At 35.1% G+C, this 127,502-nt stretch overlaps 37 protein-coding genes, 4 long non-coding RNA genes and 2 other non-coding genes across 61 annotated transcripts; 27 read left to right on the forward strand and 16 right to left on the reverse strand.

The window, feature by feature from the left end:
• Window positions 1-209: 209 nt before the first annotated feature.
• Window positions 210-3,077, reverse strand: AT1G51310 (tRNA (5-methylaminomethyl-2-thiouridylate)-methyltransferase). Its single transcript, NM_104009.3, has 10 exons — window positions 2,651-3,077; window positions 2,497-2,571; window positions 2,333-2,386; window positions 2,178-2,256; window positions 1,926-2,053; window positions 1,675-1,758; window positions 1,455-1,538; window positions 1,219-1,370; window positions 858-1,008; window positions 210-786 (listed from the first exon to the last, which is right to left on the reverse strand). The coding sequence occupies exons 1-10, from the start codon at window positions 3,002-3,004 to the stop codon at window positions 454-456; spliced, it is 1,494 nt and encodes a 497-aa protein (NP_175542.2). The 5' UTR covers window positions 3,005-3,077; the 3' UTR covers window positions 210-453.
• A 3,833-nt stretch (window positions 3,078-6,910) lies between these two features.
• On the forward strand, window positions 6,911-8,038 carry AT1G51320 (F-box and associated interaction domains-containing protein; the record flags this gene model as incomplete). Its single annotated transcript, NM_104010.1, has 1 exon — window positions 6,911-8,038. The coding sequence occupies one exon, from the start codon at window positions 6,911-6,913 to the stop codon at window positions 8,036-8,038; it is 1,128 nt and encodes a 375-aa protein (NP_564587.1).
• A 145-nt stretch (window positions 8,039-8,183) lies between these two features.
• MIR5653 lies at window positions 8,184-8,269 on the reverse strand. The gene has a single exon (NR_139298.1). It is a non-coding gene; the product is annotated as a microRNA ath-MIR5653 precursor (primary transcript).
• A 1,840-nt stretch (window positions 8,270-10,109) lies between these two features.
• AT1G51330 (Serine protease inhibitor (SERPIN) family protein) lies at window positions 10,110-11,113 on the reverse strand (the record flags this gene model as incomplete). Its single annotated transcript, NM_104011.1, has 3 exons — window positions 10,110-10,272; window positions 10,437-10,762; window positions 11,021-11,113. The coding sequence occupies 3 exons, from the start codon at window positions 11,111-11,113 to the stop codon at window positions 10,110-10,112; spliced, it is 582 nt and encodes a 193-aa protein (NP_175544.1).
• A 1,153-nt stretch (window positions 11,114-12,266) lies between these two features.
• AT1G51340 (MATE efflux family protein) lies at window positions 12,267-16,390 on the forward strand. 5 transcript variants are annotated; one of them, NM_001333481.1, is made up of 14 exons: window positions 12,267-12,642; window positions 12,946-13,086; window positions 13,167-13,360; window positions 13,448-13,569; window positions 13,671-13,892; window positions 13,979-14,163; window positions 14,241-14,376; window positions 14,483-14,579; window positions 14,666-14,766; window positions 14,871-15,034; window positions 15,121-15,192; window positions 15,390-15,506; window positions 15,598-15,815; window positions 15,908-16,376. In NM_001333481.1, the coding sequence occupies exons 3-14, from the start codon at window positions 13,290-13,292 to the stop codon at window positions 15,948-15,950; spliced, it is 1,548 nt and encodes a 515-aa protein (NP_001319195.1). In that variant the 5' UTR covers window positions 12,267-12,642; window positions 12,946-13,086; window positions 13,167-13,289; the 3' UTR covers window positions 15,951-16,376. The 5 variants fall into 5 exon arrangements, with proteins under 5 accessions (NP_001319195.1, NP_001322504.1, NP_001322505.1 ...); NM_001333482.1 differs by lacking the exon at window positions 12,267-12,642 and having other exon boundaries at window positions 12,943-13,086; window positions 15,908-16,390; NM_001333483.1 differs by lacking the exons at window positions 12,267-12,642; window positions 15,390-15,506 and having other exon boundaries at window positions 13,023-13,086; window positions 15,608-15,815; window positions 15,908-16,248.
• Window positions 16,391-16,912: 522 nt separating this feature from the next.
• On the forward strand, window positions 16,913-20,667 carry AT1G51350 (ARM repeat superfamily protein). The gene is made up of 9 exons (NM_104013.3): window positions 16,913-17,488; window positions 17,800-18,522; window positions 18,636-18,731; window positions 18,819-18,902; window positions 19,022-19,256; window positions 19,348-19,508; window positions 19,585-19,863; window positions 19,954-20,183; window positions 20,443-20,667. The coding sequence occupies exons 1-8, from the start codon at window positions 17,120-17,122 to the stop codon at window positions 20,005-20,007; spliced, it is 2,001 nt and encodes a 666-aa protein (NP_175546.1). The 5' UTR covers window positions 16,913-17,119; the 3' UTR covers window positions 20,008-20,183; window positions 20,443-20,667.
• A 1,998-nt stretch (window positions 20,668-22,665) lies between these two features.
• Window positions 22,666-23,683, forward strand: AT1G51355 (cyclin-dependent kinase inhibitor SMR3-like protein). The gene has a single exon (NM_148576.3). It carries the CDS (start codon window positions 22,744-22,746, stop codon window positions 23,092-23,094), a length of 351 nt encoding a protein of 116 aa, NP_683417.1. The 5' UTR covers window positions 22,666-22,743; the 3' UTR covers window positions 23,095-23,683.
• Window positions 23,684-25,431: 1,748 nt separating this feature from the next.
• Window positions 25,432-26,222, forward strand: DABB1 (dimeric A/B barrel domainS-protein 1). Its single transcript, NM_104014.4, has one exon. The coding sequence runs from the start codon at window positions 25,477-25,479 to the stop codon at window positions 26,107-26,109; it is 633 nt and encodes a 210-aa protein (NP_175547.1). The 5' UTR covers window positions 25,432-25,476; the 3' UTR covers window positions 26,110-26,222.
• Window positions 26,223-26,327: 105 nt separating this feature from the next.
• AT1G51370 (F-box/RNI-like/FBD-like domains-containing protein) lies at window positions 26,328-28,787 on the forward strand (the record flags this gene model as incomplete). 3 transcript variants are annotated; one of them, NM_001198267.1, is made up of 5 exons in its annotated part: window positions 26,328-26,537; window positions 26,854-27,756; window positions 27,850-27,990; window positions 28,117-28,244; window positions 28,311-28,787. In NM_001198267.1, 4 exons carry the CDS (start codon window positions 26,884-26,886, stop codon window positions 28,408-28,410), a joined length of 1,242 nt encoding a protein of 413 aa, NP_001185196.1. In that variant the 3' UTR covers window positions 28,411-28,787. The 3 variants fall into 3 exon arrangements, with proteins under 3 accessions (NP_001185196.1, NP_175548.4, NP_974001.1); NM_104015.4 differs by having other exon boundaries at window positions 26,481-26,537; window positions 28,117-28,722; NM_202272.1 differs by lacking the exons at window positions 26,328-26,537; window positions 28,117-28,244; window positions 28,311-28,787 and having other exon boundaries at window positions 26,884-27,756; window positions 27,850-28,094.
• Window positions 28,788-28,940: 153 nt separating this feature from the next.
• On the forward strand, window positions 28,941-31,483 carry AT1G51380 (DEA(D/H)-box RNA helicase family protein). 4 transcript variants are annotated; one of them, NM_104016.3, is made up of 6 exons: window positions 28,941-29,497; window positions 29,983-30,304; window positions 30,392-30,499; window positions 30,577-30,696; window positions 30,785-30,952; window positions 31,045-31,483. In NM_104016.3, exons 1-6 carry the CDS (start codon window positions 29,229-29,231, stop codon window positions 31,234-31,236), a joined length of 1,179 nt encoding a protein of 392 aa, NP_175549.1. In that variant the 5' UTR covers window positions 28,941-29,228; the 3' UTR covers window positions 31,237-31,483. The 4 variants fall into 4 exon arrangements, with proteins under 4 accessions (NP_175549.1, NP_001322293.1, NP_001322292.1 ...); NM_001333484.1 differs by having other exon boundaries at window positions 30,577-30,952; NM_001333485.1 differs by having other exon boundaries at window positions 29,105-29,497; window positions 30,392-30,696; window positions 31,045-31,457.
• An 83-nt stretch (window positions 31,484-31,566) lies between these two features.
• NFU5 (NFU domain protein 5) lies at window positions 31,567-33,363 on the forward strand. The gene is made up of 6 exons (NM_104017.4): window positions 31,567-31,903; window positions 32,029-32,190; window positions 32,278-32,453; window positions 32,526-32,629; window positions 32,709-32,820; window positions 32,957-33,363. Exons 1-6 carry the CDS (start codon window positions 31,696-31,698, stop codon window positions 33,020-33,022), a joined length of 828 nt encoding a protein of 275 aa, NP_175550.2. The 5' UTR covers window positions 31,567-31,695; the 3' UTR covers window positions 33,023-33,363.
• Window positions 32,943-33,191, reverse strand: AT1G07733. The gene has a single exon (NR_139301.1). It is a non-coding gene; the product is annotated as an other RNA (long non-coding RNA).
• AT1G51400 (Photosystem II 5 kD protein) lies at window positions 33,292-33,851 on the reverse strand. Its single transcript, NM_104018.2, has one exon. The coding sequence runs from the start codon at window positions 33,759-33,761 to the stop codon at window positions 33,441-33,443; it is 321 nt and encodes a 106-aa protein (NP_564589.1). The 5' UTR covers window positions 33,762-33,851; the 3' UTR covers window positions 33,292-33,440.
• Window positions 33,408-33,627, forward strand: AT1G07737. The gene has a single exon (NR_139302.1). It is a non-coding gene; the product is annotated as an other RNA (long non-coding RNA).
• AT1G51402 (uncharacterized protein) lies at window positions 33,462-34,804 on the forward strand. The gene is made up of 2 exons (NM_001123994.2): window positions 33,462-33,769; window positions 34,612-34,804. Exons 1-2 carry the CDS (start codon window positions 33,607-33,609, stop codon window positions 34,629-34,631), a joined length of 183 nt encoding a protein of 60 aa, NP_001117466.1. The 5' UTR covers window positions 33,462-33,606; the 3' UTR covers window positions 34,632-34,804.
• AT1G07743 lies at window positions 33,988-35,000 on the reverse strand. Its single transcript, NR_139303.1, has 3 exons — window positions 34,828-35,000; window positions 34,243-34,750; window positions 33,988-34,116 (listed from the first exon to the last, which is right to left on the reverse strand). It is a non-coding gene; the product is annotated as an other RNA (long non-coding RNA).
• A 3,740-nt stretch (window positions 35,001-38,740) lies between these two features.
• On the forward strand, window positions 38,741-41,035 carry AT1G51405 (myosin-like protein). 2 transcript variants are annotated; one of them, NM_179460.2, is made up of 5 exons: window positions 38,741-39,552; window positions 39,642-39,929; window positions 40,004-40,129; window positions 40,210-40,431; window positions 40,528-41,035. In NM_179460.2, the coding sequence occupies exons 1-5, from the start codon at window positions 39,049-39,051 to the stop codon at window positions 40,849-40,851; spliced, it is 1,464 nt and encodes a 487-aa protein (NP_849791.1). In that variant the 5' UTR covers window positions 38,741-39,048; the 3' UTR covers window positions 40,852-41,035. The 2 variants fall into 2 exon arrangements, with proteins under 2 accessions (NP_849791.1, NP_001321986.1); NM_001333487.1 differs by lacking the exon at window positions 40,528-41,035 and having other exon boundaries at window positions 38,854-39,552; window positions 40,210-40,481.
• Window positions 40,989-42,983, forward strand: AT1G51410 (NAD(P)-binding Rossmann-fold superfamily protein). The gene is made up of 6 exons (NM_104019.3): window positions 40,989-41,274; window positions 41,495-41,664; window positions 41,751-41,942; window positions 42,027-42,189; window positions 42,264-42,450; window positions 42,549-42,983. Exons 1-6 carry the CDS (start codon window positions 41,154-41,156, stop codon window positions 42,691-42,693), a joined length of 978 nt encoding a protein of 325 aa, NP_175552.2. The 5' UTR covers window positions 40,989-41,153; the 3' UTR covers window positions 42,694-42,983.
• A 2,883-nt stretch (window positions 42,984-45,866) lies between these two features.
• SPP1 (sucrose-phosphatase 1) lies at window positions 45,867-48,258 on the reverse strand (the record flags this gene model as incomplete). Of its 4 annotated transcripts, none has more annotated exons than NM_001333490.1 (9): window positions 45,867-46,207; window positions 46,293-46,339; window positions 46,426-46,612; window positions 46,703-46,993; window positions 47,069-47,263; window positions 47,338-47,439; window positions 47,529-47,831; window positions 47,914-47,982; window positions 48,169-48,252. In NM_001333490.1, 8 exons carry the CDS (start codon window positions 47,974-47,976, stop codon window positions 46,121-46,123), a joined length of 1,275 nt encoding a protein of 424 aa, NP_001322120.1. In that variant the 3' UTR covers window positions 45,867-46,120. The 4 variants fall into 4 exon arrangements, with proteins under 4 accessions (NP_001322120.1, NP_001322122.1, NP_001322121.1 ...); NM_001333489.1 differs by having other exon boundaries at window positions 48,080-48,252; NM_001333488.1 differs by having other exon boundaries at window positions 47,914-48,258.
• A 1,251-nt stretch (window positions 48,259-49,509) lies between these two features.
• AT1G51430 (cTAGE family protein) lies at window positions 49,510-51,045 on the forward strand (the record flags this gene model as incomplete). The annotated part of the gene is made up of 7 exons (NM_104021.2): window positions 49,510-49,569; window positions 49,693-49,758; window positions 49,795-49,881; window positions 49,980-50,042; window positions 50,261-50,305; window positions 50,381-50,438; window positions 50,532-51,045. 7 exons carry the CDS (start codon window positions 49,510-49,512, stop codon window positions 50,633-50,635), a joined length of 483 nt encoding a protein of 160 aa, NP_175554.2. The 3' UTR covers window positions 50,636-51,045.
• Window positions 51,046-52,066: 1,021 nt separating this feature from the next.
• Window positions 52,067-54,022, forward strand: AT1G51440 (alpha/beta-Hydrolases superfamily protein). Its single transcript, NM_104022.5, has one exon. The coding sequence runs from the start codon at window positions 52,240-52,242 to the stop codon at window positions 53,821-53,823; it is 1,584 nt and encodes a 527-aa protein (NP_564590.1). The 5' UTR covers window positions 52,067-52,239; the 3' UTR covers window positions 53,824-54,022.
• Window positions 54,023-55,596: 1,574 nt separating this feature from the next.
• On the forward strand, window positions 55,597-57,814 carry TRO (TRAUCO). Its single transcript, NM_104023.3, has 2 exons — window positions 55,597-56,931; window positions 57,224-57,814. Exons 1-2 carry the CDS (start codon window positions 55,668-55,670, stop codon window positions 57,487-57,489), a joined length of 1,530 nt encoding a protein of 509 aa, NP_175556.1. The 5' UTR covers window positions 55,597-55,667; the 3' UTR covers window positions 57,490-57,814.
• A 292-nt stretch (window positions 57,815-58,106) lies between these two features.
• ABCG13 (ABC-2 type transporter family protein) lies at window positions 58,107-62,720 on the reverse strand. Its single transcript, NM_104024.3, has 9 exons — window positions 62,418-62,720; window positions 60,756-60,835; window positions 60,210-60,671; window positions 60,013-60,135; window positions 59,769-59,930; window positions 59,397-59,681; window positions 59,042-59,314; window positions 58,839-58,946; window positions 58,107-58,757 (listed from the first exon to the last, which is right to left on the reverse strand). The coding sequence occupies exons 1-9, from the start codon at window positions 62,602-62,604 to the stop codon at window positions 58,401-58,403; spliced, it is 2,037 nt and encodes a 678-aa protein (NP_175557.1). The 5' UTR covers window positions 62,605-62,720; the 3' UTR covers window positions 58,107-58,400.
• Window positions 62,721-68,652: 5,932 nt separating this feature from the next.
• Window positions 68,653-71,792, forward strand: BGLU35 (beta glucosidase 35). The gene is made up of 13 exons (NM_104025.4): window positions 68,653-68,884; window positions 68,975-69,035; window positions 69,159-69,217; window positions 69,321-69,396; window positions 69,524-69,601; window positions 69,702-69,789; window positions 69,909-70,152; window positions 70,253-70,371; window positions 70,513-70,724; window positions 70,819-70,850; window positions 70,943-71,039; window positions 71,141-71,249; window positions 71,349-71,792. Exons 1-13 carry the CDS (start codon window positions 68,693-68,695, stop codon window positions 71,515-71,517), a joined length of 1,536 nt encoding a protein of 511 aa, NP_175558.3. The 5' UTR covers window positions 68,653-68,692; the 3' UTR covers window positions 71,518-71,792.
• A 192-nt stretch (window positions 71,793-71,984) lies between these two features.
• AT1G51480 (disease resistance protein (CC-NBS-LRR class) family protein) lies at window positions 71,985-74,747 on the reverse strand. The gene has a single exon (NM_104026.2). The coding sequence runs from the start codon at window positions 74,678-74,680 to the stop codon at window positions 72,116-72,118; it is 2,565 nt and encodes an 854-aa protein (NP_175559.2). The 5' UTR covers window positions 74,681-74,747; the 3' UTR covers window positions 71,985-72,115.
• A 1,409-nt stretch (window positions 74,748-76,156) lies between these two features.
• BGLU36 (beta glucosidase 36) lies at window positions 76,157-78,772 on the forward strand (the record flags this gene model as incomplete). The annotated part of the gene is made up of 13 exons (NM_001333491.1): window positions 76,157-76,273; window positions 76,378-76,438; window positions 76,547-76,605; window positions 76,704-76,779; window positions 76,879-76,956; window positions 77,048-77,136; window positions 77,232-77,471; window positions 77,560-77,670; window positions 77,779-77,992; window positions 78,073-78,120; window positions 78,144-78,279; window positions 78,362-78,453; window positions 78,553-78,772. 12 exons carry the CDS (start codon window positions 76,157-76,159, stop codon window positions 78,369-78,371), a joined length of 1,239 nt encoding a protein of 412 aa, NP_001319196.1. The 3' UTR covers window positions 78,372-78,453; window positions 78,553-78,772.
• A 208-nt stretch (window positions 78,773-78,980) lies between these two features.
• On the reverse strand, window positions 78,981-82,534 carry ABCG12 (ABC-2 type transporter family protein). Its single transcript, NM_104028.5, has 8 exons — window positions 82,013-82,534; window positions 81,698-81,777; window positions 81,150-81,614; window positions 80,942-81,064; window positions 80,725-80,856; window positions 80,074-80,634; window positions 79,856-79,963; window positions 78,981-79,601 (listed from the first exon to the last, which is right to left on the reverse strand). Exons 1-8 carry the CDS (start codon window positions 82,239-82,241, stop codon window positions 79,236-79,238), a joined length of 2,064 nt encoding a protein of 687 aa, NP_175561.1. The 5' UTR covers window positions 82,242-82,534; the 3' UTR covers window positions 78,981-79,235.
• Window positions 82,535-84,059: 1,525 nt separating this feature from the next.
• Window positions 84,060-86,202, reverse strand: Y14 (RNA-binding (RRM/RBD/RNP motifs) family protein). Its single transcript, NM_104029.4, has 4 exons — window positions 85,752-86,202; window positions 85,302-85,438; window positions 84,638-84,792; window positions 84,060-84,386 (listed from the first exon to the last, which is right to left on the reverse strand). Exons 1-4 carry the CDS (start codon window positions 86,020-86,022, stop codon window positions 84,341-84,343), a joined length of 609 nt encoding a protein of 202 aa, NP_564591.1. The 5' UTR covers window positions 86,023-86,202; the 3' UTR covers window positions 84,060-84,340.
• A 1,753-nt stretch (window positions 86,203-87,955) lies between these two features.
• AT1G51520 (RNA-binding (RRM/RBD/RNP motifs) family protein) lies at window positions 87,956-90,917 on the forward strand. Of its 2 annotated transcripts, NM_179461.1 has the most exons (10): window positions 87,956-88,773; window positions 88,973-89,119; window positions 89,242-89,421; window positions 89,508-89,611; window positions 89,705-89,784; window positions 89,863-89,959; window positions 90,047-90,131; window positions 90,230-90,368; window positions 90,449-90,478; window positions 90,566-90,856. In NM_179461.1, the coding sequence occupies exons 1-8, from the start codon at window positions 88,058-88,060 to the stop codon at window positions 90,360-90,362; spliced, it is 1,542 nt and encodes a 513-aa protein (NP_849792.1). In that variant the 5' UTR covers window positions 87,956-88,057; the 3' UTR covers window positions 90,363-90,368; window positions 90,449-90,478; window positions 90,566-90,856. The 2 variants fall into 2 exon arrangements, with proteins under 2 accessions (NP_849792.1, NP_175563.1); NM_104030.3 differs by having other exon boundaries at window positions 89,705-89,959; window positions 90,566-90,917.
• A 205-nt stretch (window positions 90,918-91,122) lies between these two features.
• Window positions 91,123-93,426, forward strand: AT1G51530 (RNA-binding (RRM/RBD/RNP motifs) family protein; the record flags this gene model as incomplete). Of its 2 annotated transcripts, NM_001198268.1 has the most annotated exons (9): window positions 91,123-91,275; window positions 91,350-91,636; window positions 91,850-91,960; window positions 92,262-92,297; window positions 92,382-92,523; window positions 92,659-92,740; window positions 92,840-93,046; window positions 93,130-93,193; window positions 93,292-93,426. In NM_001198268.1, 9 exons carry the CDS (start codon window positions 91,123-91,125, stop codon window positions 93,419-93,421), a joined length of 1,212 nt encoding a protein of 403 aa, NP_001185197.1. The 2 variants fall into 2 exon arrangements, with proteins under 2 accessions (NP_001185197.1, NP_175564.1); NM_104031.1 differs by lacking the exon at window positions 92,262-92,297 and having other exon boundaries at window positions 93,292-93,421.
• Window positions 93,427-94,353: 927 nt separating this feature from the next.
• Window positions 94,354-96,662, forward strand: AT1G51538 (Aminotransferase-like, plant mobile domain family protein). Its single transcript, NM_001084227.2, has one exon. It carries the CDS (start codon window positions 94,452-94,454, stop codon window positions 96,540-96,542), a length of 2,091 nt encoding a protein of 696 aa, NP_001077696.1. The 5' UTR covers window positions 94,354-94,451; the 3' UTR covers window positions 96,543-96,662.
• Window positions 96,663-96,825: 163 nt separating this feature from the next.
• Window positions 96,826-98,803, forward strand: AT1G51540 (Galactose oxidase/kelch repeat superfamily protein). Its single transcript, NM_104032.5, has 6 exons — window positions 96,826-97,144; window positions 97,278-97,696; window positions 97,766-97,936; window positions 98,022-98,127; window positions 98,201-98,407; window positions 98,480-98,803. The coding sequence occupies exons 1-6, from the start codon at window positions 96,971-96,973 to the stop codon at window positions 98,648-98,650; spliced, it is 1,248 nt and encodes a 415-aa protein (NP_175565.2). The 5' UTR covers window positions 96,826-96,970; the 3' UTR covers window positions 98,651-98,803.
• Window positions 98,301-100,651, reverse strand: AT1G51550 (Kelch repeat-containing F-box family protein). The gene is made up of 3 exons (NM_104033.6): window positions 100,128-100,651; window positions 98,478-99,918; window positions 98,301-98,404 (listed from the first exon to the last, which is right to left on the reverse strand). Exons 1-2 carry the CDS (start codon window positions 100,558-100,560, stop codon window positions 98,915-98,917), a joined length of 1,437 nt encoding a protein of 478 aa, NP_564592.1. The 5' UTR covers window positions 100,561-100,651; the 3' UTR covers window positions 98,301-98,404; window positions 98,478-98,914.
• On the forward strand, window positions 98,950-99,839 carry AT1G07753. The gene is made up of 2 exons (NR_139304.1): window positions 98,950-99,086; window positions 99,193-99,839. It is a non-coding gene; the product is annotated as an other RNA (long non-coding RNA).
• Window positions 100,652-100,874: 223 nt separating the features above from the next.
• Window positions 100,875-103,307, reverse strand: AT1G51560 (Pyridoxamine 5'-phosphate oxidase family protein). The gene is made up of 9 exons (NM_104034.5): window positions 102,856-103,307; window positions 102,519-102,716; window positions 102,312-102,414; window positions 102,151-102,230; window positions 101,987-102,064; window positions 101,793-101,884; window positions 101,602-101,713; window positions 101,384-101,509; window positions 100,875-101,285 (listed from the first exon to the last, which is right to left on the reverse strand). The coding sequence occupies exons 1-9, from the start codon at window positions 103,126-103,128 to the stop codon at window positions 101,169-101,171; spliced, it is 1,179 nt and encodes a 392-aa protein (NP_175567.1). The 5' UTR covers window positions 103,129-103,307; the 3' UTR covers window positions 100,875-101,168.
• A 122-nt stretch (window positions 103,308-103,429) lies between these two features.
• On the reverse strand, window positions 103,430-106,644 carry AT1G51570 (Calcium-dependent lipid-binding (CaLB domain) plant phosphoribosyltransferase family protein). Its single transcript, NM_104035.4, has one exon. The coding sequence runs from the start codon at window positions 105,955-105,957 to the stop codon at window positions 103,627-103,629; it is 2,331 nt and encodes a 776-aa protein (NP_175568.1). The 5' UTR covers window positions 105,958-106,644; the 3' UTR covers window positions 103,430-103,626.
• A 207-nt stretch (window positions 106,645-106,851) lies between these two features.
• On the forward strand, window positions 106,852-109,430 carry AT1G51580 (RNA-binding KH domain-containing protein). The gene is made up of 8 exons (NM_104036.3): window positions 106,852-107,483; window positions 107,565-107,948; window positions 108,025-108,276; window positions 108,365-108,578; window positions 108,670-108,755; window positions 108,840-108,922; window positions 109,048-109,153; window positions 109,234-109,430. The coding sequence occupies exons 1-8, from the start codon at window positions 106,881-106,883 to the stop codon at window positions 109,369-109,371; spliced, it is 1,866 nt and encodes a 621-aa protein (NP_175569.1). The 5' UTR covers window positions 106,852-106,880; the 3' UTR covers window positions 109,372-109,430.
• On the reverse strand, window positions 109,413-113,587 carry MNS1 (alpha-mannosidase 1). 2 transcript variants are annotated; one of them, NM_001036094.1, is made up of 14 exons: window positions 113,243-113,587; window positions 112,861-112,908; window positions 112,619-112,776; window positions 112,247-112,359; window positions 112,061-112,126; window positions 111,746-111,920; window positions 111,116-111,205; window positions 110,849-110,973; window positions 110,690-110,755; window positions 110,487-110,595; window positions 110,317-110,415; window positions 110,158-110,238; window positions 109,907-110,077; window positions 109,413-109,802 (listed from the first exon to the last, which is right to left on the reverse strand). In NM_001036094.1, the coding sequence occupies exons 3-14, from the start codon at window positions 112,673-112,675 to the stop codon at window positions 109,584-109,586; spliced, it is 1,371 nt and encodes a 456-aa protein (NP_001031171.1). In that variant the 5' UTR covers window positions 112,676-112,776; window positions 112,861-112,908; window positions 113,243-113,587; the 3' UTR covers window positions 109,413-109,583. The 2 variants fall into 2 exon arrangements, with proteins under 2 accessions (NP_001031171.1, NP_175570.1); NM_104037.4 differs by having other exon boundaries at window positions 112,619-112,780.
• On the forward strand, window positions 111,184-111,373 carry AT1G07757. Its single transcript, NR_139305.1, has one exon.
• On the forward strand, window positions 113,490-116,899 carry ZML2 (ZIM-LIKE 2). Of its 2 annotated transcripts, none has more exons than NM_104038.4 (8): window positions 113,490-113,935; window positions 114,424-114,750; window positions 114,924-115,016; window positions 115,106-115,239; window positions 115,348-115,479; window positions 116,069-116,174; window positions 116,288-116,356; window positions 116,453-116,899. In NM_104038.4, exons 2-8 carry the CDS (start codon window positions 114,445-114,447, stop codon window positions 116,519-116,521), a joined length of 909 nt encoding a protein of 302 aa, NP_564593.1. In that variant the 5' UTR covers window positions 113,490-113,935; window positions 114,424-114,444; the 3' UTR covers window positions 116,522-116,899. The 2 variants fall into 2 exon arrangements, with proteins under 2 accessions (NP_564593.1, NP_974002.1); NM_202273.3 differs by having other exon boundaries at window positions 113,724-113,935; window positions 114,428-114,750; window positions 116,453-116,852.
• A 583-nt stretch (window positions 116,900-117,482) lies between these two features.
• On the forward strand, window positions 117,483-121,258 carry AT1G51610 (Cation efflux family protein). Its single transcript, NM_104039.4, has 13 exons — window positions 117,483-118,176; window positions 118,293-118,347; window positions 118,752-118,884; window positions 118,986-119,041; window positions 119,139-119,253; window positions 119,369-119,426; window positions 119,543-119,661; window positions 119,796-119,915; window positions 119,998-120,099; window positions 120,185-120,257; window positions 120,424-120,491; window positions 120,622-120,682; window positions 120,760-121,258. Exons 1-13 carry the CDS (start codon window positions 117,894-117,896, stop codon window positions 120,888-120,890), a joined length of 1,374 nt encoding a protein of 457 aa, NP_564594.1. The 5' UTR covers window positions 117,483-117,893; the 3' UTR covers window positions 120,891-121,258.
• A 140-nt stretch (window positions 121,259-121,398) lies between these two features.
• Window positions 121,399-123,195, forward strand: AT1G51620 (Protein kinase superfamily protein). Of its 2 annotated transcripts, NM_001333492.1 has the most exons (6): window positions 121,399-121,535; window positions 121,632-121,852; window positions 121,922-122,048; window positions 122,139-122,201; window positions 122,278-122,470; window positions 122,550-123,195. In NM_001333492.1, exons 1-6 carry the CDS (start codon window positions 121,487-121,489, stop codon window positions 122,905-122,907), a joined length of 1,011 nt encoding a protein of 336 aa, NP_001319197.1. In that variant the 5' UTR covers window positions 121,399-121,486; the 3' UTR covers window positions 122,908-123,195. The 2 variants fall into 2 exon arrangements, with proteins under 2 accessions (NP_001319197.1, NP_175573.2); NM_104040.3 differs by having other exon boundaries at window positions 121,399-121,852.
• MSR2 (O-fucosyltransferase family protein) lies at window positions 123,092-125,589 on the reverse strand. Its single transcript, NM_104041.5, has 6 exons — window positions 125,250-125,589; window positions 124,799-124,952; window positions 124,651-124,721; window positions 124,442-124,527; window positions 123,767-124,346; window positions 123,092-123,688 (listed from the first exon to the last, which is right to left on the reverse strand). The coding sequence occupies exons 1-6, from the start codon at window positions 125,349-125,351 to the stop codon at window positions 123,410-123,412; spliced, it is 1,272 nt and encodes a 423-aa protein (NP_175574.2). The 5' UTR covers window positions 125,352-125,589; the 3' UTR covers window positions 123,092-123,409.
• Between the last annotated feature and the right edge of the window lie 1,913 nt (window positions 125,590-127,502).

The following is a 127,502-nucleotide window of genomic DNA, read 5'->3' on the forward strand; positions in this document are numbered from 1 at the left end:
ACACTGAAGGGAACAATAACAGACCATGGTTTTGGAAGAAAGCTTTAACGTCTGTTCCAACAAATTATGGTTTGTCTCTTTCATCTGTTCTCGGTATAGTCAGAACAGAACTTGTTTCTTAAGAACAAGAAACCTTCTAAACGAGCAGAGAGCTAATGAGGATTTGTTGTTCCTCTTTAGTGACAGAAGCGAAATTGATGAAAACCAAGCTGATGACAGTGAAACTCAATCACTTGGACCTGAGATTACTTGGAACCAGTGCTACACTTTACCAAGGCACGTTTTTGTATACATATGGTTGAACCATTCAGTTACAAAAAGAATTAAGACAATGCGTAGCCTCTGTCTGTATAACACTACACCTTATGATACAGCATTTCATCAAATGCTGAAGCTTAAAGCCTCTCAGCTAAAGCCTCGGACCTACAGAGTTTGTGAGAGCACTGGCTTCTCTTATGCGTTGACTAGTTTTTGCTCTGCACTGGCTTCTCCTGTATCAGCCTCAACAGATGACATAGTAGGCATTGTCATGATTTTGACAGGTTTCCCGAGTTTGGTTTTATCTTCCAATGCTGCGAGTTGAAGGGCTTTTGCACAGACCGGGAAACACTGATCATCCCATGACTCCAGAATTACGCCTGAACCAATGCAAGTGGTTCCCTCGTAAAACGCTGCAAACTGTCCAGCAGCTAGACCTTGATCGTCTTCGTCTAGGTGCACAACTGCAACATCTCCGTCTCCTTCCATTTCAAAACTGCAGCTGTAGAAGCCAGGCCCATGTCGGACCTATAAAAGCCGCTCTCAACTTATCAGTGCCAAGTAAACTATCATGTGTAGAAAGTAATCATATTGTTTACCTTGCAACGGAGCTCTCTAACTTTGCCTGAAGGTTTCCCACTATTCCATCTTAAGGAGCCGACACGGAAAATCCGCCTTCTCTTGTCGATTGAGTAATAATTTCTGGAGACAAACACTACATTGTTCTTGGTGTCCTTTTCAACAACATACCTGTACATGGATAAAGGGATATCACAACCAAAATTAAAGATCCAAAAGAATTTATACTTGGCGTTCAGCCAAATTGTCTTCTCAACACTAATGAAGTGTTCATATATTAAGAACCAGAAGCTGCTTATAATTGTCATATGAGCCAATTGCTGGTATCTCAACCAACGACAAAAATAGCTAAGAATCTCATACATCTTTTAAGAAACATACCAGGGGCCACCGGGTAAACGCAAGCCTTGGCGTTGTCCAATTGTGTAAAACCAAAATCCCCGGTGGTTACCAAGAAAATCCCCAGATTCGGCTTCCAATATAATTCCTTCCATCTCCCCTATGTGTCTACAGACAAAGTCGCTGAACTTTATCTATTACAGAAAACCATGTTCTTATGTTTCAGACTTGCACTAGACAAACAGCCATTAATCAGAAGAGCAAACTAAAAAACATACCTTCCCAAGGAAACAAATTCCTTGCGAATCCTTTCTATCTTTATTTGGCAAATCGAATTGTGTGGCTAGTTTGCGAACTTCGTCCTGTACACCAGAAAAAAAGTATGACAACCACCACGAAGAAATCAAAATGTTTTCGTTATTAATTTTCTTTCGGAATCGAGCAGAGGTATGGGAATAAAAGCTCTCCCAACCAAGTGGGACAAACTTCCTCGAGTACCTTTTTTACACAACCAAGTGGGAAAAGCAGTCGCTTAAGCTGGGTTTGAGAGAGATGTGAGAGGAAGTAGGTCTGATCCTTCACCTAAACAATAGAAAAATACAGACTATAAATGGTAGAGGTACTGAAATTAAAAGAAATGCACCTACGAAGCATTATAGCCAAAAACAATAGGTACAATGCAAACATTAAACATGCTGATCAGAAATAACCGGCAGATTAAGTCAAGAGTATTTTACTGGAGTAAGTACCATGTCTTGTGATAGTTCCAAAACAGATGATGCATCATTTTGGTCAGCAGGAGGATGGACCACTTTAGCATAATGACCTGAACCTACATAGTCATACTCCATATCACTGATTGCATCCATGAATGCACCTGAATATATAAGGTCAAACTATCGCTGATTAGTCAAATTAGCATATACACTTCAACTGAAAGCAGAAGTCTTTCTTCATTGGCGAAAACCCTTGATCACAAACTATTGCACTTAAGAGCTTACCAAACTTAATTCTAGTATTACATAGAACATCCGGATTAGGTGTACGTCCACATCGATACTCCTCAATAATGTAGGAAACCTGATATATAGTAAGAAACCCAATCAGAAACCCAATTACTAGCATTCTAAAAAGAAGCAACGAAGAAAGAACTTACAACTCTTTCCCAATATTCATCTGTTAAATGCACAACCTCCAAAGGAACATCAACCTGTAAAAATGGCACCACTAGAAACAGTAAACATCGTCCCTTCATTGTAAAAGTATACAAAGCATGAAGCTTTTGAAACAGGAATCGAAATGGTTTATCAAGAACAGTACCTGCTCACAAACATGTTTTGCATATTTCAAATCATCTTCCCAAGGGCACTGATTCCAGAAATTCTCAAAGCCTTCCTACACAACATTGAAACAATCACAAACCCATATGTCTATGGTTCCAACAAGCAATTACGAAGAAGAAGAAGAAGCACACCTGAAACCAGATTTTGAGATAGAAAGCGGTACATGAGTGACCAGCGGCGTGGAGGAGACGGAGAGCGACACTGCTATCGACGCCGCCACTGAGGAGTACGGCGACACGAAGAGGCTTCTCAGGCATGGAACATGAGAGGTATTGGTCGACGATAAAGGCATGGCGGCTATAGTTACGGTTCGAGGATATGAGAGGCGTGATTGGGTTAGAAGATTGTGGAGACGGCAATTGAGAGGAAGAGGAGGAGGAGAAGAATGAGGGGAAAACGCGGAAGGAAATTGAGATAGAGGAAAGAGGAAGGCGAAATAGCGGTGGTGAGGGAGAGAGGAAGGGTTTGGCGACGGCGGAGAACATCGGAATTCGCCGGCGATTGAACCTTCGGGTAAAACCGGAGGGTTTATCTTATCTGCACTGTTTTGCTTTATAAGACAAAAACCTCGAAATGACATTTTTATGTTATCATTTGGTTCGGTTAACCAAAATGAACCGAGCCGCTTGCTTCGGTTACCAGACGATGCCACCAAAATTAGCCGAATAGTTCTGTTTGCTTGGGTTGGCTTTCGGTTTATTTTGGTTAATAAAGTACCGAATTCGGTGGTGGTTTGTGCCAATCGGTTTGAACAAAAACTGCATGCTTAATGTTAATTTGCTCCATAGAATCAATGAATTAGTATTTCCCTCAAATGGTAACTATTCTGTTATAGACTTATACTAAACATTGAGAAAATTACATTTTAACCTTCAAAATATTATTAGGTAGCACTTTAAATTTTGAAAATTTTTCACTAACATTATAAACCACCAAAAAATAATTTACGAATAATTTAAACCTTCAAATTAGCTTTTCTGTTTGCACCGTCATAAATATGACGGAGTAATCCATTTTTGTTTGTTTATTATAAATTTGTTTAATCTAATGTTGAGTGGCATATATGGAGAATGAAGTTTGGAATATGAACTTGCAAATCAAAACAAATATATTAAATTAAAATTAAGAAATCAAAGAACAAACTGTTAAATAGTATAAGCATTTGCTGCGTATAATCCGAAGCAAACAAATTTTTAAATTTATCAGGCTCATTTTTATTGACGGCATACAGCGTGACAGTCTCATGAATACTTGCATCAATAACACCCAAGTGGTTGTTTTTAACAAATCATCCTAAACACATTATATAGTGCCTTGTAAGCATCTGGTTGAATAACTACCACGAGCCAAAGTTTATTCATGGTTCTAACTCTGTAAGTGATTTAATTTTCAATCACTTATCAATTTTAAGTTTTAAAAAGATTTGAATATTCACTTTATACTCTATTTATCCGAAGCAAACAATAAATGAAATTAAAAACTTTTGTGGCACATGAACACTAATCTACAATCAAAACGCGAAATGGTAACAGAAGAACCGGCAAAATTGAATCAAATCGTGAAGAAATCAATATTCATTCTAATCAAGAATCTAAAAGTCGAAAAGTTTACCTTTGATCCAAATTAAACAACAGAGGTTCAGTAGAGATTGGGAGATAGAGAGAGACAACAAAGATCAAAGAAATCAAAGTGTAAGTTGAATACAAATCTGGTTTATCATTGTTTATCTCTCTGGCATATATTTCAATGAAATATGGAATAAGAACCTGCAAATACAAATAAAGTGTAAAATTAAAAGTCAAGAAGACTAAGAACAAATCGTAAAATAGAAAATTGGATGCAATTAGAAAATTTCGAATCCATAATTTGTATATTGAAAGATTTTGATATAGAAGTAGTGATTGCTATTAGAAGAAAGATGCTATTGATTAACTCCAAAATCTGAATATGTAAGAAATTTTTTAAAAAACATCTGATTAGAGAAGGAGGAAATATAAATTTGAAAGGAAGAAATTTGAAAGCTTTTTGTATAAGGCCATGTCGTTGTTCCATCGAGATCGTGGGAGAATAGGGGGTTGCAGTTTTATCCAAAAAATAGAAGCCTTTCTCGTAAAAAATTTTATATTAAAACATTAAAATAATTTTCATCATCTAGACATTAAGACCTTTTTATATTAGGCCACATGAGCTGCGAAATATGATGGAAAAATGAGCTATGTGACCAAGGCATACGAAATTGTTGTTGATCATATAACAATTGTGTCATTTGCTATTGCCCATGGATCAAAACCTGGTAAAGTCATTAATTCTTTCAAAAGCTGTATGATTTTCTCTCGCAAGATGATTCACTAACATAAGTTATGTATAAGTGAAGAAAGTAGTGGTATGTTTTCCAACGTCTATTCCAACGTCCAGTTCGTTATGGAATGGAATATTTAGAAGCCAAACAAGGTGTTTTCAGTGGGTAAGTCAAATAGAAGATTATTTATCGCATTCTCATTTTCAATATAGATTTTGTCTTTCAATAGAATCTGACACTGTTTTTCAATATAGACTTGTAAAATTTGTTGTTCGGGTGATGGGCGATGTCCTCACACAGCTGAAGGAACATGAAGAACATATCACCCAAATTTTAAGAATCGATGAATTAGGCTTCCGCAACACCAAGGTGAGTACTGAATTTTAAATTCTGATAGAGGAAAAAAAACGGGTTCTTTTATTTGAAACTTACGTAATGCTTTCCTTCCTTTTTTTATATCTGACACTTGGGTTTCTATTTGTTAATGAAGCAATATGTGCTCAACTTTAACGACTCTAAGAAGCCTGATTCACACATATCCACAGCTCTGATCGAGATACTGAAGGTATGTTACTCTTGTATATTGTTTTCTGAAGCTATGGTACTCTATAATATTTATAATATTTAAAATTCTTCTAAAGTTAAAATATTTATAATATTTGAAACTTCATAAAAGTCTTAATATTATAAATATTTTCAACTTTTTATGAAGTGTATTCTTTAGAAGTTTTAATTATATTAGCTAAAGCCTTATGGACACTTTAGCAATAACAAATGAGTACGATCAAAGCTTTTGTTCACTAAAGGGTTTAGACAGTTTATTGTAAATTCGGTAGGTTTTATATGATGCACTAGTTTGCTCGTTTCATATATATGTGGTTTATCCTGGTAGCTAGTGATTTTACCAGCTTAAATAACTAATGTAGTGCATTGTGCAATTTATGGGTAGTAGAACTGTTATACTCTTCAATTTATGGCATCTACTTTATCTCTTTTAATGCATGCTTCAATAACACCCAATAAATAAATGAATTTGAAAAAACAAATGGTGGAAGCTATTTGACAAAAACAAATTATCTTAAGATGCATGCTTCGCTTAAGATGAAGTACGTAGAAGTAAAATTCGAGTTTATTATGATGAACTAGCTGATAGTTAAGTTGTAGCAAAATTTTATGGGTAAGATGTAAAAAAAAATTCTTTCTAAATACTAAATTGAATATAGAAAAAGTGTTTGAATTACTATTTCAAATTCAAATATCATCAATAAGATTGTATATAGAATTACAATGTATATAACATAGAATACATAAGACTCAAATTTTGTTCAAAACCAAAATTATTACATTAAATATCGAAAAATGTGTAGCTTACCATTTTACTATTCAAAATCAAATTCTGTCAAAAAAATTTACATTTATATCTAACACCCGCATATTTAGAATGGTCTTATCTAGTATAGTATATACAATATTTTACTATATTTTGATTTCTACATTATATTTAAATCATAATTCATAAATTGTAATATCTTTGCTCAACAAAATGTTTGCATTTTATTTGAGTATATTTTAATCATTACAATTATTTGTATTTTTTTTTGTTTTTAAAAGCATCTATTTGATACAGGTAAAATATTTTTAGTTTGACAAAAACATATCAAAACAATTAATTCATTTTGAAATGTGTCAATCTAGGAAGTGAAAATAATTCATATACCACTAAATGATTAAGTTGACGATAATATATATTTGTTTTTTGTTTAGAAACACTAAAATAGCTATAAGGAAACAAATCCAAATAAATATAGCATATCTACGTACAGTTTATTTTATCTGGAAGCATCTAATACATTTTAAATATTTCTTCCAAAATTTAATATTATTTAGTCAAAAAATCTCTTTGTTTTAACTTATTTTTTGTACATTACCTTATGCAATTATTTAGATATACATATAATTTTATTTTGAGAGAGACCTTTTTTTTTTGTTCAAAGAGAGAGACCTTATATATATAGTGCATATATACTGTTGTTTTATAATTTAGAAAATTTTGTCACACCCAAGTATAATCTTTATTTTCATCTTAAAGCTAATGGTGTCGGTCAACCTTCCATGGGAATTAGTGGAAGAGATCCTATGTAGGGTTCCACCTCAATCTCTTGTTAAATTCAGAACCGTATGTAAGCAATGGAATTCTCTTTTCGATGATAATAAGTTTGTCAACGACCACTTTGTTCAATCACAACCACAATTAATCTTCCGAACCGAGTCTAAGATTTATTCGGTAGCCGTAAATTTCAAAGGTCCACGGATAGAGGTCCATGAGTTACCCTTAGCCATTCCTGGTTTGAAATCTGAGATGCCGATACGGCTACACGACTATGTTGATTGTGATGGCTTGTTGTTTTGTACTAGCTACTTTAACGGGGTCTTGATTTGGAACCCCTGGTTGAGACAAACTAGATTTTTCCCATCCATACATCGTTATCCAGTCACATATGACATAGGTTATGATAACAAAAAACAATACAAGATGCTCGATTATTATAAATGTGAAGGTGACTCATCAATAAAATCCATAATTTATGAGATTGGGTTATATTCAAAGAAAGTTAAAGATTTGGAGTCTGATAGTACTTGGTCAATTTTCCAATCAAATAGCGTATCTCTGAATGGAACTTTGTATTGGGCTGGTGTAGATGTTAACAATGGTATTTTCATTAGAAGCTTCAGTTTTTCAACAGAAAAACCAAGAACTTTTTGTAGTCTACCGTTTATGTACGATGACGACAATGTTCTAGCCCTTGCGGTTTTTAGGAAAGATCGTCTTTCATTGTTAAACTTATGCAATAAAACATCAGAGATAAAGATTTGGTTGACAAAGAATAATATCAATGATAGGGAGGTAGGATTAGAAGAGGACGTGGTGTGGATAAACCTCATGACAGTGTTAATACCTAATTTCCCTAAATTTTCATTTTATTGGTATAACCGTCCTGACCTAACTTACTTCCTCGACAACGATGATGCTAAGAGGCTTGTCATTTGTTGTTATGATGAAACTGATCAGGCTTACATCTACATTGTAAAAGGAGATATGTTCAAGAAAATCAAAATAGATCAGTATGAGGTTCTATCTGATTATTCTCGCCCGCACTTCCATACTTATATCCCCAGTTTGGTTCGGCCTTCCCGGGTCAAAGAGGACAACAAGAATTAAGGTTTATTATGTTTGGTTATAGAACAAACTATATGGATGTATTTTGTACTTTGTTATTGAATAAAATCTTTTAGCTTTCTCTACAACTTTCAAAATAATATTGATAGCTTCTATTAGGGGTGTCAAAATGGGTCAAAATTCATGGGCCAACTCAACTCAACTCAACCCATGAACCCTAATGAGTTAAATTTTTTGACTCAAATGAGTTGATGGGTCAAATGAGTTATTGGGTCAATTGGTTTGATGAGTCAAATGAGTTGGGTTGTAATGGTTAATGGTTTCAATGGTTTACCCAATTAACCTATCAATTTTTGTAAAATTGAATTAAACCAACTAAAATCTCTAAACCAATATCAATTTAAGCTTAACCAACACATCTAAACAATTTAATAAAATCAATATTTTTCCAAATTTCTTAAATATACAAGCGATGAAATTGAGAAAAAGTAAACTCGTAATTTTTCCACCAAAAAACATAAATCCGTGATTTTCTCGCCAACAACGTAAACCCGTGATTTTCCCGCCAAAAACGTAAAACCGTGAGTTTCCCGCCAAAAATGTAAATCCATAATTTTCCCGCCAAAAACCAAAACCGGTGATTTTTCCGCCAAAAACGTAAATCCGTGATTTTCCCGCCAAAAACGTAAACCCGTAATTTTCCCGCCAAAAACGTAAATCCGTGATTTTCCTGCCAAAATGTAAACCCGTGATTTTCCCGCCAAAAACGTAAACCCGAGATTTTCCCGCCAAAAACGTAAACCCGTAATTTTCCCGCCAAAAAACGTAAACTCGTGATTTTCCCGCCAAAAACGTAAATCCGTAAAAAGTGGAATCCGTAAATATCCTAAATTTGATGATAATGAATTAATAATGATAATTATTTATTATTATTTTATTATAATAATTAATTAAATTATTACTTAAATGAGTTAACTCATTTAACAACTCAACCCATCAAATTAAATGAGTTATGGGTTGACCCAACCCATTTAACAAAATGACTTGGGTCAACCCATAACTCATTTAACCCTTAACTCATTTGATTATGAGTTGAGTTGAGTTGGGTTACCCATTTTGACACCCCTAGCTTCTATAAAACTTAGATGAATTCTCTTATTCCATTCCTTCAAGGAGAATTTTTTTTTAAATGGTTTTGTTCTAAATTGTTTTGGGAATGTTCTTGGATCCCATGAAATAACCCAACATTTAAATGATTGAGCCAGAATGCCAGATCGTAAATTGATGAATTAGGTGTAGAATCAAGATTTTAGACAAAAGAAAAAAATAAAAAAAGGCTGTAGAATCAAGATTCAAACAAAATAAAATTTGAAAATTCAAATTATTGACTGACCTGTTAAGAAAAAAGAATTAGGGATAAAATGATTTATGACTTAGTTAGTCTATCATCTGAGATTTCATTCTTCATTTCTGTACACATAATTTACATAAATTAATGTTTCCATAAACTTCTAGAGCTATCAAATTGTGCAATTCATAGATTTTTTAAGGAAAATATTTAATTTTTCAGTCAACCAAAAAACAAATAGCAAATATTCGGAAATACTGAATATCTTTAACATATTTTAAAATTAAATAGCATAAAATTTAATTGTTATAAAATTAAAATAAAATTAAATAGCATAAGAAACAATTTACAAAATTATTAATAAAATTAAGTAGCATAAGATTATGAACTTATTAAAATGTATATTTCTTTTATGTAGTTGAAATGTGAAATAAAAGAATCCGGAATGGTTTAATTTGGATAAATTTCTTATTTGGATACGCCTATTGAAAAAAAGTTAAAAATATTTTATTTTATTTTCAAAATGGAAAAATAAAACTAAAATCACAATGAGAGTAAATTAAAAGTTGAAACAAATTTGATTACTTTGATTATATTAAGATAAAAAAAAATGAAAAGATAGAGTTAAAAAAAATTGAAGAATTACATGAAGAACTAAATCTTAAAATTCCAAACTCTGATCCGGTTAATGCCATCCTAAGTAGAAGAAGATACCGAAAGATCAAAGATTTGGCCAACGAACAAAACAGTTCAAGTTTGTCTTCTCTAATCAAGAAAAGAAATGGATAATCTGCCACAAAATCTATGGGAGGAGGCGGCATAATAGCGCTGCAGCCACACAAGTGCAACTGTGCAAGCTAGAGCAGTAGCAGCCGCAGCTTCTGCACTTTCTTCATCGATCTCAATCAAAACATTAAGATCCATGTCACTGAAAACTCTTGAAGCTTCAAAACAATCTCAAAATTTGGAATTCTGAATTCACCAACTCTATCTTTCCATCTCGGAATGTGGCTGTCCTAGAATCCATAACTAGATGTTATTTCCTCGACAGGCTTATCCAATCCATCTTTCTTGTCCGGTAGAAAGAAATACATTGAGAATTGGCGACTTGTATCCTTATAGTCTACTCGGTATTGTAGTATTCTAAGGACCTTGAAACCATTGTAAGCCTTCATATATTTTCTTTCATAGCTTTTCATGAAAGGCACAAGTACTTGTTTGCCATTGACAAGGTGGAAAGGTTTGTGTATCGTCATTGACTTACCGAATTTGTTTTCCCAAGCTCCCTTGAAGTACAGTGCGTTTCCATAAATCTTAATGGTTTGGTTTGTAACAGATCCAGGAGGTAGAAGATTTTTGATGAGACCATTGGTGTGACGTAAAGCCCACGAGTTCACCTCCATACGCACTTCCTCGGCCTTCAAAACAACAAAAACCATTAACACAATACCACAAACCAAAGATCACACACACACACATATATATATATATATATATATATATGTAGTTTCTCTAAGCACTTAAGTGTACAGTGTCAAACATCTGTTGACCTAATTTATTTATAGAAATTCGAAACCTAAAAGATAGGAAATCAACTTGAGCAAAATCAGCTTGAAGAAATTCTCAAAGAGATCCTTGGACCTGGGACTACACGAAAGTGAATTCTCTATCTATACTCCATTGACTGCCGCGTGGACCACCTCTTTAGCTTCCTTCGACAAGGACAACGGAAGCGATTTCGCGGAAACAGAACCATACTCTCTCCTCATGTTACCATTAAAGATTTTTGGAATGACATTTTGAATTCTTTATCTACTAGATGCACAATTAATCTCACACAAAAACTTAATCCAGCTTATGTGAACTACCATTTTCCCTCGAAAATCTATCGTATGTCATGTTGACACTTAACACAACATTAACTTCAAGTCATCAATAATTTGATGTAAGTAAATTGTAATGTGTGGTCGGCCTAAAACCCCTTTTCAACAAAACCAAATATTTTTACTTTATTGATTCTAATGAGTATATATTTTATTAATTATAATTTTGAACAATGACCGAAAAAAGATGTCCAAAACAAATCATCAAATCGCTCTTGCACTTCCTTTTTTTTCTAACACCAATCGCTTTGCACTTCAATCAATTATATTTTGTTTGTTTCTTAAAAAAAAACAAATTACCTTCCTATTTTGCAAAGATTTTTAAATTTATTACTTTGGAAGAAAAAAACTAATTCTGATTCTCCACCACATACAGGAAATAAAAAATAAAAAATAAAAAATAATCTAAATCTACCTTAATTCACATAGGACATAGCTTAGAGGTGCATATCGGAAAGGTACCTATGGGAAAGGTTATTTCTGATTAAAGTAAAATTATCTAATATATTATTATTATTAGCAGTTTCACATTTTCTAAACTCAATTAAGCATCTTAGTGCATATCCTAGGAGGGTATATATGACAAATATTGTTTAGAAAAACGTATATATTCAACATGCTGAATCGTTTTTGTAAATACAATTAAGTTAAATGTTTTCATATCATATTCAAAGTTTATTTAAAAGAATCATCGGATAGTTTGACCAATTTTTTTTTATAAATCTTATTAGGCAACTAATTATGGAGTTATTTTTAATTAAGTGTAGTTGACAAAAAAAAAAGTGATTTACAAAAAAAAAAAATCAATATATATTAGATGAAAATTGTATAATTGTAACAAAAAATAAAATATATATGTGGAATTAAATAAATAAACCTTATTTCACCAGTTAAATCATTTTTTTGGGAAAGTAATAGTCATGGTTCACGATTTTAATTATTATTTTTTCTTGGACAAAATATTTATTTTATATTCTAAAAGTACATATTTTCCTTTTAAAAGAAAGAAAATAATTAATATGTTCTCGAATGTTTAAACTTAAAACACGTTCCACCTTCCATCTACACGCATCTGCTTAGTCTCAACCATTTGTTTTTCGAAATCATTTTTTGATTTCTTTTTGTTATTGTCAACTTTCCTACTCCTTCATTGTTTCCATTTTTTCATATCATTCGAATCCATCGAGATTTATTTCCAAAACCCTATCTGAATTTGACTCTATTTATTTGGTCCAAAGTCCAAAACAGAGTGCAACATTCGCCAAACTGCTAGAGAACATAAACTGAGGATTTGTTTTGTTGGTTTGTAATTTCTGGGAAATTGTTTCGTAAAAGTTTTGCTTGGAAACTGTTTCGTGAAAATAGAAAAAAGTAAAGAGACATTGTTGACCTCTCTTCTTGGTTCAGAAAAAAAGGTGGGTTCTTCTTTTACGTTACATTCTTTTGCTATCTTCGTTCTTAATCACTTTTTCAAATTCTACACATTTTGGAATAAAGTAAAATTCCTTTTTTTGTTTGTTTTTTTCATAAAGGTTTCGTCAAATTGTTGGGTAGCTATCTCTCATTAATTAAAATCAAGTTTTTCGATTTTTCTTTGGTAATTGACATTAACCAAACTTTTAGTGATAGAAAATTTGTGGTTATAACCAACTTTCTCTTCTTAATCTCTTCTTATTTCTTTTGATGTTTTTCTATATTTTACTTTTTGGTATATGAAGAGGTGGGGAAAGTTTCAGCCTATGATCCAAGGCTAAATTGTTCTTAGAACAAATTTTGGGATTTTCTGGAACCCTCTAGATTTCTGGAGGCAACACAAAATTGGAGTTTGACTTAAAGTCATCAATTATTTGAATTCTAAGGTAATTGTAATATGTGGTTATTAGCCTCCACACAACTTTATTCCTGAAAATGAAATAATTCTCTTTTTATCTTTTTCTAGGGGGCACCTAATGAAATGTCACCAACCTAACCGAGAATCATTTACTTTGCTAGATTCTGTATACATATTCTTATATGTACTTGTGACGCTAAGAGACTCAAGAAGCTTCAGTAACATCTCTTAATGATGTCTGAAGATGGCTACAACACAGATTTTCCAAGAAACCCTCTATACATTTTCTTTAGTGATTTCAGGTAAAATATATTTTCTTGTATAATTCTGTTTGAGGTCATGGCCTCAAGAAGTGAAACTTGAGAATTGGTTTTTCTTTGATGTATCAGATCAGTTCTGAAATTTGATGAGCTCGGTTTAGAGATAGCGCGAATTGCTTTACCCGCAGCACTTGCTTTAACAGCTGATCCTATTGCATCTCTAGTTGACACAGCCTTCATAGGCCAAATTGGTAACAACAAGAACAACAACTCTTTTCATTTGTTTATTGTTATTTTATAAATGAAAATTATTGGTGTAATTTTCGGTTCTTGTTGTGGTGATGACTGATAGGTCCTGTAGAGCTTGCTGCAGTTGGAGTTTCTATTGCTTTATTCAACCAAGTTTCAAGAATTGCTATTTTCCCACTTGTTAGCATCACAACTTCCTTTGTAGCAGAAGAAGATGCTTGTAGTTCTCAGCAAGACACAGTCCGAGATCATAAAGAATGTATTGAAATTGGTATCAACAATCCAACTGAGGAAACTATAGAATTGATTCCTGAAAAACATAAAGGTATATATTTGTTCTTGCTAACATAATCACTCCTCTGTTTTTTTTTGTGGTGGTAATAATCACAAGTATATTCATTTTTATTTCAGATTCTTTATCAGATGAATTTAAAACCAGTAGCAGTATCTTTAGTATTAGTAAACCTCCAGCCAAGAAAAGAAACATACCATCAGCTTCATCTGCTTTAATCATTGGAGGCGTTCTCGGCCTTTTTCAAGCCGTGTTTCTTATATCCGCAGCCAAACCTCTCTTGAGTTTCATGGGAGTAAAACACGTAACGTATCGATCTTTTGTTCTCTATAAATGATGTTATGAGATTCAAAATCACTTAACATGGTTTGATTTTTTCAGGATTCTCCAATGATGAGACCTTCTCAGAGATATCTATCTTTAAGATCACTTGGTGCACCAGCTGTTCTACTCTCACTTGCGGCACAAGGCGTTTTCCGCGGATTTAAAGACACGACAACTCCGTTATTCGCTACTGGTAATACTATTTTTTTCATATGTTCAAAATCCTTAAAACAGAACAAAGCTAATGATCCACTTTACTTTTCTTGTTTGATGATTAATGATCCACTTTTTTTTTGTAGTGATTGGAGATGTAACAAACATAATACTCGACCCGATTTTCATATTTGTTTTCCGCCTAGGCGTAACAGGAGCAGCCACTGCTCATGTTATATCCCAGTGAGTTTAGTTTTGCATGTGAACCTTGAATAATCTCAAAATGGCCTCTACTTTAATTGACTAGTGGTTTCTATGTTCATTTTCAGATACCTTATGTGTGGAATACTCTTGTGGAAACTGATGGGTCAAGTTGATATCTTCAACATGAGTACCAAACATCTTCAGTTCTGTAGATTCATGAAAAATGGTATTGTAAAATACTTCAAAGAAAATTCAATGTGTTTACAATGAAATCTCTGATAAAATAACACTGTTTGGTTCTTGTTTTCTTGTGAAATATTTCTCTCCCAGGCTTTCTTTTGCTGATGAGAGTAATTGCAGTAACATTCTGTGTAACTCTCTCCGCGTCACTAGCTGCACGAGAAGGATCAACTTCCATGGCAGCTTTCCAAGTTTGCTTGCAGGTTTGGTTAGCTACTTCACTTCTTGCAGACGGGTACGCCGTAGCTGGCCAGGTTTTTAGATAATGATGTCTCTAACATTGCATCCTTTTACGATTAAGCGCGTGGTTTAAAGTTTTAACAAATGTCTTTTCCTTTAGGCAATACTAGCGAGCGCGTTTGCCAAAAAAGACTACAAAAGAGCAGCAGCTACCGCCTCTCGTGTACTGCAGGTACACACAATTTATGCATTTGTGTTTGCGTTTACATTATGTTTACGATTTTGGATTTATATGAAGAAAATATACACAGAAAGTATACATAATAGGTAATTCAAAGGCAAACAAACAATGGAGGCCTATGTGTACTTTAGCTTATAAAGATTCGATTCTAGATCAATTTAAAGCTAAAGAACTAAATCTTGTGACAGTTGGGATTGGTTCTCGGTTTTGTACTTGCGGTTATACTTGGAGCAGGATTGCATTTTGGAGCAAGAGTGTTTACAAAAGACGATAAAGTTTTACACCTAATTAGCATAGGACTTCCGGTAACTAATCATTTCCCATTAAACCACTAATCAGGATCAATATTATTACGTAACATTAATTTGGCTAAAAATCATTTCTTGTTTCCTAAAGTTTGTGGCAGGGACACAACCAATTAATGCCTTAGCGTTTGTGTTCGATGGAGTTAACTTTGGAGCATCCGATTTCGGTTACGCCGCAGCTTCATTAGTAATGGTGGCTATAGTTAGCATCTTGTGTTTGCTCTTCCTCTCATCGACTCATGGTTTTATTGGACTTTGGTTTGGTCTCACCATTTACATGAGTCTTAGAGCAGCCGTTGGATTCTGGCGGTAAAACTTTGTGAAACTCTCTGTTTCTTGTAGTACAAATGTAAAAACTTTTCCAACTTTCTTATAACAGAATGTAAATGTGACTGTAACAGGATTGGGACAGGAACAGGACCTTGGTCTTTTCTTAGGAGCTGAAGAAGGAATTTTAGAGGGAAGAGCATGTTTTAACTGTTCTTAAACCTTTATTTCTAATGAGGTTGTGTAACTAAATAAAAATACCAAGAGTACAAGTCTGGAGATTCAAATAATTCTATGCGATTTTTACTGCTACTCTTGTAAATATTCAAGTTGTATCCTGTAATTAGAGGTGGTTAGTCCAATTTTTGGAGGTTTTATTTCAGATATTGTAGTTAAATATAGAAAATCGATAGAACATATAGAAACTGATTTTTGTTTGGTTGACTATAGTGTTGAACTTCAGATTAATTTTTTCAAAACAAGTAGTTCGAATATGACTTCTCAAATGATATAATTAGGATGTCAGTTTTGGTTTGGTTTTGTTTCAGATTTTGTGGTTCGTGAAATACAAAATATATCAGCTGGTTTGGTTTTGACAACAGTGGTTTCAAATCAGATTCATCTTTCTTAAAACAAGTAATTAAAAAATAAACTGAGTGAATTTCGTGAGAAATATGGTTTGTTTGAATATAAGAGTTTTGATTTAATTTTTCTTCTTTTCTTTTTGGTTTAGTTTTGGATAGGAGTTTATCAAAGAAAATTCATTTTAAAAATATATGTTTTGTTTTTTTCTTCATTAGAAAAAAAAAACACATTCTGAATATGCAATACATATTTATAAACAAAGTGCTAACTCTATTCACATTACACTTCAGTTTATTAACTAGATTGATAAAATTTATCATCTATTAAATATAAATAGTTTGACATTTCTAAAATACGTGAAAATTCATTAATAAAAAACATTTATAAAATAAAAGAGTGGAGGTATTTGTCACATATTATATATTTCTATAATATCCAAACTTATAAGAATAAATATCGTATAATTGAATCTCAACCGATCTACAATTTTTTTTACAAAAATTGCAAATAATAAAATAAAATAAAATTTAATAAGGCCTATGTTTAGAAAACTCTTTTCTTCAACATGATTGGCTCATAGCCACCCTCAATTATTACTTTAAACCAAAAATAAAATTCCAATCTTTATTAGCAAAATTAAAAACAAGACCAAAACAAAAAAAAGTAGAAACCTTTACGGAACTCCTCTGCCATTCTTTTCCAATCTAAGCCAAAACTCAATTACCCTTTTTCCGATTTACCGGAGAAACTAAATCTCCGCCATGCCTACCACCACCACCTCCTCCGCTTCTTCCTCCTCCTCTGCCTCCGGTAACAATCGTCAATCCGATGTATTCTCTCGTCTCGCTTCTTCTGACCCTGAAGTCAAGCTTAAGGCCCTTCGCGAGGTCAAAAACCAGATTATCGGAAATCGTACAAAAAAGCTCTCTTTTCTCAAACTCGGAGCTATTCCCGCCATAGCTTCTGTTCTCGCTGATGCTGACGATTCTGATGAATGTAATAACATCCTCGTGCAATCTGCGGCGGCTCTTGGCAGTTTCGCTTGTGGGTTTGAAGCCGGTGTTCAAGCTGTTCTTGACGCCGGCGTTTTCCCTCATCTTCTTCGTCTTCTCACTAATACTGACGAAAAGGTTTGATTTTGAATAAATCTATTGACTTTTTTTTTTGTTAAAGTCTAATCCTTTTCCCCCAAATTTGTGTCTAGATTCGAAATGACATTAGAATTACTTGTGGGTCTTTGAAAAGAAAGCTTGAACGATTTAGAATTACTCTTGTCTGAATCTTATTAGTTTGGGACTTGTGGTTAAAGTTTTCACCTTTTTGAATTGTCTGCATCTGAGGAATTAAAGCATTGGCCTTTAGAATTTTGTGGATCCTCTCTTGTCTTGCTTTCTTATGGCTTCCTTATTGCTTCTGTTTCGTATTTATGATTCTTCTTCAGGTAGTAGATGCGGGGGCTCGTTCGCTTAGAATGATATTTCAATCTAATCAAGCTCCAAAGTATGATTTTCTTCAAGAGAAAAACATGGAGTTTCTTTTCTCGTTGTTGAATAGTGAGAATGAGAACGTTAGTGGGCTTGGTGCGAGTATTATCGCTCATGCTTGTGGAACAAGTGTAGAGCAACGGGTTCTCTGTGAAGCTGGTGTCTTGGAGAAGCTTGTTATCCTTCTTGATGGTTCTTTAAGCCAAAGAGAAGCTTGTCTTGAATCTTTAGCTACGGTTTTGAAGAATAATCCTGAAGCTGTTTCTGATTTTGTTGGACTTGAGTCTGGGAAGTATTTTAATTCTGTGACTGAGTTAACAAAGGATAGGTATCCGAGGACTAGGCTGCTTTCTTGTCTTTGCTTAGTTGTCATATACAACACTTCTCCATCTTATTTCATAAACATGGGAACCAAATCAAGTTTGATAACTACTCTGCTTGAGCTTCTTAATGACCCTGGTCAATCTGGAGATGATGCTGCCTTGGGTTTATCCTGTCTGATTGCGGAAAAAGAGGATTTACAACAGTTAGCTTACGAGGCCGATGCAATCAAGAATATTGTTGAGATCTTGAAGACAGGTAGTGAGCTCCAGTCTAAACGTCTTCAGGGTTTGTTTTTGTCTCTAGCTGAATTGTGCTCAAAGCTAGAGGATTGCAGATGTAGCTTCCTGTCATTGCAGGTGTGTTTCCACATGCCGTTTTCTTATATGATATCTAGCTGAATTGTGCTCAAAGTTTAGTATTAATTTTGTATAGTATGCTAAATTGATTTGTCTTTTTATCCTTCTACTAGGTATTAGACCTGCTGACTGATGCGCTAAGACACAAAGATGCTGATGTAAGAGCTGCGGCATGCATTTGCTTTAGAAACGCTGCTCGATCAGTCAAGGTTAGTTAACATTATACATTTCGCATGTTATTAGTATTTCAGCAGGTTTTGTATTAAGTGGTAAGTTCCCTGAGACATGTCATTTAGAGTTTGAGTGCAGGACGATTCAACAGCGATCATGTTATGCTTCCTTTGGTTCAGCTATTGCATGATCCATCTTCCTCTGTCCAGGTACTGTGTCACATAAGATGCCGCATTTCTTTGACTTAGTCTCCCATGTGATTTTTTTTCTTTAGAAGCAAATGGCACAGTCGATTTGAATGTATATGTACCTATATATTGTGGACCAGGTTGCAGTTCTTGGTGCTCTGAACAATATAGTAATGGATTTTTCATCACCGAAGTCATCATTTATCGAGTATGGAGGGATAAAACAGCTTACTGAGTTGTCAAAATCAATGGATCCAAATACTCGGTGTAGCGCTTTGCGGGCTTTAAGGAACCTCATGTTCCTTGCCGACATTAAACGTAAAGAACTCTTTTATTCAGACGTTAAGGCTCAAGGACTTGCTTGTCTCATTAGTGGTAAATCATTCTACGAGTCTTCAAACCAAAATCATATGATACATCTGTATGATTTTTTTTGTTAACTAACAAACAAACTCATTGCACTCAGATCCTGAGCCCCCAGTGCAAGAGCAAGCTTTGGCCCTCCTCCGTAATCTTGTTGATGGATGTATCAGCTCTATCGAGTTTGTATTTGATGAAGATGGTCTTATCTTAGATACTGTTGGGAGGCAATTGAGGAAAGCTCCACAGGCACAAATGGCAATACAGGTGACAAAATTGAAAAAAGTATACCTTATCAATAGATTAACAAAATCTCTGATATAAAATGTTTTTCTTTCCCCAGGGAATGTATGTGCTCACGAATGTAGCGAGTGGGACTGAGTTACATAAAGAAGCGGTTATGGAGCAACTGTTTCCTCAAGCTAAAGCTGGATCAGAGAATTTCATGCTTAAGTTTTTGCAGAGCGACGAGAGCCAGTTACGGTCAGCAGCAGTCTGGACAATCATAAACCTCATTAGTCCTTCAAGCCCCGGTGCATTTGATCGGCATGTGAAATTACGGAATGCGGGTATCATTCCCCAGTTAAAAAACATGGTCAATGACGCTTGCCTCGATGTTAAGGTACAAATTTATTACCCTTTTAGTTACCTTGTATACTCTACCTCTTATCATTGACTCAGCTATGTTATTTCAATCTCTTTGGCTTTGCAGATTCGCATCAGGACTGTATTAGGCCAGTCCATGTCTTTTGGCGATAATTACTAAACACAGCGATATTGCTTTTCCCAAACACACAGACCATACAACACTGAACATATCAGTAGTGATTTAGGTTTGATTCAATTTTCAGCATATAGCAAAAGAGAGACAGAGCCTAGAGTTTATGATCATGATTCGTCTATTATCTCTCCTGCTCCAGAGACACACCTATGATTCAACAGGTACTTGCTTTCTCAGGCTTGTTCTGTTCATTTCTGGTTACCCAAAATAGCCATAACCGTAACTGGAACCAACCGTAACTGGAACCGCATACACCAAACAATTGATCAGAGCATTTTGAAAGCAGAATGCTAGGATTTATTCATTTGCTATACCATCTTTTTTTCTCGATCAAAATTGGTTAAATGAGATTTTATGTATTTCAAATTCTGAAAATGTTCTTTTCTTTTTAACAAAACAGTTTTTGTATTATGTGTGCAGGTGAAAGCAGTGAGAAGGAGTTGTACTATTACTTTACTTGTGCCACTTTTAGATTAGATCCACCACATTTTTGTTTTTCTTTTAATTTTTTGCCTTGAGAAAACTTCACTTGTTTCATTGTTTGAAATCTCTCAGTTTATAGAAAAAAACATCTGTGTTTTTTGTATCAGTAATAATTCTTTGCCTCGTCGATACCAATGTCCCAAATTAATCTTTTATTTTGGCATTTTGGCGTTCAAATCACGCATGACCTATTATTAACTTTCGTGGCAAAACATAAAATTAAAATGGCTTACTACAAATAATTGAAATATAAATAATACTGCGATTACATATAAAGGTGTTATACACACCCTTTATTCAATGTATTTTTAACCACCGAAATGGTTAGAATTTGGCAGCATAAGCAGTAGAAAACAACAACTACATTGAGTATATTTGTTGTCGATGTTCTGTCTTGTAGTCATTTAATTTGAGAGCTATTGTATCAGTGCACCGCTAATTTTTTTTACTGCACCGTCTAAAACTTTTTGTCATAAACCAGACAAATGGTATAGAGACGTCTATATAACTACTAAAACTTGAACTTGGTTTTGAAGAAAAAGACTAGCTCTGTAATATACTAATATGTTTGTCTTTATGTAAAATGGCCTTTGAGAATCTAACTCGCCGAGTCGCCGTATGTGCACAGTGAATCCTATGTTTTGGATCCCATGATGAGATCCAGCCTCGACCACTGTGTACTTTCTTTAGGGATATAAGCTTTTTTTTTTGCAAGATATAAATATTTCTCTCGTATAAACAAAAAAAATGGTTACGAACAGTTACCACAATTGTAGAAATTCATACTTGTATATACACATTTTAAAATTTGCAGAGACAAGAATCTCAACTAAACCCAAAAAAGGTTAGTTGGTTTTGGTTAAAATAATAGGGTTAGTTGGAGTGTAAAGAACCCCATGCATTTATGCATTAAATTTAAATCCCATTCCACCCCACGTGAATTTATATTATTGCATCAAAGTATTTTGTTAAATGATATTTTATTCCGCCTGTATTATGCAGTTTTTTTATCTTTTTATTAAGAAAAAATATCTTAAGGCTAAACAGAAACAATATGTAGCAATTATAGTTACCACCTAATACCTCCAATAGGTAGTGTTTTTGAAGACAAACATATCGTAATCATCAAATGTGAGACTCTTCTCTCGGGAACTCTCTCTTCTTTTAAGTATTTTTCTTTCTCATTTTTAGTTAATGGGAGACTGTAATTGTCTTGTTTTTTGTTAACTAATACATAGAGGTTTAAATGTTCTAAGCTGTGGATGTAATTGAATTTTATTATTTAAAATAGTATATGTATGTGACAGCATGCCTACATATATATGAGTAATATTATACGCAGTATAAACTAATTTTTTGTTATATAGTTTACTTTTAACTAACGGTGTTCACATGCATTTGAATATATATAACTTACACATAATGTTTAATATCAGAGATATATAGTGTTTGTCTTTTACCGCAAACTTAAAATGCATTTGAAACAACAACACAACAAATAATTTCTTCCGTAATTTGATTCCATCTTTTTTTGAGAAAATTAAAGGGTTTTCTTCTTAATTTAATATTGTTGAAAAGATTGTATTGGTACATGTTAAAAGGAGATCTACATGCTGGTTTATTTTTCTTTATCTTCTTTTTTTGATATATTCATCTAGATTCTTTTAGCTTATTAGGGGACAACCAATTAAATAATACCGTTTTCAAATATCATTTAAAAACATACTATCATTAGGAAAAAAAATCTTGATAAATAGTTTTATTATTAAGGAAAATCATATTGCGTTAATCGTATAAATAGCATTTTGACAAAAAAAAAAAAAAAAAGGATGGAAAGTTAGAAAAACGACTAATGACGAGATAATTGACAATTCTAAATTTCTAAGACAATATTATTTTATCATATGTATTTCTTCTTCTATGAATATTTAAATAAAAAGAAGAAAATAAAGCGTACCCATTTCACATTTCATGCATTGATCGTCCATCAAAAAGAAACCCTTTCTCTTTAGTTTCCAAATACCAAGCAATCTCTTCTTCTTCTTTTTATTTACCTTTTTCTTTCTTGGCTTTTTCTTCTCCTCTGATAGAAACTTTTTCCAGTCAAATTTAATAACTTTAAAGTAAAACTCCCACTAAGGTTTATACACACTCTTCATATATAGATTCACATTCACCCATTTCTCTTCTTTTTTGCTCTCTCTCTCCCTTCTCTTCTCTCTTATTCTGGTCTCAAAAATGGCATCAAAAGGAAAGAAACCACTAAGAAGAACAACTACAAGAAGAAGAAAAAGAAGCCACTTCAAGAACCCATCTCCTCCATGTAGTATCAATAGTGACGTCACTTCAACGTCATCAACATCTACTTCACCCACATCAACGGCCACGCCATCTCCGGTTTCAGCAGAGAGTGGATGTTGTACTCCGGAGAAGTCACGAATACCGGAGATGCTGACGTGTCCACCGGCACCGAAGAAGCAAAAGGTGGCGCAAAACTGCGCTTTAAGGAGGAGACAAATCGCTTTCTTTGCTCCTCCGGATGTAGAGCTCTTCTTCGTTTTCGCACTTGGTCAACAAAATAATAAATAAGTTAAGTTTATAATTAGGGTTTTGTGATTATTATCATGGTATCAATATCTAGTTTCTAGTTTGATTCAAATACAATAATATTTAAAGTATATTATAGAGAGTGTAGTGTGAGGTTTTGCTTCTTTTCTTCTTCTTCTTCTTCTTCTTATTTTGCTTTTCTCCCTCCTTGGCTCTTTTTTAATTTTTTCGATAATTTTGAATTAGGTGGGTTTGAATTTCTGGTAGGGTATGATTAATCAAATACCCTATCTCTTTTTTAGTTAAGTATGTAAGTGAATGGTGCTTCCTAACATTTCAGGCTTGTTAGCTTTGCAGTTTCTATTTTGGGTTTGTATTTTGGCTTGAGTTAATTAGGAGTTGGATTGTTCTTCTTGCATTTTACCTCAATACTTTATACGTAATCTCATCAAAAACAATTTCCATACAAAGTACTTCTGAATCCATTTCCTTTTTATTGGGTACATCAGAAATTCATGAAAGAACACCAATTTTATCAGAGTGAAGAGCTCAAATTCAAAACTTTTGATCCGAGTTCAAAATATGTCAAGTTTCCTAAGAAGAAAAAAGGTCTATAAAGCCAAAAAAATAGTGGATGCAGAATAATATGTACACAAAAGTTTTGGATATAATCCAAAGTTATAAAAAGATTCAACTGTTTCTTATTGGATATAAAGTTCATAAAGATTGAAAAAATTACATCTCAAATTTGTTTGGAAATTAAAGAAATTACCTTATAATAAGTACTGTAATTATATAAACTGAATTTAGTTAATAAGTAAAAGTGTTAAAACAAAACAAGAAAAAAACAAGAGACGAAGGATATGTCAGTTTAACCAAGGGATGGCCAAAGTGGTCGGAGCTGACGATAACATCTCCGAAGGGAATCCAATGAAAGGACTCGTGCGGCTTTTTTCATCATTTTTTCTCTTTTCTTTTCTTTTCTTTCTCCACACAATTCCTTTTAAGAGCAAAGTTAATAATTACAAGTTATAACGAATGTATAAAACTATATCTCTATATATAGAGTAGGTAAGAAGAAGACGACACAATAGCTACGTTGATAATATCTACGTGAATTATTAATTCGTCTTTCCCATCATTTTAATCTTTTCGAATTATTGCTACACAAAATCTTCAGACTTCAATAATGTGGATAAATGATAACATATGACGTACGAATCTCATGATTGAGAATTAGAAACTTACACCTCTACGTGCATAATTTATTCGTTTCGACGTCAATTAATAGGTTACTTGAGACTGTACAACATAGATGGGAGAATCTGCAGTACAGAAAAATCATAATGTTTTGCTAATATATTTTAGAAGATATTACACTTGCAATATTTATTATTATTTTTTTTTCGTTTTTTTCCAACGAGTAGCTTTGTTACATGTGTTAAATATATTCATTTAAACAGATGGAATTTTGATTACCTTAAGAATTTTCTGCATAATTAAGTTCTGTTAAACTCTAACTATTGTATTTCTGTTGATTTTTATTTCATAATATTTTACTCTTGTGTTTATCAATTAATAACATTTCTTCCGTACATGAAACCGTGTTAAATGTCAATCAATTAACCTTTTATCCAAAGTACTTTCACAAAATAAAAAGTAAAAATTTTAAACAATTTTTAACGGCGTATTTGGAACTGAGGTTACTCCTAATAAGTGGCCAAGTCCCAAGTATGTAGGCTCATATGGCTAAGGTGGCCTAATTTCAAATCACACTCAACGAAGTTCTTCCATAGGTTACGTACAATATTATACTAGTTCTCATCATAAAGTAGTTTTAAGGTTAAAAAAAACCTACGTATAGGTGGTGGGAGTACTAGTTACTAGCTAGTATAAGAAAAGTATTCGTATACATATTTGTGTGCAAGGAAGATCTCGCACGGGTGCATATTATCACACACGTACAAACAAAAATCCAATTAGGTACCTAAAAGCTACAAATCACCTTGGAATGAGGATTTGATTCGAGTCCGTATCAATTTCTTTTTGGTTTCTCTTTTTGTCTTTGTATTATTATTAAATTATACGTCGTCCCAAAATAAACACCAAAAAATCATTAAACTATGAAATAAAGTAAAATATTATTAACTACATTGCTAAGATAATCAAGTAACCAAATAAATAAAGCTAATCGTACGTTTATGTCAAAGCTAATCAAACTTTACAAGAATCCTAGGTTCCATTCTCCCCTACAAACAAACACTACATGTGAAGTGTATAAATATAATGGGCTTGTAACAATCCGTAAGTTACCCATTAAGGCCCAATTACAATAAATATCAATTTCTCTCAAATTGTTTCAAATTTAAAAATAAGTGGCCAAAGTTACGAAACCAATCCAATCTCTTCTCCGTCGTCGTAACCATGTCTTCAATCGTCGAGCACGTCGTTCTATTCAAGCTCAACGACGACGACGTTGACTCCGGCAAGATCAACTCCATGGTCAACGGAATCAACGAACTAGTCAATCTCGACCAAGTGCTTCACCTCTACTGCGGTTCAATCCACCGCCTTATCACGACCACCGCCTCCGACTTCACTCACGTCCTTCATAGCCGTTACAGATCCAAAGAAGATCTCAACGCTTACGCTATACATCCCGATCACGTTCGTGTTGTCAAGGAATCAGAATCGATTCGCGAAGATATCATGGCCGTTGATTGGATCGCCGAACAAGCTCCGGAAGCCCTAGCACCGCCTCTTGGTTCAATTGGTAAAATCACGCTTCTTAAATTGAAAGAGAATGTCATGGAAGAAGCGAAATTGGAGATTATGGAAGTGATGAAGGAGAAATTTGAAGGAATTGATCAGATTACTGTTGGAGAAAACTTTTCTCCGGGGAGATCTAAAGATTTCTCTATTGGATCGATTTCGTATTTTAGGGATTTGGGTGAAATTGAGGCTGTGGATGATCAGATGAAGTTGCAGAATGATAAGATTCGTGATTATGTTGATGATACCATTGTTGTTGAGTTCAATGTGCCGTCTTCTTCATAAGTCTTCTAAGTGTACCTGTAAAATGCTCCAATTTCATTCCTTAACCGAAATTTTAAACCAGTTTGGTCTCCGGTGTAATTTCGTCGATTACAGTCGTCGTCGCCGCCGCCGCCGCCGTATGTATTAAATAAAATCTTTTTTTATTCAACACATTTAAAAGCTCATTTACGTCGGTATTAATCATATTAGACCAAGACCAACTCGGTTTCATAAGAGTTAAGATGAAACTAGAAGCACGAACACTACACACCGTTTTCATCAACCCCAACTGAGAGATAAACGGCAAGGCTTTCGCAATTGAAATTCTCACAGTGGTTAAAGGCACTTGGATCGATGGTGCCTTAGGCTTCATTCATCATCTTGCTACATAACCGTAGAGGAAGACGAATAGGTTTGATCTGCCGAGGTAATAATTAAACTGCAATTAGGTGAGTTCATGCTTCTTCTTCTTTTAACTGTTTCTTGATTTTTAGTAATCTTCAGGAAGCCCTTACATCTAATTTTAGTTGTTCTATCTCTTTCCATTACGATATCTGTTTTGAGTCTCTCAAAGGGCTTTTCTTTCATGTGAAAATTTCTAACATTTCTTAACTGGAACTTAAAAGGAGTATTTTGCAATTTATCAGTATTTTGAGAATCGCATCCAGATTAGGTTGATACAATTTATCTCGTTTTTTCACTCGAAATTAGATGGTTGTTTGTGGGACTTTCAATATTCAGTCTTGGTAAATTTTGATGATGCAGATTATATATAATTGCGTGAAGAAAAGAGAAATGGTGGGTGGCAAGAAGAAAACCAAGATATGTGACAAAGTGTCACATGAGGAAGATAGGATAAGCCAGTTACCGGAACCTTTGATATCTGAAATACTTTTTCATCTTTCTACCAAGGACTCTGTCAGAACAAGCGCTTTGTCTACCAAATGGAGATATCTTTGGCAATCGGTTCCTGGATTGGACTTAGACCCCTACGCATCCTCAAATACCAATACAATTGTGAGTTTTGTTGAAAGTTTTTTTGATTCCCACAGGGATTCATGGATACGCAAACTCCGTTTAGATTTGGGTTATCATCATGATAAGTATGATCTCATGTCATGGATTGATGCTGCGACTACGCGTAGGATTCAGCATCTTGATGTTCATTGTTTTCACGATAATAAGATACCCTTGAGCATATATACATGCACGACGTTGGTACACTTACGACTCCGTTGGGCTGTCTTGACTAATCCCGAGTTTGTTTCCTTACCTTGTCTGAAGATCATGCATTTTGAAAATGTTAGCTATCCCAATGAGACCACGTTGCAGAAACTTATCTCAGGCTCTCCAGTTCTAGAAGAATTAATACTCTTCAGCACTATGTATCCTAAGGGAAACGTTTTACAATTGCGCTCTGATACGCTAAAGAGACTCGATATCAATGAGTTTATTGACGTTGTGATTTATGCACCTCTACTCCAGTGTCTGAGGGCTAAGATGTACTCAACAAAGAACTTTCAGATCATCAGTTCGGGTTTCCCTGCCAAACTAGATATTGATTTCGTCAATACTGGTGGGAGATACCAAAAAAAAAAAGTGATTGAAGATATCCTCATCGATATTTCGAGGGTCAGGGATCTAGTTATTAGTAGTAATACTTGGAAGGTATACATCTTAACATTTGAGCATATTTGTTTAAAAATATTCCTCCACAAAAGTTTCTCACCGTAACATTTTTTTGTTCACTTATGTTACCAGGAATTCTTTCTATACTCAAAGTCAAGACCATTGCTCCAGTTTCGTTACATATCCCATTTGAATGCTAGATTTTATATATCTGATCTTGAAATGTTGCCAACGCTTCTTGAGAGCTGCCCAAAACTTGAATCTCTCATATTGGTAATGAGTAGCTTTAACCCTTCTTGAGAGCTCCTATTTACACATATTGTTTGAGATAACCTCTTATATGTATCTCTCTACTCAATTTGTTTTCTTTTATTTATTCTTTTGTTCCTGTTTTTGCAGGAAATGGTCAAGAACCAATCCACGCGACGTCATGGGGAGAAGCGAGAACCAAATGTGATGGTTTCAACAGTGCCTTGGTGTTTGGTATCGTCGCTCAAGTTTGTGGAATTGAAACGTTCAATCCCAAGGTATGAAGGAGAAATGGAGCTAGTAAGATATGTCCTGACGAATTCAACAGTCCTGAAGAAATTAAGGCTCAATGTTTACTACACGAAGAAGGCAAAGTGTGCCTTCCTTACAGAACTCGTTGCAATACCAAGATGCTCTAGCACATGTGTAGTCCTTGTTCTTTAATTACTTGAAAGGTATTGATGAACTTTTCGTTTAAGGTCAATCTTTTGGTCGTTAAATTAGTTGATTTTCGGAGGCTTTGAGCCACATGTAAATTTTGCAGTTAAGTCCTTCTTATGCTGGTTGCTGCTCATGTAATAATCATCAATCACCAAGTTTGTTTCGAATTTGATGGATACTTCCACCAAGTCGCTGTCAAATATTTTGTATGCTCCCATGGATAATTATTTTGTATTTTTGTAACTGCATGGTGATTCCTTACATTTCAGGCTTGTTAGCTTTGCAATTTTGTTATTTGTATTTTGGTTTGAGTTAATTACGAGTTGGATTGTTCTTCTTACCTACTTTATGGTTCCTCTGAATAATCTATTCGTAGTCTTATCAAAACCAAATCCAAAAAAGTACTTGTGAATCTATTTCCTTTTTAATTATTGCGTTCATAAATGAAAATGACACCATTTTTATCATAGTGAGGAGCTCAAATTTCAAAACTTTTGATCCGAGACATCTAAGTGTACCGAAATTTGAAACGGGTTATGTCTCCGGTGTAATTTCGACGGCGGATTTCGTCGATTACAGTCGTCGCCACCGTATATTAATACACATTTGGAAGCTCAAATAATGGGCTTCTTGCTTGAAGCCCATTGACGTCGGTACTATTGTATTTGCAATGATTTTAAACGTCGTCGTACAAGTAATAAATCAGAACCCCTAAAACCCTTTTCATCTCTCCGGACACTTCTTCTCCCGACACTTTCCTCTTCAAATCCCAAACGGCTATCTGACTTTGGAAGAAAGAGAGATTCAGAGTGGAGAATATTATGGAAGGAACTTTAGATGAAGAGAATCTAGTCTTCGAAACCACCAAAGGTATCAAACCAATCAAGAGTTTCGATGACATGGGGATGAATGATAAAGTTCTTCGCGGCGTTTATGACTACGGTTACAAGAAACCATCTGAGATTCAGCAGAGAGCTTTGGTTCCGATTCTCAAAGGACGAGACGTCATAGCTCAGGCTCAGTCCGGTACTGGTAAAACCTCTATGATTGCTATCTCCGTTTGCCAAATCGTCAACATATCCTCCAGAAAGTACGTCTCTGTTTTCCCCTGAGATTGAAAACAAATAGTAACCCTTTTTCAGATTTCCAATTTAGGTCACTAAAATTTATCAGAATTACATGATTAATGATCTTGCTTTGTAATTGAGTTGAGGAACACTTATCTGTTTCTCCAATTTGCTAATCTACTTGGTAATACATAGTTAATGATCTTGCTCTGTAATTAAGATGCAGAGCACTAGAGACTGCCATATCTGTTTTCCAGTTTGCTATTTTATTTGGTATGTAACACATGGTTAGTGAGGAACACTTTCTTGACACTATAATGTTTGTTTTCCGATTTACTAAATCCATTTATTACTACATGTTACTGATCTTACTTTATGATTAGTTAGGAACACTTACTTTTAGGCTGCAAGATCTGTTTTTTTACCGCTTTACTAATTAAATGGTTAGATTCATTAGGATGAGGAAGGTTTACTTAAGGCTGTGTGGTATTTTTTTTTTTGTTTCAAGGGTTCAAGTCTTGGTGTTGTCTCCATCAAGAGAGCTGGCTTCACAAACAGAGAAGACTATACAGGCTATTGGGGCACATACCAATATTCAGGCGCATGCTTGCATTGGTGGTAAGAGCATCGGTGAAGATATCAAGAAGCTAGAGCGTGGTGTCCACGCTGTGTCTGGGACACCTGGTCGAGTTTACGATATGATAAAGAGAGGAAGCTTACAAACTAAAGCTGTTAAACTTTTGGTTCTGGATGAATCAGATGAAATGCTGAGTAAAGGTTTGAAAGACCAGATTTATGACGTTTACAGAGCTCTTCCACACGATATTCAGGTTTCGATCTCAATTGTTTAAACAGTAGTAATAATTAGTAGATCCTAGTTTCTATGATAATATGAAGTTAATACGGTTGGTTTATAGGTTTGCTTGATTTCTGCTACTCTTCCTCAAGAGATTTTGGAGATGACAGAAAAGTTTATGACAGATCCTGTGAGGATTCTTGTGAAGCCTGATGAATTGACTCTTGAAGTAAGTTTTTCCTTCTGCCATTTTTATGCTTTAAGTTTTAGTTTTATCATGAAATGCATCAACCTTTGGTTTTATAGGGAATCAAACAATACTATGTTGATGTTGATAAAGAAGAGTGGAAATTCGATACTCTTTGCGATCTTTATGGAAGACTTACTATTAACCAAGCTATTATCTTCTGCAACACAAGACAAAAGGTAAAAGACTCTTGTTCTTAAGCTCTGGTCCCTCCACTTTTGTCGATAATATTATACCTTTGATCTGCGTTTTTTATATATATGAAAGGTTGATTGGCTTACTGAGAAGATGAGGAGTAGCAATTTCATAGTCTCATCAATGCATGGAGACAAACGTCAAAAGGAGAGAGATGATATCATGAACCAGTTTCGGTCATTTAAAAGCCGTGTTTTAATCGCCTCAGATGTATGGGCACGAGGGATCGACGTTCAAACTGTATGATCTCTCTTTCTCTCATTCTCTGTCTTTTAACTATCAATGTCACAAAGAAACTCCATGTTGACATTAAAAACTCTTTATGTAACTAGGTTTCTCATGTCATCAATTATGATATACCCAACAACCCGGAGCTATACATTCATCGTATAGGACGAGCTGGTCGTTTTGGTCGTGAAGGTGTTGCCATTAACTTTGTAAAATCTTCGGATATGAAAGATCTTAAGGATATTGAGCGACATTACGGTACTAAAATCCGCGAGATGCCAGCTGATCTTGTCTAAAGATGTTGTTTCCTTGAAGCTGAAGTTATAGAATCGGTTTTGAAAGAAGTTTTGTTCTTCAACTATCCATTGGTTTAGACTTAGGCACAAGCTCTTTGAAAATGTATACCTCACTTCAGTCATTTCTTTTGTACCAACCAAAATAATATTATTGTAGCTATTTTATTTTCTGAAAATCAACAAATTGTGTTTGGCTAAAGGCTTCGTGATGAATCCAAAATTGTTCTCATTTAGAAATTGTATGATGCTTTGGTTTGATGGAATTTATCGATGTAGTAAGAAATTTTGGTTCGGTTAAATCCGGTTAAAGTAATTGACGGTAACGGTAACGGCAATTGACGGTAGATATATACACGGCCACGGCGTCTCCGTATACAGAGGAAGTTTCTCTGATCGCCATTTCCACGTCGTACTAAGCTTCTCTTTCGCCATCCGTTTTAGGCAACGAAGACGAAGATCATGAAAGGGCTTACGAGGCTTCTCAATTCTCTTTCGCGACATACAGCTTCCGTAACTTGTTCTCCATCTTCTTCTTCTCTTCTGATATCACGTCGCTCTCTGTTTATCTCGGCGGCGACACACTTTCCGGTGAATTTCTCGGAGTCGATAACAACTAATGCTTCTCGTAACTGTTCGAGATCTTCTTCATTTCCCTTCAATTGGATCGGTATGGTAATTTCTAGGTCGCTAATCTTCACATTTGTATATCAGTAAAATGTTAAAAGAGTAGTCTTTTTGTCACATGATTCTTGAAAATGAAATCTGATGGCTTGAAATTGGTGTAATGAGCAGAGCAAAGGAGGACAATGTTTATCCAAACACAATCAACACCAAACCCCTCTTCTCTAATGTTTAGTCCTGGTAAACCAGTTATGGAGATTGGAAGTGCTGACTTCCCTAATTCTCGCTCTGCTATGAGTTCACCTTTAGCTAAAGCCATTTTCGCCATTGATGGTATTCCTCGTCTTTTGCTACAACATACAATTGTTTCCTCCTCATATAATCCGTGTTTTGTGACTAAGATTGTCTCTGTTGATGCAGGTGTAGTTCGAGTTTTCTATGGGTCAGATTTTGTTACTGTAACAAAGTCAGATGATGTAACATGGGATATACTCAAGCCTGATATCTTTGCAGTGGTAATGGACTTTTACTCTTCTGGTCAGCCTTTGTTTCTCGACTCACAAGCTACAGCTGCCAAGGATACCGCTATTCATGAGGTAGGCTGCTGCCAATGTTTGCTAGACTTAGACTTTTAAAAAGCCAAATACTAATCAATGATTGTTTCTCAGGATGACTCTGAAACTGTAGCAATGATTAAGGAACTCTTGGAGACGCGTATCCGACCATCAGTCCAAGATGATGGAGGGGACATCGAGTATTGTGGATTCGATACGTAAGTTTTTTATTTGAGTTAAAAGCAAATGTTCAATAAGATCGGATTTATCTTTATCAAAGCTATTTGTTTTGGTTAGGGAAACTGGTATAGTGAAGCTTAGAATGCAAGGAGCTTGTAGCGGTTGTCCAAGTTCATCTGTTACTTTGAAATCCGGAATTGAGAATATGCTTATGCATTATGTTTCCGAGGTAAAGCTGATAAGGAGATGTCCTACCATTTATCATTTCTGTTATTCTTTTGCTGTTGAGGGAGAATCATGATCTTGTTAATAGTCTACTCTTGTTCTCTAATCATTACTCACCAAAGCGTTTGTGCAAAACACAGGTCAAAGGTGTTGAGCAAGAATTCGATGGTGAAGAGGAGGGAACATCTTCTGGTCCAATGGAGTAGAGTAACAGAAATGCATCACAAAAAAACTTGAGATTTGTTGCTGCTCTTCAATATACAGAAGAAGAATAAACTAGAGGTACATTAGTTTTGTCTTCTCCTGAACCTGGAAGCCTCAGAAAACTATAGACTACTGGAAAACATGGAGTTGTCTCATATAACCCAATAATTGAAATTTTTACGGTTATATACTTATATGGCTTCTAGTGAGCGTTCACCAAGTGTAGCTGAAAGGGTAAAGATTTGTTGCACAAAGTTAAGTAGAAGTTTTTGCTGATTTGAAGTTATATAAGGTTTGTGATCGCATCGATGATTCAATACATTAACAACGGGTTTTATAGATTTAATCAAATATGATCCTTACAAACCACACTGAGAATAGTTATACGACATAGATACAGTTGCTGGTTAAATAGCAAACTCAGTTACGGCATATCTTGGCGGTAGGCATTGTGACACAGACTGGAGCATACTTCTTCTTGGCAGCTTCTGTTCCTCTCTTTGGCTCATCGTCTGCCATTGCCACCTTAGCTAAGGAGCACACAGCTGCAGCTGCAGCTGTGAAGACAAGATCCCTCCTCATCTTCATGCTCTGTTCTTGCTTCTTGTTCTCCAAGCTGGTTGTGTTTTCACTCCCGGAGGCTTTGACCACCGTGAGGCTTCGTCTGCTGTTGCTGGAGATGTTTGCCGGAAGGTTTGAGACGGTAGGGAGAAATGAAGATGTCATGGTCATTGACGCCATTGCAATTGGTAAGTTGGATTCCCACGTGTGATCTCTTTATCTCTCTCTGTTTCTTGTTTATCTGATGACTTGGTGATGGATTGTGTTTTAAAAGTTGGGGATGATCCAGTTCCTTATCCAAAATATGAATTTATAGCAAATGGGTTTTTGCCACGTGTCTCTGTGCTATCCTTATTTTCCAAACAAAATGAACACTAGAAGCTTTCTTTCTTGTAGTGTCCGGAAGAACTAGGTCCATTCTTGATTCTTGGGCAAAAAAGGTCAAAAGCCCAATTCACTTCTTCGAAAGCCAAAACGGACGAGTAGTCACTTTAGTCAGTCAGTGGTCACGACCTTTTTCTGGCCCAAACAGAAACTAATAGAATTAAATTAGGTAGGTGCTATTATTCCATTTTCAAAACAATATAAAAAGGGGTTATTGCTAAAATAGGATCTTTTTAGACAAAAAATTTGAAATTAGGCACTTGTCTATTTGACTTACAAGAATAGGTATTTTCATGTATTTGAATTGACGAATTTGCCCTTGAGTTTTTCTTCTTCTTCATGCTTCTTCTTCTTCATCGTTCTTCTTCTTTCTTCTCTTTTTTTTTTTTCCAGAAACTGTAAATCCATTTTAATCATTAAAATTTAGAGAATCCAAACAAAATATTTGGTGGATCTTCCGTTTCGATTCGTAATAGTGAAGACAAGATAATAATTTCGGTTTGAAATTGAATTTAACAATTGAATTCCAATCAATTGAATGAATCCAGTTAAAGGAGTTTTCATAAAAAAATCTAAACCCTAAGATAATGTATATGGAACCCATGGATTCTAATCATAGACTTTCATCAAATCAATTTTGTGATAGAGAAGAGAAGAAGAAGATGAGCTTCGCAGGAGACAGAGGCGCTGCGTTTCCTCGTCGAGATGTTAGTGTTTTGATGTCATCTATCGCTTCCTCTGTACTCTTTTGCAATTGTTGCTTTGTGGAGATGATAGATCTGGATCTGTGACATTGTTCTTGTTCAATATAATTGTTATGTGACCAGTAAGAACTAAAATCAAATCGAGTAGTAGAACTGACCTTTGAATGATAGATCTGGGAAATTTTTTGGCTAAGATTCGCCAGTTCGTTTTAGTCTGGAATTATAAACAGAGCTCTCCGTTTTAGTCTGCAATTAGCTCGTTCACTAGTTCGAAGACGATAGAGTAACAATGACGATGAAATTGAAGAAACGACATAAACGTGAGGTTTTGTCTGCAACAGAGAAAATAATAAAGATAATCAATTTATCCAAACGATTCACTAAGGGCAAAGAAGTAATCTCATCTTAGCAAAAGTCCTCAAATTCGTAAGTCATTGCGAAAGTACCTAAATCTATATTTTTTCAAGTTTTTGTGGTTTCCTGGACAATTAACTCATATAAAAAAGTACATAGTTATTTTTTAAGGGTTACCCATTTTTTTTTATTTTTTATTTAACAAGGTTACCCATTTTTATTAGAGCAAAACTAGTAGTTTTGTTACAAAACATTAACAAAATGAACATAGTTTTGTTTTCGAGCCTTTTTAAAATAACCTTGTATATGCATAGTTTACTGTATAAAATATAAATTGTAGTAAACAAAGCAATTTTATTTTATAAGTTTGATTTACTAGCAAGAGTTTTAGTCTTTTAGAATTCAAATACACAATTATTACACTCTAGTAACAGTCTAAGATTTGGTATATCGATCAAATTACTTCATGATTATACTCTTCTTATTATGATGAACGAATAGAATTTCATGTCGATAATGAAAATATTTTTCCCGAAGCTATTGTATCACTTCTAAACAATGTTGTGCCAATGATTCGACTACGACTAAATTTTAAAATGGAAGATTTTCAATTATTTTGGAAATTTTAGTTAACAATATAAAAAATATGACAACAAAAAGATAAATAATCATATATATGAAAGTTGGCCAACTCTCTCTATATGAATGACACGTCATCACACAAGAAAATGACATGTGTTATTTTATATTTTTTAAATTAAAACTTAAATTAAATAAGCAAATTAAATGTATCATCAATACTAATTTTAATTGATTTCTTCAAAATAAAAATAAAAAATAAAAATTCTGTTAATAAATTAAGCACTACTTACATTATATTATTTTTATTTTACTAATTTTTTATTATCAATAATCACTATTTTAATGACTAAATTTTTTTGCGTTGAAGTTGTTTGCTACCTAACCTCTTATTAGTTTAGTAATTTTATTTTGAGTCTTTGATAACATTAACATTCAAGTTTTTTCAAATAATAAACCTTTGAAACATTAGACCTACCAAATAATTTAATACATGATTATTTCTCTTATATGGATATATGCAATAAGAGAAGATCTAAAAATATTGACTTAAATGTACTTTAATTTTTGCTTTCTTTTTATTTTTTTCATATGAATACGCTTAAAATCTTGTTTAGTTTATATCAATTTTATATATTTAATCATGAGCTTATAACAATGTTGTTGATTATTATATCAAGAGAATATATAAGACCAGAAATAGTTTATTTGTAATTAAGTTAGACAATTTTCAAATCATCCAAGATACGATCATTTTTCTAATATTGATATATGCAATGACAGAAAATCTAAAATTGTTGACTTAAATGATATTCAATTTTTGCCATCTTCTTATTTTTACATATGAATATTTTTCAGATTTTATTCAGTTGATGTCAATCCAAACTTTAATCATGAGCCTATCACAATATCGTTGAAGTACATAAAACAAAGAATTGATTTATTTATAATCGAGTTAAGCAAATTTTAAACCACACAAGTAACATAGTTATACATAATTCTATCAGAATATCAGATATTGATGTTATATGTATTCATGAAGTGAAAATATTAAAATTTTATAAATAATCAGCTTTATAAATAAATTAGTCACAAATGAATCTAACCATAAAAATTGTAACTAAATATTATGGATCTAATTTTATTAACAATACAAGAATAAACAAAGAATAAACAAAAATTAGCAAAAATATCAATCAATGTATATATTTTTTTTAACAATTTTCAAAATAAATCCACGCGTAGCGTGGATACTCATCTAAATTAATATCATTTAACAATTAACAAAAGTTAGTGACGAAAAATTAAAGTTCTCATATTGCATTAAACCATCCATCAATCCCACTCTTAATTAACTATCTTCAAAATAAAAGAAAAAAAATACAAATCATGTTAATGTATCAAACACTACTTTTATTTTATTTTGCTATTTTTTATAGTCATTATCTGATATTTGTAACTTAGCTGTTTGCTATTTAACATTTTTTAGTTTAGTATTTTAACTTAATCTTCTCTTATTATTACATTTTTTGGTTTACATGATATATGATTTTTTTTGTACCTTATGATAAATTGGTAACATTAATAATGACATACACATTTTTCAAGTAAGTTTTTTTGTGATCTTATATATACCAAAGAATTCAATACAAGACACTTTCTCCAATATGGGTATATGTAAATGCAAAGAGAGATACCTAAAAGTGTTGACTTAAATGACTCTTTAATTTTTTGCTTTTTGTTTTCTCTTTTGGTATAAAACTTTTGAAATAAATGAGTAGATAGTTATACATTTGTTATTCAAATTATTACAATTCAATATTTAGTCATGAGCTTATCATGATGTGACTAGAGTACTAGATTAGGAAAATACATGGAATAAGGAATAGTTTGCTTATAATCAAGTTAGATAAGTTTCAAACCACATAAGTAATATAATTGCATAACATTGTATTATATATTGTTGTTGTAATATTTTATGATAGTTAAAAAAGAATATAATCTTGGATATATAGATAAGAAGATTTATACATGAAAAAAGTATAATTGATTTTTGAATCAAAGGTAAATCTAACTAAAAAAAAATAATTATAGAAAATAAATATAATTTTATTAACTATATAATAACATACACAAATATGAACATACATTACCAATAAAAATAGTTAAAATATAATTATTTTTAAACTATTTTCAAAATAAACTCACGCGTAGCGTGGATACTCTCCTAGTATTAATAATAAAGATCAAACTTGTAGTTAAAACACTTAACACTAAAATTAGCTGAAATAGCTAAGAAAAATAGTTGTCAAATGTGGCATAGCTTGTGGTTATAAAAATTATGATAGAAGATGTGGCTTCTGGCTATTGCTCAATGTTTTACAAAGTAAGCATGCCATTGCTTCCGAAGAGAAGATGTTGTAGGCAAACATGTTGAGACAAATGATGAATTGATCAGAAAAAAATCGAGACTTTATCTTTCAAACATGATGTCAGAGATGAAACTTTTAAGTACGACTTTGAAAATGTGCATTCTGTTAAAGAATAAATTGATGGTTTGTACTTTGTAGAATTCATCAAAAAAAAAAATGAAGAAGACAATTTAATTAAAATGAATATATAATTTATAAATTAATCATATCTATAATAAGAAGAACTTGTGAAATTTTTATACTGTATGTAACACGAATAATTCTTAAGAAACATATATATTTTATTATTTACCATGTTTTGTCATTTATGCAGGAAAATTAAATACCATTACACAAAATTTAACCTTATACAAAAACCAAAAATTAGGCACTGTTTTGAAAATAAGAAGTTGAGAATTTTTAAAACCTCATTTCCCAAAAATAATTTTTCACATATCACTATTATATTTTGAATATTGAAATAGACTCTAAAGAAAACATGACTCGAGTAAACAACCACTACTAGTCGTTGACAAAATAAGAAAAGAGACACCCACTAGTCACTATGTATTAATTAATGGATATCGTAAAAAAGATCCAATGAGGTAAATGGCAGAGTCGTAATAAAAGAGGGAAGCAGCGGTTTCATCACGAACTTAACACAAGACAGCTTTTATTTGAAAATGGCTCCACTTCACGAGGCTTCTCTTTCTCCATTATCTCTCTCTCTCGCCGTAGGCTTTACTCGAGAACCAGACCCAAAGATCACACCATTATATATAATATACACATTGGATTATAAAAAAGCACAATCTTTGAATGATTTCTCCAAGGTTGTCTCTTTTCTTCTCTGCTTTCGAGTGATTCTATTTTCCAACGGTAACAAAAGGGTTCTTCTTTTTTCAAAATCCGACAGAGAAAGATCAGAGCTTTCTTCTTCTTCTGACAATCATCATCATCAGATATAGAGACAAAGACAACGACTAAGAAAGAGACTTTCTCTGCTTTATTTGTTAAAGTCGGCGGTGAATAGTAATGGAGAGACGTAACGAAGCGTTGATGATTAGGAAATCGAAGTGGCAGTACCCACAAGTGGGTTCTCCGACGCCGAGGATTCTTCAGTTGCCACGGAGGCATAGTGTTCGACGAAATGCTTCAAAGGGCTTGAAGACAACAGTTTCTTCGTCGTCTCAGAAGGATCGGAGAGTGAAACTGGAGGTTTTGTTTCATCAAGAGAGGACTTTTGATCGGGGGGCATCGATTGTGATGGTGAATGATAATGGTGGTGAGAAGAAGGATGAAGAAGAGGGAAGGAGAAGAGGGAAAGTTGCAGATGGGAGAGAGATTGGTGTGTCTGGGTTGTCTTCTTCTTCTGCGGTTGATGAAGTTGAGGAAGCTAAGTGGAGGTTTCAAGCGGAGATGTTGAGATCAGAGTGTAATTTGTTAAGAATAGAAAAAGAGATTGCTTTGAAGAAGATGGAGAGGAGGAAGAAGCGAATGGAGCGGACGCTGAGATCTGCTGTTCTTACTCTTCTATCTGTAAGTCAAATTTGGTTTGTGTGTTTGTGTTTGTGTTGTGTGAGAGTTTTGAGTTTGAAGCTGTTCTATGTTGGTGTTTTTTGATTTAGGGGAAAGAGAGAATCTCTGAAGGGACGAAAGAGAGCAAGGTTTTGGAAGATGAGATAAGCTATTTGGTTGAGAAACTGAATGAGTTAAAGTCTCCAAAGGTTAAGGACATGGAAGCTAGAAACTTCAAACATAATTTTGATAAGCAAGCTTCTGTTTTAAGAAGAGAGCTAGAGAGGTTCGATGAAGCAGTTTCCGAAGAGGTTTGTGTCAAAGGGATTCAGAAAATGGCAGAGGCTAGCTTCTCCGTCCATTCTGATCAAAACGCTCTTAGGAACAATAATGGAAATGTGAGTGTAACAATTCTCTCTAAATGGCCTAAGTCCTTTTTAGCATGGTTCTGATTTTGATATTTTGACTGCAGATAGATACATTGAGTAGTAAAATGGAGGCGTTGTCAAAAGGGGTTTTGTTGGAAAGAATGGAGAAAGAATATGGATCGAGTCTCGTTGCACCGTCTTCAAGCTCTGTACAAGACATGTATTGTAAGGTAAATTTGTGAAAACGAATTCTCTAGTCTATATATGAGCTCAAATGAAGTTTGTGAAGGTTAATGTTTACGTTTTGCAGGGAATTAAAGCGCATGAGGAAAAGAAAGACTGTTCTAGACACTGCAAAGTAGTTATGAGGAAGATTGCGGATGAAGTAAGAGCTGAAGCAGAGCAATGGTCACAAATGCAAGAGATGTTGAATCAAGTGAGAAAAGAAATGGAGGAACTTCAATCTTGTCGTGATTTCTGGCAAAACCGCGCCCTCGAAGCAGATTCCGAGATACAAAATCTACATTCCTCTGTAAGATAAAAATTACACACCATAGGTTCTTCTCCATATAGCATAAGTCGGTGACTCAACTAATGTTGAAATCCTTTATTATTGACTCTGTTTTAGGTTGAAGGATGGCGAAGAAAGGCGTTATCATCAGAGGCAAAGTTGAAAAACCTACAAGCAGAGGTTTGCGGATTACAAGAAGAGATCAAGAGACTGAGAAAGGAAGATAAGTTAGAACCAGAGAAGAACAAATTGCCATCAGAGTCAGAGAAAAGGGTATTGATTTGTCGGTTAAAAGAAAACCGACATAGCAACAATGGAGATTGGTCCAAGTACAGTGAAGGAAGAACAACAAAACCGTCGAGCTCGAGACCGCCTTTGAGGGAAGTTAAGAACAGTTCAGTCATAGCAAGGCAGAGAAACTCCAATATCATGAAAATGTAACCTTATTTTTTCTGACAAAAACCGGTTTTTGTTTCTCTGGTTAATAAATTTACGAATTGAGTTCAAGTATTGGTTTTTTGTTAATGAATAAACGTACGGACGAGAGAATAAGAGGAGTCAGAGTCACACACTTGGTTGAGAAATGTCCCGTTGGAAAACTCTAACGAACTCTCCTAAAAATGGCGCGCTTGAAACCCAAAAACAGAACAGGAAAAATAAAAAGGCAGAGAGGCTAAGAATATCTAAGTTTTGAAGAATTCAAACACAGAAAGAAAAAGAGAGAAAATAAATCTGAAAGAAGAATGAGCAGCGAAGAAGAGAAGACAGTGTGTGTGACAGGAGCTTCAGGTTACATTGCTTCATGGATCGTTAAGCTTCTTCTTCTCCGTGGTTACACCGTTAAAGCCTCTGTTCGTGATCCAAGTCTGTCTCTTTTCTCTATTCAATCTCTTCCAAATCTTGTATATAACGGATCTAATATAGTTTCTCTTAGGTTTAAATAGAAGAGTCATGTTCATGATTCGGATTTAGATTTTTTAATGAAATTTGAAGAAAGATGAGAAACAATTAAAGATCTTGTAATTTTCAAATGATTCAAGATTCATAGATTTGTTTACTCTGTATATATGGTTCAATGGAACAGATGATCCAAGGAAAACAGAGCATTTGCTTGCATTGGAAGGAGCAGAGGAAAGGCTTAAATTGTTCAAAGCAAACTTGTTAGAAGAAGGCTCTTTCGATTCAGCAATCGATGGTTGCGAAGGAGTTTTCCACACCGCATCGCCATTCTATCATGACGTCAAGGACCCTCAGGTGTCTCTCTCTCTCCCTCATTTTGGCGCATACTCTTGTTATGGATCTACCATTTTTGATTGATTTGTGGTTTGGTTTTTTCGCAGGCTGAGTTACTTGATCCGGCAGTGAAAGGAACAATCAATGTTCTAAGCTCTTGTTTGAAGACTTCCTCGGTTAAGAGAGTCGTCTTAACCTCATCGATAGCAGCTGTTGCTTTCAATGGAATGCCTCGAACACCCGAAACCATAGTTGACGAAACTTGGTTCGCCGATCCTGACTATTGCAGAGCTTCCAAGGTAAATCAAAATGAATTCTGGTTGCGTGATGTTGAAGTTATCACTCTGTTTTTGCTGAATCACTATTTTTCTTCGTCTCAAAAGCTATGGTATGTACTCTCGAAGACATTAGCTGAAAACGCAGCGTGGAAATTCGCAAAAGAGAACAATTTACAGCTGGTTTCGATAAATCCGGCTATGGTGATTGGTCCTCTCTTACAGCCAACGCTAAACACTAGTGCTGCTGCAGTACTAAGCTTGATCAAAGGTAAAGAAAAAATACATAAGCATTGATTTGATTCAAAGACTTACCTAATATTAAACATTGGCTTACATTTTCAGGAGCACAAACGTTTCCTAATGCGACGTTCGGGTGGGTTAACGTTAAAGATGTAGCGAACGCTCATATTCAAGCGTTTGAGAATCCAGATGCTGATGGGAGATACTGTTTAGTGGAGAGAGTTGCTCATTACTCTGAAGTTGTTAACATTTTGCATGATCTTTACCCTGATTTTCAACTCCCTGAGAAGTTAGTGTTTCTTTTTAGTGTCTCTTTTTTGTCTTTCTAGAAATTGATAATTAAAAGACAAGATCTTTGAAAATAATCAATTAAAATTTTTGTTGTAGGTGTGCAGATGAAAAGATATATATTCCAACATATAAAGTGTCTAAAGAGAAAGCAGAGTCTCTTGGGGTTGAGTTTGTGCCATTGGAAGTTAGCATTAAAGAGACTGTAGAGAGCTTGAGAGATAAAGGGTTCATCAGATTTTGAGTTCTATCCACAAAACGAAAACTCAAACCTGCCAGAACCAGACTTGGATATGTTTGTGTTTTACTCCCAAGTTTTTTATTTATTTATTTATTTATTTTTATTTTTTATTTTTTATAACTTAATTCAAATATGGAGTGTGTTGCCTTTGATATTATGAGCATTATTTCATCATCTTGGACTGATGGAATTAAATTATTATTATTTTCATTCGGAATTTGTATTGGAATGAAGTTTCCTTTTTAAAGTTGTTACAATATAATAAAGCCAATTGTCAATTTTATTAACTTTATCTATTTTTTTAGTCTTAGCAAAATTATAAGGTCTACATGTATGTACTTAACATTTCTACAAATAACAAATAGTATAGTAAAACCTCTATATGCTTTGGATGTATGTTATTAAAATTTGTAGTTTTAGACTTAAACATTTAATATTTAGAAGAGAAAATATATTTTTTGACAATGAATAACAAAGATTATAGAATTCACATATTTAAAAGATATACATAAACTCAAAATTTATAAATAGTTACATCAATCAATCCTACTATATTATTTGGGAAGTACATTTTAAATGTAACCTTAATTTTTGTAAGTAATTACATAGGTATGCCATTAGAAATAAAATTTTAAAAAGTAAATTAATTTATCTCTTTAAAGATTAAAAAGTCAAATACTAATTTAATTAATTAAATTAATTAAAAAACGAAATACATTATTAATTTCCAAAAATAATAGCCAATCAAAATCAACATATAAGATGTGATATCTAAATTTTAATTAATTTAATTTAATTAGAAAAACGAAATACATTATTAATTTCCAAAAAAGTAACCAATTAAAATCAACAAATTATATTTGGTATCTAAATTATCATATTAATTTTTTTATTAATTATTATAGTTCACTTCTCATCTTTATATGATTCTATTTTTGCGGAAAAATAATATCATCACTATAAAAAAATAATTAGAGTTTTTTCGCATATGCCATAATTTGAATTTTTAAAAACGAATATAAACTGTTCAATACATGAAATAATATTATAACAGGTGAAAAATAGATTTAAGAAAACTTTCTACTGAGTAACGGGACATAATTTGAAATATTTATATTCAATTTCATACATATTATATAGAAAATTTATAATCTTATATACTACAATAATTAATAACATATTAGATGTGATTCAATTTTTAATACAATCTGGAAAATCTTAGAATTAACGGGTTTAGATCGATATTAATACAAGATAGTATACTACAGGTAAAACTCTTAAATTAACAATCAAACTACAAGTGTATAATCTTAAACACTAAACAATATAGATCATATCAACAAAACATATACAACTCACAGTTTACTATACATTTAAAATCAAATAAAATAATATCATATATTTTTAAATCATCTTTACAATACAAGTTTTTAGTTTAACTAAAATATAAGCCTACCTGCGGTATACTGCAGGTTAATCTCTAGATTATAGGGCTTATTGGAAATACATTATTAATTTCCAAAAAAGTAACCAATTAAAATCAACAAATTATATTTGGTATCTAAATTATCATATTAATTTTTTTATTAATTATTATAGTTCACTTCTCATCTTTATATGATTCTATTTTTGCGGAAAAATAATATCATCATTATAAAAAAATAATTAGAGTTTTTTCGCATATGCCATCATTTAAATTTTTAAAAACGAATATAAACTGTTCAATACATGAAATAATATTATAACAGGTGAAAAATAGATTTAAGAAAACTTTCTACTGAGTAACGGGACATAATTTGAAATATTTATATTCAATTTCATACATATTATATAGAAAATTTATAATCTTATATACTACAATAATTAATAATATATTAGATGTGATTCAATTTTTAATACAATCTGGAAAATCCTAGAATTAACGGGTTTAGATCGATATTAATACAAGATGGTATACTACAGGTAAAACTCTTAAATTAACAATCAAACTACAAGTGTATAATCTTAAACACTAAACAACATAGATAATATCAACAAAACATATACAACTCACAGTTTACTATACATTTAAAATCAAATAAAATAATATCATATATTTTTAAATCATCTTTACTATAAAAGTTTTTAGTTTAACTAAAATATAAGCCTACCTGCGGTATACTGCAGGTTAATCTCTAGATTATAGGGCTTATTGGATCTAAAGACGGATCATCAAAGATTTCTTAAACTGAAGCAAAATATATTGAATATTCAAATATCTATCTGTTATCAAATTATAAACAAATAAGTCAATTTAATATTTTATATACGAAATCAATTAAATCTTAATCACATAAAAATTAGTTTTTAATTTTTTATCGCAATATCAATGTTTTCTTATCTCTATAGTATTTTTGCAAGACTTTTTTGGTGGATTTGGATAAAAGTGCATTCGGGTCATATGGTACATTCTCCTATCAAATAAATATGGTGCACTCCTATGTTATTAGCTAAAATATTTAGATTATAATTCAGAGTCATATCATTAATAAAACTAATATTAATAAAATAAATGATTTTTTAGCAAGACGGATTTGGAGGGACGGGTTTTTGAATCAACATTAATAAAAAAGTAAAATATAATTAATCCACCGTTTTAATATGGGTTAAATCTTTAATTTATTATTTTCTAAGACCACTAATATTAAACATATCAAATCATCCTAATTTAGAAAAAATTATATAAAACCAAAAATGTTATGTGGTATGTATAATGTTACTATATATAAAATTAAACTATAAAATATAAATGTATTAGAGAATGATACAATTTGCAAAACTTTTATATAAAAAAAATAATTCTTAAATTTTAAAAATTACTACTTTAATAAAAATCATGGGACGGGTAAATAAATTAAAGAACGTGTTTTATTTTGGAATTGGGTTATATGGTTGATGTATTTGAATCAATATTTATAAAATTTTAAAATATTATTAATATGCTATTTTAATAGGGGTTAAAACTTCAGTTTTTTTAACAATTGTCTCATGAATTCGTGGTATAGCGTTACTTAATAACAATTATAAACGGTAAAATATAAATATTTTGTAAAAATAAAATTTGCAAGTTTTAATATATATTACTTTTAAAAAATAAATCGTCCCGCGGTATACCGCGGGTTAAAATCTAGTCGTTGTATTTAAAAAGCATATACGACTATTGAAATAAAAATTATGCATATTCAAAATTTGAAAACTTACATAAAATTTAAGCAATATTTATGAAAAACACTAAAAACAGATATATGAAAGTTTCAGGACTATATTTTTATATAAGGAATATAGTCCACAGTATTCTTTTTTTTTTAAATTACTTTTATTTAAAAGTCTTCCAGTATATAGTTTGGCTTATTTTTCTTTGTAATGAAGGGAATTAACAAAAAAAAAAGATTCAGATGATCCAGTTGCTATCATCCTTAATCTCTGTTTCCTCCGACCATATTTGCTGCACATGTTCCCACACAAACCCTTCTCCTTCCTGCAATATTTCAATATAAGTTTCAATCCTCAAGAACCAGAAGAATCTACTCTTTATACTAATAGTGCTCTTAATCATCTCTTACCTTTGAGGTGAATTTGACAGTTGTTGTGCAACATTTCCTCTCATCCCCTGCAATATCCACAATATCATTGATTACGGAAGATATTAATATTGGATGTGAGTGTAACATATTAAGGATTTCTAGCTTTAACTACCAGTCTGCTCCCATTTATCAAGCTTTACTATCCAAGTCCCTGGAGTTGTGTCTGTTGCCAAGACCTGATCAGTCCAAACACGAAACTTCTTCCCTTTTTTGTCTCCATAGTACTTGCCAAGCTCATCAATGGTGTCTCTGAGAGACTTTTCAGCACCAGATGGATGAACAAAGACACCAGAAGGATGCTGAAGTGGTTTGACAAAAGATAAAATAATCATTTAGTCGATAAAGTAAGAATTTGCAGATACAGAGAGAAACAAGGTTATTATACTCACACATGAAGCTTTGAGACTTGATGTGTATGTCGTACAGTTCTCAACTTCACCTCGTCTCCATCTCTCGTAGAACAAGAAAAACTTCACAACCTCATGACCCGGGTTCACATTATCCGCCTTGCACTCCAAGAAGTCAGAAACATCTCTTGGAGAAAGATTTGGACCAAGCTTAAAGTGACCAATGGCTTGTGTAATCCCACCCGCACACCTCTCACTCGCATGGATTATATTTGCATTGTCTTTCGCATTTTCAGCATACCACTCCAACAACTCTTCTTGAGCATTGCTTACCTATGAATACAAGAGAAGATTCAAAACATGGAAACAGAATTGCAAAACGGATGATCAAGACTGCGTAAAACCAACCATGACACCATAAACATTGGGAATGGTAAATAGTTCAGTATCATTTCCAGAGTCCCCACAAGCAAGAGTGTTGATAGGGAGCTTTCCTTCAGTCTTGAGCTTCTTTAGCAGATAAGCAAGAGCTTGTCCCTTTCCTCCACCTTTTGCTAAAACATCGAAAGCGTTTCCTCCACTGAAAATGAATTTGACATCAACCTGAAAAATAACGCAAACATGTTGTGTAAAATAATAAACAAATTATCACAACAGATCAGGCAAAACAATCTTACCCCACGTTTCTCTAACCGCGGAGATAGCTCTTTCGTCACTGCCTTAACCTTACTCTTGTCAATATTAAAGCTAAGCTTGTGTGGCCTCTGTTCTGTTTCACCCTGCATTCAATGATCACACTCTAAGGACAAGTAAACATCTGAGTAAATATTTAGATAGAGACTTTGTTATGTTTAAGTAGAAAGTGTACCTGAAGAGTTAACTCAGGGAACTTGCTGGTTTCTTCTTGGACGATTCCTCGGTCCCATTTCTTATTCAAGATTTCAACCCAATTATCATCAGGAACCATTGAGTTACCATAAGCTATCTCAGTTCCTACAGAAGTAATGATAACATCAGGGGTTAACAAAGGTTTCTCTTTTCTCAGTTTCTTGTACATTGTTTGAGCTCTTCCTGTTGAGAAAACAAGAAGAGAGTCGTGTCGATAAGCGTCTTCCCACAATGAATTAAACCTCAATAGAGCTAGATTCTCAGGATCTTTATGATGATCAACCTGCAAAATCAAAAGCAAAAGAAAAAACTCAAAATCGTTGTTCTGTTCTTAACAGAGGAAGAATCAAGATTTGCGTTTTTACCATGGTTTCGTCAAGATCGGAGACTATCATTAGACGAGGAGGAGATGTTAACCGCTCCATCATTACAATCTAAGATTAGATAAACTTTAGATCATTGGAGTCATAAAGATAAGTTTTTTTTAATATCAAATCGAAGGAAACGATTCAAAAAATGGGTTCCTTTGACCTAAAGATCACAGCAGATTTGGATTCGTAAAAGGAGGAAACTTTGACGATAAGATCTAGAGGTAAAGGGTATTTGAGATTGAGAAAAACCTGAGGAATGCGAAAGCAAGAATTGGTTTGTGATGAGAATGAATTTGAGAGAGCAAGAGTGCTAACGCAGCGAGCAGAGCGGGGGAAGAACAAGTCAATTTTTTCCTCATATTAATTTAAACTTTTTTTATTTTATTTTATTTTTTTCCACGAAATATTATTTTGTTTATGACTTATGTTGTCAATTTTTCCACGTTGTTGTACTTATTTAATTAATTAAATAATAGTATATATTTACAATATGACAATTATGACATATTCGTTTTATTACATAAAACTTTTTCCTCTAATTTCAATTTCAACGTGTTAAAAATAAAAATTATTCTTGTATTTTTTTAATTGAGTTTCATTTTTATTCTTTCAATTTTTTCATATATATAAATTTTTTGAAAATATATGTTTTACTCCTATTTAAATTGAGTGTGCTTTTAAATTTTCAATTTCTCTCCCGTCTTTTAAACTATATTATCAATTTAACGAAAATAAATAATAAATTGGAAAATGAAGTTAATTCAAAATTTACCAAAATAGTTAAGAAAATATTAAGTGTGTATGCATGTGTATACAAAATTTTATTTATGTGTATAATAGTTTTCTATATTTTTTCTTGTATCTGTTAAATCTTAACATTTCGTTTTCAATAAAATTTTAACTTCATATGATTTTCTCACAAACATGGCTAATTTGTTCGACGCAAATTAAAAAAAAGTTTCATTGAGTGTAATAACTCAGCCCAACTCATTATTCTAATTGGTTGAATGTGAAATTGATTGCCTTAACGGATGAAACCAGACCCCCAACGAATATGCTTTACTCTTGGTAAGTTTAAAGGAAAGTCCTTATCATATGAATTTTTCATTCTTGGAATTAAACGAATGACCCAGACACTCAATGATACACCAAAAGATATATGTCATGTACTAATATGTTTTGTTATGTAGTTTTTACAAACAGTTACAGCAGTTTTGGCTACACGGACGCTGATAATGTCACGTACAAGTTAACCGAAAAAAACTTCAACTGAGCAATATAAATTAGACCCCAGACTATATATCTTGAATTGGTCTTGATCATCCAAAAAGTACTTGCTAAAATAAAAATACGAAGTAGAGTAAATAACACATGTAATTCAATAAAAATTGAGATCTAGAGATCCTGAATACTCTCGAGATTGGAAGGGAAGAAAAAATGAAAACAGTACTATTGTATTAGGATTGAAGGGTCCATGGCCTACCAAATTGAACAAAAATTAAGATTCAATTCGGTTCACTTAGACCATGTACATAGGTAATTTATTTTGGGTATTAGTAGCCTAAAAATTATATTTTAATGGATCAAACCATGTATTTGGGCCTGATCCGTATCAATCCACTGATATCTTTGAACTCAGTATCGGGTAACGTGGCAACACCCGATTGGTGAGCGTTTTGCTCAAATCAGAAAAAAAAAAATCACCGCGATACTTCTTCTTCTCCACCTCCTACGCCGCTTTTTCTTCGATCACATCGCTCCTATGCCGATCAGGTAATCGACACGCAGAAGCAGGTTCTCTCTCTGATCCGCGATTTCACTCTGAAAGATCTCGTGGAGGTAAGATACTTCATACATTTTGTTTGTTTTCTAGAGATTTCGGGTTTTGAACGATTCTACTATTCAATCCCTGGAGACACAGGTGAGTTGTCTTTGAACGATTTTACTATTCAATCTCTGGAGGTTTTGATTTTTCTTTGATCTTACTTGGTTTTTGGGATGATTAACAAGTTTTGGTGCCTAATGAGATTGAAACTGTGCCTCTTTTTTTTTTTTCTCAGGCAAGGATTAGTCTTCTTCAGGATGAAGTTTCTACTAATGGCATTGAAGATGATGCTCTTAAGGTTTGGCCACACATTGTTTATTTGAGTTTTTAGTGCTTATGGTTGCAGGTTGATATCTTCGTTTGATATTCTGGAATTTTTGTTGATGACATGATTGTTGGCGAAATAAAGAACAAGAAAGGATTACTCATGTGATTTTTGTTTTCTAATATCTTGATTAGTTTAGTTCAAACTTTGGGTTTTGTTTGGTGATTGCTTATTCTATTTGTGATATACAGAGATCAGTTTATAAGCTAAATGGAAGAATTGATCAAGGAGAAAAGGTTATTTTCTATTCTTTGCGTTTTCATCTTATGATGTTGCATCACATCTTAAGTTGCTTGGTTGGTAATAGGGAGTTCCATAAAACTATAGATTTGAGTGTGGGCAGTGATGAGACTACTGGCATAACTGCAAGTGAGTAGCTACTGTTTACAGTTTACTCTTCTTGTTCGATTTCTAACTGTTTTATTAAGAGATAATGGCCTTTGGATATGTTTGTAATATCAGATAACAAAGCTTTTGTGGATGGTTCTGGAGCTGATTCAGAAGCTATCAAGGGAATGCTATCTGATTCACTCAGCCTATTAAGGTACACTGTTTCTCGCTGGTGAAATTGTAGCGATGCTTAGATTCACGACGAACAAACGAACCTCTCCGCCTTTTGGACTTGAAAGTGCCAAAAGCGTCCTACTCAAAGAAGATGGCCACAAGGTCGTCGGGTTCCATGGCAAAGCGGGTGCAGACATAATTCACCAAGTTGGAGTCCATGTCAAGCCCATTTTCAAGTGAAGTTTTTAATATTTTCTCAAAGTCTCAGTCTAATAAAAATGAGCTAAAAAAAAGCTCTGTTCTAGAAATTGTTATTTACGTGTGTAAATGGTAAATAAGGTCTTTCACGCACTTTGCCTATGTGTTACTTGTGTGTTGTTGGTGTTCGTGTTTCAATGTCTCTTTATGGTGTACTGGAGTTTGTAACAGTACTGTTTAAGGTGTACATATAAAATTTTGGTTACGTTGTGTTATAACTCATAATTTGTTGATAGGTCTAATTTCAACAAGGTTTTCATATCGGAATAACAATTTCAAAATGATTCAAGAAATCATAAAACAGTTTCGACAATTTTTTTTGTTTTATGATATTTAAACAAGTCTTACCAATGTGTAAACATATTTAGTACTAGTATCATAAACAATCTCAAACAATAAAGAAACATTAAAACTAATACTAAAAAATTGTTAATGATACTCATAAAATATCACCTATGTGCATGCTCTTAGTCCTTAGGAAGATTAAGATTGGATTCGGTTCAGTTTGAAAGTTAGAATTGGACTCTAAAGGCCGAAGTTAAAGGACCAAGTTTTGTGAAAGTGAGTGAGTTGACACCGTCTATTTGGAGTAAGCATGGAGTACCAAAATAGTAATATGTTCCATGTTTCATATATGTTTGGCTTCCTCGTTTGTGTCTGGTATGAGGTTTCGTTCACACCAAATATTTCAATTTATTATTTCGGTTACTTTGAAGATAGTGAAACGTTTTTTTTTTTTTTTTATATGATGAAATTTGGCTTTTCAAAAAAGTATAAACTAAAAAAAACAAAACTATATCAACCATTGATAATTTGACTATCATTGCTAACTAGTAAATTTGCATAAACCACTGTACTAATTATTACCCATCCACGATCCCTTAATAAAATTTTGCACCTTAACAAAGAAAAATCATTACATTCTCAAACTCATCATTATGATGTACCACTAGCTAAATAAAGCTTAAAATCCCAACCCTATAGATATCTTTCTCCCTTATTAGGATCACTTGAATAGATTCTTACTTCGCAATACAAAGTGGAATATTTCTCTGTTTCTTGAGTTGGTCTATTCACATATTTAATACATGTTAAAAGATGTGTGGCCATATTGTACAAGAAGGAATTGAGAACTCCATTAAAGGAGAAGAAAGAAACATCCATTAAGTGTATGTCTCTCTCTTCTTCACCGACCCCATTAAATACACAACAATAAGGAGAGGCACTTATACCAAACTCATCATCAATCTTTGTAACCCAACCAAATCATGATCATCCACACAAAAAAAACAAAGCAAATTTAATCGAAAGTCATATGCATACATATATACTCACTTGCTCTCTGATTTTCTCTACACAAAAAAAAAAAACAAAAAAAAAAATATAACTCTCAAACAACCCAATCTAAATGGCTTCTCTATCTTTACCAATAACTCTCAAGAACCCAAGATTCTTCTCTTCTTCTCCTCAAAACATCTTTAAAACCCAACCCCAAACCCTAGTTTTGACAACAAAGTTCAAGACTTGTTCCATCATTTGCTCATCTTCATGCACAAGCATAAGCTCTTCAACGACTCAACAGAAGCAGTCAAATAAACAAACCCATGTGTCAGACAACAAACGAGAAGAAAAAGCGGAAGAAGAAGAAGAAGAGAAAGAAGTTAGTCTTCGAGAAATTTGGAGAGAAGTACAAGGTTGCAATAATTGGGAAGGACAACTAGATCCAATGAACAATCATCTTCGAAGAGAGATCATACGTTATGGCGAATTTGCTCAAGCTTGCTATGACTCATTCGACTTCGATCCTCACTCTAAATACTGTGGCTCTTGCAAATACCATCCTTCTGATTTCTTCTTAAACCTTGACCTACATCTCCACAAAGGCTACACCATAACACGTTACCTCTACGCTACATCCAACATAAACCTCCCAAACTTCTTCCAGAAATCAAAACTCAGCTCGATTTGGAGCCAACACGCGAACTGGATGGGTTTTGTTGCTGTAGCTACGGACGAAGAAGAGGTGAGTCGGCTCGGGAGACGTGACATAGTCATTGCTTGGAGAGGCACAGTCACTTATCTCGAATGGATCTATGACTTAAAAGACATTCTTTGTTCAGCTAACTTCGGTGACGACCCATCTATCAAGATTGAATTAGGGTTTCATGACTTATACACCAAGAAAGAAGATTCTTGCAAATTCTCTTCCTTCTCGGCTCGGGAACAGGTTTTGGCTGAAGTCAAACGGCTTATTGAGTACTACGGTACCGAAGAAGAAGGTCACAAGACAAGCATCACCGTGACAGGGCACAGCCTCGGCGCCTCTCTGGCTTTGGTCAGTGCTTATGATATCGCAGAGCTAAACTTGAATCACGTACCGGAGAACAACTATAAAATTCCAATTACTGTTTTCTCCTTCTCGGGACCTCGAGTAGGTAACTTGAGGTTCAAGGAACGATGTGACGAACTAGGGGTTAAAGTTCTGAGAGTCGTTAATGTACACGACAAGGTACCTTCTGTTCCAGGGATATTCACAAACGAGAAGTTTCAGTTTCAGAAGTATGTGGAAGAAAAAACATCATTCCCGTGGAGCTACGCGCACGTCGGCGTGGAGCTTGCCTTGGACCACAAGAAAAGCCCATTTCTGAAACCGACTAAGGATTTGGGTTGTGCACATAACCTAGAAGCTTTGCTTCATTTGGTGGATGGTTATCATGGAAAAGACGAAGAAGCAGAGAAGAGATTTTGTTTGGTGACAAAGCGAGACATAGCTTTAGTGAATAAGAGTTGTGATTTCTTGAGAGGTGAGTACCATGTGCCGCCTTGTTGGAGACAAGATGAGAACAAAGGTATGGTCAAGAACGGCGATGGACAGTGGGTTCTTCCGGACCGACCACTGCTTGAACCTCACGGACCGGAGGATATCGCTCATCATCTTCAACAAGTTCTTGGGAAGGTTAACGATGATAATTTTAAACCCACAACGACTTAAGTCGAAAATTAAATATAAATAGTTATAAAAATATTTTCGTAATTAATGTGTGGATCACGTTTGATAAATTGAGTATGTTAGTGTTTGATTAATGATTTAATTAAACTTCTATAATTATGGAGGTCATCACCATCCCCCATTCTCTGTCATGTATAAGCTATGATTAGATATATAATATGTGGTTACATGATATCACGTATATATGTGGTTTAGGAGAGATCCAATACAACTTTCATTGGTTAAAAGTTAAGCGGTAAATTCGTACAAATATAACGTGGAAGAAAAGTGGACCACAACAAAGTGCATGCTAAGAGGGCATTGAGTGCGTGTATCACTTGAAAAAATAATAATCATAAATCTCTGTGTTCCCCAAAATATGATATAACAATTACAATATGCGCACGACAGGAATTAAAGGATTCAGAGTTGTCATCATATTAACAGATAATGCGATATGTTCCACAATAAACAGAACAAGAAGTTGTTCCATATCTTTCGAGTTAAAGTTGTTTATATATAGATAGTTTTGATAGATTCTTTAAGATATGACTTTGTAATCTAATTAAATACTTGAAAATCGTAACTCATGAATATACAGAAAGCTCTTTTTGTCCATTGAGATCTCTAAATCTTTCACATCATGCATTGAGGAATCAGAAAGTGCTTTAACCTCAACCTTCTTTTCTCTCAGCCTTCTTAACCACTCGAGCTTTGCTCTCCTTGTCATATGTTTTGTGATCAAGGGATTAATTTGATAAAATTCTTCATATATATCTCAGTCCATACCTCCTTGAATTCAGCAAGGCATGTACTCCATTCTTCTTGCTTCTTCTTCATCATTGTAGGCAATGCACGACCATGATCCTTTTTTTTGTTTTGCTAAATCAAGACTAGGATCCTTCTTAATAATTTCAGTGACTTCCTTCCCATAATCACCATACAATGCATCAATGAATCTCATGTTTTGACCTTTCTCAACTAATTAATAATTTTAAATAATATGAAATTAATTTTTAAGTTTATTACAATAAAAAAATCGATTTTATTAATATTTTACGAGAAGCTTGAGCTAAAATTCCTGAAAATTTTGTTTTATGATTATATTGGTAATAATCCAGCAAAAGAAGAGTTATTCCGAATAGGTTCCCTGGAAAATTGGGATTGAATAGATGTTGGATGACTAGAATACCTCGTCTTTAGAAATAAAGAAGGCTGTGAACTTTTTGTACGACGTATGCCTACTTCTTTGAAATTTTGTGGTTGTTTTAATACTTGCATTTGGTTTTTGGCTCAATTTATAAGTAATCGGAAGTTTTTATTAGTATGTATATTTTTATGCAAGCGATAGGATAAACAAATTTTAGTAAAGAATAAGGATAATAACTCATTCCATCGTATTATACATTATATTTAACCACCACCAATTATAAATATATCTATTATAAAAAGATCAAATTAGAGTACTTATAATTTTTTAACTTTTTGATCTATTAAGTATTGATGACATTCTTTAAAAATATCAAGTAAAACTATTTTCAAATGTTCTATATAATAGTACTTTCCAAATAATAGTATAAAAGTTTAGAAAAAAATATATGAGAAAGCCAAATAATCTATTGTTAGATGCATAAACCGTTTTTATTTTTAAATGGACTAAACTACTAAGAAAACATGGACACCCCTTATCCAAACCCTAGTTTCTTACTGGGCCTCATAAAGCCCACATAAGTCTCTAACATTTAAAAAAAATAATTCACTGTTTCTCTGCCATCCGCCAGTCTCTCAAAAATTTGCAAGTCGGCGAGTGCCACAAACTGGCTGCATCAAAAAAAACTTCTGTTTCAATGGAGTCTCTTCAATCAAATTCCAAAATTGAAGAAGCTGAACAAAATCCCAAAATTGAAGAAGCACAAGTCTCAGTATCGCTTCCCGAAGAACCTACCGGAGTTCTTCTTCCCTCCGAACTGGTGGACGATTCAGCGCCGCCGGAATCATCCGATGCTGTCGAAGAATCAATCGAAACTGCTTCAGAAGCAGAAGTATCAATTTCTCTTCTCGAAGGAACTACCACCGGAACCGCTCTTCTTCCTTCTGAAGAGAATGATTTAGCGCCATTGGAATCGTCCGGTATAATTGAAGAACCAATCGATACTGATTTAGAGAAATTAGATGTAGTAGCTATGGATGTTGATCAACCCGGATCCGATTTGAAAATTGAATCCGATTCATTCTCTGAAGAAGCTCCGACTACTTCTTCCTCCGATAACCCTAAATCTCCGAAACTGGATTCTGTGGCTAATCAGAACGGTAGCGCAATGGAAGAAGACGAAGGAGATGAAGAGCAAGATGATCCACCGCATAAGAAGCTTAAGCAGCTAGATTGTCTTACTTCAGTCGCTGTTAAGGAAGAGGAGGAGCCAGAGCAAGTGCTTCCATCGGAAGCTATGGTTGTGGAGGAAGCGGCGACTCTGGTTGCGAGTGCGGCTAAGAAATCTAAATCGAAGAAGAAGAACAATAATGTATGGGTGACTAAGAGCACACGTAAGGGAAAGAAGAAGAGTAAAGCCAACACGCCGAATCCAGCAGCTGTAGAAGATAAGGTATTGATAACTCCGGTGCCTAGATTTCCCGATAAGGGAGACGATACACCTGACTTGGAAATTTGCCTTTCTAAAGTATACAAAGCTGAGAAAGTTGAGATAAGTGAAGATAGACTTACTGCAGGAAGTAGTAAAGGGTATAGGATGGTGAGAGCTACAAGAGGAGTTGTTGAAGGAGCTTGGTACTTTGAGATTAAAGTTTTGAGTTTAGGTGAGACTGGTCATACACGACTCGGGTGGTCGACTGATAAAGGGGATTTGCAGGCTCCAGTTGGGTATGATGGGAATAGTTTTGGGTTTAGGGATATTGATGGGTGTAAGATACATAAGGCTTTAAGGGAGACATATGCTGAGGAAGGGTACAAGGAAGGTGATGTTATTGGATTCTACATAAATCTTCCTGATGGTGAATCTTTTGCTCCAAAGCCTCCTCATTATGTGTTTTATAAAGGGCAGAGATATATTTGTGCACCTGATGCTAAAGAGGAGCCTCCTAAAGTTGTACCAGGTATGTCATGCGTCACCTGTTCTTTAATTTTCGTGTTCTTGTGGGGTGACTTTTCTGCTTTTTGGTAGTCGCATATGTTTTAAGTAGACTAAAAATGTGTATGAATGTTGTTGCTTGTGATGGTAGCTTTATCATGGTTTGGTAGAGAATAGATAGTGGAGATTCTTCATAAAGATAAATGCCTTAGTTTTGTTTTTGCTACCCTCCACATCTATGATGTAGATGGTATCTGTGCAATTCTGGAAGATTAATGACCAATCTTTCGTTAACGATACCTTTACTTCTGATGCAGGCAGTGAAATATCGTTCTTCAAAAATGGTGTATGTCAGGGAGCGGCCTTCACAGATATTGTTGGCGGTCGTTACTACCCTGCTGCTTCGATGTACACTCTTCCCGACCAGTCAAATTGTCTTGTGAAGTTCAATTTTGGCCCCAGTTTTGAGTTTTTCCCTGAGGATTTTGGTGGGCGTGCTACCCCGAGGCCGATGTGGGAGGTTCCATATCATGGATTTAATGGTAGACTTGAAACTAATGGTTCTGAGGATATGAAGAGTTAGGCAGAACCAGCAGGCGTATTCTTGACATTTTAACACAGTTTTCCCAAACTAGTTCTTGGTTCAGATTTGGATGAGTTTAGTTGTAACAGTCATAGGGTAGCAAATGAACAACAAATGAGTTCTGTACATGTCTACTCTAAAATAATCAGACTGGTTTTTTCTGATTTTACAACTGGATTAGCCATATTTGTTTAAAGTTATTGATTGTTTGTGTATTTTTTTTCCTTACTATGTAATATTTCTGGGAGCTTATATTTGGGTTCCCAAAGTTGAAAATTTACCATTTTTGCTTGGTTTTACACTTTTAAGGTTTTAAGTATCTCGTTGTTTGTTCTCTATCTGTTCAACAAACGCCTTTGGGAGGTTACTTTTGTTAGTTTTGATTCTATTCCCTATCAACTATATGCTAAAAGAGGAGATTTCATGGCACTTAGTGATAAAAGTCAAATATGCCTGGTCTGTTCTGTTCTTGTGCTGCACAGATTATAGATTTGCGTCACTGGTGCTATCAAGCAAGGACCAGTGTTCTACTGCCAGCCAGGTAACAAATCTCCATACCATCTTCTGTTTATTTGATTTCCATAACACAGTTTCTTCTGAAGCTATGTTAGCAAACGAAGTGCCTTATTTGATATATTTACGGTGGTTCGTTGGTAGACTCTCTCTTAGGGGTTCATGCATGCATCACTTGTAATCTGATAATGTAGCCATGCTTATCTTTTTTCTCCAATATATGTATCTCTGATAGATACCATCCTCATGCTAAACAAATCTCATTAGTCAGAATGATAGTATCTCTCTTTTCTTTTTTTTTTCCTTACACAACGGGCTACAAACAGTTTATCAAGTTTGAAGAGAGTGACATCTGACATATTGAAATATATGGAAATTGCATCCTGCTGTATATGCTTCTAATGCAGTGGAGAGTTAAGTCCTTCCTGAGAAGAGAGAGCATGGTGAACAGGGTATCGCCTGGAAGGGAAAGGTGTCATTCTTCTGAAAGAAGGCCTTTTCTGGATATGGCTCAGAGTTCTCTTTGTGTATAACATGTGAATAACTGGGAAAACCTTTTCCCGGAACTTGAGGATGGCGAAGAAGGCAATCCTATACCCAATGAGAATCATCATCACAACTGCTAGATCCAACCACTTTGAACTTTCTGGATTTATGCCTAGAACAGTTTGAAGAATGAGTTCTCCTTTCATTTTTGGTACCAAGGGTAACGGAGAATCATACTCCACCCCAATCATCTCATTCTTGTATGCTCCCTGCAATTTATCAGGTATGCTCATTTAAGATAGCTACTTGACGATATAGTCTGCATCTTAAAGTTGAGAAAACCTGGTTACCTGTAGTGCCCATGCACCATAGTTTATGTAGGACACCGGGTATCGCCAGAACACCATTGGTAAGTCGGGGAAGAATCGGAAAAACCCCGCACTTAACACCATAATTCCCTATGAGATGAAGGATAAAGCGGTTTTCAATTTAGAATAGTTTTTGGAGATATAAGAAAGCTTGTAGGTGAAAGAGCGACAGAGGCCACTCTTACAATGTAACCAGCTCCCAACATGACTCCCATCAAGAAGTTAGGGACTACTGAAGCTATCATCATCATGCAACTCTCCACAGTTGTAATCGCGCAGATAAGGTCGAGACAGTTGTAGAAGAAATGAGAACCTCCGGATTGGAACCTCACCATGTAGATAGTGATTGAGCTGGTGGAGAGGCACATAAGGATTATGAAAGGTAATGAGGAGAGTAAATTAGACACAGTGTATACTGCAACCCCATAGTGTCCATTGAGCCTTTCGCGAGAAAACACCTGTTTTCAGGAATAAAGATGCTAAAACATAAGATAAGTTTTTAGGTGAAGAAAGAGAATTTTTCTCTGTTTAGCTCTTTACCTTCATTTCTTCAATGAAGGATTGGAATCCTCCTATTGACATGAATGTCATAAAGCCTGCCATAAATCCGCCACAAGCTGCAGTACTCATAACATTTGTGTGGTTTCTCCCGACGTTGAAGAAGATTGACCCGACACAAATGGATAACACTATGTAGACTGCAATCCGCATCCAGTAGTACCCCAAGTCTCTACTCATGTTGATGAAAGATCGCTGAGTAAGTATTCTGAGTTGTTTCCACCAATTAGTTTGGCTCCCCTTTTTCCTTTCTGTGACAATCCCCACCTGTTGCACAAGGTTTATAACTGTGCTTATGAGACTCTCATTATGTGATACATTGTAGTTTTAAGGGAAGTAGTAACCGTAACTTACTATCGATGCTATTTCTTGAATTCTTGCTCTTGAAGCTGCTGCATAAAGTGAACACTTAAATTTTCTGACAAGTGTTGTTCTAATTTCTGCAGTTGGTATATCATCCAGAGGATCTAATGTGTTTGTAGTTTCATGTAGTTGGTGAAGAGAGAAAGATGAATCCTGCAGATGTAAAAGGTCGAGGTCAAAAGCTTGAGAGTATTGTAAGTTCATGAAAAAACAAGAAGGGCAGAGGAAAACAAACGTTGATTCTCCGAGATTCAACCAAAGCCGCTGTGACATTATCGAAATCGGAATTGACACAGCGAAGGAAGTGGTCTGATGGATTCCGTCTACTTGGACAAGGAAAACCTGCTTCACCAAAGAACTGCAATGTCGAAGCAACAACAACACAAATGAGCATAATGGTTATATACTCTTGCCAATGCTCTATCTTATTACCTTTGTTGCAGATTCTGCTTCGCCAAAGTAAACAGTTTCTCCTCCAGACAGAAGTAGCAGGTCATCAAAGAGGGCGAAAACCTCACCACTCGGCTGATGGATCGAAGAAACCACAGTTTTGCCACTGCTTGCTATGTTTCTAAGAATCTGAACCACGAAGAAAGCTGAAGCACTGTCCAGTCCACTAGTTGGTTCGTCTAGAAAGAGGAGACTTGGTTTTGTTAAGACCTCGAGGGCAATACTAAGCCGTTTCTTCTCTCCTCCGCTTATTCCACGCAAATGCCAGTTTCCAATGGTCCTGTCTGAACATTCTTCAAGACCCATGTCAGTGATTGTAGCTTCCACAATGTCACTGATCTCTTCTCTGGTAAGCTTTGAAGGGAGCCTGAGATGAGCCGAGTAAGATATGGATTCTCTCACTGTCAAAGTTCCTAGCAACACATCTTCTTGCGTCACATAAGCCTGAGAGTTTAGGACATTCATGAATAATAATAGTTTGATTGTGTAAAAGGGTAAAAACTAAAGAGAAAAGATAAATTTTCTTACGGCAGCACCAAAGTCAAGTCTTCTCTTCTTGCCATTGACAAGTACTTTGCCACTCATTACAACATTCCCTGCTAATCTTCCTGTACCATCACCAAATTTACCTTTTAATGTTAGATGTTAAATCTTTCATGTTTTTGAACAATCTTATAGCATTGATAGAACAATCTTATAACCCGGTTTTGGGTTTTTCGCTTTTACAAGAATATTAGCCACAGTAAAATTAAATTGGTTTCGATTAGTCATAAGCATAAAATAAAGATCTTCTTAATCCAATCAAATTTAGGTTTGGTCAAGAAAATAATAATCGATTTGGATTGTTTTTGGATTGAACGTAACATCCCTCAAAGAGTCCGACCAGTCACCAAACCGGGTTCAACTTGTGAAGAGATCGCAAGTCGGTATGAAGATACGATCGTGCAATCCTAAATATTTGTGTCAGAATATTGGTGATTGGTAGTTGGTTAACATTTAAAATATGATTTAATAAGAAATGTTACTGCAAAATTTCTGTACATAGTCTACGTTAGAGAAACGTAACTATCAATTTATTCAATACTAAATGTACGACGATGTAAATTTATTAATTAAGAACATGAAAATTGCAACTATTTTTTTTTTAATATTTATTTAGTACTCCGATAGTATATAGCTATACTTAAAAAATAAAATTGGTAGCTAGAATCCATAAATATAAAGTTAGAAATATCTATATATGTCTCATCGTGTACATGAAACTTAGATATAAATATAGCACTGTTTTTCAATAGTTATAAATATCTTGATACATAAATATGTTATATCATGCTCTCAAATTTCTTTTACATATATATATGTTACGTTTGGTCAAAGTTACAGAAGAAAAAAAAAAAAAATTACAGAAGAGTACAAAAACTTCAGTTAATATTTTCATTTCACCAAATTGTGATACTGATACAGTATGTACATAGTTTGTTGCTTTCAAATAGGAAAGTTATCAATTTTATTGTAGTAATGTATTTTTCCAATATACAAAAAACTAATCAAGTATCATATTAGTTAATTTTGATTACATACGAATTTACAGGTTAATAATAATTAAATATTTTATGTTGAATAGGACACACACCCACCCACGCACAGACATACACCTATATATATATATATATATATATATCTAACAAATAAATTCTAACTTATATTCTCAAATTTAACTACGAATGGCAGAAATCCTTATCAATTCCAAATAAAAATTACTAAAAGATTTGTGAATATTTTTTAATGTAAGAAAACAGAAATTTCTTATTTTCCAAAAGTGAAACACTTTTTACATAGTATATTGAGAAAGTTTCCTTGGACAATTTTTTAAAAGAAAGACATAACGTCATGTATATTGTTAATTATAGTTATATATATATATATATAGAGTACATAGAACGATTCACTAAATACTAGGTTCAAAGTGGGTAAGTCTCATCCTTTAATGTTGGTTTCAAAGCTAAATGTGGTTGGTTGTTAAATTCCTCTAAAAACTATATCTTTTAATTGTTGGTCGATGTTGCTTCAGCTTATTTGAGATTTATATAATAGAGGAAAACCATTTAACAATAAAAGAAATACATAATAAAAACGACGAGCTAATCTTGACATGTATGGGTGTGTGTGTCTGAGAGAGAGAGAAGGGACCTGCTAAAGCATCAAGAAGCGTAGATTTGCCTGAACCTGAAGGACCCATAATAGCTAAGATCCTATTTGGCTCACCACAACCATTCACTCCATTCAGTAATCTCTTAGTTGCTCCTTCACCGAAGTTTGGTATCACCACCGTAAGATCCTCCCACGCCACATACATCGCCCCCTCCGGCGTAGTCATGTATGCTTTTGTTAGATAGATCGAAAACTGAGCGAAGAGTTTTAAACTTGTTCTAGCTTAAGAGTTTTTTTTTTTGTTTCTTTGGGAGAGAAAAGTGTAATGTGTGTGAATGCTTGTGGCCTTATTTATAGTTATAAAAAGTTGTGCGGTGAATGTATTAAGAGAACTAGGGTCTTTGAAAAAAAAAATGTATAAATTAGGGTGGTCCAAATTGGTTTAAACTAATTTGAGTCAAACCGAAACTGTACCAAAGAAAGTGATTGGAAAAAACTAGATGTAATAAATTCGGTTACATATTTTTGATATATAAAATAAATCATGACTAAAAATAAATAAAACATATAGTTTAGTTAAAATAAAATAAAAAAAATTTAGAATCCGAAGAAAAATCGAACCAAACTAAATGATATTGGTTTCTATTTATTTTATGAAACCAAAACAAAATATCTACCCATGCAAAACAGAAAAGTGGATTAAGAATAGTGTAAAAGACAGAAAGGAAACTATTATATATGTACACTATCATGCATGCATAGACGAGGCATGTGACAGAAAAATTGACGTTTGATGTTATATTCATTTACTCGTTGGACCCGTTCGGTACTATATATGTCGAGAGCTACAGACATCCGCATGATAAGAAACTTATGGTTTCGTTACACGATTTAAGGAAACATAACACTTTAGGGTATATATCACGTAAATTGCAATAATTTTATTTTCTGGTAATTTTGTCCAAATTTTTTATAAAATTCCGATTTGGTTGGGTGTATCAACTAGTATAGCACTCCAAAACATTGTTTTTTTTCAAACGAATCACAGAGGAAATTCAAATCCATGAGGAGAGTCTATACTATTCAACTCAACTATATTTAGACGCCATTACTTTTGGAAAATTATTTGAATTATTTATATACATTGTGAACGTGATATATATAACTTAACATCGACATAAGGCCGTATATCAGAACGTTTAGATTAAAGTAATCTAGTTGTTGCATATTGAGTTTATGTAACTGGTAAGAAAGTAATCAAGAGAGTATATAAGGAATTTTAAGTATGTTGTGTAAACATATGATTGGATCAATTATTTTATCATAATGGCCGAAAATTAACCACGGAAAAGGTTATCATTAATATTTTAATTATTTTTATAAAGCAATTAATTTTGGTCGTATGTTAAATTTCTTATTGAGATATACTATTTAGTTTCTGCCTCTGGAAAGAAACCGTCCAATGTTCCTTGCTGCTTCAATGTGGTTCGTGTTGGTAATTTTTGAGGCAAAAGACGGATTCTCAACGTCATAAGATTTTTTTTATAGTGACTATTTTTAATCTCCCCCAAATTGTTTGCAGAAGTGTATTCGACACATCATGAGCTTGCTTGTTGCATTTTGCTATTTAACTTTTGTTTTCGAGTTTTTATTTATGGCCCCCTATCATCTATTTTTATTGTTTATCAAACCTATCGTTCTATTTATATTGTAAGTTTATATATTTTTTTTAAGATTATAATACCGAACCATGAATTTGAAGAGCTTGCAAATTTATTCTCTTTCGGATATGACGAATGGAAAACAAGTATGTTGTAAAAAAAAAAAAAAAAACAGATGGTGACGGATTTGTTTTAACCATGTGATGTTTTTAACCATGTTTCGTGCTAATCAAACACATACACAGTACCAAATACACTGTTTCAACGTTTATGTCTTCTTGTCTTCAATTGTATCAACAGAAATTAAAGCTATGTAGTTAGTGTGACTAAATTATTCATTTCTGCTAAGAAAGAAAATTCATTACTGCGATAACCTAATCATAGATTGTTAGATAAACTTATTAAATGACTTCTTCCATCTTTTCCATATCATAACTATAATCAATTTTTTGTTTAACCAAAAAAAAAACAACTATAATTATTTTCTTGTGGTCCATAAATGCTAGAAATATCCTAATAAAATATATGTGCAATAGAATTTTACATATAATTAGCTTTTAATTTGGGTGGGTTTGACCATAAAATTCTGCAGTCCATAGAAAAAAGTAGTCTGTGTTACTGTTAATTATTAATTAAGGGGTTCTCGATCTAAGGACATTTATATATCCGTTAATAACATTTCCAAAGCCCTAATTATGGGAAGCCATGTTCTTATTTTCTTTTTGAAGCAGTACTGTTTATTTGTCAATTTACAGCCTACATTACAAAAATATGGAAATTTCATTGCTTAATAGACTGTTTTGAGTTTTTGTTGAAAACAAAAAAAGGACTGTTTTGAGTCTTATAATTAAGAGAGTGCCAATAAATGAAGGCAAGAGGGACAAGCAATGCAAAAAAAAAAAAAAAACTGTTTAAGTAAATCTACTTTTGGTTATGAGATCCGAAATAAATACAAGAGAGTAAACATTCTGTACTATATTTGGTAAATGAATTGTAACCTTTGCTATATTAACTTCCATCTCAACTGTGAACTGCGTATCCCTGACACCTTAATTTAATTCAACTATCTACTTGTAAGTTCGTTGGTTTTTTATTACCACAACTTCTTAGTTGTTGCAGTTGCCAAAAGTGCGATGCGACCACAATTTAACAATATTTGATTTTTATGGGCTTAATGTGATCTTACGGTCTAGTTATAAAGAAGAATGTTGAAAGAACACCTTAGGTAAAAGAGAAAGAAGCTAGGGATATATATGAGATTGAGAGAGCTAAGAAAAATAGTGCTGTACGGACTGAGAGGGCTTAATTAGCCGGTTCCTCATCATAATCTGCTTTGATCCCGCATAGTGAAAGTGACCGTTGCGTTCCTTCCAATTTCCATAGAACTATAAAACAAAAAAAATAGAACATGTCTTGTGCATCCGAAAGAAAAATTAACAGCAAGAAAGAACCCTCAGCATTTGCATTTGAAGGTGACACTTTCAAGGGGGAAGCGATAAACATGTTCCAGAGTCAATAACCAAAAGAACATGATAATCCAAAGCAATACCGGACGCTTGGACCAAAAGGATCCAACACATCAATTAGAGGACCCATTACACACCAAGTATCATACTCAAACGAGTTCAAAGTATCAACCTTGTATATGTAAAAGAGACGAGTAATTTGGTAGAGTTTGCAAAACTTTCTCCAAGTCCCTAAAGATTCTACCACCAAATTATAAGATACAGCTCCTAATATTTTCTCCAAACATAGTTTATTTTATAACGGTTTTTTTTTTTTTAGTTAACATCCAATTGATCAAATATAATATAATTTCAGTTAGTTATATATGAATGCCTTAAGCAACAACAAAAAAAGTTATATATGAATGCGATAATATATTATAACGAAACTCTACATTATCGTTTAAAGTCCAAAATATGTTGAATACCTTCTATCATTATCTAACAGAAACTTGAAGATCTATCTCACATCTTAAATATACCATTTCAAAAATTTCTCTTAAATTTTACACTTTTAAGTACGTTTCAATAACAAAAAATCAAAAACGAAAAAGTAATAAATTGTCTCATTAATAGTTTTCATATTACAAATTGTTTTAATTTAGGAGTCAACTTACTCACACACAATTTTACATAAATCATTGGATTCATACATTTTTAGTATTCTTTAGGTTATAAAGAAAGATAAATTGGTTTTTGCGATAACATTTATAATTTTTTCTTTAATGTATTTTAACCCCAATGTGACACCAACATCCATGTATATATATTATTAAATTTCATCATTAGTAAAAGTTTTTAACTGATATGATTATAGATTGATATCCTACTATATTATTTGGGAAGTACATTTTAAATGTAACCTTATTTTTTGTAAGTAATTACATAGGTATGCCATTAGAAATAAAATTTAAATAGTAAATTAATTCATCTCTTTAAAAATTAAAAAGTCAAATACTAATTTAATTAAAAAACGAAATACATTATTAATTTCCAAAAAAGTAACCAATTAAAATCAACAAATTAGATTTGATATCTAAATTATCATATTAATTTTTTATTAATTATTATAGTTCAGCTCTCATCTTTATATGATTCTATTTTTGCGAAAAAATAATATCAACATTATAAAAAAATAATTAGAGTTTTTTCGCATATGCCATAATTGGAATTTTTAAAAACGAATATAAATTGTTCAATTCATGAAAAAATATTATAACGGATCAAACATAGATTTAAGAAAATTTTCTACTGAGTACTGGGTCATAATTTGAATATTTGCATTCAATTTCATATATATTATTTTAAAAATTTATAATCTTATATACTACAATAATTAATAACACATTAGATTTTTTTATGTGTATGATATGATTCAATTTTTAATACAAGCTGGAAAATCCTAAAATTGACGGGTTTAAATCGATATTAATACAAGATGGTATACTACAGGTGAAACTCTAAAATTAACAATCAAAATACAATTGTAAAATTTTAAATACTAAACAATATAAATAATATCAAAAAACACATACAACTCGCAGTTTACTATACATTTAAAATAAAATAAAATAATATCATATATTTATAATCATCTTTACAATAAAAGTTTTTAGTTTAACTAAAATATAAGCCTACATGCGGTATGATTTACTACCCAATAGAATAATTCTAAATATTCGGGTCTGGTTCGGGTAGGATCCAGTTGGGTTTGGGTTAGTTTGGATAAAAAATTTCAGACCCTAAAAATACCCAAAAAATAGAAACGGGAATTTTATATGTAGATAGCGGGTCTCCAAACAAAAAAAACTTTTAAATTTGTTAAGTTTTAATAAATTTAATTATATTTGAATATATTTTACTAAATTTTGACAAACATAACAAATAATTTTTGAATAGTTTAGTTGTTTTGGATATTTAGGTCCAAAATTGATTGACATATTTAGATTTATAATTATAATCTTAGATAATTAGATAATATTACGATTAAATATAATTAATATTTTGGATATTAAATTAATGTTTGGGTTTTTGAATACTCTTTTTGGATAACGGGTAATTTCTGGACCAATCGGATATCCACGGGTTTACTAAAACTCTACCCAATAAGGAAATTTCCTAAAATTTTAACCCGCCCTAACCCAGTTTTTTGGTTCGGATATTGGATTGGTTGTCGGGTCCGTTTTTTCGTCAGACCTATGAAAGATAATCTAATATAGGCCCCAATTAGATCCACAAATATAACCAAAATACTATACAAAGACTAATTCTAAGTTAGGCCAAAAATTAGATCCTCTAATACAAAGGAAACATGTTTCTTACCAAAACAATTTGTATACAAATTTTACACATTAACTTAAAACTACATATGTTGTATTTATTATAAACATAACATTTTTAAACAAAGTCAATTCAATGCAGCATTATATGCAAATAGTAAAAACATTGAAAAATATTATGGCATTACTTTTATACTAAACTATTTCTTATGTAATTCAAACAACATATACAATTTAATTTATATAAAATATTAATACCCGTGCTATACAGCACGGGTTATGATCTAGTTATTCTTTAAAACAGGGTCTCAAATTTAGTAATAAAATATTCGATACTTGTCGTGATTTGCCAATGTAACAAGTCATAGTTTACTTATGGAACGACGGTTGCTGTATTAACGAATAATATAAGTTTTGTGATATAAGCTAAGTGATATTGGACACGGAACTAACAGTTCCAAGTTCCAACAATTATTTTTCTTTAATCGTTATTGGAAGAGATATAAGAAATAAGCAACGAGCTAGCTACGTACAGTCTAGAGATATAAAAAAAAAAATTAATATCAAAAATGTAATTAGTATTAAATGAAATTTACATAAATTGTAATTTTGATTTAGACATATTTCTCAGATATAAGAGGAATATAAGACCGTATATCTTAAAGTGCTGATTCAGAAATTTTTAATTAGAAAACAAGACAGCGAGGTGGAGAACATGGAGGACACCAAATTCAATGCAAATATACGTAACGAGTTTACTTGAATCTCCATGCAAGTCCCATGCACTCAAACCCTTGTATATAAACCCCTCCAAGGTCATCGTTTTAATCATCACCAAAAGAAGCCCATCAATAAAGAAAATACAAACCATGGCAATTCCAAAAGCTCACTACTCTTTAGCAGTTCTTGTCCTTCTCTTTGTCGTCGTTTCGAGTAGCCAAAAAGTCTGCAATCCAGAATGCAAGGCCAAAGAACCCTTCCACTGCGATAATACTCATGCATTCAACCGTAGTGGATTTCCCAAAAATTTCACTTTTGGTGCAGCTACTTCGGCTTATCAAGTATATAGATCTTGGCTTTTGGGATATAGAATTTTCCATTATTATTATTTTGTTATAATTTATCCAACATGACTTAATTTGTTCTACCAGATTGAAGGTGCAGCACATAGAGCACTTAATGGATGGGACTATTTCACGCATAGATATCCAGGTCATCTAACATATTATTTTTTCCCATGGTCTTCGATGTCGAGAAAATAGTACCTATATTTAGATGTTAAAAAGAGTTATTCATGCATGGTCATGACTCATGTTTTTTGTTATTTATATACAGAAAAAGTACCGGATCGTAGTTCAGCAGATCTTGCTTGTGATTCGTATGATCTTTATAAGGCGAGAAGAGACTATCATTATTGATGAATGTGTAGCTTTGATATTTTTTCAGTACTTTTGTAATTTCAATCTAATTTTACAACTTTCACTTAACCTTGAACAGGATGATGTCAAACTGCTAAAAAGAATGAATGTTCAAGCATACCGTCTCTCGATAGCATGGTCAAGGGTCTTACCAAGTAAATACAAAAACAGAAAAACACATCTCCTATAGTCTTCATGATTTCATCTTATATTAACAAAATAACTGGTTAATTAAATTTAAAATTCAATGACCCAAAATTTTGTGATTATATCCTTAATCAGAGGGAAGACTGACTGGGGGAGTGGACGAGAATGGGATAACATACTACAACAATCTCATTAACGAGTTGAAAGCAAATGGTAAATTCGATATATATATATAAACTTGTACTTAACCATACATTTTTCATAATTTTATTATATTTTTTTATTTAACATTTAACTTACATGAATACTTCAGGCATAGAACCATATGTTACTATATTTCATTGGGATGTTCCCCAGACTTTAGAAGACGAATATGGAGGCTTCTTAAGCACACGTATAGTGTAAGTGCATTAACGATTTTGATTCAAAGTTTTTTAGTTTATTTTCTTCTTCTTTTGTTTAGGCTCTGTAACACCGCTATCAAATCTATTTGTGTCTAATATGTGCGATACGTGAATAGGGAGGACTACACAAACTACGCTGAGCTTCTATTCCAAAGATTCGGAGACAGGGTCAAATTTTGGATCACTTTAAATCAGCCTCTCTCTCTTGCACTCAAAGGCTATGGAAATGGATCTTATCCACCAGGACGGTGCACCGGCTGTGAACTTGGAGGAGATTCTGGAGTTGAACCTTATACAGTTGCACATAACCAACTTCTAGCTCATGCAAAAACTGTCTCTTTATACAGAAAAAGATATCAGGTACGTGTATACTGTAAAGTCTCTCATAACTTCTTGGTGCGTCAATTTTACTTTTATGTGGTGCATATTTGTAGTCTATAACCTATATATATTTATGCAGAAATTTCAAGGTGGTAAGATAGGAACAACCTTGATCGGGAGATGGTTCGTCCCGCTAAATGAATTTAGTGAACTCGACAAGGCTGCTGCAAAACGAGCATTCGACTTTTTTGTTGGATGGTATATATGAGCACTTACATGAATCTCAAAACACAAACAGACACACACATTTATAGAGAAAGTTTCAGTCAGAAATTTTGTGTGAAAAGCACACTTTAGTTTGCATCACTAATTTATGAATCTTTTCTTACATGAATTAAGGTTCTTGGATCCATTGGTGTACGGAAAATATCCAACAATAATGAGAGAGATGGTAGGAGATAGATTGCCAGAATTCACACCTGAGGAATCAGCTTTAGTTAAAGGATCACTTGATTTTCTAGGGTTGAACTATTACGTTTCACAATATGCAACTGACGCACCTCCTCCGACACAACCTAATGCAATAACGGATGCACGAGTTACTCTTGGATGTAAGTAAAGCTAATTTTGTGTTTTCTTTTTGCGTGTGTCTATTTGTAATTAGTTTCTATTATCAATATTCATTTTTCCTTTATTTTGTTTCAGTTTACCGCAATGGAAGTCCTATTGGTGTTGTGGCAAGTATCGACTTAAATTTGAAAAAAAAAAACAAATCCTTTTCATATTTAAAAAGATTACTAATTTGGCTCTATTTTTTTTTTTTTTACAGGCTTCTAGCTTCGTCTACTATCCTCCAGGATTCCGTCAGATTCTAAACTACATCAAAGACAACTACAAAAATCCACTTACCTACATCACCGAAAACGGTACGTACATATCATTTTATATATGTTGCATTTAAAAAAAGTTTAACCAATGAACCATCGATCTAGATGTGTTTATTATAAATTTTGTGTAACATTTTTAGGAGTTGCTGATCTTGATCTTGGAAACGTAACGCTTGCAACTGCTCTTGCCGATAATGGACGGATTCAAAACCATTGCAGCCATCTCTCTTGTCTCAAATGCGCCATGAAGTAAGTATTAATTCTTATTTTATTTATTTGATAGACATTCCTCGGACAACTTTAAATCTTAATTATATACCAAAACTACTTTTCTAAAATATATTATAGGGATGGATGCAACGTAGCAGGATATTTTGCATGGTCATTGATGGACAATTACGAATTCGGAAATGGTTACACCCTCCGGTTTGGTATGAATTGGGTCAACTTCACTAATCCTGCTGATCGTAAAGAGAAAGCTTCTGGAAAATGGTTCTCTAAGTTCCTCGCAAAATAAGTGGAAGCCCTAGATATAAATCCAAACCTCGAATGTAATAACAATTGCACTGTATGTATTTCATCTTTTTAAAACTACCTATACCTTGTTGTGTGTTGTTACTAATGTTGTAATAATCGAATCTTAATTCGGGGTCAGTTCATAAATAAATAAAAATGTATTGTTCTTGTTCTAAACTCTTGCCAAGTATAACATCTTGGCAGAGGTAGAACTTGTAGTTATAGGAGTCAATTTATGAATTGTATTGGTTTTAATTTAAAAACTTTAGTTAAAAATTAACTGAATTTCAAAATTCCGTGAGTGTCATATAACCCCATGATCCTTAACTACTTCCGCCCCACCCATCTATGCAGAAGACAACAGAGAACATGAACACACCAACAAACCTTTAAATTCACATGTTGACAAGAGGAATGTATAAACTTAGAGAAAGGTAACTGGATAACAGGAGGTCACTAAATCAAAAGGATTACATAAAACCAAATTAAGAACTGAGATGATGCAAAGAGACCTAGAAACATCTTTCTCCCATTCGATTTCTTCACTCGGTTTGGTCATCGCGTTATTTAATGACCACTTGTCATCACCCTTCCACCCCTTATTCCTCTGCATGCATGGGAAAATTAGCAATATCTTCAGGTAGCTTTGGACAATCTTTGACATCAAAATATCTACTGTTAGGAAGAGTCCGATAATTCCAGCAAATTTCCTTGAGTTCAGGCAATTTATATATTACAAGTGATTCCAATTTTCCAAAGGCAATTTCTTTGGTAATACTCGATCCTTTCTCCTTATTTATAATTTCTTCTATTTCTGGTGAAAAGCCCACATGTAGACTCTTTAGATTTTGAGCAAATAACAGCCATGACAAATCCCTTGGCCCTACCAATTTCATTATATTAACACTGGAGAGTTGCTTGAAGCCTGGAGAACTTGTACTTGTAGATGGATGAATCTCCATTGGTGAAACCTCCCTTCTTTCTTTGCTTTTCCAATCCATCTTTATCTCAGATATGTTGCAGCTCAGAATTGCAAGTTGTTGAAGACCTCCCAGAGCTGTCGTACTTAATACTACACGAGGTGCTGACATATTTGTTAGACATAAACCTCGAATACTACTCGCCAATCGGTCAATACCTTGTATCCTTTCCAAAATCATGGCATCATCTATGGTTACCGTTAAAATCTTCAAGTGATCCATGTGTTGTAGTTCCTCCATTAATATGTCATCAACACAAACATTGGAATAAAATAATTTCAACACTTGCAGATTTGGTAAGGTTGCTGATATGCCAACAAGACTCTCAAGTTTATAACTGAACTCCAGATTCAAGTAGATTAGTTTCCTCAACTTCTTCATACCACCTGGTAGCGATTTTATCCCTGTGCTTGATAAATTAAGATATTGAAGAGAACATAAGTTAGAAATTTCCTCCGGTAATTCAATAAGACTCATGTTTGTAGAAAGATCCAAGACCACAAGTTTTGGCATAAACAGAAAGAATCCAACTGAAATATTCACCAACTTGTTATACGGGAGTAATAGGGTTGAAAGGTTGGAGCATTTGGAACTACAAGATATCTTCTCAATCTGAGTACTGATTAAAGACACTTGTCTTACAATCTCCCAATTGATGTCATTCGGTATCATACGTACATGAGCACCAGATTTCACACAGATTGTTTCTTGCTGTTTTCCAAAGTCAGAATTTATCCAAAGAGCCATCTCACGTATCACATAATGCATTTTAACTTTGGTGGTGAGTTCACATTCAATCAACAAATGTGCACGAACTAACAAGCCAATTATATCATAACCTTGGTTGGTACCTCCATCTTCATATCTGTTCGGATTTATATATCCTTCGCAAATCCAGTATTCTATCAACTTCTCCTTCTCTATTTCAAAATCTTCAGGAAACAAAGAACAATATAGGAAACACAATTTGATTTCACCATTCTTCAAGCTATCGTAACTGAACTTCAAAACGAGAAGAATTCTTTCTTCCATACCTGGAAACTTGTGGCCTGCAGGCGAATTCAGAACATTAATCGCATGATGCCATTCTTGTATAGTCTCTTTACATGCCATGGCTTCCCCAATGACAATGAGTGCAAGTGGCAAGCCATGACATTTTGCAGCAACTATTCTTGCGAGTGCAGGAATATCTTCATGGCTGCTTAATATGACATCATCAACAGTAATTCGAAACAATTCCCACGCTTCATCTGGTGACAAACAAGAAACTTTTATTTGCATGTCAGCTTTCATGTACTTGGAAACTTCCTTTGAACGTTTGGTGAAAACTATCTTCGCTCCATTTTCACGAGTTGGAGGTGGAACTCCTATCTTGTTCAGATCTACCTCGCTCCAGAGATCATCCAACAACAGCACAAATTTTTTTCTCTTAAGGTTATTGTTTATGAGTGAGGCTTTCTTATTTTCTGTTTCTCTTTCCCATTCCTTGTCGAGACGTAATCTACCAAGAATCTGATCTTGAATACCCTCAAGCTGAAAGTCTTTAGATACCACAACCCATATCACAACATCAAATTCACTCTCCAGTTCAACGAATTTGTTGTTGATGCAAGCTAAGAGTGTGGTTTTTCCTACTCCCCCCATACCATGAAGACACAAGGTTCTTATTTCATCATTCATGAGGCTTTTCCATGCCATTTCAACCATTGCATACAAACCAACTGTGGTATGGATATTCTTCTCCTCTACCTTAGGTACAGGAATCTTATGCGCCACCACTTCAAAATGTTTTTTAGATAGAAGTTCTTTAACTTCTTCCAGATTCTTCATTACCTTTTCACCATAATTGTAGCTTGATATGCAATTCTCAGAACAAAATCCAAACAAACACAATCTTCCAGTTTCAGTTGATTTATCCTCAAGCAGATCCTTGAATCTAGATTCAACAATTTCTACCCTTGAAATCCATCCTTTGACTTGAGCAAGCTGTTGCAAACCTTTATCTTCTTCTATGGAAACTCTTCTTAACAAATCATCTCGTCCATTCTTAAGTTCTTCCATAGTTGTGTGCAGATCATCGAGATTTGCCTCCATCTTGTGAATGTAGTTTCTATCGCTAAAAAAGCAGCCACATGCAGCAGTGAAGATCTTGTTCCAGGGTATTAGTAGAAGCCAATCCGCCATTTTGCAAAAACTTCAAGAAAGAAACCCCAAAGATTACTGCCACAAGGCGATGCAGGAAACAACACGAGAGAAGGCAGAAGAGAAAGAGGAATACAATCGTGAATACATGTACTGTATCAAAAAAACTAAAAGTCAGACAACAATTACTATTAGTTTATTGAGAGTGGCAGCTTCCAAGAAACTGCAACCGTCACCAATAGTTGTTGAAATGAGATTAAATAGTTTATTAAAAGTAGTGGTAGCTTCAAGAAAAAGTCAGAAGTTTGATATCCACAAAGATGAAATTTAGTCAGCCATAAAATACTAAGCATATTCACTCAATTTAACTCTAAAAGCTCATCATGCATGGTTTTAATAAGAGACCCATACAAACATTAAATCTATACAATTAGATTCAAATTTTCATTCTGCTAGTGAAGGGAATCTAGTAAATAATTATTACGAATAATGTAATCTTTTGTTCCTTACGTAAATAATTGTTATGAATGTGATTAAAACTGGATTTTCATAAATCAATATTTAATACTATGTGTTTTTTTTTTTCTTGTTTCTTCTTCTTTTAAATACATTGAGCGTAGCTACCAGAAAGGGTTTCCGATATGGAGTTAGGTAGATACATCACTCAATCTGAGGGTAAATTATACCAATGAATCAAAACACCAAAACTCTTATCACGTTCACGTATCACAAAATCTTGGGTGTAACGTTCCCCAAATTGCTTAATGGTGTGAACCGGGTTGAAAACTGGATCAGATGTTGGACTTTGGATCACCATTAAGCTTGCAGCGGTGTCGTCATGTTGCTTCAAGTTCCAGGACATCTCACAAGCAGGGTGCAACATCTCTATGTGACTTTTGGTTCTCACAGCTGGGTCACCATCCCAGTGCTGCACCATTCCATTGTCATCTCTGGTTTCGAGTTTCTTATTTCATCTTCATCACTTCAATATTCTCTCTCATTCTTTAAGATTTTGTTTTGCCTTCCTCTCCACCTTAATCTCCAATAGGATTTATCTTTTATGTTGGTGTTTGAGTTTTCTTTTCTTTTGTTTGTGTGTTTTCTTTCATATTTGGGATTTCTATTTTATTAGGATTGATGTTACAACGGTTCTATAAATCGAAACTTTGCTTTGTTGTGGATAATCATTTTTTTTTTTTTTGGATAAACCAATAAAAACCAAAAGAGGTAATTATCTCAATTACCCGTAAATCCGGACATCTTTAAGAATTCAACGGCTTTGTGAAAGATTTGTCAATGGATATTCTTAGAATTCAACATTACCTTTGCTTTGTTGTACTTCTGTTACGTCAAACCCCTTATATATAAACCCCTCCAAGTTAATCAACCATCATCATATTAATTACCCGCTGAAAAGCTCCATCAAGAAACGCAAAAAGAAAGCATGGCAATTCCAAAAGCTCACTACTCTTTAGCCATCATTGTCGTTCTTTTTGCCGTTTCGAGGAGCCAAAAAGTATGCAATCCAGAATGCAAGGCCAAAGAACCCTTCAACTGCGACAAAACTCTTGCATTCAACCGAAATGGATTTCCCAAAAAAATTTTACTTTTGGTGCAGCTACCTCTGCATACCAGGTTTACATATATCTTCGCCATGATAGATTTAGGGGATTGATTTCTAGCTATAACATTTTCCATATACTTTCTTCCTTACAATATCCAACGCTTTGTTCTATCAGGTTGAAGGTGCAGCACATAGAGCACTTAATGGATGGGACTATTTCACTCATAGATATCCAGGTCATAAACATCATTTAATATTATTATTTATTACATGCATCTTCATGTATGTAAAAGTATAAATATAAGAAATATATATTCATATTCATATCTCGGATTGTTATACAGAAAGAGTTTCAGATCGCAGTATAGGAGACCTTGCTTGTAATTCGTATGATCTTTATAAGGTGAAAGGCTATCAATGACGAATGTGTACATATGGTGTTTGTTCAATTTTTTCTTAGTTTTAATTTAATTTAAAGATTTTTCATATAACCTTGAACAGGATGATGTTAAACTACTAAAAAGAATGAACGTTCAAGCATACCGATTCTCAATAGCATGGTCAAGGGTCTTACCAAGTAAATGGATCTTCATGTTTTCATCTAATTATAAATAGAATTCGTAAAATTTTACATTCCATCACTAAACTTTAATTTGTGATTAAATGCTAAATTTAGAGGGCAGACTAATTGGAGGAGTCGACGAGAATGGGATCACATACTACAACAATCTCATTAACGAGTTGAAAGCAAATGGTAAATTCTAAATTCAAGTGCTTAATTAATCATATTTTAAATCGTTTTAGTATGTTTGTGATATATAAACATTTAACTTACATGAATACAGGCATAGAACCATTTGTGACTATATTTCATTGGGATGTTCCTCAAGACTTTAGAAGACGAATATGGAGGCTTCTTAAGCCCACGTATAGTGTAAGTGTGTTCTATATTCTCTTCTTTAGCTTAGATATATGTAACATCGCATCAGATATGTGTCTGTCTAATATGTATGATACATAAATAGGGAGGACTTCAAAAATTACGCTGAGCTTCTATTCCAAAGATTCGGAGACAGAGTTAAATTTTGGATCACATTAAATCAGCCGTACTCTCTCGCTGTCAAAGGTTATGGAGATGGACAGTATCCACCGGGAAGGTGCACTGACTGTGAATTTGGAGGAGATTCTGGAACTGAACCTTATATAGTTGGACATCACGAACTTCTGGCTCATATGGAAGCTGTATCTTTATACCGAAAAAGATATCAGGTATACATACCGTAAACTCATAATTTCTCTTTGCGTCGATACTACTTTGTGGTATATTTGAGTCTATAATCAAGAACTACTTACGCAGAAATTTCAAGGTGGTAAGATAGGAACGACATTGATCGGTAGATGGTTCATCCCACTAAATGAAACTAACGATCTCGACAAGGCTGCTGCAAAACGAGAATTCGATTTTTCCGTTGGCTGGTATATATGTTCAACTCATGGATTACCAAAACATTAATTATGTATATATAAAACATGCTGTGCAATATTAATTTATGTATATTTTCTTACATATGTGTAGGTTCTTGGATCCACTGGTGTACGGACAATATCCAAAGATAATGAGAGACTAGGAGATAGATTGCCAAAATTCACGCCCAAGCAATCAGCTTTACTTAAAGGATCACTTGATTTTCTAGGGTTGAACTATTACGTTACAAGATATGCAACCTACAGACCTCCTCCAATGCCGACACAACATAGTGTCTTAACCGATTCAGGAGTTACAATTGGATGTATGTCAAACATTTGTCGTATTTAGGTGGATTTTTCATATATAAATCACCAAAACTAATCTTTTTATAATTGGTTTCAGTTGAGCGAAATGGAGTTTCTATTGGTGTTAAGGCTAGTATCAACTTTGGTTTCGTATATTTTTTTTCCCAGATGTGAAAGATTTACGACATTTAGTTGATTTTTTTTTATTTGTCGAGCTTCTCCTACTATCCACCAGGATTCCGTCAGATTCTAAATCACATCAAAAACAAGTACAAGAATCCATTAACCTACATCACCGAAAACGGTATATGTTGCATTCAAATGTTTAACTTTAACCAATGAAAAAACTATTTTGTGTTAGTTACAAATCTTATGTCAATTTGTAGGAGTTGCTGATGCTGATCGCAAATGCTCTTGCCGATAATGGACGAATTCAATTTCAATGCAGCCATCTTTCTTGTCTCAAATGCGCAATTGAGTGAGTTTAATATATCATTCGTATTTTATGTGATTTACTGTCTTCGGAGAATTATAAATTTATATTCATATCAAAACTATTTTCTTAAATATTTAATAGGGATGGATGCAACGTAGCAGGATATTTTGCATGGTCATTGATGGACAATTATGAATTCGGAAATGGTTACACTCTCCGGTTTGATATGAATTGGGTCAACTTCACTAATCCTGCTGATCGAAGAGAAAAAGCTTCTGGAAAATGGTTCTCTAGGTTCATTGCAAAATAAGTGGAAGCCATAGATATACATCAATTACATGTGTTTAAGTTTGAATGTAATTACTATCATACACTTACATAATAAAATTCTTTAATCTTTTTCTAGATTATAGCTAACAAACTATAGCTTACAAATTATAAGCATCAAAGAAAGTTTCGAGATGCAACTGAAAGAAGGTAAGCTTATTTATAATAATGTTTATAGCCTACAAATTAAGATTTGGTGAATATATTTTAGTTATTTTGTTTTTTATAATTTTAATTTCAAACTGCATCTAAGTGCTTAAAATTATCATCTATGTTTATAGGTTACAAATCATACCAATCATTCTGTTTTTTCGTTTTTTTTTATTTGCAACTATATAGACGAAAGATACAGAGTATCATGTTTATTCTCCAAAAATAACAATGCTGAATCATAGAATCATTAGATGCTGATAATGATACATATTTATAAATGTTGAAACTATCGTATGTGCAAAACAAATTAAGAAACAAAGTGTATACACAAATAGATATAATCTTTAATTAATTGGAGAGGTAAGACCTTCTTGAGAAGAAAGTGAATGTAGAGGTTGGTGTCTCCTTGAAGATAGTGATGATAGAGATGGAACTTTCTTGAAAGAAGGTCTCTTTTTGAGACTCTTCATCGTTCGCTTTGCTTGTATCGCCTTCAAAGCCGGCTCTGCTCTCTCCTTAAGCTTCAAGACTATGAAAAATAGAATGCGGTAACACACAAGGATCAACACGATCGCTGATAAGTCCCACCACTTAGAATGTGTGACTTGCACTCCAAATATCTTGTTTATCACTTGCTCTCCTGTCATCTTTGGTTCCCCCGCAAACATCGGGTCAAACTCTAGACCAAGAAAATCATTCTTGTATGCTCCCTGCAATATAAAAGAAGAAGAAAAACATGTTAACTTTATAACCTTTATACTAAGTTTAATAGGTATCTTGGTCCGGACTCTAACTTGTTTTAGTTATATATTTATTTGGAATTTATGAGCTTAGCTACCAAAGATTCACGAACTTCGTATCAAAACTATATTTCCTTTAATGTGAGATATGCAATAGTTACAAGCTAAACGCTACAACAATTGTATTGAATGGTTCTTGTGATCAATAAAGCAAAAAAAAATACCTGAATAGCCCAAGAACCATAACTCATGAAGGAAATCGGGTAGCGCCAGAAAACCTTTGGCAGATCGGGAAGCAAACGGAAGAATCCAGAAGTCATCATGATGATTCCCTATAGAAAAAAAAAACAGAATCAAGAACTCTACTTATAAGTTCATAGGCTAGTAAAGAGGAAGAAATAAAAACAGAGGATCTTGAAATAAGAGGTAGTGTGTTTCTTACAATGATGCCAGCTCCTGTGATAAGACCCATCAAGAAATTCGGAACAAGAGAAGCCACAACCATCATGAGACTCTCAATGACGGAGACAGAGAAGAATATGTTGAGACAGAAGAAAGCCCAATGCGAGACACCAGGACGGAATTTCACCATGTTGTAAGTAATACTCCCTGTGATGAGCGCAATGGCTACCAAGAACGGGAAAGAAGAGACGTAATTCGATATGATATAAACCGAAACGCCGTAGTAACCACTCAATCTCTCTTTATAGAACACTTTCATTTCTTCAATGAAAGAAGGAAACCCTCCAATGGACATGAAAGTCATGAAACCGGTAATGAATCCACCACAAGAAACCCGAGCCAAGATCGATGTGTAGCTATGTCCTACATCGTAAAAGATTGTCCCAACACAGAATGATACCACAATATAGATCACAATTCTTGACCAATAGTATCCAATATCGCGGCACATGTTCACAAATGATCTCTTTGTCAAAGTTCTTAGCTGCTTAAACCACGTCGCTTCGCTTCCCTTTCTCACTTCCATCCCATGATGTCCTTCCTATAAAACACCGTAAACAGAACACGTAAATTTTCAATAAACACTTATCAAGATTCTTGAAATGGTTGGGGCAGAGAAGAGTTTGCTTACAATGCTAGCTAATTCACGGATGCGAGATTTTGCAGATTTAGCGTAGACTGAACGACGATAATTCTCAACAAGCCTAGCTTTGATCTCAGATGTTGCTAGATTCATCAAAGGATCTGATGTAGCTGGTGTCTCCTACAATAAAGATTAACTCTTGAGTCAAAAGACTAAACGATTTTGCAGTGTTCCTCAAAAAGTATTAAAGATTTAAATCTCTCACCCGAATCCTTTGAGATCCTTTGAGTGTAGCTGTAACGGTATCAAAGTCTGAGTTGATACATCTTAGGAAATGATCAGAAGGATTCCGTTTCTTCGGGCAAGGAAACCCCGCTTCAGCAAAGAACTGCAAACAAAACAGTTATCATTTAGCGATCAGAAAATCGCAGAAAATGTGTTTCTTGAGACCCAAGAAAGGGCTCTGTTTTTACCTCAACAGCAAACTTGGATTCACCAAAATAAACAGTCTCACCACTAGAGAGCAAAAAAAGATCATCAAAGAGAGCAAAAACTTCGCTACTAGGTTGATGAATCGATGAAACAACGGTTCTACCACCATCTCGAGCGATATTCCTTAGCGCTTGAATCACAAAGAAAGCAGAAGCACTGTCCAAACCACTAGTAGGTTCATCAAGAAACAAAATTTGCGGTCGCGTTAAGATCTCTAACGCAACGCTGACGCGTTTCCTCTCGCCGCCACTCACTCCTCTAGAATGCCAATTACCTATGACTCTGTCTGCACAATCTTGAAGACCAAGTTCAATGATTGTTCCTTCAACAATGTCGTTGACTTCTTCTTTGGTCAAATCACTTGATAGCCGTAGATGAGCTGAGTATGTTATTGTCTCCCTCACCGTTAGTGTTCCCATCAAAATGTCCTCTTGTGTTACATAAGCCTATTCATAGTAATAATTCCAATAAAAATTCTAAAATTCCCAAAAAAAAATCGAATTAAATTTTGATATTAGATTATACTTACGACGAGACCGTAGTCTAGTCTTGCCTTCTTTCCGTTCAATAGAAGATTACCGGTCATAATCACGTTTCTTGCGAGTCTACCTATATACATGGGATAATTCTGAACAATTATTTAAAATTATTTAAGATATGATTTATTTGTTTATCTTTTAACGAATAATGAGTGTGACTTAACAACTAGAATTAGCATAAGGTATAATAAGAATCCATAAATTAGATACGTAAATTATGTAGAACAAAATAATGAAATAGAACAAATATTTATGTACATAATCAAATAAATCTCACTCACACTAATACCAAAAAGAAAACGAACCTGCGAGAGAATCAAGAAGCGTGGACTTGCCGGATCCGGAAGGACCCATAATGGCCATAATCCGACCTGGTTCAGCATGACCGTTTAATCCATCGAGCAATCTTCGAGTCGGACCACCACTAAAGTTTGGTATAACCACCGTCAAATCTTCCCACGCCAAGTACGCCCCACGGCCAATCTCTGCCGGTGGCGGCGGACGTCGGCCATTGCTCGTACTCTCTAACTCCATTGTTTTTGTTTGATCTTGAAAAAGATCAAAACCTTACTTATTAGAGAGAGAGAGAGAAAGAGAGAGTTTTGTTTGTTCTTCGTCTAGGTTATTTTTATTATATTGGTTGGAGATGGAATTATAAAGATAGTGATTAATTTTTGTAGGCCTAAGGTTTTCTTTAGGTGAGACTTGAGAGCAACAATCAACAAACAACTAATTACATTTAATGGATGGCTTTAATATCATAACCATATATAGATACACGTCTATAGTATATAGTTTTTTTTATTTTCTTGCACATTAAATGTAAGAGAGTGAGAGTTGTGTGAATGAGGTCTAATATTTATACAATCGTCCATGTGTAGTAGTAACTAGTAAGCAACCACCTACTTATTGACATACTATTATACGTATGAAATATATTTTTTATGTCGGTTCTTGCCAACTAACAAGAAATTTCGTCCACACAGAAATCAAATGATATTTTTGTGAAATGAAATTTAACAGTGTGATTATTTACGATGAGATGTTTTCATTTAGTTCGAAATGAATAGAAACATCACAAATCAATTAAAGGATCCATATTTGGTTGTCTACTAATTCCAAGGGATTGATAGTGATACTTTGACAAATTTATCGTTTTGTTCACACATAGAATTATATAATTATCATTGTATTAGTTTTTGTAACTATAAGCAAGAGAAGTGATATTCGATAATTAATGAAGAAGATATATAAAATTAAGTTTGAAAAATCGTGTTTGGTTGAACATGTAAAATCAAGAGACTTGATAATTGATAAGTTTGAATGACATAAAGAGGTAGAGAACCCTCGCAACGAGTCTTCACAGGTGTTAAATGAAAAGGGAAAGGAATTAAATGTGTGGTAGTTGGAACCGATATAGTTTTTTTTTTGTATTATGCTTCATTATTTCTTTTTGGTCTATCCGTCCATTTATTATCTTCATGATTTTATGGTTATCTTTAGCTTTTTAGCTTTAGTATAGCGCTATGTCTAACCACATTTTTAAGCATTGTTTAGTATTTAACACAACCCTAAGTTATAGACTTCTTACTATTTATATCTAGTAGGTTTATTGGTTCTTTTTAAACGAGTAAACTGATACTAAACAAAAGTACCTAAGATTTCACAAAGTTTTGGTATAAAAAGAAAACAAAAAGAAACAAGATTTCCAGAAAAGAGATAGAAACCCAGATTCTAAATTCAACAGAATCTAAGGTATGGTCTTATAAGCCTTTGGCACCATCATTAACAAGAATACAAAACTGTTTTTTTTTTGTTGGAATCATGTAAAAGCATATCATTTTTTTTGTTGGTGACAACAAAAGCAGAACTTATATAACTGTTCCAACTGTTTCATATTTATACTTTTCAGCTGTAAGTTAGTATATGAGAGCCCTTAAAATAGATGGATACATAAACATAATGTGGGACTGGCTCAATGCACAAAGTATAGATGATTGATTCGTACAAATGAAATCATGCAACCTGTGAGTAGCAAGAAAGTACATGCTCTATCTCAAATCATCAAACCTTTGATGATTTCTTTTAACATATTTAGGATACGAATAGTTACGCCTATAAAAACAAACGATGTGAATATTGCCATTGATTGGAAAATTTCAGCCAAAATATTTAATAGTCATTTGATGATTTCTGTTAACATATTTAGGTTACCAATAGTTACGCCTAGAATAATAAACCAGTGTGAAATAATGCCATTGGTTGAAAATTCTTTGATTTTTTCTATATAATCATATTTGGTTTTCTAGTGTAATGGAAGGTCTTTGATTTTCAAATTCTGTCTGACCTAAATATGAATCAATAAGAGAATGAAAATTAAAACATTCTTCCTCATCCAATGTTTCTCTTCTTTTACCAATACAAAGCATTAAAACAGATCTCATGGTGTTTAAACGCAACAATCCCATGCAAATGCATAAAGAGATAAACCAATGCAAAAGCAGCCAAACCCTACAAAAACCCCAGAAAAAAATTTGTTCAACACTCAGCGTCTTGCATCAGTACCTTACAGATAAGAGAGGGAATCCCTAATACAGAGAGATATGGGGAGAACTCTCCACCAAATCATACAATCAGTAACGTCTTCTCGGACTTCTTGAACGTTGCGACCTCCCATACCTGTAAAACCCCAATGATCAATGGATGATGATTTAAAGAAAGGTATAACTACTTGACAAGTCACAAGTGATTTCGATTCATTAGCATAAAGACAGTAAAGTTTGGTAGGTGCTTAGTACAATATACTACCTTGTCAACTGTTAAAACTTCTAAGTCTATATCTTAATTGATACTTTTTGACACTCTTGACTTCATATCGGCACAAGATCAGACAAGTCGTAGCGGAACAGAAAAGAGATTAGGATACAAACCTCGAGTTCTTTCTCCTGTAAGATTCACCACCACTGGGACCGCTGCTGAAGGCCCAGTCAACGCTAACATTCTGTGTTAGAAGCTCAGCACCATTCATTGCTGAAATAGCGCTCTGTGCTTCTTCCTTCTTCTCATATTCTATCAAAGCATATCCCTTATCAAAAAAAACAAAAGCAAAGTGTTACTTCCACTTCCATGAGAACTCAAGCAAACTAAAGAAAAATAATATTTGATTCCTAAACTCGCATCTAGAAGACAGCTTATCTTATTCGACCCGTCATTTCTGACACTTTGAAGTAACTTAAACGAAGTGTCCTTAGGGAACAGCATTGCACTTTACAGAATATTACATCTCCCTCTTAAAAGCAATGTAACATTGCAAAGATAAATTTATCATTTTTGGCTCTCAATTTCAGATATTCAGTATTACATTGATTAACACAAAGCATGTCAAAGAGTAAAGTCAACATCTACGACAAAACAGTATTGCATTCATCTCTAAATTACATCATGACAACAATCCAACAAATCAAGCTTCACTATAACAAACCAAAAGGCAAAATGATATCAACATAACTAAGCAAAAAAATTAGCTTCACAATAACTAACCAAAAGGCATAATGACATCAAGAGCCACTAAGAAACAAAGGCAAAACTCCATACCTTGACATAACCACTACGGCGATCGAGATTGAGATTTAGATTCTTAATCTCCCCAAAATCACCAAAAGCATTGGTTATATCCTCCTCCTGTGTCTCCTCATGAACTCCAGAGACCAAGATAATCCATCCTTCAACGGCTACACATAAACACACACAACAAACAAATTCATCCAAAACAGTCCCAATTCTTCATTACCCTCAAAGAAACTATGTTCTATCTTCACAGACTCTAGAACCATTACATTTTTTATAATGGTTACAAACTAAATCTAAACCAATCTAATTTTTTTCAAAAAACTTCTAGGTCAAATTGAATCCCAAACACAAGGGGTTATGAGAAACCCTAGAACAAATTACTACCACAAATAAATCAACAACGCGAAGAATCAGTATGCCAACACTAAAACCTAACTAAAAACAGCGAAAGAGGAAGAGATTTAGTGAAATTACATCTCTGCGGACCAGGACGGCCATCTGAACCAAGTGATTCGAAATCGCGTGAGGAAAGACGACGCTGACGATCGGAATCTTTCTCCTCGCGAAACCCACGGCCTTTGGTCTTCTTTGCTGATTCGCCATTAGCTCCGGCAATAGCCGACTTAAGCCTCGGATGTCCCGCGCGTGGAGAAACATCAGCTCCGTCAATAGCTGTACCTTCTTCGTCCATAAGGTCATCCTCCTCTGGCTCGAAATCGACTGCTTCTGATTCTATGTTCGCCATGACTTCCGCCGCCGTAAGATTTCCGATAGATCTCTTCCCGTTTCGCCGACTGATTTTTTGTTTCCTTTGTTTTTGGGGACGGAGCTCTTTCTTCTATCAAGATATTTCTCTGCCAGTGTTGTTTATAGGAATATATTGGACCTTAAGTGGGCTTATTTTGGGCTTTTACGCTTGTATTTCTTTCTCACGCTAGTTTTTCCTTTTCCCTTTTAAACAGGCTTTGATTAAACTCCTCTCGTCAATGTTAGTGGGCTTATTTTGGGCTCTTACTTTTTTTATTTATTCTTTCACGCTTCAGAGTAAGCTAAGCCTTTGATTTTTTAGGTTTCTTACAAAACAGGCTTAAGCCTTTGATGAAAACTTCTCTTGTTAATGTTACATTATCTGAATTTCATATGTCGAGAGTGAATCATGGCATACCTTTTTAAGCATTCATGATGTCAAATTATTGTATCACTTCATAATTAGGATACTATCAATCATATTGTGGTATTTAACACTTTACAGTCGATACTGGTCCATCTCTTTGATGGTGATCATCATTGTTTTATCCGTTTGCATACAATCATTATAGTCGAATATTGCTTTCTAATTCCCACTCTAATCTCAAATAAATCTCGTCCAACATGTTCGACCAAATTCTAAGAAAGAAAACATAGAGAGATGCAAAGCATTTAAAGAAAACAAATCTTAGTTCGTCGCCAATAATTACTTACGTCATTTAGAGGAGGGGAGAGCATTAATTTGGAAAACATTTATTGTCTGGTTCTGTTGACTAAAGTAGTACAAAACTCTGGTCAATTTACGACAACTATTTAACAACACACGTGTCCTTAAAGAAGCTATATCGACCGTTGATATAATATCTAAAGATAATCTTAACGGGTAGGATTTGGAAATGAAGTAACCGAAGACCGTACACTCGTTACAGTGTTGAGGAAAAATTAATGTCATGCGCGAGTTTTGGTGTGACGGGGAAAAGAACAGCTGCCTGACAAAATTTTGTTTTATGGGATGGGATAGGGTAATTGTTGTCGATGAGCCCTATACTAAAAATAGTAGACTTCACAGTTCAAGTGACCGTTTGTCTTTAGCTGGCCCGGTCATGAGAGTTAAGGGCAAAAAATATTTTACGGGCAGGTCCTAATATTTATAGAGTATACTTTTTCTTTACGGGCAGGTCCTAAGATTTATATAATCTATACATCACAATGCTAGTTTTCACTTAGCTATGTTCAGGGATAAGCCTGGCCCTTATTCATTTGGTTTTGTTTTTTGATAGAGTTTTTGACCTCATTTTTCCCCTTTTACTTGCAGGTTGTAACGCCAAAGAGTTTGGGAGAAAAAAAAAATTAAATCCACCAAACAGTTGTAATTATCAATTTTGTTGGAACCAAGTGATTCCCATTACTATAGGTGAAGAAACTAAAATCTTTATTAGTATAGAGTATAGAAAGTGGCAGACCAAGAATTTCTTTTTTTTTTTGGGGTCAAATAATTTAGTTAACTAAAAAATTACTTTATATAAATTATTTTAACTAAATAATTTAATTATCTCCAATAATCTTTTACTGCAAATATAAATTGTTCTTCTAACAAATCAATCTAATAAACAAAAAAACAAAAACGAAAACAATGTATTGAAAAAGCTACTTTATCCATGAAAAAGGGAATACATAGTGTTGATACCTACTAAAATCTGTTACTACAATCTTTTTAAAATCTGTTAATGCTCTTAATTTGCCAAAATAATCAGGTCAATATATATGATTTCTTTCCATTCTAATCTCGCTCTTTACGAAACTTGAATATCCCTAAAAATCGATAACAGTTTCAAAGAACAATAAAAACAAAAAAGGTTCGATTTTTAAAAAAAATTGTTTTTTTTGCTAAATGCTTTTTACAAAGACAAAATCATACAAAATTCTAAAAGAAACATACATTTATGATTTAACGCAAACCCAAAAAGAGCCTTCACCTTTTTTCTCTTCGTCTTCTTCACCATCTTGTGGGGAAAAACAAAACTTCTCCGGCCATGGATCCTGGCGACCCAACTTCAATAATCTTTTCAAAGATCAGAACTTTCGAACTTGAGAACGCTTCCAGAGTCATTGACTATTTTCTCTTGCAAGACATGGAACAAAGAGATTTGATTCGAATTGCTTTTGGTCCTGACTCTCTCATACAGACTTTCTGTCAGAAAGCTAAAGTCGATTTAGGTTTTTCCTCGAACGGTTTCTCGAGACCCATCAATATCCATGGCCAGTCATTGTCCTCGTCTTCTCCCAGAAATGGGTTCTTAGAGTTCTCGAGAAACCCTAGTAACCCTTTGTCTTCTTCGTTAACTTTGAACACACTCAGAGATAATAAGCCTAACTTCAATTCTAGTCCTTTTCGTGAAAGTTCATCACTTTTTGCCTCTTCTTCCGGCGATGAGCAGCAGCAACAACAATTCAGTAACAACTTTCTGTTCACAAACGACGAGGACCCATTTGCCAATTCTCACAAGAGGAGTTTCTCTGCTAACGATGCTTGTTTTGAGTCAGAGGAACCATGGTTTGGAGGAGGAAATGGTTGTCATCAATTTCCACAAGGCGGTTTAGTTGATGGTTTTGGTTCCTCTGGTGTCTTTGGATCGCCGAGTGAGATGGATTACATGCTTGAGGGGATGATGAGGATGAAGTTAGCTCAGCAAAAGAGCATGGTTGCTGCTCAGTTTATGGCGGCTTGTGGCTCTCCAATGTTGCATAGGTAAGTTTGGGATTTTTTGTTTTCTTTCTCTGTGTATGTTCTGTTAGGAAAGACTTAAACTTTACACAACAAGAGTAGTAGCATTTTAGCTTGAGGCAAGTTTTTTTAGATGGTTTTGGTTTGTTCTCTTGGTTTTGTTGTATCAAGAAGTTTTGAGCTCTGAGGCTTGGTTTTCCTCATGGTGATTGTTTCTTTGCAGACACGGATCAGGACATTTTGGAGAAGAATGTGGTAACTATTTTAGTCAAGGAAGGCATGAAAGAGAGGATTCAGTCTCTAAACAGATTTACTTGACATTTCCATCTGAAAGCTCCTTCACTGATGAAGACGTCTCAACCTATTTCAGGTAAATCATGTGTTGTGATATAATCGGGTTATAGATGTAAGGAAGGACTCTGTTTGGTGTACATTTGGATTAGGGAGTCATGTTTCTTTGTTTTGACTGTCATGTTTTTTTTTAATGTGTAGAGATTTTGGACTTGTGGATGATGTGAGGATTCCATATCAGCAGCAAAGGATGTATGGGTTTGTAACTTTTGCTAAGGCTGAAACTGTGAGAACCATATTAGCTCGTGGAAACCCTCATTTCATATGTGACTCACGTGTGCTCGTTAAACCATACAAGGAGAAAGGAAAAATCCTTCAAAAGTAATGCTTGGTCCTTGTTACTATTTATCATGTTTTTTTCTTTCTCTTGGGCGTTTTCTTATTATAGTTTGGTGAAACAATAGCAGGAGGCAGCAGCAACAACTACACGAGTTGTTGGAGAGAGGGAACTATTCACCTTCTTCAAGTCCGTCTGGAAAGGACTCGAGGGAACTATATGAATGTCGCTTAGGTTGGTTTCAATTTGTTAAAGAGACTTTAGAAAAACAATTTCTTGTTTCCTTCTTACTGAGATAGTAACTCTTCATTCTATATTCGTTACCAGGACCAAGGATGTTTTCAAAGAAGACACAGGAGATGTTGCGAAGAAAAACCGAGCAAGCTGATTTACAACATGCCATAGAAGTAGAACTCCAAAGATGAAGGTTCTTGAATCTGCAACTACCTGACATGGAGAATAAATATATTCACCATCACCACCAGCGTAGTCCTTCTATTGGTTCTCCCTCTCATTTCCCACCTCGATTCAATCATAGTCTTCTCTTTCAATCAGGAAACAACAACGAAGAAATCATGGAAGGTTGTTGTTGTTGTGCTCTCTACGTTTTAAGCTTTCTTTTTCTCGGTCTTTATTCATTCTTCTCCTCTTTTGTTATCCTTTGGTCAGGCGACAGTGATAGAAGTGAGAAAGATCTTCAACAAGTAGCAACCAGCAACGAAGAACGTGGTTACAATAACGGTTTCTACAAAGGGTAAATGAAGTGATAAGAATCAAGGCTTTTTTAAGTCTTCTTGTTACTGAAATATGATACTTTAGTTCTTACAGACAGTTAACTAATTATTTCTCTAGGCAAGAGACGAGTCTGGAGAATACTCTCCCTGATAGCTTGTTTGGTTCTCCAAAAAAATCTGGCGAAACCTACCAAACCGAGTCTGATACCGAGCATAATAATAAGGAAGCCTCATCAAATCAGTTAGCGTAGCAATGGGTATGTTTAAAATCCCTAGTCATTTTACCTCCTAATAGTCATCAAGAACATTTACTCAAGATTTTTCAGCCTCCATATAGGCAGAAAGAAGCATGTGTATGAATGAAAAGGTAAACAATTTCCGCCATGGATCAACCTGAAACTCCTAAAACCGTCACGTTTTCTAACTCTCCATTTCGTTTTTTTGTTAATTGCAGAAAGGTGTAGAAGACTGATAAAAGAATGAAGTAGAAGAGAAGAATTGTCTATATATAGTAAAAGCTAAGAGGTCACATGGAACACAAGAGAGAAGGTTAAAGAGAACAGTTTTAGGATTATAATATCATCTACAATAATAGGATTTTACCACTAATCTCAGCAACATATGAATACAGATCAACACAGTAACTGTAACTCACAAGTAGGTTTCTTTTTGGTAATTTCTTTTTACCTTATCGGATACAACACAGTTACCATGGTTGTATGAAATGCATGTGTTTTTTCTTAAAGCTCTCTTGACAGGTTGATACTTTTAAGTTAAAGGTGCACATTTTAATTGAACTAAACCGGACTGAAATCATCCAAATGTTGTGATTCTGTTCGGTTTACTTTTGATCGGACCCGGTTAAGCATGGTTAGATTTGTATCAATCTGATTAAACCAGAATCTGTTGTATATTTAAGAGAACTCAGAGAAATTTAATGATTAGTTTCTTTCTGGTAATTCGTCTTCTTGATCATCTTCTGTGGTAAACATAAAAAACTTTTCGGCCACCATGCAACCCGGCGACGCAATTGCGACTATCATTAAAAGGATCCTAACTTTGGAACCAGAGCACGCTTTGAAAATCATTGGCTATATTCTGTTTCAGGACTTTGGACACACTGAATTGATTCGACTTGCTTTTTGCCCTGCATTGCATTACAAGGTCACTGTGAAAAAGCTAAATCCGCTTTGGGTCTTTCGAGACCCTTCAATCTCCATCACCATTCATTGTCTTAGTCTTCCCCAAGAAATGAGTTCTTGGACTTCTCCAGAAACCCTTACCCTTTGTATCCTTCGTTAACTGGGAATACATTAGGATATTACCCTAACTTTCATGACGGTTCGTCGCAACAACAACAATGGAGTAACCATTTTCCAATTCCCAGATTTTGGGTACCCGATTATCAGTTTCCACCAGGCGGTTTAGCTCTTCCTCCTAGTGTTTTTGGTCCTCCCAGTGAGAGAATATCTCCAAATCAGCAACAAAGAATGATTGCTACTCATGGCTCTCCAGTGTCGAACATGTAAGATTATAATTTATGTTTGCTTGATGCTTTCTCTTGATATATGTTTGGTTACTAGTAAAGAAACGCAAAGACTTTACAGAACAAGTGTAGTAGCATTGTAGCTTGAGGCAAGTTTGTTTAACTTGGTGTTTGTTTATTCTGTTGTTTCTGTATCAAGAAGAAGTTTTGAACTCTGGGGATTGGTTTTGCTTATGGTGATTCTTCTTTTAGACAAGGATCAGGACAATTTGGAATAGAAGGTGGTTTTGGGTCGCCGAGTGAGCAACAACGAATGATTGCTCCTCAGTTCATGGGGGATTTTGGCTCTCGAATGTCGAACATGTAAGATTGGGATTTTTGTTTGATTTCTCTTGATATATGTTTGGCTACTAGTAAAGAAAGGCAGAGACTTTACGCAACAAATGTAGAGTAGCATTGTAGCTTGAGGCCAATTTGTTTAACTTGGTGTTTGTTTGTTCTGGTGTTTCTGTATAAAGAAGAAGTTTTGAGCTCTGGGGCTTGGTTTTGCTTATGGTGATTCTTCTTTTACACAAGGATCTGGACAATTCGGAGTACAAGGAAGGCAGGAAAGAAGATATCCACCAGCCTCTCATTAGATTTTCTTGACATTTCCACCTGAAAGCTCCTTCACTGATCAACACGTCTCAACTTATTTCGGGTAAAACATTTATGCATATGTGTTATTTATGTGAGGAAGGCTCTGTTGTTTGTTTTGACAGTCATGTTTTTTGTTAATGTATAGCAATTTTGGACCTGTGCTAAGCGTAAGGATTCCAAATCAGAAGGAACAGGTGTATGGGTTTGTCTCTTTCGCTAATGCTGAAACCGTGACAACCATATTGGATCAAGAAAATCCTCATCTCATCGGTGAATCACCTGTGAACGTTAGACCATAACAGAAGAAAGAAACAATCCCTCCAAAGTAATGCTAGATCCCTCTTTTGACTTTTTCTCAGTTTTTTTTTGCCTTGCGTCTCTTGGGTCTGGTTTCTAATTAGAGTTTGGTTAAACAATAGCAGGTGACAGCGGCAGCAACTACAGCAGGTGTTGGTTGGAGAGAACCTTTTTCTGTCGGGAATGGACCCAAAGGAGCGATGTCGCGTTGGTTAGTTTCAATTTATTAAAAGAGACTTGAGAAAACCGAGTGGTTGTTCCTTTCTTACTGACATAGTAACTCCCTCATTCTCTTTTCGTTACCAGGACCAAGGAGGTTTCGAAACGAGACACATGAGATGCTGCAAAGAAACACCGAGCAAGCTGATCCACAACAAGCCATAGAAGTAGAAGACCAAATAAGAAGGTTATCGAATCTGCAATTGCCTGGCATGGAGAATAAATCTATTCACCATCATCAGCCTAGTCCTTCTATTGGTTCTCACGCTCATTTCCCATCTCAAGTCAGGGAAGGTTGTTATTGTGCTCTCTACATTCAAGCTTTGTTTTTCTTGGTGTTTATTCATTCTTTTCTTCTCTTGTTTTCCTTTGGTCAGGCGGTAGTGGTACAGGTGAGAAAGATCTTGAACAAGTAGAAACCAGCAACGAAGAACATCAAGGGTAAAATGAGTGATAAGAATCAAAGCTTTTTAAATTCTTCTTGTTACTGAAATATGCCACTTTAGTTCTAACAAATAGTTTATTTATCATTTCTCTAGGCAAGAGAAGAGTCTGGAGAATACTCTTCCTGATAGTTCGTTTGGTTCCACAAAAGAATCCGGCGAAACCCGTCAAACCGAGTCTGATATAGAGGAGACTAAGAAGGCCTCACTAGATCAATCAGCCTAGTATGGGTATGTTCAAAATATCTCTAGATCAGACTTTTTTTTTTTTATCTCATAAGTCATAATAGTCATCAACAACATTAACCCAAAAAATTTCAGGCTCACTATAGACAGATAGAAACAAGTGTATAAATGTATAAATGAAAAGTAAGCAATTTCGAACATGAAAACAACCTGAAACTCCTGTCAAAAATAGTTACTTTCTTTTCTAACTCCATTTCGTTTTTTTGTTTTGTTTCATCTTTGATATGCAGAAAAGAAGGAAGTAGAAGAAAAGTGTCTATACATAGAAAAAGCAAAGAGGTTGTACATAACATGGAACACAAAGAGAAGGTTAAAGAGAACAGTTTCAGGATATTATGTCATCTACAAAATAGGATTTTACAACATATGAATACTCAGATCAACACAGTAATTGAAACTCATAAGTAGGTTTCCTTGTGGTAAATTCTTTTTACCTTATCGGATCCAAGTCCTGTTTGTTTGGACAAAGTCTGCATCTGTTACTTACCATGACTGTATAAAATGCATTTGCTTTTTTCGTTGGTGCTCAAAAATTGTGTGAAAGGTTTCACCTTTAAGTAAATGTGCACTTATTCAACGCATTGATTTGAAGTGTGACTAGCCTAAATTTAATAAAGTATAGTATTTACACTGAAGAAACAGAACTAAAACAGAGCTGAATAGAGAAAACTATTAGAGTCCAACTGAACCAAGTTATGGAATAAACCGGACCGAATCACCCAAATGCTATTCTCTTCGGTTTACTTTTAATTTGACCGGTTAAGACATGGTTAGATTACTCAATTGGGGTTAAACGTGTTTAATTATGATACCTTTAACTATTAATTTCTTTCGAGTAACCATATAAAGAAGTTGTTCCATTCCAGCGCCATTATCTTTCTCTGTATCTGCAACATAGTTTTGTGATTTGACATTTGTTAAGAAAAGACACAAAACTTGTCCAATTTATCTTCTAGATCTCGAAATAAATACAAAAAGCTTTCCTTTTTGCTTTCATCTTCTGCTACTTGATGATGGATTCAAGTAAAGAGAGTAGCTTGATTGAAACCCATTTTCTAAAACCCTATGTAACCTCCATTGATGGTGCTGTAGCAGAGCTTCCTCGTCACCGTCTCTCTGTTTCTTCATCAGACCTAAATGAGTCGTTTTCTAGGATTTCTTTCAATGGGTTTTGGTCTGCACAACCCAATTTCAAATCATGGGCTAAAAAAATGGAAGCTTTGCACGAACCCATTTGGAGAAAAGCTGGGATTTTTGAGGCAATAAAGGCATCGATGTACAAAATCCGTAAAAATCAGTCTTTGCTTCTAGCTCTTGTTGAGAAATGGTGTCCTGAAACCAAATCTTTCCTCTTCCCTTGGGGTGAAGCAACGATAACGCTTGAGGATGTGCTTGTGCTTTTAGGGTTTTCTGTTCAGGGTTCTCCTGTTTTTGCCCCTTTAGAAAGCTCAGAGATGAGAGATTCCGTAGAGAAACTGGAGAAAGCTAGATTGGAGAATAGAGGCCAGGATGGGCTAGTGAGACAAAACTTATGGGTTTCGAGCTTCTTGGGTAGAGGTGATCAAATGGAGCATGAAGCTTTTCTTGCATTTTGGCTTTCGCAGTTCGTTTTTCCGGATATGTGTCGTCGTTCTATTTCGACAAAAGTTCTCCCTATGGCTGTTCGTTTAGCTAGAGGCGAAAGGATTGCTTTTGCTCCTGCTGTTCTAGCTAGACTATACAGAGATTTGGGTCAAATTCAAGCGTCTGCTAGAGAAAAGTCCACTCCAAATGTCACTCTGAAATCACTGTTTAAGTTAGTCCAACTCTGGGCATGGGAGAGATTCAAGAGTACCAGTCCAAAAGCTAGAGTGATACCAAAAGGTGAACCTAGGATATCTCGGTGGCACTCACAAACATCTAAGAATGTGAGATTGAATCTTGTTGATTTTGATTGGCGTCCTTACACTAAACCTTTACAGATTTGGAACCCTCCTCGGTTTTACCCTGAAGAAGCTATGTGGATGACTGTTGATGACAATCTTGATGATGGATTCGTTTCCTTTGCTCGATGTATGAGAGTTTCTCAGCTTGTTGGGGTTGGTATTGTGGAGGATTACTATCCAAACCGAGTGGCAATGCAGTTCGGGCTGGCTCAAGATCTTCCTGGTTTGGTTACTGATCATAGCAGCTTCACAGAAAAAGAAGCATGGGATGGTTACAATAAGTCTCTTGATGGTTTAATGCTTTACATACCTTCTCGTGTCGCTACGACTTCTGTTACTGAAAGATATCGTGACTGGTGGTTGAAATCTATTTCAAAGTTTTTTCTGGATTCTTCAGAATCAACTGAAACGTTTGATGCAAGTAACACAATTGATCATTATGATAATAATGATGAGGATGATGAGCTACTGCCTTTGGGTCAAGTGCTTCAGAATTTTGGAGAGAGCTTTCTTAAGAAACTCGAAAGATGTAGGGCGCGTAGGCTAGCTAAAAATCATCGATTCAAGATAAATAAAGACAAGATTGGTGATGGTGGTGCATCAGCTTCAACAGAATTACCACTTAGTCAGTTGTTTAAAAAGGAGGTGATGAAGAGAACAAGTGAGCATTTGAAAAACAAGGGACGGAAGCGAGCTCGTGAGGATGATGTAAGTTCTATGGATCACAAAGATGATGACGTTACCATCGCTCAGATGATCAAATCTAGAAGGAATGATGAATGTGGAAGCAAAGGAAAGAAGAGTAGTATGGTTCAAAGACCATCTAACGAAAACAACTCTTCAGATCCTCTTGTTGATTCTAATGGAGGTATAATTGACATTTCTGTGTCACCATCAGAGACAAGGCAAACGTGTGATGATGAGCTTCATGTAGATAGAAGCAAGAAAGAAGAGTTGGTCCATGAAGATGAAGAAAAGCAAAGAAGCAATGAGAATTTGTGCAGTGAAGCTGAGAAAGAAGAAGATATTGATGAAAGATTGAAACAGAGAAAGCTTGCTATAGAGGAGATAGCATTGAAGCTGGAGACACGTGTTATGGAGGTTGAGAAGAGTTTGACAATGATTAGAAAATGGAAAACCAGAGGCAACCAGACCAATCATAGAGTTTCTGCTTAAGTATTAACAAATTGTGTCTTAACTATTAATGATCAGAAATTTTTCAAGAGGATCTCTTAAGGAAACAAACACAACAATGTCACAATTAGTAATCTATGTGGAGAACTTATCAGACACAAGGCTTATTATGTATTGTTGCGTAGAGAAATGTGTTTGAATCGGTCAATTTTGGTTTATTATATGTGTTGGTTTGGTTTGGTTTGGGTGGACCACTTAATTTATGGTTTGGTTCGATTTAATTAATTTGGTTTTTATTGGTTTCTCTGACGGTGAAGCAGTATCTCGGAGATCAAGATCTGACATTGTTATGTGCTTGAATTCTTCATCAAGCTCGTCAGAAAAACACCAAAAGGTTTCAAATTTATCTGAAATTCGTGAAACCCTAAAAAGGGTTATGTCAAGGTAGAAGAGACAGAACAAAGATAGATATGGTAAGGAAGCAGAAGTACGGGAAGGTAGTGTTGGTTTCTTGCATCGCGCTTCTAGCAACCGGACTCATTGCCGACTTTCTCTGGGCTACTTCTCATCGATTCTCCTCCGCCGCAATCTCCGCCGGATTATCTCTACCTTCTTCACTTACCACCGTAATCGTTCCTGGCCAGGTGAATTGTGATCTGTTATTGATATAATTAGATCTCAACATCTGAATTTAGCTTCAAAAGATGATTTTTACTTCAATGTTATACCTAGTTTCAATTGCTTGAGTGTTAAGTTGCTATATTTTACTGGTTTTAGGAGAAAGATACAAAGAAGAAGAAGGATAGTGTGAAGGAAAGGAAACTGTCTAATACGTTTCAAGATTTGCCTGCTCCTGAATTGAAATGGGAGAAGATGGCAGCTTCACCTGTACCTCGTCTAGACGGAGCTGCAATTCAGATTAGGGATCTTCTTTATGTATTTGCTGGATATGGAACCATTGATCTTGTGCATTCACATGTCGATATCTACAATTTCACTGATAACTCGTGGGGAGGAAGATTCAATATGCCAAAAGATATGGCGCATTCTCATTTAGGGATGGTAACGGATGGGCGATACATTTATATTGTTACTGGTCAGTTTGGTCCACAATGCAGAGGTCCTACAGCTAAAACATTTGTGCTTGATACTGATACAAATACATGGAAGGACTTTGTTCCTTTACCAGTTCCTAGGTATTGGATTATATTATGCTCTGTGTTTCTCTTTCGATGATGGTCAATGTTGACAAGTTTAACATTCAGGTATGCACCAGCTACTCAGCTTTGGAGAGGAAGACTTCATGTGATGGGTGGAAGCAAAGAGAATCGATTTACACCAGGACTTGAACATTGGAGCATCGCAGTGAAAGATGGCAAATCTTTGGAAAATGAGTGGAGAAGTGAAATCCCGATCCCTCGTGGAGGACCTCACAGGTTATTATCTTACAATGATCTTTAGACCAACTATTATGGATAAAACATTTGACGAAATAGCATCGTGTTCTGTGTGCCATTGTAGGGCATGTGTAGTAGTTGATGACCGACTATTTGTAATTGGTGGTCAAGAAGGTGATTTCATGGCTAAACCTGGATCTCCAATCTTCAAATGCTCACGCCGTATGGAGGTACTGGATTAATGTCTTAGCCAAGCAAATTAAGCTATTATTCTGTTAACTAAGTTCTTTAAGTTTGGTTCAGGTGGTATTCAGTGATGTCTACATGTTGGATGAGGAAATGAAATGGAAAGTTATGCCGCCGATGCCAAAACCGGACTCCCATATCGAATTTGCTTGGAAAGTCGTTAATAACTCCATTGTAATCGTTGGAGGCACAACAGAGAAACATCCTGAAACCAAAAAGATGGTTCTCGTTGGTGAAATCTTCCAGTTCAACTTAAATACACTGGTAAAATCCTAAAGCCTTCTTACTCAAACCTGTCCAAGAGACAAAGCTAATGATTTTGCCTTTCCTCTACAGAAATGGTATGTGATTGGGAAATTACCATACCGTGTGAAGACAACGCTGGCTGGGTATTGGGATGGACAGTTATACTTCACCTCAGGACAAAGAGACAAAGGTCCAGATGATCCCGCCCCGAGGAAGGTCATGGCAGAGATGTGGAGAACCAAATTGATACTCAACCCATGAGGCAAGCAAGTTTGTTTTTCATAGCACAAAATTCTGCATTCTTTGTATCTAATTCAAACAAGTCCTTACATTACATATTTACATCCACTGTCATGGAATTTTGTATATTGTAAACTGAATCAGAATCTATAAGAAAGTTCCAGTTTCAACACATCTTTTGTGTTCCTCTGTAATCAGAGATTTGATCATGTGGGTTCCATTTCTGGTTTCTCGATATGCTTTTAAACAAAATCTGCTAATTTACAAAAGAAGGAACCACCACTATTACATGCTTTTTCCGGGTCTTTGTTGATGGTCTAGGTCAGAGAAGCCAAGAACAAGCTCCACCATGAAAAGCTCTCCATCAAACCTTAGACCAGACGATGCTGCAGGCTGAAGAAGACCATCAACCATTCCGCCAAACACATATAAAAATCTCCCTGAACAATCAGCGCAGGCACGGTGAAAAGACCGACTTTTTGGTCCATATGAGATTCGATCAAGCTTTTTCCACACTGATGATCCGTTTAAGCTAAGCCCTTGTGGTTTCAAACCTGATGAAGGAATGGTTTTAACATCCAACACCCAGAAATCATCTTTCCTATGCCTATAAGAATCTTCACCGCCATAAATCAAGATTCGACCTCCCAATACAAGAGTCGCCGAGTGACCAACCCGAGGCAACGATGCGTATTCGGGAACATCCTGGAAATCGTAGAATATCTGTATCCATTTTTCTTCACACGGTTCTTGAATATCCAAGATCCAAACATCATCAAGCACATCATATCCTAATCCTCTGCCTCCAAATAGAACCACTTGGTTTTCTCTAATGCAGGTCAAAGTATGCCCTGAGCGCGGTGGCGGTAATTGTGGAGACTCCACCATGTGCCATGTCCCAGAGCTGAAATCTTCAGAAAGTTCAAGAATCCATGTATCTCCAAGCCTGACTCCATTCAGCCCGATTCCTCCATGTACAACCATCTTCTTCTCAGCAATACAACAGGCGGAATGAGCACCACGAGGAGGAGGACGAGGCCGCTGCAAAGACCCAACATTGAGGAGTTTCCAAGAGAGTCCCTCGTGGCAAAAGACTTGACCAATCCATGTGTCATTTAGCCTCTCTCCACGGTCATTTATACCTCCAAATAAGAGTAGATACTCGCCTATAACGATGCAGGTGTGTCCGAATCTCCCACTTGGAGTCCCTGATTTAACTTTCTTCCATTTCAATATGCTTTGATTGCTCTTATCAACATATGATGTCCATGTATCATCAAGATGGCGTCCTGAAAATTAACAAAGCAATATACACAAAGATCTCAAATTTAATGAAGTAATTCCCTAATAATCCAACTAGCATCATTGTCGTGTGCTTGACACACTCATCTAGCTAACCGAAAAGTAACCGAGAAACTCGAGTCGATAATATCGAAAATCAATCTGCTTTCAACAAGGTAAGAATTGAGAAAGATGATATAGCTAAAGCAAAGCTAACCTCCTTGACAACCACCACCAAAGAGAACAAGATGATCATTAACGAAGTTGAGAGAATGAGAAGCTCTAGGGATCGGAAACGAAGAAGATTCTTCATCATCATCATCTGGGTCTGAGATCTTGTGACAGCAAACAGAATCCATCTTATAAACTCGCTGAAACATCAACATCCATGAAAACCCATCTCGTAAAGATGACAACTTTAAAGCATCTACAGATGTTGGTCCCCATTCTCGTTCACACAGAGCTTCCCAGAGACTGTCGGAGCAAGCTAGAGACTTGTATCGCTTGCAGGTCATTGAGAAGGAGAGGATTGAATCTACGGGAAGAAGAAGCAAGATGGTTAAGAGATGGTCATCGGGTAAATTGATTATAGGGCTTGAAGACTGAGAAGTAGACGGCGGAGAAGAGTTTCTGGTTGATTCCGCCGCCATGAGAGGAAATCGGAGAAGGATTTTAGATTCTTGGTGAGAAGAATTATTGGGAATGATGATTGTTGTCTCGTCACTGTCTCGTTCGTTACTATCACGGTAAAAAAATAAAAATCCTTCCTTTTTTGTTTTTTTCCTTTGCATCTTCGGATAAAAAATGCCCGCACAAAATTTCAAACTTTTTGGAACTTTGGAAATGACCCGATAGTTTTGAGAATCTCCTTTTTCGACCCCTATGTTTCAATAAATTGCACTATTGTCACCTTTCACGAAATTTAACGCCCCGATATTTATGAGAACTTCTGTTTCGAGCCTGATAATAAAATAAATTGCATATTTATCCAACTATTTCACAAATCACAAAACTTTTCGAAACTTTGAAACCAACCCCCATATTTTTGAGAGCCTTTGTTTCTAGCCCTACACTTCAATAACTGCATTTTCTTCTCGTGATGAAAATACATTTTTTCCATTATCTCATTACATACTTCTTATCACAGTCTACTAGTCTATATTCCATTTAATCAACGAGAAAGCTAAATTGAGATTTTGCATGGTGCTCTCTTCATCAAAGCTTTGTGTCATTTCCACAAATCCATGAAACGTTTGGGTCATTTCTGCAAATTGTGCAACTTGCCCTTCTCTATCACTTTCCACAGTGCAGATTTGGCTTCTTCTAAAGTCTCAACACCATGACTTTCCTCAAAGGCTAGCCTTTGTATCTTAAACTGCACAAATCACATATTGAACACACAAACAAACTCAGAGAGAGCTTCTGTTTCAGAATAGTAGTAGAAATGTTCTTAGGTTGTTACAGATTTATTACCTGAGCACCTTGACGAACCCTTATATCAATCCCTTTGCTATCTATAGAAATGATAGCAGCATCGTCTAGCTCGGCTTCACTAGACAATAACTCTCTAAGTGGCTTTGAGAAGATTGCATTAAGTTCCTATCATAATTTAGTATGAAATTACAACTCCACATAGAATCACTGAGCAGGCTCGTCAATCATTTAAAGGGTTTCAGGAAAAGAAAACTCACCTTCAGATTTTGCTCACCTCCATCAACAGCTATCTTATCTGGCTGAAGAGTCTCGTACTCATTGACATTGATCCACGCGACAGTGCCAAAACCTCCAATGAAATATATATCACTGAGAAAAAATCAAGCTTGGTATTATTTTCTGATAAGTACACTATGGAATGGCTGAAATTCAAGAAGAACACAAAAACCTTATGTTCTGCATTCTAAAATAGTGAAAGTTTCCCCATTGTTGGGAAGGTCCTTGGTGATGCTTCAACATATACTGCTTATGGGCCCATTCCTAGAAATCCAGAACAAGAGAACCAATGAACTAGAAACAGGAATAACAGTGTTGAACAGGTCATGTATTACTCATTCTGTGTTGTTCCATATTGACACTCACTTGCTGCTCTTCTGGCAATGGGTAGACATCGCCGAATAATGTTACTCTTGCATTCGATAAGCAACTCCATCCTGGTATCTGAAAATACCAAATTCACAGAGAACAAAAAAGGGAGTAAACACCAATATGTTTGTATAGTTTAAGCACGATTGATAATGTTGTACCTGAACAACGAGGGTGCATCTAGGTTCAGCTAAGATATTCCGAGTGTGAATAGCCAACGGTGAAAATGAAAATATTGGGTCTAGAAACACAAAGAAGAAGAAGCCACCGTCAAACACATAAACTAAACATACAAAGAGACATAGTCAAGGGAAAGACTTACGCCCCATCGGATCAGGTGCAAAATCTACCAACGATCCAAATGGGTACCCTTCTCTACGATGGTGCATTTTAGACATCACAGTGCATAGATGAGCAAACCTGGCCTTGAAACCATAACCAGTAACACCAAGAACTAAAATATTTCAGAAACTTAACATCTTTCCTCATCGAGAACATAAATGAGAACAAATGGAAATGATTGTTTTACCTGCTCCATCAAGTTCCTAACAGCTAAAGCAGGTCGAGGTAAACCGTGAGCAGAGGTTGCGCTTTGAACACCACCAGAAATCGGAGTTCTAAAGAGCCCAGCTCGAGTTCCTCCACCATGAGGAACCGCAAGAGATGTCTCTACATCAATTATATTTTCACTATCCTTTTCACCACTTACATTACTTCCAAACTTCTCCTTCACAAACAAATAATGAACCATATCAATCTTATGCACAAGTTCAAGCTTTCTTCATCAATTGAAAGCTCTTAATTTGCATACAACACCATAAACCCACATATAAATTAGAAAAGAGCAACTTAATAACCTCATTTACCTGAGGCAAAGAGAAAATATCCGCAGGTAGCAAACCAAACCCATTCTTATCTTCACTTTCACTTGATGCCTCCTCGTTGTTAAACAGAGCATGTACACGAAGAAGCCCCTGATTCGAGCCTTCCCTGATTCTCAGTTTTATGATTTGCTTGGCTTGCGAATTGCAGAGCCAACAAGAAGACGAAGATAGAGCAGGCGGATTCGGGTTGAAGAAAGCCTTCTTCGTCTTTGGTATATTGCAAACGTATACGGAAGTAAAGATAGCAGCATCCATGGTAGAGAAACAAGATCGCTTCAAAAATCCCAACTTTCTTTTTAAAACCAAAAAAAAAATCCCAACTTTATTAGATTCCCCTGCAAAAATTGTCTGAATGATTTTCAATAGGCTTGAACAATTGGTTTTTCGGTTTGGTTCGAGAAATTTAGCCACTACGTACACTAAACCGAAGTTAAGTTGGTTTGGTACGGTTTACTGAAATTTTGGTTACATTATAAAATATACTTTCCGCATTTATCTTCTTCCTCTTGGCATCTCCTCGACTTAAAGAGAGAGAGAGAGAGAGAGAGGCTAAACAGAAGAGAATCCAAAAACACAAACTTATCTTACTAGTTACCACTTTCCAAAGAAAGTTTTCAAAAGGACATAAACATAAATAATGTCAAACAGAAAAAAACATGATCATCCAACATCACAAAGAAGAGGTAAGGACTTCAAAACGATAACAAACTAGAACAGAGGAGTCTTTCTTGAAATGGAGAAATCTTAAGTAACTCAGAGCATGCAATCAGTTCTTGCTGGAAGCCTCCTGAAGAAGTTAAGTGGAACTGATGGGAGCTTGTACCTGAGCCTCGGGTGTCTAAGCACATACAAGCCAATGGCAAAAGCCACAACCTGGAAGGGAGTTATATATAAAATCACTGCAGCTATCAGACAGAACAAGACGAAGAGAGCAGTGGCACGCGGGTCACGCCAGCTTAGCAACGACTGAAATCTCTCTCCTTGAGTTGCAAGATCACCAACAACTGTTTGAATCCTACCAGCAATGCTTCTGAGTCGGTCATATCTCATCCTGACGATGTCTGATGGTCGGGAAGTAGGGAAAGTGTCAAACTCCTCGTCGAGCTCATCAGGGTGTGCTGAGTCAGCGTGTGAGAGACGTGTGTCCATGTGTGGAGGATGTCTCGGCCTCCAGCGATAGTACCAAACTCCAATCAAGAAGAGGTAGAGGAAAATGGTGGGCAAGATGAGCTCGGGGTAGATAACAAGGATAATGAAGAGAATGTGGATTAAAACCGTTGTTATCGGATTTTTCCATACGCAGATCTGTTCAAACCATTTCCCTACAGCGATTATCCCACTCAAGACTCCCATTATCCTGAAGAAATTCGCCTTGCTTCTACGCATACTCCACATGTGAGATCCCACATCAAGCATATACTCAACAACTTCTTTCCTCAAAGGCGGCTCTGCTCGTGTTAGCCTTGTCGACACAATCTGAGTTGCTTGATGCCTTAAGTTATCGAGCTGGCTAACCGTGAGGGGATGGAGGTAGTGCATCTTAGGTAAGAGAGGCATAGAATACATATACATCATGTTGAGCAATGAAGAGCAAGTAAACCTCACCGCTAAGTGAATCTCTCCCATTTTCTTGACTCCACTAGGATGTAGCACCAAAAGAGGATATGAATGTGTGTAGACTCGATCAGCCTCGAGAGTAGAGAGCCTTATCCTCACCTTTCCAATTCTTGAATCTTTTCCTCCTCCGTTGTTTTTGTCACCACCGTGTAGATGGCAGTTATCGAACACACCAACTGTAACTACAGTACACGGATCAAAAACCTCCCAAGTATATTGCTCGTTCCATCTTGGGGTAAAGCTGTCAATAATTGTCCGAGTTCTGATCCATTTCTGCCCATACTTTGCCACACAATACGCGTCCGTGGTTCCCCTACCACCTTCTTTAGCTTTCATGGGCATTAAACCGGTCGCATTTAAGACCCCTAGCTCAAGCACACCGATGTTAGGCTTCCACAGTTGCTTTGCAGTTGGTCTTAGGTCACTACTGTAATGTGTAGACTCATCAAGCACATGATACCCTCCTTCCAAACAAATCCTCATGTGGATCTTGCTGGCGAATTTGATCTCTTTCTTCTCTCCTCCTTCCATTATAACATGCTTCTCAAGGTTAAACCACCTGCTGTTCACCGGTCTATAGTCAAACCTTTTGTCCAAATACTGCAACGGAACCGCGCATCTCCCCAAGACTTCATCTTTATTCGGCGCAACTCTATCTTCCACACTTAGAATCAAAGGCTCTTCAAACGGCTCAGCTACAACAAACATCAAATCCTCATTCCACATCGGATTAATACTCCTGCTTTGTGACACTCTAGTCCTCAATGCCTGATTTCCCATTATCACTTTCACAAAGACTTCAGGATATCTCCCTTTATCGCTCGGTATCAAATCCTGAGCTTCAATGACATTAACCCTAAGATACCAAAGCTTAGGAGAGAGATAAACCTTAGATCTGATGTTAGCTAAAGCATCAGTTCCACTAACAGTTGCAGCATCAGAGTGCCAAGCTTCAGGAAAAGCTTCATCAGCTTGAGTACCAAACCAAACAGCTAACATAAGCTCTCCTTTAACTTTTTGGCCTTTCCCATCTTCTAATCTATACCATTGTGGAGCTAAAGGACTATCAGGAGGAACTCTCTTAGGTATCTCATTCAAATCAAACACAACACGACCAATCAAATCATCTTTAACTAAATCTTTATCCTTGACAGTAGCTTCAAGATAAGAAGCTTGTACCCTATCTTTAGAAAAGGCGAAAACTTGGTTCCACTCAGGATTAGATTTCTTCTCGAAATGTCTAGTGGTTCCTCTGTAGTTACCAAGCTTAACTTCAACGTAAGGGTCACAACTACCAGTTAAGTCTTTACCTGGTAATTCTTTAGCCTTTACGACACGAACATAGAGATACTGCATTTGCTCGACGAGGTCATATGTGGTTGTGAGCTTATCTCCGGTGACTTTGCCTCCACCGAGATGAGGTTTTGTCTCCTTTAAGGAGAAATCTTCAGGAGGTGGTCTCTGCATCTTTGAAACTAGTAAAGTTTGGATTTTTTCTTCTTTCAGAAACACTAGATCTATAAGTTAGATCTTCAAAACAAACAAACAACCCCAGAAAACGATTTACACCAGAAATCTCAGAATCTGCTTAACATTAAACCCCCAAAAAAAGAAAGAAGTAAAGAAGAATCCTTTCTTCTTCTTCCTCGTAAAATCAGAAGATAAGCATTGAGAGAGTTTTAGAAAGAGATAGAGAGAAAGGACTGTAGTGAGAGAAAAGTAAAACACATTGAAGTAGAGTGGTGAAGGTTTTCTTGTCTTCTTCTTCCTTTTGCTTTTTTTTTTTTTGCTCTTTTCGATTTTTGTTTTAAATTCAAAATGATTTTATGAGTTGGCAGAAAGAAAAAAAAAAAGGCCAATAAGTGAAAAACATTTTCTTCATAATCATGAAATTTGATTTGAAAAGGACTACACAATATAAATTTTTATTTCTTTCTCTCCTTTTTTAAGTACGAAAATATGAATAGAACTTTTATTTCAAATAATACTCAAAAGTCTCACATACTATGGCAATTCTCAAAAATACCTAAATTGAGTATTATTGTTCCACAAATACTGTCACTAGTTTTTTTCTCAAAACATACCACAAAACAAAAACTAGATTTTAAACTTTCAAAACTAAATCCTAAACCGTAAAAATAAACTCTAAATCCTAACAACAAATTCTAAACTCAAAAGTTTAAATTATAAACCTTGAAAAATTAATTTTGGTGTTTGTAATAAATTTGGAACAAAATTTTTGTTGTAGTATTTTCGAAAAAATAAACTCATTAAAATATTTTTGGAAAAGAGAAAAAACATAGTTTAGTGGTATTTTATAAAACAGATTTTAAAACATTTAAGAGCCTTTGAGTTAAACTCAAAACGACGTTGTTAAGCTTATTCGACTAATGGAGTTCTCTACCTCAAAACGTCCGGCGACGACAGCGACGGCGGCGGAGTCTGTACATTTCCGTCTTCTCTGTCCGGCAACAAGAACTGGTGCAATAATCGGAAAAGGCGGCTCAGTCATTCGACACCTCCAATCTGTAACCGGTTCAAAAATCCGCGTCATCGATGATATTCCCGTTCCTTCAGAAGAGCGTGTAGTGTTGATAATCGCACCTAGTGGAAAGAAGAAGGACGAATCGAATGTGTGTGATTCCGAAAACCCTGGCTCTGAAGAGCCTAAGCAAGAGAAAGGGAGCGAGTGTGCGGGGACTAGTGGTGGAGATGACGAGGAAGCGCCGTCGTCGGCGCAGATGGCTTTACTTAGGGTTTTCGAAAGAATAGTGTTTGGCGATGACGCTGCTACGGTTGATGGTGATGAATTGGATAAAGGTGAGAGTGAAGGTTTGTGTAGGATGATTGTTAGAGGTAATCAAGTAGATTACTTGATGAGTAAAGGAGGGAAGATGATTCAGAAGATTAGAGAAGATAGTGGAGCTATTGTTAGGATCTCATCTACTGATCAGATTCCTCCTTGTGCTTTCCCTGGAGATGTTGTGATTCAGGTATACACAGCTTCTTGTGTCTTTGTGGCTATTCAATTTATAGAGCTTTTTTGGCTGATTTAGTAATGTTTTTGTATGAAGATGAATGGAAAGTTTTCGAGTGTGAAGAAGGCGCTTTTGTTGGTTACAAACTGTCTTCAAGAAAGTGGTGCACCTCCAACATGGGACGAGTGTCCGTTTCCGCAGCCTGGTTATCCGCCTGAGTATCATTCTATGGAGTATCATCCTCAATGGGATCATCCTCCTCCTAATCCAATGCCTGAAGATGTTGGACCCTTTAATAGACCGGTTGTTGAAGAGGAGGTTGCGTTCAGGTTGTTATGCCCGGCTGATAAAGTTGGAAGCTTGATTGGGAAAGGTGGAGCTGTGGTGCGAGCTCTGCAAAACGAAAGCGGTGCGTCAATCAAGGTTTCGGATCCAACTCATGATTCAGAGGAGCGGATTATTGTGATATCGGCACGAGAGGTATGTTGATTTGCTCCATGGATTTGGTTTATGTATATCATTGGATACTTTGTCTCATTGGTTTACATTGTTGTAGAACTTGGAGAGAAGGCACTCTCTTGCCCAAGATGGTGTGATGCGTGTGCATAATAGAATTGTTGAGATTGGATTTGAACCTAGTGCTGCTGTTGTTGCCCGGCTTCTTGTACATTCTCCATATATCGGACGTCTATTGGGTAAAGGGGGTCATTTGATAAGTGAAATGAGGAGAGCAACTGGTGCTAGCATCCGCGTCTTTGCGAAAGATCAAGCTACAAAGTATGAATCACAACATGATGAGATTGTTCAGGTAAATTTTATATAACATCCGCGGCCTCGATAAGTTTTTCAACTCTGTAGTTTTCTTGTTATTTGACACCTTTTTGCTGGATTGGCAGGTCATTGGTAATTTGAAAACTGTTCAAGATGCTTTGTTCCAAATATTATGTAGGCTTCGGGAAGCAATGTTTCCTGGAAGACTTCCTTTTCAAGGAATGGGTGGTCCACCTCCGCCGTTCATGGGTCCGTATCCAGAACCGCCTCCCCCATTTGGACCGAGACAATATCCAGCTTCTCCAGATCGTTACCATTCTCCAGTAGGACCATTCCATGGTATTTCATCAATTTCCGACCCATGATCACCAGTTGATACATGCATCAATCTCAGTTTCTTAATAATGTCTACTTGTTACATATGATACAGAGAGGCATTGTCATGGTCCTGGATTTGATAGGCCACCTGGTCCTGGATTTGACAGGCCACCTTCCCCAATGTCTTGGACCCCGCAGGTATGTGAACTCAATGATCTTTATTCCTTCGTTAGCTGTCATGTCCTTTTATTTCTTTCTAATTCAACATTTCTCAATCGCCAGCCGGGAATCGATGGCCATCCCGGTGGTATGGTTCCTCCTGATGTGAACCATGGATTTGCTTTGAGAAATGAGCCCATTGGCAGGTATCACTTTCCCGGCGCTGTCTTTGTTCACTTTAAAACTAAATGACTTTGAAATGCCAGAAACTGTACGAAGGAATTTTATCCACTAATTTCACATTATTGCCTTTTGGTTATGGTGTTGGCAGCGAGAATCCAGTAATGACAAGTGCAAATGTGGAGATTGTGATTCCTCAAGCATACTTAGGTCATGTCTATGGTGAGAACTGCAGTAACCTGAATTACATCAAACAGGTATGTTGCCGATAATATATGAGCAGCTGGTCATTTTGAAAGGCTGCATCTGATTACCGTTTGTAAACCTAATCAACTAGGTATCAGGAGCGAATGTGGTTGTGCATGATCCAAAGGCAGGGACTACAGAAGGACTGGTGGTTGTCTCAGGCACATCGGATCAAGCTCACTTTGCTCAAAGCCTTCTTCATGCTTTTATTCTCTGTGGTCAATCTTGATTGCTCTCTTTTCAAAGTGTGTACAATTTTAACATGATAGTAAAAAAAAGCTCTTCTACAAATCCAAAAATCATAGGAAACAGTAAAGTACCTCTACAAATTGCTGTGGCAAAAACGTTGTCCATCTGTTCTTTAAACTGATACAACAATGTGCCTCAAACTTTGTGGTAATATATAATAATATCAAATTCCATTTGAGCAGAAACTGTCTACTAAACGTTAATCTGATGACCAAACTTCCTCTGGCGTAGTGCTATAGTTGGCTTACGCGGATCATTCCGTGCCACAATCTTAAGCGGATGGGCTTCTGTGTTGAAAACCCACTCGTCTAATGAAATAACAGATGAAGGCGAAAAGAGAAGATATAGATACTTAAGAGTCTCAGCTAAGAAGAAGCTTTGCATCTTGTTGTCTTTAGCACCTGTATTGACCTGAAAATGAAGAAGCAAACGTTAACAACGTGTTTCCGAAAGATGGAAAGGCCCACTCGAGGAGGGTATCTGATTGGTTAAGGTCAGCCCGGCTCGAAACTTACATCCTTCAAGCCTACATATCCAGATTCTACGCGAGAGTTCTTCTCAAATGCTTGAAATATATTCCATCCCCACTCTTGATATGTCTTGTTCCCAGTTAATCGCCAGAGGTAAAACAGTGATTCAACGGTTTCTGGTCTTAAAATGTTCCAAGATGTGCCAACACTCATGTCCTGAAACAATCATGTGCTTATGGATACGACATAACCAACCAACTAACATACAAACAGATGCGCAAAAAGTATTTACCAACCTGCCCTGCAGTGAAGAAATAGTTCTCTCCAGCAAGTTTCGTTGGTGTCGATTGGTAAAAGTTATAACAAGTCCAGGCAAGCTGCAGTAAAGTGAGGGAAACAGCAATAAGGACACAGCAGAAAGTTATACTCAACATACAATTGAGATTCTAAGGCACCTCTCCAGCAAGTGAAAGAAACTTTTTTTCTTCATCAGGGCCATAACCTGAAGCTCCTAAAGCCAACATTCCAGGAGCAAAGCACGCCAATTCATCCATCTGAATGTTGAAATTATGTCAAAACCAACAAAATTCTCAAAGTAGAGAGTTGAAATTAGAATAGTTTTTACCTTATCAATCAAATTATTTCCGTTCTTCTCACATATATACGTAAATGATGAAGGTGTTGATTTCTTGACCAAGCTTAACAAACCTTTCATTGATTTCTCCCACATATCTCTGATTCAATACATTAAGAAAGATTTAGTCCTTATCCTTTATTGCTGATATTGAATTACTTGGGTGTATATACACAGCGTCGAGCTTTACTTACCTATAGGGTTTCACGGCAGATGTTTTGTTCCCTTGCACCCAAACTTTGAGCAAATACTCATAAAAGCTGTAAAACCAAATTATTATTAAAAGTTAGAGAGCAAAGTCATGGTCACAAGACCCGACCAACACAAAATGAAAATTTGGAGGAAGAAACTACCTATCTCCCATGGCACCAAATGTTGTGGTAGAGTACGATGGATTAGCATTATCCGGATTTATATAGATGGGAAGTAAACCATCAGCAGGAAAGTTCTTATTCAGTTCTGTAATAACCTTCTCTACCTGAGAGACATGAGTTAGCAAACGTGTCAATCTTGAGCAGCCAATATTTTCTTCAGCATTAATGCAGATTGATTGCCCACTTTTTCACACCGAGTTAGGATATAAAGAAAATCTGTTGGACAAACTCAAAATTAGTATCTACCTTCTGCTGATATTTTGGGTCCCCTGTCCTTTGGGAAAGGGCAATAAACTCGAGCTGCTCAGTGCCGGAGTCTGCGAGAATACTGTCTCCCTAGTAAAACAAAAAAAAAGTGTAGCAATCAGTAAAACTGACACAGCACATGTCCTCAATGAAACTGAAACATATCTAAACCTGATCACACTTGGTACTCATTTCAAAGACACTGCATATGATTGCTAGTGAATATATAGTTAGTTAAGAAACTATAGCTACCATAAACTCTAAACGTAACACCTGTTTAAAAGTCTAGACCCCAAACAAGAATGTTAATTGTTGCATACAGAGAAACCATAACTTGGCTGTTTCTGCCGAGTCCAGATCTTAGTTTTTATACGGGGTTGAATCATCTAAGAAAGTGGTCAGAACTTGGATTTAAGCTATCAAATAGACTCTAAGGAGTCCTTTAGAAACATAATCAGGAACCTAAGTCAACTACAGAACAAGTGCACAGAGTTTCAGGAGCCATTTTTTCTAGAAACGAATAAAGATTTGTATCCAATCATTGGATTCCAAGGTTAGGCTTTAAAAAGATCTACATGACACAAGATGACACAATACAACATACACGGCACTCAGTAATCTAGGACTCACCCCTGCCGCCCATGAAGGATTGTGAGCATTTCCATTTCTCAAGTTGATAATATTGTAAGGTATACCCGTTGGAGTATTCCATGCAGGCAATAATCTGTCTGCAATATCCTTAGCCTTTTCAAGGAACATTTTGTCCCCAGAAAGATCATACGCACTAAGAAGTCCGCCTACAACTCTGAAGGCAGATAAAGAAAAAGAATATAAGCAGATGCAATATCCGTTCCCCATCTTATGTCACCAACTGATAATCGCAAATAAACTGACTCTTCCTACGATAATTACAGAAAACAACCACAGTAAACCTGTTAAAGCCACCTTATGGTTGTCTCAAACATACTGGCGTCATAATCCTTGTCGAAATCCAATGAGCTTGCAACCCACCTGCAAATAAAAGACAATAAGCAAATGAAGATTAGCAAAGATGAAGAAGTAAAAAGTTGGATTTGCAACTGGGACGAAAACAGTTACATATGAATAAATGAAGAGCCTGCAATTACTCACTCTCTGGCTTTTTGAAACTGCTCATCTAGACCCATTATATAGAGTGTATCTAAAGAATCTACCATAGTTGCTCCAAGGCCACCAAAGCTATCAGTGCCATCTTTTGTCCGAGGCTGACAATAAAAAAAGGAAAGAAACAAGAATAGCTTCAGACCAATATTTTTTTTGCAGAGTTCAGGAAGAAAATAATCTTAGTTCTTAACAAAATCTTTGTAGGCCTGGTAACTTCAGATAAGCTCATAATAAAAGGCTCAACAGGATACTGGAAGAGCAGGCACTAAACGTCAAAATAAAATTTGATTCATAGAGTCCGTCGTAAACTAGATTTCGTATTCACAAGGGTGAAATGTATTTTGGAAAATAATTGTATACCTGAAGCTCATCTTTCCCCCATGCATACTTTTCATAAGAGCTCCAAGCATGGATCATTGCCTCTTTTACTTTCTGCCTTCGCTGTTTATCAACTGGATCTTCTGGGGCATCCTTCAGAGTCTTCAAAGGCTTATTGCCAACACCACCATTAAGCTCTTCTAACTAGCGGAAAATATAGTTAGTTAGCTAAAACATTAGAAAGACTATCTGAGCCTAGAGTGAGGGGAAAATATTAATCTTACCATCTGCTCCAACCGTGAAACTTCTTCATTTAGCTTAAAAACTTCAACCTGCAAGACAAAAAAAAGCAGGACAAGTGAGAGAATGATCACAAGAGAAATTGTTCACTTCCTTGACATTTTTCTTATTTTGGTTACATAGCTTCTTATAAACGAATACATGAATTGAGTCCAGAAGATATTAATTACAGCTCTTTTCTAGTAAATAAAACACCAACTGTCTTACTTATAGACCTTGAGCTATGAAGGCAATCAAACCATTCCAGGCCTAAACCATATAACCTACTTCACCAAAATTCGAATTGGCCTACCAATAAGCTATGATACAAGAACTATCTCCTACTCCTAGGCAGAGTCTAACCAGATTTCATTAGACAAAACATACCTCATGTTCTCGGGCAAGATTAATACGATCCCAGACAAGCATAGAAACAGAGACGAAGACAATGAAAAGCAAAGCCAAACGTCTCGGTCTTCTAAGATAATACGCAGGATTCAAATATTTCCATATCCCATAACCACTAATCGATCTACTTCTCGCCATCTCTCTTCTCAACCCACTCAACAAAAACAGAGACCAATTGAGAAATCAGTGTCCATGAAACAGAGCAAGACAAAAGTTAAAAGCTTTTAAATTTCTGATCCGAAAAGAGTAAGAAACCGAGAGAGAAATAAGTCTCTCAAAGAACAAAAGTTATAGATCCGATTTTAGTAGTTAGAAGGAGGAAGACGAAGAAAGAATTAAAAAACGAAACTTTACCCAAAAACCAAAAGAAAAGTATTTATTTATATCTCCGGCACTTTTGCTTATTTATTCTTTTGATGATAAAATAATCAATCGAGTCTCTTTAGCCCCCACTGGTTCGTCTCTTTCTTCGATTTCTCTTTCTATCTGGTTTCCATTTTCGTCTCGTTGGTGTTCTGGTGGGTTTGGTTTGTCTCTGTTCTTCTATTTGTGGCGTTATCCATCGGTTCAATTGTCATCTTCATCGTTTCCGTCGTGTTATTTGGTGTTTCTCGTTTGGGTCTTTCGAACATCTTTCATTCTTCTCTTTTTGGTGTTGCTCCCCACGAACAGGTAACATCATCTTAACTCTTATATTGGTTTCGTGTGTCGTAATGAGGAACCTATATTTCAATGGTTTTGGATGTCGCTTTGTTTCAGGATTTGCTTTTGTTTCTTAGGGTTTATTTTGTTTGTTGAAATTATAAGTGAGTTTGTGGAATTGGTATAATATGGTTTATGTAAGGCTTAGAGCGTGGAAATATTGAAACTTTGGATTGAATCTGATTGATGCAAATATGTTAGAAGTCTGTGTTAATCTCTTGAAAACAAGCATTGATCCATAAGGTTTCCTGAATTTATGTATAGTGTTAGTTAGAACTTATATGTAAGTTGCTCCAATGACCGAGGAAGTAAGGTTATATAGTATGTGAATCATGTTTTGCTTAGAGCTGATTTGATTTGTCTGGTCATCCATGAATCGTGCTTATGAAGATTAGGTGTTTTTGTTTGAAGTTTCCAGTTTTAATGTTAATTTGTTTTACTTTCACTGTTATCATTAGGTAGATTGATGAAAAGCAACCATGGATGACCTACATGGAAGCAATGCTCGAATGCACATTAGAGAAGCTCAAGATCCAATGCATGTGCAATTTGAACATCATGCTTTGCATCACATCCACAATGGAAGCGGTATGGTTGATGACCAGGCTGATGATGGCAATGCTGGTGGGATGAGTGAGGGTGTGGAAACAGACATTCCTTCTCACCCTGGAAATGTAACTGACAATCGTGGTGAAGTGGTCGACCGTGGTAGTGAACAAGGAGATCAGTTAACATTGTCTTTTCAGGGCCAAGTCTACGTTTTTGACAGTGTCTTGCCTGAGAAGGTGAGTTAAGTTGTTACTGAGTTGGTTCGTTGATTGTCTCATTCCATTAGAATTTATATTCTTACTCCAAGCCACATTTTAGCAAGTGGTTGAAGGATCTAGTTAGCTTTGAGTTTTTTCCATCTATTGATTCTAATGTGTGAGTGCCTCTTGCTATTCGACGCCTGTTGCAGGTTCAAGCTGTGCTTCTATTATTGGGTGGTCGTGAATTACCTCAGGCAGCCCCTCCTGGCCTAGGATCACCTCATCAGAACAACAGAGTATCGGTAATAAAATATATGATGGCATTTATGGGACATAAGTTCCCTTCCTTGATACATTGCTTGACTGACTGACTGACTAATCAATGAAACAGAGTTTACCTGGTACTCCTCAAAGGTTTAGTATTCCGCAGCGATTAGCTTCTTTGGTCAGATTTCGAGAGAAACGGAAAGGAAGGAATTTTGATAAGAAGATTCGGTATACAGTCCGCAAGGAGGTAGCTTTGAGGTACATTGATGTCTAAATCAACAACTTGGTCTAGTTATACTTCTTTTATGGTTGCTCTCCCAAAATTAAGGTTCGCATCTTGATTACTTTTTGTTTTCTGGTATACAGGATGCAACGCAATAAAGGTCAGTTCACATCTGCCAAGTCAAACAATGATGAAGCTGCATCTGCTGGATCTAGCTGGGGGTCGAATCAAACCTGGGCCATAGAAAGTAGTGAGGCTCAGCATCAAGAGATCTCGTAAGTTTAGAAATGCTTTGAAAGTAAACTGCGAGTTCCTGACATACTTTTTAACTTGAACCAACTTAACGTAGTTATTATGGGTTTGCTAAGCAACTTTAGAAGTTGTTTTTGCTTCCAACCTAATGTAGCATCTGACTTAGTTATTAAACTGAACCATCCTAATGTAGAGATGATAGGTTTATTAAGCATCTTAGATGTTGTTTTTGGTTTCAGAAACGTTGTAGAGGTACTAGAACTCTGAAACCTATCAATGATTCAATATCAAGACATACACATTGCATATGTAATATTTAACATGAGCATGGACCTATACGAATTGGTAACATTGAAGGACCAATACAGACAAAATATTATATAAAAGCTCTTCCATGCCTGAAGCAAAATGACTTCTGTGATAGATGATTGGTTAAGACAGGTTGTGATGACTAATATTGTATCCTGGAACTGAGAATTTTTATAATAACTTTGGAATAGACAATTGTCGTTTAAGTCTTTGTAGATTTGAGTTTTTCTTCTTGATAGCCTTACTTTAGTTGGTAAGAACATATCTGATTTTACTTCCTCTGAATGGCTTGATACCTGTAAGATGTCGGCACTGTGGAATTGGCGAGAAGTCAACTCCAATGATGCGACGTGGACCTGCCGGGCCAAGAACACTTTGCAATGCATGTGGACTTATGTGGGCAAACAAGGCAAGACAATACTTGCTTCTTAATTTGATCAACTCTCTTTATCTTGCTCATTTTGTAGCACTAGTGATTCGATGATTAGTCTGTCTAAATGAGGACGACATTTATACTTTCAGGGTGCTTTTAGGGACTTATCCAAAGCCTCTCCTCAAACAGCCCAGAATCTTCCTTTAAATAAGAATGAAGTAAGCAACATCATGTTTTGACCAAACAATTTGTTGTACGAAAAGGAATCCATTCGTCTTTATCATAACTTGTGCATGTCTGATCTATCTTTGCAGGATGCAAATCTTGAGACTGATCATCAAATAATGATAACAGTGGCCAATGACATAAGCAACTCACAGTGAGGACATGTTGGCTCTTGCCATTACAAGCAAGAGAAAGATCCCAACAGAGTTTGAATCGCCTCAGGTTCTGTAGCTTTATCATTCCCTTTGAAAGAATCTGACTCGATTTAGGTTATCAGGATTTGATCTATGACAATGTAATCTGAGTGATAATGATCTGCAATGTTTTGCTTCTTCTTTTTTTATGATTCAAAAATGCTTTATAGACTGTTGTTGCATTGGTCCATACTCTGATGTAACGTCTAGTTGCAGTCTGTGTTTTACCCTATTTTAAAGACAAACTAACTTTATTTAAGAACTCACCAAAAGAGTAGTCTCCTTATGACCACAGGGTTGTTTTGGAGACTTAGTAGCCTCATGTAAAGTGAACCATGTTCAATGCCTCATGCTTCTCTAAGTCAAGAAACAAAAAGAGGCTTGTGAATTGTGATATTATTAGCCAAAGGAACTTGCCAAAGGAACTTGCCAAAACAAGGAGACAAACTAAAATGGTTCAGTGCGAATGTGACTGCTCCTTTGTTTTCAGTGGCAAAGATTTTTACACAGAATTTTGCCTAAAAGACTTTCAAATATCCCTTAGATCAAAAAAAAAAAAAAAAAAAAAAGAGACTTTAAAATATCCCAATTTGTGAGAGATATTTTAGATTCCATTTTTGTTTTTATTTTAGCTTAATAGACAAAATCTTATTTCTTGCATTTTCTCTTCTAGTGAATTGTCTCATCTTATCATGAAAATCTGAAAATCTTCTCATAGTTTCATTTTTTAATAATATTTATATTGACTTTTTAGCATACCAGTCATTACATTTCAATTTTTCTGATAAACTACATTACAATGTTATTAGTTAATTTATGAGAGCTAAGCTTTGGAAATAAATGGTATAAAAGAATATTCTTATAATCTTTGTGGACAAAAGATTATTATCTTCGAAAATAGGGAAAATTGTAAAAGATCTTTTTGATGATTTTGATTTTGGGTTTTTGTTATATCTTCAAAGTTTTAATTTTTCTTTTTGTTACTAAATTTCACTGAATTTTGGGATTTTTTAAATTTTCCAAAATTAAAAATAAAATTTAGAAAAAAAAAAAAAAGGAAAAAGAAAGATCTTTTGCTTAGCTTCAAGTTAATGGACAACACGCAGAGAACAGAAGACCTCCGCCGAGCCCTATCATCACTCTGAGCTCAAAATCATCTTCCTCCTTTCTCAATCCAAATCTTCTTCTTACCAATTCTTTTTCTTTTCAAAGTTTCATAAACAGATTACACCAAATCCCAATTCTCCGTGACACAGCTTTCTCCTTTTTTGGGAATCATTTGTTAACTTTCCCGGAGAAAAAAAAATCAATACTTGCATGCTCTTAAGACTCTGAAATGCAATCATCGCATCGAATTTTGTCTCGCCTCCTTCATTCTCCTAGAAAAGGTTACATCAGAGCAAGTGTCGGTGGCTCTGTTCACTTTTTGGCGCTATTCGACGAGAAAGACAATGGATTTGTAGATACTACTCATCGGAGTTTTAGTTCTCTTATCCGTTCCAGTTCTCACGTAAGAGGGCTTATCTCCACCAATTGTTTAAATAAAGGTCTTGGTGTGCGATGTTCTGTTTCGCTTGATAGGGAAACACCTTTAATTGATACCTACTCCTCTCACCGGAGTATGTCTTCTTTTCGTTGACCTAAAGTTTTCACCTTTTTTGTATATTGTGTTGTTTAATGGTTTAGTGATTGATACTTAGTTTGGAGAAATGTCAATGTGTTTGCTCGTTTACAGATTTCTTCACTCGGGCGAAACAAGTGAAGAGAATTGAGATCAATGATCAACACAGGTAATGTTCTAGTTTGTGTTTTCTTGTAATGTGAGTAGTATTATCGTCTGATCATTTTGTTTATGTGTGGTTTAACAAGTTCTTTTGAATTGCCGTTTGCTAAATACATTTTGTTTACTGGTTGTTTGGGTTCCAAAATTGGGTAATTTTATCTGTTCTTGTATACTCATGAAGATTGGTATCTTTTTTTGGTAGAATACAGTGTTAGCTAGCTTCTGTTTTGGCCTTTGTTGTGGTTTTATTAGTTTTGTTGCTTGGTGAAGTTCATTGAGTTAGCCAAGGGAGGTCATGAGAAGAGAAATTCTTCCATGTACTTGGTGTCTTATCTTGTGAAGCCCTTGAGCTATATTTTTATTGTGAGTTTTTCCTAACTTCTGAGTTATGCTTTCGTGAACATTTTGCAGTCAAAGAGCTGTCACTACTGCACTATGGTGCAACTTCCTCGTGTTTTCACTCAAGTTTGGGGTTTGGTGGACAAGTTCTAGCCATGTCATAATGGCTGAAGTAGTTCACTCCGTAGCTGATTTTGCTAACCAGGTTTGTTGCTGTTATGCTTGTTTGCTGCTTTTGTGTCCAGTTTAATATATTGACTATTGGGTGCAGGAAAAAACTGATATATATATATATTGATGTTGTAGGCACTTCTTGCTTATGGGCTCAGTAGCTCAAGGCGTGCCCCAGATGCTCTTCATCCGTGAGTCTCTCTAGTAATCTTGTATACTGTATGGTAGAACAGAACAGCTTTCTCTTGTTTGAAGAAGTACTTAGACCAGCCTTTTCACTTTGCTCAGCTATGGCTACTCAAAAGAAAGATTTGTATGGTCTTTGATATCTGCTGTTGGCATCTTTTGCCTTGGGTCTGGTGCTACCATAGTTAATGGAGTACAGAACTTGTGGACTTCTTCGGTAATTTTCGGCATATCTTGTGACTTTGACGTTATCTGCTATTTGATCTTTTGGATTATTAGATACTCTTTGTACATTTCCTTGGTTGTTCATCAATTTTGACTATCTTTCTCAGCCACCTCCGAATATGGAATTAGCTGCTGTGGTAATTGGTGGTTCTTTTCTAATTGAAGGTATCAACTTCTCCTGATCTTTGTGCATCTTGTTATGTGAAATATTCTTGAAGTTGGTCGAGCTATACTTCAAGCCTACATGCTGAATATCGTTTGTTAATCTTTATGTCTCAAAGGCGCTTCCTTACTCGTTGCAATTCAATCTGTCAAAAAAGGAGCTGCTCAAGAAGGCATGACCATAAGAGATTATATATGGCGTGGTCATGATCCTACTTCTGTTGCTGTTATGACTGAGGTATTACTTTATACTTGGATCTGATTTGAACATATGTAGAAACCAAGTAAAGGAATGTTGTTAGAGTCGTTGAAAACACTGTTAAATTGTATTATGTTCTTATTTGTCTGTTTGTGACTATTGTAAATGCACAGGATGGCGCTGCAGTGGCAGGTTTGGCAATTGCTGCCGCATCTCTTGTCGCTGTTAGGATGACAGGAAATCCTATCTATGATCCTATAGGATCAATTGTAGTCGGAAATTTACTTGGAATGGTATGTCTGTGTCTGTGCTCTCCTTAACTTGTTATTATATTACTCTATATTACATTTCTAAACTAAAGAGCAATTCGACTAGGTTGCTATATTTCTAATTCAACGAAACCGACATGCCTTGATTGGAAGAGCAATGGATGATCAAGACATGAGTAAAGTTCTTAAATTTTTGAGAAATGACTCGGTACAAATTCTTCTTATCATAATTTAGAAATCTCATATATGACGCATGTAGAGGTGGGCTCAGAATCAAATATTGTGTTGTGTAGGTTGTAGATTCTTTATATGACTGCAAAAGTGAAGTGATTGGTCCTGGATCCTTCAGATTTAAAGCTGAAATAGGTGCGTATTTTGAACTGTTATTCGCTCTCAAAGAATTGATTTGTTCCCTATGCTTGAAAATAAGAAGGAAAAAGGCAAAGTCTTAGCGAGTGAAGATCATTCTATCGTATTCTGAACTTCTTGAGTGATTCCATTGGGCACTGTATTAATTGTTGTATTTAAACAGATTTCAACGGGCAGATGGTTGTCCAAAACTATTTGAAGAGAACTGGGCGTGAAGAGTGGGCAAAAATGGTATCCAAATTTGCATTCTTTATCTCATAGTTGTGTCTTTTTAGCTTATGAACAATCTATTAACTACCATTAGTCAAATTTGTGGTTAGTTACTTTAAAATTTCTGAAAATTGATGGTGTACTTACTCAGTTTCGCGAGGCTGCAAAGAACGGAGATGATTCTGCAATGCTCAATATTATGTCAAACTACGGTATGCAAATGTTCGACTTCTGGAATTGTCATAGCTTACGTTCCAAGCTTGAAAACAAACTGTATAAACTGTTGCAGGTGAGGAAGTTGTCACGGCTTTAGGAAGCGAAGTAGACCGGTTAGAGAAAGAGATCCAAGAGCTTGTCCCAGGAATCCAGCATGTTGACATTGAAGCACACAACCCCACACCCACAGACCCATCTCTTTGATCTAATAAAGAAACTCGCTTAATTCAAGGTCGGATTATCGATACATTCTTTTGTTCCATTCTCTTGGCCTGAAGAAATGCAAGCCACAAGTAAGATTGTGGTAAATCCTGGCCTCTTGGAGAAATAGAAGTGTTACAGTTGTGTGATAGGGAAAAATTTGCAAATGGATTCTTCTCATGAGTGTTGTTGATGTTATATTCTATGCACACAACAACAAAAAAAAAGCTTGTTACTTGTAGGAACATTGAGATGTAAGATCGATATTATTTTATATGTACACGATACTAGTGTTTTGGTATTTCGTATTCCGTATTCAGATAATTCGGCTAAGACATACATAATGTCTGTTCTCATGACTAAACCCAAATCAAAAAACAAAATACCAACGGCCCAAAAGTCCATATAATTGTTTGGTCAAACTTTACAGTTTACACGATCACATTGAAATGAAAATTGTAGTATTGTTTTTTAGTGGAAACGCGTAAGTTGACATTAAGAAGTTGACTATGAAAAATTCTGCTGCTCTTTTGTATTTTGTGGCCATGGTGTGTATTGGTGTTTCTAGGAAACAGATAAACCAGTTTGCATTCTAGGCGATGACAGAAGCGACAGGCCTGAGGCGTTTCTTTTCTAAGTTCATTTGCTGTGTGTCCAATGCACAAGATCCATTTTTATGAACTTTAAGTTTATATCCAGTAACTTGGTTTTTTCTTACCATTTTTCCCCAACATTTCTTTGCAGGTGATGCAGACGATTCGACTATTGAATATGAACCATATGTGTACATTCCAGCGAATAGTTACTCGTATGCCGAGGTTACGAAAATTACAAACAAGTTTAATAGAGTTCATGGCAAAGGAGGGTTTGGTGTAGTTTATCGTGGAGTTTTAAACAAGCAACAAGTAGCAGTAAAGATGCTAAACCGAGCTTCCATCTACAATATTGTACAGTTTACCAAAGAGGTAATTGGATAAAAAAACAGCTATTGTTTCCCTTGGTTAAAAAGGTTTAATGTTTTGTTGGTCGATCAGGTTCACGACTTTGTAAAAGTTCGTCACAAAAACTTGGTGAGCCTCATTGGATATTGCGATGATGGTGAGCACTTGGCCCTAATCTACGAATTCGTGGCAAATGGTGACTTGAATGATCAACTATCTGGTATGAATGAAACTACATTCTAGTTTTGGCTTGTTCTTCAAGTTGTACGAATATACGAGACAATAACCGCATTTTCTTTCGATGTAACAGGGAAGTTTGGTAATGTCCCGAGCTGGGAAACCAGGTTGAAAATCATCATAGGAGTAGCACAAGGTAACTTAAGCTGCAGTGACTGAAACAGAGTTTCTCATTCATGGCAGAAACTGATATTTGTAAAGTGCATTCACAGGTCTGGAGTATTTGCATAGCGAGTTGCGAATCCTTCACCGATATGTTAAGCCGACAAATATCCTACTAGGCGAAAACTTTGAAGCGAAACTGGCTGATTTCGGGCTGTCTAGATCCTCTCCAACCAACCCTGACATACAAGCGTCAAATAAGATTTATGTCAAGCCTGGAAGAGATCCATATCTGCATCACCAGTAAGTAAAGATACATCTTTTCGTCAGAACTTTTAATGGACTCGAAAATGTTACTCACTGTGCGTATTGGATATTGCAGATACTTCAACTCGAACCGGTTAAACCAAACGAGCGACATTTATAGCTTTGGCATTGTTATGTTGGAGATGATAACCAACCAGCCTGTAGTTGACAACAAGCGTGAGAGTCCTCACATTTCAAAGTGGGTCGATTTAAAGGTCGCGAAAGGCGATACTCTAGAGATTGTTGATCTCAGGCTAAACAATGACTTTGAGCGCGACTCGGTCAGGAAAGCTATGGATATAGCATGCAGTTGTGCAGCTCGTGCTCATAATAGGCCAAGCATGAGCCAGGTTGTTATAGAGCTCAATGAGTGTCTAGCCTTAGAGATGGCTCGAAGTAATGGAAGAACTGGGGAGACAACTCAGACTCAGTGAACAACAGATGACCATGAGTTCAATTATCTCAACATTTTCATTGTATCTTTTCTTACCTCTTTTCTCTCTAAAAGAAGAAAAGACAGATCGTACATTGCATTGTTCACGCATGGTTGCTGCATTTCCACTTTATAGCTGTTCATTTTCAGTAATGTTTGAACAGCGAACAATGTCTCGCCGAATCTTCGAAGTTCCTCCTTTGACTATGACGTCTCTCTCAAGTCGACCATATGGTTATGAAATGAATAGTATGCAAACGTTATATGAGCCAATAGAATCAAATTGTAACTTCAACAGTTTACTTTCTTTACCTAAACAAGACAACCCCAATGAGAATACTTTTGACTAAAAATCGAATTGGTATCGAGCTAAACTTATCAATAAACAACCGGAAAAACCTGGTTACTATATTGGCTTACATTTGCAGAAGACCATTTCAACAGATTTTGGCTACAAGATCACTTTAGCAAAATATTTCCCTCAAAAGTTACACCAGAGAAGTTCAGCAAAAGCATGAATACGCCAAGTGGTTCTTCTTTGATATATAGGGAGATATGTAATTAGCGGGAAGACCGGATGTCCCTGAGATCTCGGCTGGAACGAGAACTTGAGGCTTGCCTAAAGCTATCCTTTTTCCAACTGTATTGGCGTAAAACAGACCGGGAATGGCTGGTACAAATACATCACTCCTTGAACTTATGTAGAAGTCAATAACATTTTCATATTCAGAATTCTCTAATTCAAGGTACTTCGTTTTCTTATCTGACGGCATTATCGCCTCCTGCCATTTGCAGAAAAAAGTCAAGATTAGCAAATGGGTGAAGACTTCAGAGACTAAATAATGAAGGGTTTTACGCACCTTAGTATATGTTTTTGGGAAAATGTCCTTAAGAATATTGAGGCTGCTCTCCCATCTTGGCTGAGTCAGATATATAGTTGTATCGCTGTCAAATCCAAGCTTCCTCAAGAACAATGCAATCTCTTGTGCGTTGTAACATGTTTTGGATCCCACTGCACCTGTTTCATGGCAGTTTTTCTTTTCAAGTATCTCAACCCTCAAGTCTATGGCTATGAAACGGCCACCGGATTTCTTGCTATGTGTCTTCAACCGCTGAATCATCGACTCAACCAATTCATTCACTGCAGGTTGCAATTCCAAGGAACCAAACATTGCCAAACAAGAGACAGGGTCGGTTTCAGCACCCTGCGAAGATTTCCTCAAATTCACAGAAGGGAAATAGGTTGTAACCCTTATGTTCCCTTTTGATTTGAAGATGGGATCAATATGTTCCTTGATGTAATCTTCTGCAACTCGGGTAGGAACTTTGACAATGGCAATATCTCTTAGAGATACGTGGCTCGGCAATTTTCTTACAACTTTGACGACACTTTCCAAGGTTTTAATGAGTTTATCCACATCATAGATATCTTCAAATTTCCTGGTCAAGCGTTTCAAATTTATTCATTAACCTCCTTAGAGAAACAAACAATTCACCGAAACCAAAATGTTTGTGAAGATACAAACACCACTAACATTTCATCACCAGGTTTGCTTCCTCTAATGTCAGGAAGCACAAGAGTTGCTCCAAGATGCTTCGCCACCATCACGGCATCAGTAATCTAAACAAGACGATGAAGTTAAGCAACATAAAACATCAGAATAAAGAAGAGAACATATCTAAAGAAAAATCAGATTTGAATTCACAGATCTTTGAATCTTAGAGCTGATGATATAAAGGATACCTGAGAGACATGGTATTCAGGACCATTTGTTAAGGAGAATGTAACGTAACCCTTTGACGATACCGCTTCATCTGAAACACCAGAATCATTAACACACACTAACAATAATTAACAGAACTAATCTGAGAAACAAACTCAGGGAACATACCAGATTGAGAAATTGACCAACAAGGTTTGAGTTCATGACTATCTTCCATCCAAGGCCCTTTAGTCCCAGCCTCAAAGGCTCTAACAAGTCCATCTTCAACAGCTACTTTTGATCCATGGAATTCAATATCATGTGCATCTCCTTGAACTTTCTCCTGTAAAATCACAACAATAAAAAACTTAAGATCAGCATTTCGATTTCAGCTGCCAATAGAAACATAAAGATCGAAGCTTTCACAATCAATTTAGAAGAACAAACAGCTGAATCGATCATTCTCTCCAAAGTCTGAACCTTTATGATCAATGCAATCCAAATTCGATCCAAAATGAATAAAAATTGGGTTTTTTTTATTGAAGAAAACCTAACTAGATCTGGTTCTCAGAGAAAGATCCAAAGAAACGATCACTTGAATTAAGCTCAGTCACTATCGCATATGGGTTAATTAAAATACCTGAACAGCATCAAAGTAATCTCTATGAAGCATTTGTCCAAGCATCACAAACATGGTAATGGTGAGTATTCCAGCCACCACTTGCCTCAAATCCACACCCATCTCCTTCTTCTTCTTCTTCTTCTTCTTACACTCTCCTTCTCTCTCTCTCTCTCGAGAAATGGGTTTTTCCAAGGGGTTTCACGGAAATTGAGGAGAATTACGAATCGTTAAAAACAAAACAGATAAAGAAAAAGAGACAAGATTTCACAAATCTGAGTCCCTTTTGATGATTTTGTCAAAAGACCACACTTTTTATTTTTATTTTGGGGTTATATATTGTCAGTGTTCTCAAGCTTTGCCTTAAGAACCCAACACAGCCACCGACACTCTCGCCGTGAATTTTGGTATGGTTTATTTTTGTTAACCGGATTTTGATGTTAGATAACCGGATTTGTACCTTATCGAACCAAAATTAGTCAACAAATCTAATCTGTATATGTCAATTTGTTACTTTACTTACAAGTGGTGGTGGTTTAGATTATTTTCCTTAATTGATTTGTCGTCAAGGAATATATTAATGATTCATTGAAGTGTATTTACTGTATACCATGTCAAATTATTAATTCAAATTTGACAAGTGACTTGCCAGTTGCCACTATTTAATTACTGTCTATTTCTTAAGCGAGACTGAATTTATTGACAAATAGAGTACCTACGTACAATTAAGTTTTCTTTTCTTGTTGGTTTCAAAGTACAATTAATTTCGAGAATTTCATAATAAAAACGTGAATAGATGAGCAAATTGTGTAGAGAAGTGTGTAAATCTAAAAGTAATAAAGTCACTAATGGTATTAGTATACCAAGATAGTTGTGAAATTTTATTTGTTTTATGCCAGTACTGATTATAAAATCGTTATATACAACTACAAGATATAAGAAAATAAAGAATCCGTGTACTATTAAAATAAATAAAAATATATAAGATTACATTATTAAATACCATTAATAAAACATACTAGATGTAACGCACATAGTCACAAAATGTGTGAGTAAAGTTGAACAAATTTATTTTCTCTAACAGAAAGTATCTTGATTTAAACCTTTAAGAATTATTAATTTTTTGATATAATCACTAAAAGGCATATTTAATTAATTATGTACAAGTACAACCTTGCGAGGTGTTCAAGTGTTTATTTTTCTAATCTCAAAATTGTGTACTGATTCTTTTGTGGGTCATTTTTTATGCGCCGTTTATTTCCCAATTTATCAAACCATTATTACATTAATCATGTCTCATGTTACTCTAAAAGATAAATTTGTTGAGAAGGGTTTTTGTTGAAAATAAAATGAAAGAAATCTAAGAACAAACTATTTTTTCCTATTCCAAAACTCTCTTAGCTTGGACTACATCATGTGGTAAGTGTTTTAATGTTTGTTGTATATTGTATTAAAAATATTTAAGCGAAAATTGGTCTACCTAATCCAGTTTATTCATTTTTCAACTATAAGCTCCTACAAATTTTGGTGTAATAGCATGTTAGTTGGAAAAAATAGTGTAATAACGAAAAGTGTAATAGAGACAAACAAAACTACTCTTGCTTTGGTCGTTGTCTCTAGTGTTGGAGTGGATAAGCAAATTAAGGGACGGCGCAAGTAATGGGTACTAGGTCAGTACCTGTGCTACGCACGGTATTTTTGGTTTAATCAATCATCAAATCTCAGTTCTGTGTATTCCACAGAAACTCTACTATATTTTTATTATCTTTAAACATATAGTTGTTTATCATGTATTATTGGTACCAACTAAATATATTTAGTCTGGTCAAACCATATTTTGTTTAATATATGTAGTTTTGAAAATATATGTCTATAGTTAGTATGTACGTTTGGGTACGTAATTGTATATTTTGTATATGTAGTTGTACACATAGAAAATTTATACATTTTCATGTATGTCATTAACATGTAAGTGAATTATAAAATTTGACAAATAATAATTGGAAAATGTCTTTCTTCATACTTAAAACTCATAACTAAAAAGAAAAAAAATAGATTACATAATTCTCCACTAGTATTAAAAAAACTTGCATTAAGTAAATGGGAAAACGAAATGCTTTTACTATATTCTGTTTTCTTCGGAAAAAAATTAACTTAGAATCACTTAACGTAGTCATGTTTTAATTAGTTTATCAGTTTCAATTCTATATATTACGAATTTCATATATTCTGTTTATCTATAAATGTTTATTTGTATAATTTATAAATTTTAAA

This window comes from Arabidopsis thaliana, assembly GCF_000001735.4.
Source record: "Arabidopsis thaliana chromosome 1 sequence".
NCBI lineage: Eukaryota > Viridiplantae > Streptophyta > Magnoliopsida > Brassicales > Brassicaceae > Arabidopsis > Arabidopsis thaliana.

Bases quoted from the DNA above. Each gene is read 5' to 3' on its own strand.
- AT1G51310 (NM_104009.3), bottom strand. From the start codon at position 3,004: ATGTTCTCCGCCGTCGCCAAACCCTTCCTCTCTCCCTCACCACCGCTA. The intron at 1,371-1,454 runs GTATGTTTTTTA...TTTCTGTAATAG, and splicing joins GAATTTGTTTCCTTGGGAAG to ATAAAGTTCAGCGACTTTGT. The intron at 1,009-1,218 runs GTATGTTTCTTA...ATCCATGTACAG, and splicing joins CGTTTACCCGGTGGCCCCTG to GTATGTTGTTGAAAAGGACA.
- AT1G51340 (NM_001333481.1), top strand. From the start codon at position 13,290: ATGATGTCTGAAGATGGCTACAACACAGATTTTCCAAGAAACCCTCTA. The intron at 13,361-13,447 runs GTAAAATATATT...TTGATGTATCAG, and splicing joins ATTTTCTTTAGTGATTTCAG to ATCAGTTCTGAAATTTGATG. The intron at 13,893-13,978 runs GTATATATTTGT...TTTTTATTTCAG, and splicing joins GATTCCTGAAAAACATAAAG to ATTCTTTATCAGATGAATTT.
- AT1G51350 (NM_104013.3), top strand. From the start codon at position 17,120: ATGCCTACCACCACCACCTCCTCCGCTTCTTCCTCCTCCTCTGCCTCC. The intron at 18,523-18,635 runs GTGTGTTTCCAC...TCCTTCTACTAG, and splicing joins GTAGCTTCCTGTCATTGCAG to GTATTAGACCTGCTGACTGA. The intron at 19,257-19,347 runs GTAAATCATTCT...CATTGCACTCAG, and splicing joins ACTTGCTTGTCTCATTAGTG to ATCCTGAGCCCCCAGTGCAA.
- AT1G51355 (NM_148576.3), top strand. From the start codon at position 22,744: ATGGCATCAAAAGGAAAGAAACCACTAAGAAGAACAACTACAAGAAGA.
- DABB1 (NM_104014.4), top strand. From the start codon at position 25,477: ATGTCTTCAATCGTCGAGCACGTCGTTCTATTCAAGCTCAACGACGAC.
- AT1G51380 (NM_104016.3), top strand. From the start codon at position 29,229: ATGGAAGGAACTTTAGATGAAGAGAATCTAGTCTTCGAAACCACCAAA. The intron at 30,305-30,391 runs GTTTCGATCTCA...GTTGGTTTATAG, and splicing joins CTCTTCCACACGATATTCAG to GTTTGCTTGATTTCTGCTAC. The intron at 30,953-31,044 runs GTATGATCTCTC...TTATGTAACTAG, and splicing joins GAGGGATCGACGTTCAAACT to GTTTCTCATGTCATCAATTA.
- NFU5 (NM_104017.4), top strand. From the start codon at position 31,696: ATGAAAGGGCTTACGAGGCTTCTCAATTCTCTTTCGCGACATACAGCT. The intron at 32,630-32,708 runs GTAAGTTTTTTA...TGTTTTGGTTAG, and splicing joins GAGTATTGTGGATTCGATAC to GGAAACTGGTATAGTGAAGC. The intron at 32,821-32,956 runs GTAAAGCTGATA...TGCAAAACACAG, and splicing joins TTATGCATTATGTTTCCGAG to GTCAAAGGTGTTGAGCAAGA.
- AT1G51402 (NM_001123994.2), top strand. From the start codon at position 33,607: ATGCTCTGTTCTTGCTTCTTGTTCTCCAAGCTGGTTGTGTTTTCACTC. The intron at 33,770-34,611 runs GTAAGTTGGATT...ATTTTGTGATAG, and splicing joins CATTGACGCCATTGCAATTG to AGAAGAGAAGAAGAAGATGA.
- AT1G51400 (NM_104018.2), bottom strand. From the start codon at position 33,761: ATGGCGTCAATGACCATGACATCTTCATTTCTCCCTACCGTCTCAAAC.
- AT1G51405 (NM_179460.2), top strand. From the start codon at position 39,049: ATGGAGAGACGTAACGAAGCGTTGATGATTAGGAAATCGAAGTGGCAG. The intron at 40,130-40,209 runs GTAAATTTGTGA...TACGTTTTGCAG, and splicing joins TACAAGACATGTATTGTAAG to GGAATTAAAGCGCATGAGGA. The intron at 40,432-40,527 runs GTAAGATAAAAA...ACTCTGTTTTAG, and splicing joins TACAAAATCTACATTCCTCT to GTTGAAGGATGGCGAAGAAA.
- AT1G51410 (NM_104019.3), top strand. From the start codon at position 41,154: ATGAGCAGCGAAGAAGAGAAGACAGTGTGTGTGACAGGAGCTTCAGGT. The intron at 41,275-41,494 runs GTCTGTCTCTTT...TCAATGGAACAG, and splicing joins AGCCTCTGTTCGTGATCCAA to ATGATCCAAGGAAAACAGAG. The intron at 42,190-42,263 runs GTAAAGAAAAAA...TTACATTTTCAG, and splicing joins AGTACTAAGCTTGATCAAAG to GAGCACAAACGTTTCCTAAT.
- AT1G51440 (NM_104022.5), top strand. From the start codon at position 52,240: ATGGCTTCTCTATCTTTACCAATAACTCTCAAGAACCCAAGATTCTTC.
- TRO (NM_104023.3), top strand. From the start codon at position 55,668: ATGGAGTCTCTTCAATCAAATTCCAAAATTGAAGAAGCTGAACAAAAT. The intron at 56,932-57,223 runs GTATGTCATGCG...CTTCTGATGCAG, and splicing joins GCCTCCTAAAGTTGTACCAG to GCAGTGAAATATCGTTCTTC.
- ABCG13 (NM_104024.3), bottom strand. From the start codon at position 62,604: ATGACTACGCCGGAGGGGGCGATGTATGTGGCGTGGGAGGATCTTACG. The intron at 58,947-59,041 runs GTAAGAGTGGCC...TTCATCTCATAG, and splicing joins TGTTGGGAGCTGGTTACATT to GGAATTATGGTGTTAAGTGC. The intron at 58,758-58,838 runs GTAACCAGGTTT...GATAAATTGCAG, and splicing joins ATGGTGCATGGGCACTACAG to GGAGCATACAAGAATGAGAT.
- BGLU35 (NM_104025.4), top strand. From the start codon at position 68,693: ATGGCAATTCCAAAAGCTCACTACTCTTTAGCAGTTCTTGTCCTTCTC. The intron at 69,036-69,158 runs GTCATCTAACAT...ATTTATATACAG, and splicing joins TTTCACGCATAGATATCCAG to AAAAAGTACCGGATCGTAGT. The intron at 71,040-71,140 runs GTACGTACATAT...TAACATTTTTAG, and splicing joins TACCTACATCACCGAAAACG to GAGTTGCTGATCTTGATCTT.
- AT1G51480 (NM_104026.2), bottom strand. From the start codon at position 74,680: ATGGCGGATTGGCTTCTACTAATACCCTGGAACAAGATCTTCACTGCT.
- ABCG12 (NM_104028.5), bottom strand. From the start codon at position 82,241: ATGGAGTTAGAGAGTACGAGCAATGGCCGACGTCCGCCGCCACCGGCA. The intron at 81,615-81,697 runs GTAAGTATAATC...TACTATGAATAG, and splicing joins GACTAGACTACGGTCTCGTC to GCTTATGTAACACAAGAGGA. The intron at 80,635-80,724 runs GTAAGCAAACTC...GGTGTTTTATAG, and splicing joins TCCGTGAATTAGCTAGCATT to GAAGGACATCATGGGATGGA.
- Y14 (NM_104029.4), bottom strand. From the start codon at position 86,022: ATGGCGAACATAGAATCAGAAGCAGTCGATTTCGAGCCAGAGGAGGAT. The intron at 84,793-85,301 runs GTATGGAGTTTT...TTTTTTGATAAG, and splicing joins GCCGTAGTGGTTATGTCAAG to GGATATGCTTTGATAGAATA. The intron at 84,387-84,637 runs GTTTGTATCCTA...GGGGTTTTACAG, and splicing joins TACAGGAGAAAGAACTCGAG to GTATGGGAGGTCGCAACGTT.
- AT1G51520 (NM_179461.1), top strand. From the start codon at position 88,058: ATGGATCCTGGCGACCCAACTTCAATAATCTTTTCAAAGATCAGAACT. The intron at 89,612-89,704 runs GTTGGTTTCAAT...ATTCGTTACCAG, and splicing joins ACTATATGAATGTCGCTTAG to GACCAAGGATGTTTTCAAAG. The intron at 89,785-89,862 runs GTAGAACTCCAA...CATCACCACCAG, and splicing joins ATTTACAACATGCCATAGAA to CGTAGTCCTTCTATTGGTTC.
- AT1G51538 (NM_001084227.2), top strand. From the start codon at position 94,452: ATGATGGATTCAAGTAAAGAGAGTAGCTTGATTGAAACCCATTTTCTA.
- AT1G51540 (NM_104032.5), top strand. From the start codon at position 96,971: ATGGTAAGGAAGCAGAAGTACGGGAAGGTAGTGTTGGTTTCTTGCATC. The intron at 97,145-97,277 runs GTGAATTGTGAT...TACTGGTTTTAG, and splicing joins CCGTAATCGTTCCTGGCCAG to GAGAAAGATACAAAGAAGAA. The intron at 98,408-98,479 runs GTAAAATCCTAA...TTTCCTCTACAG, and splicing joins AGTTCAACTTAAATACACTG to AAATGGTATGTGATTGGGAA.
- AT1G51550 (NM_104033.6), bottom strand. From the start codon at position 100,560: ATGGCGGCGGAATCAACCAGAAACTCTTCTCCGCCGTCTACTTCTCAG. The intron at 99,919-100,127 runs GTTAGCTTTGCT...GTTAATTTTCAG, and splicing joins TGGTGGTGGTTGTCAAGGAG to GACGCCATCTTGATGATACA.
- AT1G51560 (NM_104034.5), bottom strand. From the start codon at position 103,128: ATGGATGCTGCTATCTTTACTTCCGTATACGTTTGCAATATACCAAAG. The intron at 101,885-101,986 runs GTGAGTGTCAAT...CTGGATTTCTAG, and splicing joins CATTGCCAGAAGAGCAGCAA to GAATGGGCCCATAAGCAGTA. The intron at 101,714-101,792 runs GTTTTTGTGTTC...ATTTTTTCTCAG, and splicing joins TTTAGAATGCAGAACATAAG to TGATATATATTTCATTGGAG.
- AT1G51570 (NM_104035.4), bottom strand. From the start codon at position 105,957: ATGCAGAGACCACCTCCTGAAGATTTCTCCTTAAAGGAGACAAAACCT.
- AT1G51580 (NM_104036.3), top strand. From the start codon at position 106,881: ATGGAGTTCTCTACCTCAAAACGTCCGGCGACGACAGCGACGGCGGCG. The intron at 107,949-108,024 runs GTATGTTGATTT...ACATTGTTGTAG, and splicing joins TTGTGATATCGGCACGAGAG to AACTTGGAGAGAAGGCACTC. The intron at 108,756-108,839 runs GTATGTGAACTC...CTCAATCGCCAG, and splicing joins CAATGTCTTGGACCCCGCAG to CCGGGAATCGATGGCCATCC.
- MNS1 (NM_104037.4), bottom strand. From the start codon at position 113,401: ATGGCGAGAAGTAGATCGATTAGTGGTTATGGGATATGGAAATATTTG. The intron at 112,781-112,860 runs GTAAGATTAATA...ATTTTCCGCTAG, and splicing joins TTTCACGGTTGGAGCAGATG to TTAGAAGAGCTTAATGGTGG. The intron at 112,360-112,618 runs GTATACAATTAT...TTTTATTGTCAG, and splicing joins GGGGGAAAGATGAGCTTCAG to CCTCGGACAAAAGATGGCAC.
- ZML2 (NM_104038.4), top strand. From the start codon at position 114,445: ATGGATGACCTACATGGAAGCAATGCTCGAATGCACATTAGAGAAGCT. The intron at 114,751-114,923 runs GTGAGTTAAGTT...CGCCTGTTGCAG, and splicing joins ACAGTGTCTTGCCTGAGAAG to GTTCAAGCTGTGCTTCTATT. The intron at 115,017-115,105 runs GTAATAAAATAT...TCAATGAAACAG, and splicing joins ATCAGAACAACAGAGTATCG to AGTTTACCTGGTACTCCTCA.
- AT1G51610 (NM_104039.4), top strand. From the start codon at position 117,894: ATGCAATCATCGCATCGAATTTTGTCTCGCCTCCTTCATTCTCCTAGA. The intron at 119,916-119,997 runs GTATGTCTGTGT...CAATTCGACTAG, and splicing joins TCGGAAATTTACTTGGAATG to GTTGCTATATTTCTAATTCA. The intron at 120,492-120,621 runs GTATCCAAATTT...GTACTTACTCAG, and splicing joins GTGAAGAGTGGGCAAAAATG to TTTCGCGAGGCTGCAAAGAA.
- AT1G51620 (NM_001333492.1), top strand. From the start codon at position 121,487: ATGACAGAAGCGACAGGCCTGAGGCGTTTCTTTTCTAAGTTCATTTGC. The intron at 122,049-122,138 runs GTATGAATGAAA...TCGATGTAACAG, and splicing joins CTTGAATGATCAACTATCTG to GGAAGTTTGGTAATGTCCCG. The intron at 122,202-122,277 runs GTAACTTAAGCT...GTGCATTCACAG, and splicing joins CATCATAGGAGTAGCACAAG to GTCTGGAGTATTTGCATAGC.
- MSR2 (NM_104041.5), bottom strand. From the start codon at position 125,351: ATGGGTGTGGATTTGAGGCAAGTGGTGGCTGGAATACTCACCATTACC. The intron at 124,953-125,249 runs GTATTTTAATTA...GTGATTTTACAG, and splicing joins ATTACTTTGATGCTGTTCAG to GAGAAAGTTCAAGGAGATGC. The intron at 124,722-124,798 runs GTATGTTCCCTG...CTGGTGTTTCAG, and splicing joins TTGGTCAATTTCTCAATCTG to ATGAAGCGGTATCGTCAAAG.